Raw genomic sequence first — 144,179 nt, 5'->3', positions numbered from 1 at the left:
AAATGGCAGCTAATTTGTGTGTCTCTCTCATGTTGCCACTTGCAACTCCAAAGTGTTCATAATTGTTTGCAACAGAACACCAAATTATTTCATTGTACGTACTTAATCACCACACAGGGAAATTAGTGGAGTTTGTTTGGGAAACATTGTGACACAAGCTGCTGCAATTTCACTGAACCATCTGTGATTCCCAGGTACAGACACAGCACAATGTCTCCTGAAAGGTTCCAGGAAACATGATGATACAATGTTCTCATACGCTTATGTGATCTTATTTTATTCTCTATCTCAGTGAACAGTCTGAAGATGTCACAGTGACATTTGACTACAAGAAAATAATTGACCAGTACAATACAGTATCCCCCTACTAAGAAGCAGGCTACATTTTATATTCGTACACTCTAGTGCATTTCTATTCTTTGAATTCACTATAAATATTAGTTTTTTTATTATTATAACGTCCCTGCTCTTTATCTTGAATGGTATTAAAAATGGCTCATGAATAGATTATTGAGCATTAGCAGTATGCTCTACTCTTATCATTGGCATCTGTCTGTCAGGCTCATTTAAGATATATAACCCACCTTCTTGGAGCTTGGCAACCAATCAAAACAATGGACTAAACAATATCTAGTATGTTTTTTGAATGAAACAGTCTTATATCTGGTTTAGAACACTAATTTTAGTTTTCTGTGTGGGAAAGGGCTTGTCAGGTAGCTCGGGTCACAATAATTAATATACTACAGCTGTGGTGTTGACTGAGTTCATCATGCTTTTGTTTGTTTTATTGTTTATGGTCTTGTGCAACTCTGTCTGTTTAGCAGGGGGAATAATAACCACACCCTAAAATTGTAATGGACATCTTGTTTTACAGTATCACTTTCATGGTAATGTGTTGGTGGTCGAAGTATATTTACTCTAGTAGTAAGTACACTTTTGAGTTACTTTTTACTCCACTACATTTACCTGACACACATTTTACATTGAACAACATATTGAACAATACAAAATCCTGTACAGAAAAGCTGTGTCTACTTGTGGCCCTGTGTCCTTTATTTGCAGAAGTTTCACTAAAGAGACTATTCCCTCTGAACTCCCAACATGGTTTCAGTTAAATAACTGTTTCATTCACATAGATGAAATTACAATGATCCAGTATTTTACAAAAAGGTCAGAGATATATTACAAAAGATAAACACAGATTTTTCTGTAGTAACTGTTTATCATCTCACAGCCCCACAGTTATCGTGTGACCTTTTAGAAGTTCCCTCTATTCTACAGAATAAATGGCTGTAAATATTCTCATCATAATGAATAGGCCTGTTTGCACATGTGAATGGGTGCAGGTGTCATGCAAACAGAACCTGGTACAGGCATGACTCGTGTTGGATGGGATTAATACCAGTATTGTACCACTAGGTGGCAGTCTTAGATCATCTATAAGCATCAGGATTGAGTCTATCACTGATAAAGTGATGCTGCTGATGTATGTGCTCTCATTCCTTAGTTGATACTGAACTTTTATTTACTTATTTATTTAACCCTCTGAGTGAGACCTCAGTAAGTGCATATGAACTCTAATCAGCCTCATGTCTGGTGTGTATCTGTGTCCGGCTTCATTCTGAACCCTCAGTAGTGTGATACAAAACCTTTTTTAAAAGATATTGGCTGGGCATTCAGCCTTTAGGAACATAGTTTAAATGTAAAAGGGGGAGAGAGAGAGAGTGGGGCAGACATGCAGCAAACAGCCGGGTTGGAACCAAACGCTGCAGAGGAATCAGGCCTCCCTACATGGGCCACCTCCTCAACCAGGTGAACGATTAGATGTTCCATAAAACGTGTTTTGTAGTTCCATCTTTGAGGCCAATCACCATATAGACTAAGTCCACTCTCACTGAGGCTGGTCTGGTCTGGTCTCACATGAAACAAACACTCATGGCCGACTGATGGTCATACACATTGACTTAAACCAGCGTCAGCCCCCCCCCACTACAAAAACCCTGCCACCAGTTTCATTCTGAGAGGGAAAATGTGTTTTGTTGCTAAGGAACAGTTTGCCTCACGTCTCGGCAGGGGGTCTCTTTCTGAACATCATTATGTCCCCCTCGATTGGGGAGGACGACACATTTTTCTTTCTGCCAATATTTATCTTTGTCTCTGCTTGCTCTCAAGAGGCCCACAAAAAACGTTTTCATTGATTAAAGGCGGTTGAAGGCAGACTCCACCACCAGACACCTCACCTCTTTTAATGTAAATTTATCAAAATGGCTGCACAGAGCTATGGCAGGTGTCAAGGCAGCAACAGTGTTTTGCTTTTTTTTAAGGCACAAGCCCAAGGAGAGGAAGAGTGTGGTTAATAGGATAAAATGAATGTATGATTGTTTGAGAGCGTTCACCTCTAAATAGATGGCTGCTAGTTGGAAATAGGAAAAATGCCAAAACACATACATACATGAAGACATGAATACATACATACATACATACATGTTGCTTTTAATATGTATTTGTTTACATTGGGCGCCATTGTTTGCAGTGTGGATGTCCATGGATGTACATACAAGTATCACTGGATCACTGTTATACTGAAGAAAACTTAAAAAACACGATGCCGGACATTAAAGATATTAATGTCCTCAGGAAGTATGAATCACACTTTAGCAAAAATGATGTGTATCATTTTTGTGAGGTCAGATCTGATTGAGTTATGACACTGAGAAGAAATAGCTTTAGTACCATAACTGCCTCTGTGAACTGTGTGACTCACAGCCACTATGCACCTCCATGCACTGAACATGGTTTGAAGATTTAATTACATAGTCATCACACAACTTTTTTTAGGTGTTTACTTTGTGTGACGTCTCTGCGTCTTGGCTTTAGCACCATTCAAGACGATTGTGATTTGTAAACAAGCCAGTGCATTATTTCCCCTGTAGCAGAGTAATAATCTTTTTGGTCAGATCATCCTTCAGTGCTGACAAAACTGTAGAAGCAGGTCTGGATATGTAAGACTCTTGAATGAATCATTACTTAATGAAAAAGGTTAACAATTATCAGTTGTAAATCTGTGAAGCTGTAAAGAACACAAACACATGTAGCAGTTGAATTACATCATCACTTTGCTATTGCTCATATTTCCAGTTCAATCACTTCCTCCCAGCCCAGCGACCTGGGAACTCCTCCATTCTTAATTGAGCAGACCTGCAGTTGGTGCTGACATTTGCCCACAGCTTTACGGTCAGCAGCAGTTCCACTTTTTAGGGGTGGGTAAAGCGTTTGAGTCCACAGGGAAGGGTAAACAGTGTTGCAGCCAAATCCAATGCAATTGAAGAAGTAAGTTAACTATCTTCAGACGTAAACAAACATAACATGCCTCCATACTGCTCCTGTGGTGTCATACGAGTGTCCGGAAGCCCGGACATTCAAATTCAGCTCGAAACGGCGTAATTTACACCAGGTTTTAAGAATAAATGTACTCTGATATCTTTCGAGGAGGTGCATTCAGGGACCGAAATGCTAACATCTGCTAGCTTAGCCACTTCTGGTTAACTTTTAGACTTAAAACACGGTGATAATGACCTCATTTCAAGTCAAATATCAATGCCGGGGCTTGTGGACACTTTGATGACACCACACGAGCAGGAGGCATGTTATGTTATTTCTGTTGTTTTATTACGTCTGAAGATAGGTCATTAATGTCTTCAATTGTATTGGATTCGGCTGCTAAACTCCAAAAGTGTTTTGTGGACTTAAACACTTCACCCTGCCCTCCACCGGCATAGGGGTGAGTAGATAATGGGTGATTTTTCGTTTCTGGGTGAACTATCCCTTTAACTCACCTGTTGTCTGTTTCCCAAAAGTTGGCACAGCCACAAAAGCTTGTCCAAAATGCTGCAGCACGTGTCCTGACAAGAACCAAGAAAAGACACCACATTTCTCCTGTATTAGCTTCACTACACTGGCTCCCGGTTAAATCTAGAATAAAATTTAAAATCCTCCTCCTCACCTACAAGGCCGTTAATAATATGGCACCATAATACCTTAAAAAGCTCATAGTGATGTAGGATAGTAGCCTTTATGCGCCACTGGGTAGCGCTGTTGCGCTGTTTACCCTCTAGAGAATCCAGTCTGTCCCCCCTGGGACACCATAGCTTGGAGATTTGGGCCATGTGCAAAGCCACATTTCTCAGTTTACTTTTGCTGTCCTGCAAGTTAAGCAGTGTTCATGACTGCTCTCTAATATATCTAAACTAAAACCACCCATGTTGTTAACCTGGTTGTATATTGTGTTAAGAAAGATGTTAAGCCACACTTCAGCATTGTCTTAGTAGTGAGCACTCGTGTTTAGCTCTTGTCTGTGATTTGGGCTAGTTATCTGTGTATTGGTCAGGCACTGCAATAGCGCAGGATGAAGCATTGGTCTCTACATTTCAGGTGGTATTGTAATGTGACAGAGTTAATAACTTGTTGAGATCTCTGTAGTTAATTTAAATGCATAGTAATCTTTACATTTGCCACATGTTATATTTTGTTTCACATACTCTTTTTTTATCATTATTTTCTTCTGCATTGAAGTATGTTTTATTTTCTAAATGATTTTACTTTTGCTGTCCTGCAAGGTGTCGGAGCAATAAATGGCTAAACAGGTCTTAGCCGCAATTTAGAACCGCTGTGTCCGGTGCTTCCTTCTCCCCGCACGACCCCCCCCCCCCCACAAGAAACACAACGCAGACTCCCGGGGTATGCGGAGAGGCGCCTCCAGGCAGTGGGCAGAGAGAGGGTGTGGTTTACAGTACCATATCACCCCACTAGAGCACTGCGCTCCCAGAATTCAGGCTTACTTGTCGTCCCTAAAGTCTCTAAAAGTAGAGTAGGAGCCAGAGCTTTCAGCTATCAAGCTCCTCTCCTGTGGAATCATCTCCCACTTTCAGTTCGGGAGGCAGACACCCTGACTTCTTCCCCGGAGTCCCTATGCTTTATCTTTTGCAGATCCAGGGCCGCGGTTGCAGCCACATCTTGGTCTATGATGGTGGATCGTCAATCAGGAATTGTGATCTTGATATATAATATTTCTACTCGACCATTACTGACAATAATCCATCAATTCATTTACCTTCCATTATGCTACAAAGTGTTTATTCTAATCAATGCTGTAAATACCCTTATCTTTCTGATGTTCTCCTTTACACTTGGCATCTATTGCACTTCTGTCCGTCCTGGGAGAGGGATCCCTCACATGTGGCTCTCTCTGAGGTTTCTACCTTCTTTTTTCCCTGTTAAAAGGGTTTTTTAGTAGTTTTTCCTTACTCTTGTTGAGGGTTAAGGGCAGAGGATGTCACACCTTGTTAAAGCCCTATGAGACAAATTGTGATTTGTGAATATGGGCTATACAAATAAAATTTTATTGATTGATTGACATCATACTTAAGTATCTTAACATTTTGGGGTGGGGCTTGCTGAACTGAAGATGCCTGAATGGTCTAGTACTCCAGCATTTTATTGCAGCTGGTCAATCTCTGCACCTCAGTTGTTTTCAATACACTTTGTTTCAAGTGCTTGTATCTTTTTTGATCAAAGGTAGTGTCATGTTTCAATAAATTATAGTCTTCTGCATTTCTGCCACCTGGTGGAATAGAGGTAGGTTGTTCATAGCTCAGTAAGCTAATAAACCGAAGCCCCGATCTTTAGACCACAATGGAAACACAAGCAAACAAGGGTCTGCAGGAACCTTTAGCTCCTTGATAAATGTTGCTGTACAAAAAGGTCAAGCTACTTTTGTTCATAATACTGTTTAAGCTCCCCATGTAACATAAACTGAGCATGACTCACTTTGACTATAGGATTGTTGTGAGCTGAGTACAAATAACTAATGTAATAAATCAAAGGTCCTCGCTGGTGTCCAGAGACAACTGTTTGTGTGTGCAGTGACAGGGGGACCAGGGGAGATGCAGAGAGCACCCAGAGGACGCTGCAAGGGGTGGATGGGCCCCGCCGGGACCAGGCCTCAGGACGGATGGATGGAGGGATTGTGTTGACAAGTGGGAAAGATGATGATCAGGAGGGGGGGGGGGGGGGGAGGGGGGGGGGGAGCCACACATTCAGCAGGGAGGCCGAGAGCGTCGGCCAGAAACTCATCAAACCAGTGGAAACACCTCTAGCAGCCCAGCAACAGCAGGACGCGCATGTGTGTGTGTGTGAGGTGGATGCTCATGTTTTAGGGAGCCAGTGGTGCGTGTGTGCATGTGTTTGTATGTGTGGTGTGTGTGTAAGCTTGGAAAAGTTTTTGTGGGTGATAGATGGGAGCATTTGGACAGGCTTCAACCATTGTTCATTAGTAAAATACACAACTGTCCTGCCTAATTGCTCAGCCGTAATGTCAGACTGTGATGAGTGATTACAACCGGTGCTGACCTATTCTTTACATCAGTGCTCGGGAAAACTTCACCTAATCATCCACAGAGGAACAAAGGTGGAGACAACACACTGCATATTTTATCCAAAGTTGTACAAACTGTTTCAATGTGTAAAATCTGAATGATTTGAATCTTTCATTTCATACCTTGGTAATTTTGGTCTGACTCCAAATCCATTTGTCTTTAGTGTGTTTAAAAAAAAACTATTTTAATGTTGTTTCACTGCATTAAGCGTCTGGATGTATGCAGGTGCACAGGTTAAGAATTTCATCAGTAGGTTTTAGCTGAATGCACTTTGCAAACATAGATTGTAACAAAATAACTTGTTTGTCTTTTATAACATCTATTCATCATACACAAGATACACTTCTAAATGTATCATCATGAGTGATCACAGTTAATCTACAATCAATTAGCAAATAATTCAGTTCCAACTCAAGTGCAGGTAGCTTTGTTCTGCACTATGTGTTTGTGTGTGTGTGTGTGTGTGTGTGTGTGTGTGTGTGTGTGTGTGTGTGTGTGTGTGCGCCATGCTGATATTCATGCCATGCCCTCACTCCTTCCTAACTATGATAAAGTAGTGCCAGTCCTGCCATGGAAGCTGAACTACTCCCACTGTCCAGGCATCTGCCTCTTCTGCCTGTGCCATCAGGACTGGACTGGGATCAGATCACCCAGGCCTCAGGGAAGGAGGGAGGGTCCAATGGATGGACTCAGGTTTGGGTTTGAAACCAGTCCTGGGGCCACTTTGGCTGGAACAGAGGGAGATGGGAGGCCGCCATGCCCACATGGCTTATGATGAAGGAGGTTGAGGAGGAGGAGAATGAAGGAAAAGGAGCCTGAAACATAAGGTTAGTTTGGGGTTGAGGAGGTTGAGTCAAATTGTTGGCCACTTGCTGCTTTCAGTCTGCTTCCACACACACATATAAAAAGTGTGTGTGTGTGTGTGTGTTGTATGGGTATGAATTTCAGATTCTTCAGAGAGAAGCAGGGATCTCTCCTGCTAAATCCATTCGTCTGATCTCATTTGTCAATCACTGGATCTGTCATCAGTGGTGTGGCGATGGGTGGGTGGGATGCGGGCTGTTTGTTGATGTGTTAGTCATGAGAGTGATGGAACTTATATCACAGCACTTACTGTAAGTCTGCTTTACCTGCACACAATTTAGTTTGACGGCCTGCAGCCACCCCACTGTAGAAGGAGGAAAATCTATCTACATACATCATGTGACCTACAATCAACAGCAGCTGGCCGAAGTTATACTTTCACCAGAAACATCATTATATTAGTCATTTTACATGAAAGTCATATTTTCAGAAAAATTACTAGTGATAAAAGACAGCTTTATTTCACACAATCTAAGACTTCATAGTCTTAAGCTTCTGGTTGGTAACAAGAGTTAACAGAGGAAGTCAAGCAGTTCATCTGAGAATGGTAAATGTATTTATCTAGTAGCTTTTCTTGTCCCAATTACTACTCAAAGTGCTTTACAGTACTTTTTTTGCCATTCAACCATTGACACACCCAGTCATACAGAGCATCTATGGGCAGCACTTTTTCTATATGAGAAAAACGGAGGGGTTCAGTATCTTGCCCGAGGACACTTCGGCATGCGGAATGGGGAAGACTGGGATCAAATGTCCGACCTTCAGTTTAGGAGATGATCCACTCTACCCCCTGAGTCACAGCCTCCCCGTGTTGTGCATGAACCATAGGCATGAACGTGTTAAAAAAACAAAAACAGGAGCCAGTGAAAATGACAAACACACACACACAGGCCCCGCCCCACTTACTCACACAGCGACACACAGTGAGATCATCCGTTAATTACTAAATACATGATCCTAAGTTTGTGATCTAAATCATAACCATCCCCCAAAATATCAGAACAGATGAATGTGAACTAGTTACTTTTCATCTGTATGAACTGAACTTTGAACACTGGCCACCCCTACGCTGCACGTTTTTACATCCAGTGAACCTGTAGTAAATTTGTCATTAAAACCAATCCCTTAAATATTGTATGTGCATATTGGGCCCATTGTCAATAAAAGAAAAATATATATATTCATTAGAGCAGCAATAATATTAGTTACATTTTTGAGGAATGACTGCATACTCAGAAGTATTTGGACAGTTCCATGCTGTGAGGCTCTGAGCTTCAGCATATTCAGTGGGAAATAACGTAATGGATATTACATTAAGTGGTAATTCTCAACTTTAATTTGAGTCACTGCACATCAATATTGACAGACATGTGTGTTGGAACTACAGATCATGGTGCCTAAATGTGAGGGGTTCATTTTGAGGAAAATACTTTACATTCAATGACAGTTATTTCACATTCATTCTAGAGCTGATAAATGATCTGTGTCTTCAGACATCCAGAATCAAATCAATCATGGAAACACCCAGTGTGTGTGTAGGTCTGAGTTTACACAGCTCCAAAGACCCCTCCACATTTCTGTTCACTGAAGCACTGTTTATACGCTTATCTGAAACTTAGCTGAGTTCAAGCTACATCCACACACACACACACACACACACACACACACACACACACACACACACACACACACACACACACACACACACAATGTGAGTGTTGTCTGAAGGGGAGGGTTGAGGTGATGTTGGTTGTGTGGGGGGGGGGTCTCTTCATTTCTAGGTGATTCATGTTTGAGGAGGGCTTGCAAAATTGCTTTATGGAAAGTGGCGAGCAGCTCGGTGGGAACATTAGGTGGGAAGCAGCAGGGAGGCCCATGTTTCATTAGGGCGCCTTTATTACCTGGATTTGGAGTTTTATGATTATCATTATTTGAGATAGAATCATTATTCGCATATATCTGCTAGTCAGCTGTTTGGGTTGGGGACACTGGGACATGCCGTCTGTGTGACTGAATCCATGATTGGTGTCTGAGGTGATCTGTACAAGCTTTGCCATTTTCCCTCCTCTGTGTGCTATGTGCATGTGTGTGATCTCAGACTGTTGTCGTGCTGTCAGCTGGTCCGTCAGAAGACGACTTCTCCGAGGTGTCCGTGGTGAGGCTGCAGTGCCTGACATTGGTGAGGCAACACTGGGTGATCTCTGACTGAAGCCTTATGTGAGTCTCCACCAGAAACTCATCCTGTTGATTGCAAACAAGAACACAGCCATAAAAGTCTTTAACAGGATTAACACAATGCCAATTTTGAGAAGGAGTCATTCATATTTTTGTCATCCATCAGACACAATACAAAACAACAATTTAACAAGATTTGCTTTGGTAAGGAATGATGAAAAATACCTTGATATTTGACCCTCTTCAGTTTGATTTTTTTAAACCAGCATTTATCTCTTGCACTGTGTCTACACATTAATATTTGTTATGATGTTATGAACTTATAGCCAGCTAACCATTTCATTCTTATACTCTGTCAACATACCATGACTAAACTACATCTATTGCCCAAAGGCCTCAAGAGCAATAAGACCAACGGCCCCACCAGTCGCTGTTTGCCCTGAGCAGCTCTGGATGGCCCCTGCTGACCGTATCCTCTTGCTCGGCCTCTCTCCCCTGAACTGCTTCTTCCTCTCTCTATACAGACCTTTTATTTAAAAAGTTGTGAACTTGGGTCTGAAGATTGTGTCGATTGCTTTGCAGATCTGACATGCAATGTATTTGAAAAATAACACCAATTAAGTCAATCTTTCAAACTTATATATAAACCACATACGTGAAGATTAATGAAGCAAATTCAGTTTTATTTTATAAAAGATATTGATTATAAAAACTTCATTGCAGATCAACTAGGTAGGATAATCAAAATGTTTTCTTCTCTCTGCACCATAGACTGTTTATAAAAAGTTTTGCAGACAACATCCAGCACGGAAACAATTAAAAGTATTCTATTGTAGAACTGTTTGAGGAGGATTCACTAATAATAATGTATAATTTTGAAGAAGGCTCCGGAGTAAAAAAATCTGATTGATGGAAATACAGGCGTATTTCCGGCGTGAAAAGAAGAAGAAGAAAAAAATAATTCTGACTCTCCTATCTGCTCATGGACAGCTGTGTTTCTCAGGTGCAGGGTGTGTCAGGTGCATGCAACATGAAATAAAAGATAAAAAGCCGGAATATCAAGGCTAGCCTAATCAAAAATCCAGATTCTTGAGACCAGGCTTTGTTTTTCAGTCTTCAACTGTCCAGTGTTGGTGAGTCTGTGTCACTGCAGCCTCACATTTCTGTTCTTAGCTGACAGGAGTGGAACCTGACATGGTCTCTGCTGTTGTAATACATCCACATCAAGTTTTGACATGTTGATTCTGAGATGCTTTTCTGCTCACCACAGTTATAAAGTGTGGTTATCTGCATTACCGTAGCATCTGTCAGCTCCAACCAGCCTTCTCCTCTGATGTCTCTCATCAACACAGGACTGCTAGTCATTGGAGGTTGTTTGTTTTTGGCTCCGTTATGAGTGACAACTTTAGAGAAAAAAAAAAAATCTAACCAGCCCATCTGACACCAACAATCCTGTCACAGTTGAAGAAACCAAGATCATATATTTTTCCTCAATTCTGTTTGAACAAAGTTCCTGGCTTTTACCGGCAGGATCTTATACACTGTTCTCAGGTAATTGCATGTATAAGCAGGTGGACAGTACCTAATAAAGTGATCTGTGAGTGGAATCGACTCAGTTGCTGTAATGTAACATTTTCACAAGTTTGTTTTATCTTGGAGATTTTCATCTTTAGTAACAGTAGAGGAAAAGTAATCTTGTAAAGTCATCAAATCACTTTCTGGCTATGTGTGGAGGAGCTAATCAGAGAGAGATGAAAAACAGAACAAAACAATGGATGGAGAATTGAATTGAGAGACAGTGCAGTAGACAGTCAGTGTTCTGCCTCCTGGCTGCTGGCCGCCACAATCACTGATGCACATTCCCGCCTCATAAATTATCACTGTGACGGCAGGTGAGAGGCTGTCAGGAAAGCCCAGCCTCCCAAAAACCAACAGCAACACCAGCAGGTCAGGACAGACCCCCTCTCTGACTCCGCTCTCATCACCTTCTGCTTTTTCATAAAAAACACAGAAATAGATCATGATACTTTAGCAGCACCTTTGAAAGAATCCATATGTTGGCTTAACAGATGGATAGAGTGCCTGAGAACTCTTGTCATTCAAGCAAACATGCTGACATATATTTCACAGAAAAATATTGTCTGCATTACATCCAATTACTGTGTGGGAAAGGGTTGATGTTGACATATAAACAAGGAATTGTCTCAACTCTCCGGCTTTACAAACTTTTTAGCCCTTTATCTTGTTTGCATGGGGGTATTCACTTCATGTGCCACAGACAGAAAAAAAGCAACAACAAAAGTGACACTTGGGAGTAGGTTATTTTGGTTGTAAGACTTCTTAAATTGGCATATTTATTCAAAGGTTGAGAGCTGCAAATGATCTCAGTGGAACAAATACATTACTTTATACCCAGCAGAAATAGCATGATGACATGCACACAATATCAGAGTCAATGAATGAAGTAATATGAAATAACAATTTAGTCTAATTACCAGGTTGGCTTTGAATACTGCTGATCATCAAGTTAGCCACTAGCAGGAAGAAGGAAGTTGAACATGTAAAGTCAGATCTTTCTCTATGAAGACAAGAAGCAGAGCTGACACAGAGTGAGTGTTGTAATTATTATCATCAGGGGGAATCATCTTTCAAACATTGTATTGTATCATATAGCCTTTCAAAATAAAAGCTACAATCGTTGTTGTAAAATTCGATCAATTTCCTTAACAAAACAAAACAAAAACTTCTAAGCTGCAGCCCGAGTTCTGCTCCTCTCTTTTCCCCTTCCTCCTTCCATTCTATTCACCCCCTCTCCCTCCTCCTCTCCGTGGCGGTGGTCTGCAGCAGAGCAGTTAATAAAGAGATTGATTATCGGCCTGTCAGGAAGTGACAGTTGGACAGGGCTGCTCTGCATGAATGACAGAGGGCATGCTCACCACGCAGCAGCCAGCCTGACATACACACACACACACAGATGCCTTTGCCAACACCGGGGGTAGGTGAGGTGGTGAAGGAGGAGGAGGACATGGGGGGCTGGATGGGTGAGACACGAGCATGTGGAGAACAGCAAAGCAACCTTCTGCTGGTTTGTGTGTGTGTGTGTGTGTGTGTGTGTGTTTGTGTGTGTGTGTGTGTGTGTGTGTGTGTGTGTGTGAGAGAGAGAGAGAGAGAGAGAGAGAGAGAGAGAGAGAGAGAGAGAATAATTATATTTTATACTTAGCCTTATAAGAGTTATCACCCATTTTGTTGTGTTTTCAAAATGTGCAACTGCTTGCAAGACATGGTGATGTCAATTTTTTACAGGTTCACAACAGTAAACAAGTAAACAAAATTGAATACGTTAAGCTTTAAAGTCAAAGCTTTACCTGGTCTGATATAACTGGTGGCTGGTGGCTACTGTTAATGATGAAAAGAGCTGTGTACATTGAGCTAAGTTTGACTTAATCTTAGACTCTTATTTACTAGTGCTACTTTTAAACTATGTATGGGCATTTAACATTAGTCCATGTTTGTGGCTGTTGATAAGCATGTTATATGGATTCACTGTAATTATGGATTGGATTTGTGCCGCTAAATATGTGCCGCTAAATATATTATCTTAGTAATAGTTATAACTGCAGCATGAACTTAAATGTTAATATGACCCCACCCTGTCCCCACAGGCTAAATGTTGGCCAACATAAAGTCTACAGAGAGTGGCCGATGTAGGGTGAGGGCGAGAACAAGTTGCCTCCCCCCAGTGGAAGAAGCTGAGGGGTGCTATAGCTGAGGGAAACATATCTGAAAATCCAAGGGTGATGTTGGTTTGTGAAATGAACTGAGTAGACAAGTTGGCCTTGATATTCCGGCTTTTCATATTTTTTTCATGTTGCATGCACCTGACCCACCCTACACCCAAGAAACAGAGCTGTCCATGGTTCTAAAACAACAGCATTGCTTTTCATTGTTCAGCCAAGAAACATTCATGTGCTAAAGTTCCAGCTTCTCGTTTTTATTCATGTTTTATACTATGCAGTCTACTGCATACCAAGTTTTAACTTGTGATGAGTGTTCAAGGACTGAATAATTCACTCCTTCTATATTTCTGTTCCGGTCGTGTTCTGGCATTTTTGTTCACCTGAATATGCCTGTGTCACCATGAAAAGTAAGAGCTGCACATGCTTACAGTTTGAAATGGATTAGCACAACAGAAGAGAATGTAAGAGATAGTGACAATATTGTACGAGTCCTAAATAATCTTGAAATATATGTATAGTATGCTGGAAATCTTGTTAATGAAGTTCAGTGACTTAATCATCTGTTTTCTAAATAGTAAGGACAATTTGTCAGCTGATGTTTGTTGTTCCTGAGTTACTGCAGTTCCTTTATTAATTATTTTCAAGGTCAAGAATGATGTTACAAGCTTGCGTATAAAATGTGTTTTTTAAAATGTCCATCTCTACATGGCAGTGTTGGTGACCCAGAAGAAATCTACACATTTATGGTGTCAGAGCTGGCACTATAATCTCTATCATGTACATCTCTGTATACCTTCTCATATATACAGCGCTGCCCTAGGGTCAGCTGAGAATAAAAGGGTCATGTGTAAATGTTGTAAACATATACTGTACACAAATATTGTAATTTTGTTGATGTGTTCAGCTACACACTATTGCACATTGTCCGTCCTGGGAGAGGGATCCCTCACATGTGGCTCTGAGAGTAGGGACTTGCACACTGACCCCTGGGGGGCTTTATGCACTGTGACTGTAGAGAAACACTTAATGATGTTACATTGACTCTTTTTATTGATTTCAACAAAACGTATTTGACTGTCCGTATCAGTGTATTGAGGGAATTGGATTTCACACTTTTGAAAAAAAATTAAATTACCAACAATCTGTTTTTGCATTAGAATTTTATCTTCAATGCTGTCTCATTAATTATTTTTTATTGTTTGCTTCCTTCTTGAGCATTTTGATGTATAAATTCACCCCAAAGCTCATGGAACGTCATGTCTTAATATCTTTTTTTAATACATGCTGATATCACAGACACTCAAAATCATTCCCCCAATCCACACTACATTTCTTTGCATTACTTGATCAGTGAGTGGGACAATCAATACCTCTAGATTAAGTAAGCGGACTCCTGAGCCTTGAATGAAGTCTTTTTTTTCTTATACCAATGGATAGGAGGAGAGCGTTTCACACCCAGAGAGCAGGAATGCGAGTGGGGGAGAATATGTAGGAGGAGGCGGAGGAGGAGACGCAGATGGACAAGTGCTTTTACGACTGAGTCTTCCTCTGGCTCAGTGCCACGGCCACAGACTCTCTTTGTTTGCCAGGCTACTAAACTAATAGAGATAAAGGCAGGTTCCTGCTGGCCATGAATTAGAAAGTCATTAAGAAATATAAACACACATGGGAACACGCACTCATGCACTCCTGCACACACACACACACACACACACACACACACACACACACACACACACACACACACACACACACACACACACACACACACACCTCCCGTCAGTACTGGAAATCCAACCTAACTCTTGTTTCAGCACTTGTGCCTCTGTGACTCCTTTTTGTTACCGCTGTTATTTCTTTCTCTTGCATGTTCTGCCATGGCCAAATCTGTGTGTGTATACGTGCGTGTGTGTGTACGGTGTTTTCCATATTATATTCCAACTATCCAACAAGTGCTGATAGACATCTTTGAAAGCTCTTATTGAAAGTGTTGTCTGGGTATCTAAGCGATCACACTTGGATTAAATTAATAGGAAATTTAATGGAGAGAAGCTTTTTTTCTAAAACTACCATTAAATCGATACATTTCTGTGTTAAAGAAAAAAATAAAATATTGGATCCGCCCTATGATCCAAATCCACACCAAAATTAAGTGAGTTTTTTCCTGACCTATCCTACATCCTTCCACACAGGTTTTGTGTTGACGAATCCAGTAGTTTTGTGTTATCATGTTAATAACAAACATACAAACAAATGTACATGACAACATAACCTCCTTGGTGTTTTGTAACATACAACTTCAGTGAATAAAAAGATAGAAACTGAAGTCATCGATTTAAAGATAAATTCAGCTTAAGTGCTTCATAAACTATACACATGCTCCTTGTGATGAAGATGGCCTTCAGTGCTCTAGTGCATATCTGGGCCAGCAGGATGTTGGATTGGAGTATGTGGGACTAAGTCAAAACATGTCAACGAGTGCAACAGTGTTGCTCGCTGATGACTTTTTAATAGTTTCCGTACAGGGAGCTTTGTGGCTCAAAGGAAGAAGCTGTGAAGGAGAAGTAACTACTGAGATCTTTATTCTTTAAGCAAATCTGGCATCGACAACAGCAACATATTTGAGATGCTCTGATTTGAGAAGTTCTCCTTCACCTTTGAAGTTTCCATGTGAGGCCTCTGGCTCTGTCTCAAACCCTCTTCCTACCCACTTCAATCCTACTCTGTGATAGTGGGAGTGTCAAACTGTGTGTCTCCTTACTGATAAAGTAGATGGCCAACATAAACAGCTAGCATGAGGAAGTCTTGGTTTAGGACATAGGACTCAGGACATAGGACAGCTTTGACAACTGGTGGTGTTACACACTGTTAACTTGCACTGCTCATCTCTTGACTCCACCATGAATAAAGTGCTATACTGCTTATGACATGTGGCTCTCCTGAACCTTCCGCAGACACCAGTCTGTTGGCCTGGCTCAGGACTGACTGCTGTAATAAAACACACATTGAAAGGTCGAGGACTGTTCAAATCAGAGAAGAGACAAAGTGATAGAGAAGGAATAAGATTGTGTTTTGTCAAACATGAACAGGTTCAGAGGCGGATCGATTACAACGTTTACAAACACACATGCACACATACACAAGCATGAATGCATGCACACACATACACACACCTGTGCCTAAGCCGGGGCTCAGAGAGCATTAAAATGTGTTCATAAGAAATGAGGAGAAAAAGAATAAAACAGCATATGGAAGCCCCAGCCGAGGCATTCTTATTTCTATCTGTGAAAATTCATTACGCATTCTCACAATGAGTGTGTGCGAGGTTTTTCCGTTTTTTTCTCATCTCGGGCTAAACAAAGGCACATGTGCTCATTTTCAGAGCGAGATGCAGCACGGCCTGATTTCAAAGGCACAACTTGAAAGACGACAGACAGCTATTTACAATATTTATACATTTTGGATGCTGATACCATGTATATTGCTTGTCCATCTTCTACTGTGTACGTGTGTCTCTGTGTGCGTGTGTGAGGCGACAACAGTGAGGAATCGCTGATGAAAAAAGGTTACTTTGGAAATTCTCTGATAATTGGTGCCTTAAAAGGAGCTCATTTTTAACTATGTCACCACTACTGCTCGATGACAATTAATCTGTTTGGGCTGGGCTGCTTCCTTGGCATCTGTGCCAATTACTTTATATGCTAATATATGTTAATGACATCTCAGACGCCAGTTTCAAGTATCATGCGAGTGGTGTATTGGTCTTTTTTTAGTCATATTGTTGAGGCTGATCAACAATACAAGTGCTTTAAATTTGGTGGAATGTTAAGTGTTGAATTTCCTCCCTTACTTAAATGAAAACCATGAATCTTTATGATTTCCTTGATTTTGACTTTTGTCAAAGTGTAAAATATTTAAAAAAATATATACCAATTTACATATTAAATCAAAGAAAAAAATAATCAAAGTAAAAAATAAGGAGTACGTATTCTATCAGGTTTTATATCAGAGAAAAAACAGAAAGCAGAAAAGAGGATGATTTCATATTTTCTAGTTTTCCGATTAGTTTTATGATATGGTGGACTATTTTTTGAAAATATACCTTTGAGGTCACACTGCAGGATGATACCAGTTGTAAATAAAATGCCCCCAACAACCCCAAATATGAGAATTAGTTATGTTCAGATATGGATGGTTAAAATTAGAGCTTCCAGTGAAGATTCCAAGACAGGGGCAGCTGAGCAACATTATAAACTACATTTTATCTTTTATCAAAATGAGCAATCATTTTAGCTGCTGAGGAATCTTTGTTCAAATCCTGTATTTAACTCACTTACCTCTGACCTTTTGTGGAAATAGTTATATAATTTCAGGATTATTTGTCTTTTCTATATATATGATCAACCATCCAATCCCCCACTATGTCTGTGTTTTTCCTGTGGCTGTTCTACTTGAGCGTGTGGGGAAAAAAACTGCACAGTATGCAACCTAATACAAATACATTATTCCGATATTAACAGATTCTAGTCTGCGAACAGACCCAAACCACACCTGAATTGTTGCGGTAATATTCTCTCTTTCTCGGTCACCAGAGTGACATACTTTGCCATGAACATCACACCACCTCTCTCATCGAGTCCTAAATCAATGAAATCAGAACACACAGAAATCATACACTGGGGGGTATGTTGGAGTGAGAGGAATGGTTTGGGGATGGAGTAAAAAATATTATAATGACTTACAGTTGATCTCCTGTAGTAGATTCAAGTGAACTGTAAATATTTTCAGATAGTCAATGATTATCTAGATAAATTATTGCAAATTAATTAAAACAGAAATGTCTAAATACCTATAAAGAAATGTGAAACATAACTTTAGATCCAGTCTTTCAAAATGTTGTTAAAATTTGAATTTCAATTGGTAAATATTTGATGTTGATTTTTCTACCCGGACACCATGAACACATTTCAGATAGTGCCCAAAAAAGTATTAATGTTTAATAAATACCAAGCTCTGCAGGGAAGTAAGAATAGATCTCCCAACACCAGAGAATTCCCTGGCTGATGTCTTTAAATGCTTTCAATTACAGCCCCACTCATTCTCATGCACGTATACAAAAGCATCAAGTCACTCAGCTGCTCTTCTATGTCAGGAAGCTTGAACATCTCTTACTGTCAGTCAGTAAACATGGAACAACACTGAGTAAACCTTAATGAATGCACTCTGAGCAGATTCACACAGCCTTTTCCTCTCTCTATAAATGGCACTAATTACCAGCGTCTCCTCCGACAGACACTGAGCTGCTTCTTTTCTATTGTTCCATGGCTCTATCTTCTGCTCTGTTTGCAGACTTCCATCATTCCAACTGAAGATGTCACTGTTGTATACCAAATGTCTGCTCGGTGAAGCTGTGGGCATGTGTGTCAGAGAGATGAGAAGATATGTTTTCATGTTCATCAGCAAGAAACAAAGCCATGTTTTTTTGTATTTAAGGCATTTGACTGTTGAGTTTTGACAATGTAGGGGGTACAACTGACACCAAAAAAAAAGAGGAAATCTATAATAATGAATCCAGCTGGGTGATCTTTTAATGAGAGATAAACACATAAATGTAAATACTGCAAAATTGCTTTTTGAAATTTTCTTGTTGAGCAAATACAGTTAAAGTGAATTAAAGTGCAAATTTCAAGGTATGAAATATGTCGCTTTTGCTATTATTTTCTTGTTATTTTGCAGCTTATTTAGTCCAAAAATCGTAAAAATCACATTCATTTTGCACAGTAGTGTCACATTCACTTGAAAGAGATTTAACATGGCCTATTAAAATACAAAAATAATGGGTTATATTCCAGAGCATTCCAGGGAGTATTACAGCAATTATGGAAATGATGCCTGGTGTGTAAAGGGCGGAAGGTGGTGGCACGCTCATTTTTAAGATACACATGCATTGTTATCCAGCTGCAGTCTCTACAGTAAATGTTGGGTTGTTTTTTGGGGGTAATTACAACATCAACATATTTAGGAAGTTATGATTTGATAATTATATTTATGAGCACTGGGAGACAGAGATGATCCAAGACATGAAAGGGGCAAAATAAAGCTCACAGGAGGATAAACAATAGACTGAAAATGAGGAAAATTGTTTGAGAATAAAACATAAAATATTTTCTGACCCTGATACATAAAGTAACACACACACATACAAACACTTGCAGCAAATGACTTTCCCTCCTGTCAATGTATTTGAGTGGACTTGTGCTTATGTGATGTGATAGGCCTTTAAGGTGCAATATGTATTATGCTTTATTTCAGGGCAGACTGGCCGGGCCCTGGCCAGCTGTTAGCATGCTAACTTCAGCAGATGCAAAGAAGTGATAGAAATAGAAGCAAAGCAAAAAAGGTTTGATGGTGAAGTGTTTCTGAGAGTAAACAGCTACTAATGCTAATGAATTCTCTACAACAGTGGTCGCCAACCTTTCGATCACGATCTACCGGTCGATCTCTAAAACCTTCATGTAGACATGCATCTTCCGGTCTGTCGATAACAATCAAAGCCCCATTAGAACAAATGAATGGATTCAGAAAGTGAAACGCTGGAGTGCTTTTACTTTGAAACGGGATCGGGAAGTGTTGTAAATACTTTTTCGTCATAGACAGATATACATTGTGTTTCACTACAGAATAAACAGAGAAAATGATCTTTCACCTCAGTTTTAATGTTTATCTGATGGATTTATGTCACAAACATAAATGGTTGCAACAATTTCTGTATGCGTTTCAAAATAAAAGCACTCCAGCGTTTCTGTTGACAGAATCCATTCTTTTGTTTAAAAAGGGTTTTTTATTGTGAAATATTTGCAGTAGCAGAAGATGCACGGCTTCATACTGTATAGTACTTGTATTTATTTGAGTACAGAGGACTACTTTTATACAAGGAAATAGTCATATTTATGGCCATATTCAAGTCAAAGCCTATGTAAAAACATTGTGCTGCAGTAGCAGCTCCTCTGCAAAATATATTGTTGAACTGAGAAGCTAAATATTGTGCATTGAACATATGCTGTTACTATATAACTGATATTAATGTGAATATTGTGCTTTTCTTTGTGTATATTTAAGCTCGTAAATTCAGCCTTTAACAGAAATTGCAAAAAGTAATAAATATGACCCTCCTAAGTGGGTTTTTTGGTAGATATCAGGGTGGTAGATCTCGGCTTACGTTTGGAATTAAAAAGTGACCTTGGGCTCAAAAAGGTTGGTGACTCTGGTTTAATTTGACACAGCCAATAAAAGTTTGTTATTGAATATACTTCCTGTGGGCTCAATGACTCTACCTTAAATAATAAGGCACTGACACTACACCCTTACAAGACACAGTAATCATGTAGGATCTGGTTTAATGACCTCGTCAATTACCCTTGTCGCCTAATATATTAGTTTAGTGGCGCATAGTCATGAACAAATGAATAATAAATCAAATGGCAACAACCCATACACACAGTGAATATGGGTTTTTTGAGGACCCTGAGAAGGCAGTGTAGTTTTAATGATAGTGAAATTTTAAACCGTACATGAGATAATTTAGATAAATGTAAACTAAAGCTGTATTCAGATATGCACTAAACTCTGGAGATTCTCTGTAGTTTCCCTGGAGGAGGTGTATGTGTGATGCTTCTAACATGCGACAGATGCAAAAACACAAATATTTCCGCATTAAAAACCAGTGCCATACACATAGAAGACACCGACAAAGATGTCAAGGAAGTTTGTGGTGATAAGAGCAGACACAGTTGTCAAAATGCTGTAAACAAAGTCACATGAGCACCACCCCTCACCTGCGGAGAATTTGTTGTTGTGAACGCATCTGAGCGGACAAACTCCTGCTGCGTTGTGCATGTGTGAAAGAAAAACTGCGGAGAAAGTCTGGACCCAATTCTCATGTCTTATGCTACCCCCTGACCATACAGTGGCCCCCTACCTGCACCCCCTACTCTTCTCTCTCCTACCCTGTATTTATCAGGCTGTGGGACTTTCTAATCCCTTTCTTTAGCAGCAGTGTGTAAAAGCTGACACTCCTCCATGTGATTATGGAGGGCCCAGGGCTGCTGATTATCTGGAGAGACCAGTGCAGAGACCCCTGGCCACACACTCTCCCAAGCCAGTGGTCCTTTCATTCCGTTCAACTGATCTTCACCCCCCCCCACACATAAACACATTTTTACTTTTATCTTAGTGAGGACACTCATTGGCATAATGCATTCCCTCGCCCCTAACCCTAACCTCAACCCAATTCTAACCCAAACCATAAAACCTAGCCTTAACCCTGAAACAGACCATTAAAAGTGGGTCAGAAAGTGAGGACCGTACACACACACACATGCACGCACGCACACACACACACACACACAAACAATCACACACACACACACACAACCTCTACACTGCATCTTTCCATCTTTAGCAAGATGTTGTTTGACAAGTTCCCTGTTAGAGCTGCTTGTGGGATAGACACTTCCTCCTCCCTACATGTTTTAAATGTCAGAATTCGGGAGGACTGTCCAGATATTTCTGTGGTCACTCAATACTGGAAACACAACATTTACAACCAATTCAAACAATGATTGTCCAGGTGAGAGAAAAAAACCTGTATGTAGTCCCACGGCCCGAGAAAAGATGGGCATCTGAAAATGGACTGTATTTATATAGCACACTTAAAGTCTTAATGACCACTCAAATCTTTTCACAGTACAGTTTTTGCCATTAACCGATTCAAACACTCTCATACAGTGCATGTATGTGCAGCACTTTCTCTATGGGAAGGGGCAATTTTAGGGTTCAGTATCTTGCCCGAGGACACTTAGGCATGCAGAATGGGGAAGACTTTCGTTTTTCTTTTTCAGGAACTATTATTAATTATACATAATAATATGGAAATGTTGATATTTCCTTTTAACTTTGAGCAGAATTTAAGGATATAATTTTTTTTCTATATAATACCTTATAATATCAAAGTTATGATTTTGTGTTGTGGAAGTAAAATAATATGACAGTATGTAAAAGGATGAGTTTTGAAGGAGAATGATGCTGACAGCTCAGTTTTAAAAAAAAGGGAAAAAAAGACTTTTGTAAGTGCTGTAATTGGTTGAAACTGCTAACAGCAGATGAGTGTCAGGCAAATGACTTCAAGATGCTACACTAAATATTAAAACAAACCAAGAACTCACACTGCTCACAATAATTTAAAGAAAAAGGAACTTGCAGCAGGAAAACAAAAATACAATATAGAGTCAGACTAGTGAATGGCTCTCCCTGGCATTGTTGACTGTTCCGAAACTAAAATTTGTAGACAACTACTGGATAGATTACCATGACATTTTGCACAAACACTCATGGTCACCATGGAATTAAGCGCCCTTGACGCCTCTTGACTTTTCATCTAGCACCACCATGAGGTTCATATTTGTGTTTTTTTAGTGACAGGTCTTTGGCTCAGACACTCATGTTCCCCTAGGGATGAATCATAATCACTCTGTGGAACTGTGTGCCCCATTTCTTGTTTGCTTACAGCTAATGTCAGTACACCTGATAAATTCGCTATCAACACAAGTTACACTAACAGATCAGCAGATAAAAAAATGACAGTCAAATATTTCCTTTGCAGTCTGTCTAAACCAGTGGCCACTGTTAGGCAGACTGCGGACTGGATCCGGACCCATACGCCATCCTATCTGGACCCGATTGACAATTGTAAAATTTTAAAGGAGCATTTTATATTTCAGTTGGCGCAGCTTTAGTAGCCTTCATGGCACTGGTTTAATGGCTCAGGAAACTCAGATACCATTTGCATGCATTGTAAATCATCTCAGATGATGGCACTCTGTCAATCAAATGTGTGAATTCCAACTGAAGTCGGTGTAATGCAAAAGAAGGGAGAATCAGAGAAAAGTAAGTAAAGTGACTTCACGTGCTCTGACAGCAAAACAGAGTTTTTAATCAAGACTGGGCAGACTTGTTCAAAGGCAGTTCAAAACCAATATGTCTCATATTTGCGAGAACTTTGGTGATTGTTAAAAGCAGGATCTGTAGCAAGAGCTGATGACAGCTGTTGTTCATCAACACACAGCAACAATCTTTAGCAAATCTTTAGTAAATACACTAATCAGCCATTAGACTGTATAGGATCAGCCAAACAGTTACCAAGATGGTTTCAGCTGAGTGTGAAGTGGCTGGGAGTCAACATCTCCAATTCTGAGGGCATGGTTTTCTCTTGGAAAATGGTGGATTGCTCCCTCCCTGTTGGGAGAAATAAGAGCACACTGGACACATCATATATCTCATCTGGCCTGGAAATACCAAGGATCTCCCAGAAGGGGCTGGAAAACACAGCTGGGGAGAAAGACCTCTGAACTACCTAGTATCACCACCGCTGTCTGACTCTTGATAAGCAGCAGACAACGGATGGATGGACTTAATGTTGGGGCTGATTGTTGTATATACAAATATGTTTTATGCATGTGTACTTGGGGTTTGTGTGAGTTTGTTAGTTGGTAATCTAGAATATGTTGTGGCAGTAAGGAGACAATTAAAAAGACAGAATGGCCCTTTACACCTCATCAGGAAAAGAAGGAGGGGCAAGGGACACACCTGTGAGCCAAAAAAGGGAGGGAAATGAACTGAGAAGGGAGAGTAACTGAGGGTAGGAGGACACAAAAAGATAGTTTCTGGAAAAGTTGATCCAAGAACCGGCTGCGTTTATTTCCCAACCGTCCTGGACCAAGAGACAAAGGAACACGAACACACACACACACACACACACACACACACACACACACACACACACACACACACACACACACACACACACACAGTAGAGGAAGATATATGGGGATGCTGTGGGAGACATCTTCAGACTTGGGGGTGACCATTGCTCATGTTACTCTGTTAGCGTTTGTATATTGTTGCACCTTCTGGTCTCCTTGATGCATCAAGTCTACATTAAAACCTTCTGCATAAGACATCAGCTGCTGCCTGAGTTCTCCTTTCACCAGCTTCCAGAAAACTTCCATAATAAATTGGCATCACGAACAGTGTGCTGAGTCTGTACTGTTTACCAGTGGTTGGTTGGTTTCTGGGGCGACTTCGGGTCGTGCCCGGCACAGGCAATAGCCTGAACTTGGTGTAATCTGCAGTTTGGCGGTGAGCCTGTGTCCGTCGGGAAAGATCAGAAAAAGTCTGTGGTGTGTTAGTTGAACCCCACAGCCCCCAAAAGGATGGGATGTTTTCTGGGGCAGCTTCGGGCTGCACTCGACAAAGAGGGACTCACCTGAGGTTTAAACTATAGAAAAGACGTTTTTGAAGTAGTGCGAAGTGGCCTATTTTGTTTGAAACAATAACGGGGATTATCTATTCTGTTTCCTTTGGGAAAACAGGAAGCTCTGTTCGGATTTCTGATCCCAGAGTCAAGGCGCCGATAGTTTCAAGAGTGTGTACACAAGGCGAAATACTTTCTGAGTTTTCATTCAAAATCCTTTAAGTTTGCCACCACTGATGTAGTAAAGCAAAATGTACTACTGTGGAAGCTCTGATGCTGCAGCAGGGTTTAATGAATGTATAAGTGAATGTTTTTTTTTTTTTACTGATGTGAATATGCCAACAAAGGAAATAATCAGTCCACAGCCGAGGTAAAAACTAAACTGTGAACAATTTTAGAAAAAAAAAAAGTAAATCAGTCCACCAGTGATAAACAGGCAAAACAGGGTGCCTGGTCCTAAGCAATGTTCTGCTCCAGAATGCCAGCTGGAGTCATAGGCTGATAAAAAGATAGACTTACAGAATGTTGCGTCTTTAACTGCGCTCATGTGTGAGTGGACTGATGGTGAATTGTCAGTTGCTGGGTCATTTGCCCCAGAAAGTTAAAAAAGGTTATGACTGATCAAAATCAGAGGTGATTAAAGAAACTAGAGCAGATAAAGAATAATGCGCCGATATCCACAAATATCAGTGATAAATGTTCCTGATAAATGCTGATGAATTAATGTTCAAAAGTTTCAAAAGAAAACATGATGATAAAATGAGCAATGATTTTTTACAAAAGCCTACAAGATTACTGCGCTAAATAGGCAGTAAAGTTTGAATGTGTTGACATTCCTATATGTAATTGTTCTTTTGAGAAATTCACTACTGATAGCTGAAGTGATCACTGTTTCTCTGAGACAGAGCTTAGTCTCTTGACCAAATTAACAAAATCATTCAAAGATCAGATACATTAGATAATGTGTGATATGCTTGAGGGAATTGATCAAATGTGCTATGATGTATTTAGATTCTTTAAATTAGTTTAAGTACATATGCATCAACAAAACATAAGTCTATATTAACTGTGTGATATCTTAATCTTGATCTTAACAGCACAAGCGCTATAAAATAAATGTAGTAGTCTGAAAGTAAAATAATGAAAATGGAAATACTGTAGAGCAACTGTACTCAACTAGTTTACCACTCAGATAGTTAAGTATCATAACACTATACTGCAAAAAAAAAGATAGCTCCTTCGAGTTCAGATCCAAAGGAGAGCACTTCAATTTGGGACATATGATGAAAATAGAGAATAATAATCACTACGGTTCAAAATCAGCAAAATGTAAAACACTCGTTATGACAGAAATTTTATATAAATTAACAAAATGTATTTAAAGTAATGCAGATGATCGAGCACTGTCTGGAGGCTGCTGTGACGCATGTTCTATTGTATGAAAGGTTTAAAGCCATTAAAAAAGTTACTCTTACTGTGTTATGTATGAAACTGATAAAACGGAACCACTTTCAATGGGCGGTACTAAAGCGGAGATTAGACGTCGATTTCTTCACAAATGCAGAACAATGGTGACGCTATGGTTTAAATAATAATCATCAGATGTTAACATGTCAGAGATGAGGAGTTATTGAATGAAAATGTTGAACTGAGCCATGTTGTTTTTTTCTAAAATACTGACTTTTCAGAATGAAACTAGAAGATTTTGTCAATGAGATGGAACGAAAAGAAAGAAAAAAGGCAATTTGCTTGCCACAAACTGTATTTACTAAAATAATAATAAAAGTCATTGTAAGATTTGCATCTGAGAAAAAAAAAAAATATATATATATACAGTATATATAAAAAACTTAAAACTTATCTTATGGACGAAATGGTTAACAAAATTTGAGAGTTGGAATATTCAGACTTTAAGTCCATGGATGTAACAACTTGAAACATAATGAAGATAACTTTGCAAAAGAAAATAAATAATTATTTTCAAACCAATCCCAAAATTTAATTTGTATGACTCAATCACTTAAGTTATCAACAACTGATCCTAAAGTTTGGTTTACGCTCATCATTTAAAATAAAACAATGTATATATAATCTTTTTAAAACTTGTATTTTCACTGTGCTGTCTACAAAATAGATACAATTCCACATTTATCTTACATCACTCAGAGAATTGAGTATCAACACTATTTAATTATAAATTAAAGTCATTGTTTTCGCCTTTAAAGTTTTGTTTACTGTTTTATCCATCACTCTAATATAAACATTGCCAGCTTGAGTGGCATTGATGTTTGCAATGAGACCTGTCTTAAAGTGTTACTGCACAGGAGCATTTATTTCTACAGATAAATACAATACAATAAGCTAATGCAGTTTTGGATACGAAACACCTGAAATATGAAGACGTTCTGTTGGTCCACAATGGTGCACCTTGCCAATTCAACAGTCAAAGTCATTTGTACAGAGCAAGTGACACACATCTACATGTTGCTGTGGTTGTGACGTGTTAAAACACATTGAAGAGATGGTGGCTACATGCCAGCCAAAGAGAGAAGCTGTATGCTGTATTCACACCCAACCAAAAACAAGTCTTTTATCCAAGATCTCACAGTTTTTATGCTACAACAGCCACCCCATCCAATTAAATATGGACCACCCTCAGATGTTTGTGAAGTTCCTATCATCTTAAAGGTAAACCAAAAAAAGCAACAAAAAAATTCTTGTGGGACTTGTGAAGTCTGAGCCACCTCACAAAGTTAAAGTTAATGCTAAGCTACCTGCAGTTAGATAGTATCCCTTGCCTCCCGGAGTGATAACAGGCATGATTCAATCTGGACTGAGGTGTTCTGGTAGAAACTAAGCACACATGCAGCATTAACTGATTGGTCTATATAGAATGAAAGTAGTGTATTGAATATCACCAAGATATACCCAATAGTTTCCTGTTCTACTTCTCTTCTTCTTGCACTTTAAACTGTTTACTTTTCTTTCTTTAAATTTAAAAAGCATGGTCAGTCAGGGCTAGTTACGTTTTTGTTACAAAGACAGCATTATTTGTCATCCACAGAATTTCAACAAAAAAAAGTGATAGAAACATAACAGATAATACCCTTATCTTGCTGATGTTCTCCTTTACACGTGGCATCTATTGCACTTCTGTCCGTCCTGGGAGAGGGATCCCTCACATGTGGCTCTCTCTGAGGTTTCTACCTTCTTTTTACCCTGTAGTAGTTTTTCCTTCCTCTTGTTGAGGGTTCAGGGCAGAGGATGTCACACCTTGTTAAAGCCCTATGAGACAAATTGTGATTTGTGAATATGGGCTATACAAATAAAATTTGATTGATTGATTGATTGATTGATAGAACAAGAGATGACTTGAGATGTCTTGTATGAGTCAAACAGATTTCTAATTTTTGTTTCAACACGATCAGCACATCATGACCACAATTATATAGATAATAATTTCACGTTTGTTAAAAACCAGTTCATAGCCTGTAGTTTATACACACCTGAGGGTAAAATTGTAAAACAGAGTAAGCAAATATGGATGAATTAATATTCCATTGTAACACAACAATAACAGTACTGACTCAGTTCTGAGTGTACATTTAGTTTTTTAGTGAAGTACATCAGAAAACCTCGAACAACTTTAGGTGGAGGAGGATTATTTCTCCTTCAAAAAATAATTGAATTAATTTAAATTAAATATTTTGACATCTCAAATAATACATGTCAATGTATTAAAATAGTAATTCAAATAAAATACTACGCTGGAAAGCTAGTCGCCAGCAGCTCTAAGTTTAGGAATTTAATAAAGATGCTGAAAAGCACCAGAACCGTCTCCGGCTGTGTGTGGGAGACCATGGTCTATTGCCATAGTGGCAACCAATGTGGGGCTCCACCCAGTCAGAGACGCGGACCGGCAAGTGCAGATGGCGCTGGTATGGTTGGCGAAGGACTTCGCAGCCGTGTACCGGGAGCAGGCAGCGGAGAGCAGACGGTGGCTGGAGGCTCTCAAGAGGCAGGCGCAAAAGAAGACGGTGCTGATTGAGTTTCTGCTTGCCCGGTCGGGGCCCACTCCTGCTCCTGCCTGCCGCACTGAGTCTGCATGGTCTGATCTGACCTGGTCTGAAGAAAAAACTAATTTGTGCGCTCAATGTGTATAATTTTATGTTTTGCAAAATTTTAGAAGGGTCCAAGCGCTTACTGAATCTCCATCCGGGGACCCCCTCACTGTGTCTCCCACTGCAGAGCAGCTAATCAGTTCTGTTTAACAGTGGGCAATGGAAATAAATCTAGTATTTAGTCACTAGTGACTAAACCTTGACAAAATATTATGAACTCAAGGTCTACCTACTGGCCTTTTCCAGAACATCTCATTCTTCTTCAGTTAATGGAGTTGTTAGTTGATGATGAACCCCCGCAGCACCTGATCCTAAAGGTTTGTAACGCGTATCCAGCGAAGCTACGGGTAACGCGTAACGGGTAACGGTGAAATGGGATTGGGCCAAAGTGACACACCTTGGCAAAAGGAAAGCTGGAGGTTTAGCCAAAGCTCCTTACTGATTCTGTGTTTTGTGAATACATTACAATGCAATGAGACAGAGGACAAACCTGAAACTGCACCCACATTATTGTGGGAGGCATATTAAAGGGCCCATATTTTACACCTTTCTGGGATTTAATTTGAGGTATTGGTACCCCTAAAATTATATATCAGGGGTTTAAAGTCGAAAAAACTGCTGCATTGTGTATTTCCATGTCCTCTCTTCTGCCTCTCTCTGGAGCTGCAGAGAGAACAGGCTGTTTTCGCCTGCCTCTTGAGCCCCTCCTCTGATTGGCTGACTGCACTTTGAGTGACACGCGACCAGGCCTATCACCGGCCTCATTCTGGCGCATTTACGATCTCTGTCTGTAAACACAGCTGAAAGTCACATTGTTATGTTGGCAGCTATAAAAGACCAGCCACATATTCACAGTCGGTTACAACAGGATGTTTCTGAACGGTAAGTTACACCGTCCTCATGTTTGTTCAAGTTTTAGTAGGACAGTTGGCCAATGCAGGCGTAACGTCCGAGTTACAGTACGGAGTTTCACAACAGAGTTTCAACACCGACACTGCACGTCAGAAGAAATAAAGCGTAACCGCTGGTCTTGAACAGTAACGTTCTAAGGAGGAATGTGCACAGACACATTCTCTTCCTTGCATCACTCCACGCTGCAGTGTATCTTCAGTGTTGTTTGTTGTGGTTAGCCTGTGGTGGCTAACAAGCTGCTAGCTCAGCAACATGTCTGCTTGGTGTCGCGTTCGGTGTGGAGGGGTGGTGGTGCTGGAGGTGACGGGGAGCGGGGGTGGTGGGTTTGGAGCCTGGACTGGTACCGGCTGGGTGGGGCTGAGAGACGAGTGCGATCCCGAATGACTCATATGGGGGAGACGTTTCTATAACATATTTCTTAGAATGGACTGAGTGAAAAAGACCGCGGAGTGACTGTTTTCATACTTTGAGGGTACCTACTGACCCCCTTCAAGTAGTTATGGATAGTAAAAGCCCAGAAAATTCATTTTACATGGGCCCTTTAAGAGAATGCTTTATTTCGTTCCAGGCCTCCAAGCGGAAACATAGCAAAGAAGAACAGTTAAAACTGCAAGACCAAATACACAAGCTTGATGCAGACAATGCAAAATGGCCTTCGATAGAGAAATTAAATCAGATTTTAACACTTTATTACAAACTTAATGAAATTCTCTCAACAAGAATTAGTAAAGCATTTCGAGTTTGGCGACAAACTGCAGAAGCTGCTTGCAAAACAACTACGCAAATTGGAGAATGAACGCGCCATCCATAGAATTAAATCAAATACAGGGGAAATCTTAACCCCTCATAAAGACATAAATAAAAGATTCCTGCAGTTTTATGTGAGGCTATATACATCCCAAATGAGGGCAACACCGAGGGATATGCAAGCATTTCTTGATGAGTGCATACTCCCAACTTTAAGTCAAACGGACCGCGACCACTTGGGAGCCGAGATTACATGCAGGGAAATTACAGAAACAATTAAATCTTTGAAAAATGGCAAAACCCCAGAGTCGGATGGGTTTAGCAATGACTTTTATAAGAAATTCAACCATCTACTTAAATAAAATGTTTGGGCAGGCATTTGATAATGGAGAACTTCCGTATACATTGAATGAGGCAACTACTGTATACTGATAAACTACACTGATTCCGAAAAATGAAAAATATCTGGAAGAGGTGGGATCCGATAGACCCATATCTTTACTAAACGTGGATCATGAAATCCTTGAAGCTTGTCCCCAAAAGCTTTGGCCAAAAGGCTTAGCCATTTGACTGGAAAACTGGTGCACCCTAACCAGACCGTATTTATTCCCCAAAGACAATCGTTTTGTAATTTGTGGCACCTATTCAATGTTATGTATTCCTCGCGACACCCCAAAGAGGATCTTTCGGTATTATGCCTGTTGCTCTTTGTGTTAACGATAGACCCCCTCACTGAGAGCGTTTGATCACACCCAGACATTCATGGATATAACACAAAGTATATTGTTGATAAAAAATCCCTGTATGCAGATGAAATTCTTTTCATATCTCAACCACAAAAATCGATCACGTCAATTCTTTCCTTGATTGACCTGTTGATTGCTCATGCCAATTCGTATTAGGGATCATGAATGGCTCCATCAACTCCATCAACAAGGATAACAAAGGAAAGGTTTATATACTTAGGAATAGTATCACTAAAACTATAATTCATTATTTAACCCTCGTGTTGTTCCTGGGTCGGATTGACCCAGAGTGTGTGTGTGTGTGTGTGTGTGTGTGTGTGTGTGTGTGTGTGTGTGTGTGCGTGCGTGCGTGCGATCATCCGCAAGCCCTGGCCGGTCAGGGTTAGGGTTAGGGTGACCCACGGGTTATCATTATCCAATTCTCCTGGGGTAATTGAGACCAATGGATTGTCATTCTCGATTCTCCTGGGGGGTCATTTAGACCCACAAAGAGGTCGGGGTGTTTCTCTGTGGGGTCATTTAGACCCACAGCTGATTCCAATTGTAATCTCGGGAGAAACACACCGGCTTCTCTGTGGGTCTAATTGACCCCACAGAGAGGCCGGTGTGTTTCTCCGTGTGCCGTTCTCCCTGACCAGGTCACGATGTCACGTCAAGTGCGTTTCACCAGAGAACAGGTTCTCCAACAGCTGTTCTCCCAGCAACAATCCTCTGAACCCGAAGAGGACACGGAAGAGCAAGACGGAGAAGCGGACGGAGAAGCAGATGGAGAAGCAGATGGAGAAGCAGACCGAGAAGAAGGCCGAGAAGAAGACCGAGATGACGAAGACGACGAAGACTACGACCCAGTGTGTGATGCTGCTGCAGATTCGTCATCGTGCTCATCCTCGGAAGAAGAAGAAGAAGAAAAAGAAGAAGAAGAAGAAGAAGAAGAAGAAGAAGAAGAAGAAGGACAAGACCACGGCACCACCACCACCACCACCACCGGACTCGTGGAAAGAGAGACCTTCCTGTCAAGAAACGGAGAAATAACAGGGCTGCTGCTCCTCCTCCTCCTCCTCCTCCTCTGCTGCGGCTCAAAGCGCCGCCGCTATGCCCATCGGGGTCCCCGCCCGTGACCTAGCCTCGACGTTCCGCCTGTTCGTCACACCGACGGTAGAGAACATCATCCTGGAGTTGACGAATCGGGAGGGTCGTCGAAAATACGGCGACGACTGGAAAGGGATGGACGAGACCAACCTGCGCGCCTACGTAGGGCTGCTGATCTTAGCGGGCGTGTACAGGTCATCGTGCCACGATGCCGCTCAAAGTCTTTCACACGTACTCCAGACTGCTGCGCTTCGACGGCCGCGAGATGCCGGTGTCCTTTCCGACAGTACATGCCCAGCAAGCAGGCGAAATACGGGATCAAGTCGTGGGTGGCCTGCGACGCAAAATCCAGCTACACTTGGAAGATGCAAGTCTACACCGGAAAGCCGAGCGGCGGACAGCCAGAACGGAACCAGGGGTTGCGGGTAGTGCTCGATGTCACGGAGGGACTGCACGGTCGCAACGTCACGTGCGACAATTACTTCACCTCCTACGAACTCGCGCGGCAGCTCCCGGAGAGGAAGATCACCGTGGTCGGCACGGTTCGGAAGAACAAGTTCTCATCCAGGTTCGCATTCACGCACACCGCCACTCTGGTGTCCTACATCCCAAAGAAAAACAGGAATGTGGTGCTCCTGAGCACACGGCACCCAGAGGCCGACATCAGCGACCGCGAGGATGGAAATCCGGTCATCGTCCTGGACTACAACCGCAACAAAGGAGGCGTGGACAACCTAGACAAGGTGATCGGAACGTACAGCTGCAGGAGGATGACCGCGCGCTGGCCCCTGGTCGTCTTCCACAACATACTGGACGTCTCTTCGTACAATGCCTTCGTGATATGGAGAGAGATCAACCCAGACTGGATGCCGGGCAAGCGGAACAAGCGGAGGGTGCTCCTCGAGCAGCTGGGAAAGGCTCTCGTGACTCCGTTCATCGCACGAAGTGAGCGCATCCCTCGCACGGAAGCGTCCGCCGCGGCTGTGAAGGCTGTGAAAGCCGCCGCCGCGCGGAGAGCTCTTGACCACAGCGACGACGACGCTCGACCCGAGCGTCCGGCCTCCTCCCTAGCCCTAGTCGCCGCCGCAGCAGCCCCGCTCAGGGCGAGTAAGAGGAAGAGGTGTCAGATATGCCCCAGGAAAAAGGACTGTAAAACTCACACCGTGTGCCGCGGGTGTAACAAATACATCTGCAAGGGCTGCTCACTTGTCTATTGCCCTACATGTGCGTCCTAATATGGGGTGGGCTATGTGAGGGGGCCAACAGCCGGGGGAAGCAGGGACAACACAAGGGTTATGGCTAACTTTGATCCCCTGATAGATAAATTCCAGAATAACATTCGGTTTTGGAGGATGCTCCTGATAGAACAAATGATTTTCTGATGTTATTTCTCCCACAGTTGTTATTCTCCTCCAGAACATACCCGTGTTTATAACCAAAGCATTCTTTAAACGATTGGATTCAATTATTCTTCCATTTGTGTGGGATTATAAAACACACAGAATAGGGAAAGCTCATTTTTGTAAATCTAAGATAAGTGGAGGGCTGGCTCTACTGGGCCGCCAACATCTGCTCCATTACCTACTGGCTGGACTATATGGCAGAGTTACCTGATAGGTTGAAGATGGAGCAGGAAGACCATTTACCTTTCTCCGCATGTGCAGTTTTCTTGTCACGTGAGCTACTAAGCAAAACAAACTACAGTCACAACCCAGTCATTCATAACACCATGTGCATTTGGAAACAAATTACGAAACATTTTAAGCTCAGGACAATTCTCACTACAGATAATAGCAAATCCATCATTCGCTCCCTTCAATTCAGATGGTGCTTTTCTTGCATGGAGGGAAAGGGTAATATCTGGTATTGGTGACCTATAACTGGAAGGGGCGTTCGAATCCTTCCAACAGCTCCAAGAAAAATATGCTCTCCCACAACAGGACTTCTTTAAATATCTGAAGGTTAGGAGCTATGTGAGATCATATCTTCCTGATTTTTAGTGTACAGGGCCAGACAAACTGGATAACTATCTAAAACCTTCTGATAGGTCTGAAATTATTATTTCCTGCCTTTACCATGCTTTGCAGAGTATACCCCCGACCACTACTAACACCATTAAGGCAGAATGGGAATCAGAATTGGGTGAACAGTTATCAGAGGATATCTGGCACAAGAGCCTGAAATATATACATACATTTTCGATTAATGTCAGCTTTGTTTTATACAATTTTAAGTATTGCATAGATTGCACTATTCCAAGACAAAATTACACAGAATATTTCCAGAAATCTCATCACAATGTGATAAATGCGGCTCAGCAGAAGGGACCTTACTGCAGAGTTATGCCCCAGGTCCCAACTTGCAGAACTTCTGGATAGGGATATTTGGATTATTTACAAAGATATTGGGGGTAGAGATAGAACCTGACCCAGTACTTATGTTGCTTTCTGTTTCTTATGTTACACTGTGAAGACTATTTCTTCTGTTCATTGTTGTATGTTTGTTTGCTTTAAAAAAAGAAAAGAAAAGAGTGGCCTGTTTATCTGGATGCCATGTATGATGACTCAACTCCTTTATAATAAAAACATTTAAAACATAACATATAAAACAGCTATAACTGTAAGCGCACAGTGGCCTTATTTTATGAAAGACACCCTTTTATTAATCACAGTTAAATCCAAAGACAAAAGTAACTCATGCAGCAAATAAATAAATAATGTCAGCCTACTCAGCACTCATTGTTTCCTTAAGGCCATAAGAATTGCTTATGCAGTATTCATGTGTCTCTCATATGGATTTCTTTTATTTCTATGCAGGCCATTAAAGTTTTCATGGACTGTTTGTATTTGTCTTCTTTGTATTTTCTGCTTCAGCAGACTGATAATTCACTTGTTTTGTCAGGTAGCAGACAGAAAGATGAGACGGAGAATGTGAATGACTTGTGACACAACTCGCGTCTTGATATTAGAAATGATATGTTCACATGAACAAAAGCACCACATTTGCTTCAAGATTCCTGTATGGACACGGTGCATATTTTAAAAAGCACCACACTGCAAACATGCTTGATCGCATTTAGGAAAAAACATCTCAGATATGAGCTTTGTTATTAGCTGTCAGACGTCCGGTTCAAAGAATTTTTCAAATATAGGATCACTTAAAATACGATTTCTGCTATTCTTGTTCCAAAATAAAAAACTGCAGACAGACTGGTGGAGAACATTAAGCATCCTTCACCAGAATTCAATTCATGTTCAGTTGCCTTTGTTTGACACTTAGAAACAACTAATGGAAGGATTACACTGAATGGGTTGTAGAAAATCATAGTCCCCAGAGGATTTTAAAGGGTTTTGAATAGATATTTTAGGAGGCATAGGATACTACTTTACTACTCATACAAAGCATGATTCTACAGAGACATGACAATTGTTGAAAAATACTCATTGTTTAGTTTTTTGGCTTGATGAAATTTAAAATACATTTCTCCATAGCTTTCCTTTTTATCAGCTACTTTTTGTTTTGTATTGTCTCTTAACCATATTTGAAAGTTTTTGTTGACAATATTGTTGATGCCCATTCACACTCGAAGGGCACATTTTTACAATCAAAAATCTACAAAGGCCCAAGATTGTTTAGAAGCATGTTTAATGGAATCATCACCATCACATTATGATGTCCTGCAACACTGTAATCTAAAGCCACAGCTTTTTCACGGACATCATCACAACCACTTCAACACCACTGTCATCATTGCATCTCACTGCCTGAACTTCACTTACCACCACATTGGGTCAGTCTCATGTCCAAAACATTCATTTCACTACCAAATGAATTCACTACATGCTTATTCAGAAACTTGTGACATGTTTATAATTTCAAAGAAAGAACAAAACAATTGCCATTATGGCAATGCACTCAAACAGAGTGTAACTAATGTAACTGATCAATAATATAAAATATTATTATAATAACAATTATTTGTTCTTCTGGTAATTTTTTTTCTGTTCTTTTTTTTATAACAAGAACTGTTCCCACAATGAGCAAGCACTTTGGGGACTTTGAAGCAGAAAATGCTAAATGTGGGCGGCCATCTGCCTTGACCGGTTGGGGTGAGTAGAAAAATGAGGAAGAGAGGAGAGGTGGCTGGAAAAGACAGGAGAAAAGAGAGAGAGATAGGGGGTAGGAGGAGGAGAGGGGCAGGGGGAGGAGAAAGAGACCAGGAACAGTTGTGTAACCATCATCTTTCAGCTCTGACGGACTAGTTGTTATCATGAAAACAATAAGAGTGATAATCATAGATGTAAAGATGTTATTAATGATAGCAGCAACAGTTCATATAATAATAATTTGTTGACTGTTTGAAGATAATCTATTTTGCAAGATGCTGAAAACATAAGTAATTGATCCCCAATGGGGTGAACTGGAGGACAACTGCAGTGAAGCCTTAACTACAGACCTTGACTTTGGCTACTCTCCTGTCAGTGCTTTAATAAGATGCCTTGCGACACAGTGTGTCACTGAGAATGCCAGGACCCCAGTGTCTAATGCCAACATTGCCCGGAACCACAGAGGAAGGTTTGGAGAGGGTCTCTCTGACCTCTCCAACAGAACAAAGGGGGGACTGGCATCTGCCTTAATAAGGCTGCCCACTCTTCATTCACCTACCCCACATCCCCCACCCCAAATACACACGTTTTCTAAGCTGTTGAATGGGTGCTGCGCTGGCACTGGGGGAGAGGTGGCAGAGGTAACAGCTGGCTGCAGCCGTAGCGGCATGGCCGTTGCATGACCACAGCTTTTTTAGTAGCTTCCAGGACACCAGCTGATCCTCTCCCAGGGTCCCTGTCACAATGATGTCTTCATCCCTAAGTTGAGCAGACAGGACAGGCCTGCAAGCCGGTGGAGGTGACAACAAATCCAATTACCTCCACTCCATGGTGCCCGGACCAGCCGAGGGGGTTGGGGGGGGGGTGTTGCAAGGATAGAGGATGAGGGACATGTAAGACTGGACGGTAGGACAAGAGGTGGTACATTGACACTGGGCTGATGCAGAAGCTTACAGTTTGTCCCCTGGATGATAAACCAGGTGTTACTGTATTTCTGTATTAAAACATCAAATACAGGACAATGAACTGTATGTGTGAGTGGCAGCATTAGAGCCTCTCAGATTGCTGAGCTGAGAATGTTAAGTGAAATCCAAGGAATCAAACTTGTTTCACTCTATTTGGGGGGTAACACACCCAGCTTTGTTCTTTTTAAATCTCCATTAACAAATTGTTTCCTACTGATGATCTGGGAAAAAACATATTGAGAGCTCATCATCATGCGCCAATATTGATCTGTCATCAAAACTGTTGTCCCCTGTTTCCATTACAGACAAGAGAGAAAAGTTGTTTGGCGGTGAGGATGAAGGGAAGGCCCTGAATGGAGAGAAAAGCTAAATGAGGCAAACTGCCAACGCAGAACTCCTCAGTCATTACGTTTTCCCTCACTCTGTCAGTCTCCTCCACCTGAACCCTGCACTGTGTTCAAGGAATCTCACCTTATCATCCGCAGAGCTTTAGTGTCAGGAGTTTCGCCTTCAGTCAGTGACTTTGGTGCCCAACCGGAGAAGATCATTCACCTCTTCCGCTCTTCCATCTCTCCATACAGGGGTGGGATGATCGATTCATGAGCGCAAAAAAGAAGGGATACTGGGAGGATATGGGTGTATGCTGAGAGAGTTCTTGGGGCATTAACTTTTGAGAGTGGTTGCCAAGATATTGCCAAGATGTTTTATATTCATAGTTAAATATTCAGTGCACATGGTGGACAGGGGCAATTTCTGCAGTCAGCCCACCATTCAAAAGTGAAAGGGATGTGGCTTGTGGATGAAGGGAGCGTGAGAGATAGACACACATGGGGCTTCATGGTAGTCAGATGAGAGGCTGCCAGCAGCTGATGGGTGACTGTTTGAGCGTGGCGCCTCAGGACATGCCCGTTGAAAGGCGATGCGATCCGATACCCCCACTTATGCGGGGCTTATATACATATGCCCCCCTCTTTTAAAAAGAAGCCCATATCAATTTGCAGAACTTTCTGTGTTTTGGTCATTATGCCAAGTTGTTTGAACAAGCGCCTTGCATGTCTGAATGGGGAATGTGGACTTACTGGGCTATGACCACTGAGAAAAACCTCCTCTGCATAAAAATAACCTAGTGGCTTCTCAAAAAATGTTGAATCCCACTGTGTGTGATTCAAAGCTGTTAAGCGTCTAAAGTTTTGATGAAGAACCTTTGTTTCTGTACTGAAACTATATTTGAAAATGTTTACTGGCATCGGTAAGGTCAATGGATAGGAGAAAAAGAAACATAATACAGAGAGATATCTAATCACCACACCAAATTATACATTGTTACTTTTTATGAAGAGGATGACTATATGTTAAAAATCACAAAACTCTTATCTCCGTTAGAATCTTAGTATAAGCTGCTTTCAGACATGCACTGAACTCCGGACTTTCTGCAGACTTTCTCCAGCCAGTCCACAGAAAGTCTTGAGGGGCCAATGTGAGAACACAGCAGGAAATCCACAGCAGGATTCACCGCAATGAGTGGGTGTGTTGATGTTTCTAACACATGACATGCAAAATTTAAAAATACAAAAATAAAACACATATCTCTGCTTGAAAAAGCAGTGCCATATACCGAGAAGACACAGACGAATAGATGACAAGAGAGTTTTTGGTGAGCAGACACCAGTGTCGATGTGCCGTTAATAAAAACATGTGATCTCTGCAGCGGAATTAATACATTAAAGGGGACATATCATGAAAATTCCACTTTGTTAGTACTTCTACACGTTAATGTGGGTATCTGGCATGTCTACCAACCCAAAAACTCGGGGAAAAAAACACTCGCGCGTTTTGTTATGGTTCCTCTAAGTCAGAAACGTCATGCTTGAGTGACTGGAATGAGCTTCCTGTATATTGTGTCGTCACAATACACTGGAAGTCTCCCTACATGGCCTTGGCCCACCCCCCACCTCATCCCCCCCCCCCCCCCCCACACTCGTTACGCCGGGTTTACACCGGACGCGGAAGCGCCGCGCCGCGCAGCGCCGTTCTCAAGCGCCTAGCTGCCTGGCTGTTCACACGGGACGAGCATTTCTCCGCGCTGGTCAGCCCGCGATTCTGCTTTCTCCGCTTGTTGTTGTACCCGTTGAATGTCTTGTTGAAGCCCCCCCCACCCCTCTCTTTCTCTCTCTGTCTGTCTGCTTGTGTGCTTGTAGTGGATGGGCAGAGGGGGACATTTAATTATGTGATTGGGAAAATTTAAACTCCAGGACAACAGAAGGGGAATACAAAGTATGGGATGCATATTTGATAATTTATATCATATAAAATATGTAATTTATATCGTTTAAAATCATGGGGGGAGAGGGGGAGGGGGGAGCTGGCTCATTAGCATTTAAAGGAACAGGCACTCAAAACAGGTCACTCTGTGGAGGGCTGTTTTAGACAGGGTAAAAAGGGTGCTGTTTTAAATGATCCTTGTGGTATTTTGACCAAAGTATGTTACAGACATTTCATTAAGACCCCAAGGAACCATATCAACTTGTGGTAAAATGGGCATGCTATGTCCCCTTTAAGTCCTGTTTCTTCTACTAAGCCTGCCCTCACCTGAACGCTCTGCAGATCTCTGTGTTGTTGTGAACACGTCTGACAAAGAACCTCTTGCTACGTTCTTCGTGTGTGAAAGACAAATTCCGGAGAAAGTCCGGACACAATTGTACGAACATCCTCCAGAGTTGATGTTTGAAAATGACTGTAGTATCTGCAACAGTTTCACCTTGTTGTCTGTCCAAGAAAACCAATCCCACATATAATTTTTCACCTTTGCTGTTCCTCATTCATAGTATTTTCTGCAACTAGAGTAGATGTCCTGTTTACACCGGCACACACATGCTCAGTGTACATGAATGGTCATGTGACATGCATGTCTTAGTTTGGACCATAGACTGTTTATTAAAAAGGTTTGGACAGGGGATGTTTCAGATATGGAAACATATTTTCGTGTGGACGTAGCCAGAGCAGTGTTTCTTTGATCCCCCCTCCTCTCCTGATCGTCAGTTTTCCTTCACCTCTACTCATTGAGAGGATAAAACCTACTTGCCTCAACCCTGTGATTGTGCAGGTCGCACCTCTTGAAAGAGTGGGAGTGATTCAAAATGACAGAGAGACATGTCGACTATTATTGTTCAAAAAGCTCCACCTCGCTCTGTATCAGAACCAGCCAGTCCACAGGGGGAACCGGGGCAGGGAAGTGACTCCGCTCCCCTCCGGCCCCAATCCAGAACCCCCCCTACTCCCCTCACTACACGTCCAAGTGATTACACTACACCCCCCCAGCCCTTTACTCACAGACAAACACACACAGGAGCACACACACACACACACACGCTCAGAGGAGCTAATTAAGGCTTTAATATGCAAATGAGAGCTGCAGTAAATTACACAGCTGGCAAATATGCCTGTTTTTGCCTGAAAATACATCAGGAGTGCAGCGAGGAGTGTGTTGCTGCTGCTGTTGTTGTTGTGTTTGCAAAGACAGGGGATCGCCCCCTCCCAGCAACCTCAGCCCCTCTTTATCAGAGACTCATCCAGCTTTGTCCCTTTCAGAGGTACCAAGGGGAAAAGTCGACTCTGCACAAGTAATGTATTTTGTTGGGGGATACAACAGGAGTTCAATGGCTTTGAATATTAATGTACTGTTGACTAATATGTAGATCTGGGTTTGTCAGGTCCAGCTCTGACTCTCTGATAACTGTCTGGGTTACACAATTTCATTTACTCGGTTTTAAAAAAAAAGGTGGAATTACAACTCTCAAACTATACATCACAGACTGACTCCCTGTGTGTATGGCTCACAGTTTACCAAATCTTCAGAAATCACAAACACGGTTTTTGACTTTAAAGGGTCAGTTCACTCAAAGTCACAGAAAAAATACAATAGATAGATTTCTTTTTATTTGTCCAGGATTCTGATATATCTGTCTCCACCAAGCGGCAACGAGCGATGAAGCCGATGCGGAATTGCAAAAAGCTGCAGTTCACTGGGTGGCCACTTGAGGCTTGCTCCAAGAAGGGTGTCAATTGCCATTCACTCCCATGTTAAAAAGCCCGACTTTAGAGCACATTTAAACCTGTTTACAGCCGGGTTCAGGGTGGGGTATAAAATGTCTTTCTACCTCATCTTTAATATTCAAGGAGATAATCTCTCACAGTGCTGTTGATAACAGTCCACATCAAGTCCCTCGACTTCTGTCAGTGTGAAAACAGATAAATATAAAATAAATATGAGAACTGTTTACAACAGTGGTGTGTGTAGATTATAATCACATCTAAACTATCATATAATCAGTTGTCAGTCGTCACCCACCTCAGCTCCACTCGCGCTACTCCTCTTTGACAATTTATGGGTTAGCCAGGAACTAGGAGGAGTCAGCACCGGCAAGATGGCGCCGGGTGAAACACTCACTGAGAGCCTCATTTTCACTCTTCAGAAACCAACGGGTGACGTCACGGACACTACGTCCATCTTTATATACAGTCTATGGTCTCCACCCAAACACAGCCTCCTGCTTAATCACTCAGTGCGGACTTCACATCAGAGTGAAGTGAATAGTATAAAGGTAATAAGACCTGTAGCTTCCACTGGGAACACTGAGGTTTTCTCCTTTGTATTTTTACTTGATATATTGTGGTTTTATAAACCTGGAGGTAGGCTTGGATTACAAACCTGGCAAAACATGCAACTGCCCTGTGGTCCCAACTCCCCAGAATCACAAAACCCCTGCGTCAGTTTATGTCAATTAGTTGTAATTTGAATAATCTAATTTCTGAATCAATTTGCAAAAAATACATTATCAACAAACAGGGGTGCTGTGTCAACATTTTGTTTAATGACCTGGGTTGTATTTTTTATTATTTAACATCTATTTCTATTTTGTTCATATTTCAAAATTAAATAATTCTATATAAAGATACATTACACTGGATTAATATACACAAATAAACCAAGTATCCCTTTTTCCATTTTCTACGCTGATACAAAAACCCATTTGCTAGGGATTTTTTAACTGCATATGACTCCAATTGAAGAAATAATCACACCATTTAAGTTGTTCAGTTAAATGGGTTAAATGGGTTGTTCATCAAAAGTACAGGTCAGGGAAAGTTACAATGACACAGTGATTAAATACATTAAGTAAGTTTTAAACAGCCACTGCCGGTTGCTTCTATTCTGTTCTGTTCATTGTACTTAGATTCCTAATTTTACAATTCAAAGTTTTTTTTGTTTTGTAAGCAGGTATAACTATGATTGAAATAAGATGTACAGTTTATAGAATGAATAATCTGTTCAGAAATCTGAATAATTTAGAAACACAAATTATTTTCCATTTTAAGTGTCTGGGCAGCCTTTTTTCAGCGGGAGCACGGACTGAAAGTAAAATAAACTATTTATAATAAGAATTGTGAATTACCACAGAGACACTGATGTTCTCTAGCTAAATCTCAGGTTGTGTGTTACCTGTATGTAGGTGTGAACTGACATTAAAGTCTTGTTTTTTTTGTGTTTTTAAATTACCTCAAGAGAACATATTTTAATTCTGGATTTACTAGTGGCGTTTTAGTTAAATGGAAACGCTTCCAGTTGAATTTCTTTTGTAAAGTCAGAAATAAGCTGTTTTCCAGTGATTCAGTTGGTTAAATAGTAGACAACAACAGTATTTCCTTTACAATCTCTCAGAGATAATAGTGAGCTGCATTGTCTGGTGTGTTCCTAGTGGTTGATTGATCTGGTAGCCGTGTAAGCCCTGGTCTCCCTGGCTGCTCCGAGCTGTTCCATACTGCCCTCTGAGGCCTTACTGGGAGGTTTGTTCTGCCTGGTTGCTGGTGTCTGCCTACGTGCTCTTTTCCCCAGAGCAGCAGTGTCATCATGATGTGAGCTGAAACCTGAGTGCCAACTACATGCATGGTCAGGCCATCCTGTCACCTAGCCACCCTACTGGGACTGACCATGACAGGAGGGGTGCCCAAAAACATACCCAGAGACCTCTTTGTTTCACACTGCTCCAAAAATAAGAACCACTGCTCCTTCAAATGGTCCCCGTGCAGAACAGAGCAGTCTCTCCACAGACCACATGACGTGTCTTTCCTCTCGTGTCACTCTCATACCTCTCACATTCACTGAAATGGGACCTAAAAAAACTTAACTGAGGTGTGAACTGTCAAAATAAAGATTATGCTTTTGTTTTATTTAACCATCATGCTTCCAGCGTTTCCAAAAGAATTAATTCAATCTATGGCAGTAACAGGGGTGCACATGCATACCCACAATGGCCACTCTAATGTGCAACAGATTCTGAGTAACAGGTACACTGACTGAAGATAGAAAGAACTGTATTGAACTGTATTGGATGACACAACTCCAGGTGAAACTATGAGGTCTGACTGCATCTACGGTGAAAACGTTATGAACCATAACAAGAGTCCGCAAGTAGTTCATAGTAGCACAAGCACACAGTAGCACAACAGCGTGAGCAAGCACACCAAGTTAGAGATCTCTTATATGAAATTGTGGTGGGACAAATTAGAATACGGTGGGCTGCCACAGTCTAGATAATTAATGGGAAAAGCTGTGTGGCCGTTCAAAGCTCAATACAAGGGAAAGAACTACAGGTTAACATCACACAAATGCCCCGAGAACTACTAAAACTGAATACAGCCTCTGATGTTCAATTATTAATATCTCGCTTTTATTTTTTAGGTTCACAGCCTTTCACACTTTTGCTCCACAGTGGATGAGAAACGTAAAAATTAGGTTATTTCTCATCAGCTGTATTCCATATCTGTTGTTCTGCTCTGTAAATAATGTTGCTAAATAGCACTAAACACAAAATACACCTGAGCCTGAATGTCATTAGTTTAGCAGGTATTTGGTGATAGATTATAGTTTTAAAGTAACTGAATGTTTGACCTGATGATGAAGTGTGTAACTACTCTGGGCCCTTGACTTAGTTTGTGGTAATTTAAAAACATTTATATCTCGTCTTCAGGCCTGTCTTTGCAGAGGTGTCAGAATCTTTCTGTTAATATCGTTGTACTTTTTCCAAACACACTTTGTGCTCTGCTTCAACATTCTGAGTGAAGGGGTTTATAGTGCATGGAGCAAGTGCCTTCAGGATGTGTCCACATCCACCGCTGATAGTTCAATATTTTGGGCATAATATGCAATAAATCAATCAGAGAGCCATCTCCTACTGCCTTTAAACGCAGTGACACTTGCACTTTGGCCAATTGCTGTTTGTGGAGGTGAGGGGGCTGGGAGAGCACCTTCACCTGTACCAGAGGATCAATCAGCGCAGGTGAGAGCTGTCACCTGATCGATCCTCAGGGTTAAAAGGCAGCGGCTGAGCTGCCTCAGGGAGAGACTCAGAGACACAGACACAGGGAGAGACACGGACGGACTGACGGACGGACGGACGGACGGACGGACGGGTTGAGGTCTGAGTCAGACTGAGCTACAAAGCTAGTTGTTTATGTTGAGCTTGATTTATGTTTAATGGTTTAGTAAATAAAGTGATGTTGCAAAGCAACAGAACCGTGTCTGGCTGTGTGTGGGAGAGCCCTGTGGCATGGTCAACTGCCAAACTGCTAAAATAACAGATTTGTCAGGTTGAAAGAGAGAAAGCTTCTAGGCTTCGAGAGTTCACAAATATTTTAACTGGGTATGCTCTCCTTATTCACCCATCTATGAAGACGCATGTTACTATCTTGACAGTGAGCCTTAAAATAGCAAGTGCCTTCTGCTGCTTTCTGGGTGCTCAGATGAGCTAATTTTACTCTTGTTTATAAGACATAGTTTTCTGTATGTAAAAGAAACAAGTTTTTCTAACATGTCCTATAGTTAAAGAAAGCATTTTCTTCAGAGATAGCTTACATTAGCTTTTTCTAATCCAAGGTGTTCCAAAAAGATAATTGTGTTTTTTGATTAAACCGTTTAAGGAGTGTTTACAGGGCTGACATGTGACTTCTTTCGATTGCTACATATCCAACAGGCACCAAAGTCATGCACATTAGGCAGAATTTCTAAAATGTAAGGTAGTATACATGTAAAGCTTGACCTAACAATGCAGTACAGTTGAGTTAAAATAACTTTATCCTAAACCCCTAAATAAAAGTTCTAAGTTGTCATTCTGGCTTCTTCTCAAAGATCAACGACTCCCGCTGTCCCCCTCCACAGGAACACTGAAACAAGCTACTACACCACCTTCCTGTCGCACTACCCTCTGAGGGGACACACACACACACGCACGCACGCACGCACACACACACACACACACACACACACACACACACACACACACACACACACACACACACACTGCTTCTGTAATTATCATTCAGTGATAACAGCTACACCTTGCTGACATGCAACATTTAAGAGAGGAAACTCCAGTGTTATCACTGAACCCCTGTGCTGGAGAACAGCTGACTGGAAGCGTACACTGGCCAAATGCAAATCCAAATATTTAAGCATCAAACAGGTAAACCGCCTCCCTTGTCTGACCCGTGATTGAGAGAGTGTTGGGCAGAAGGAAGTTTAGTTCATTAGCTGGGTTGACAGAGTCCCCTGATAAGGATGTATAAACAGCTCCAGAGACAACTTGCCCCTTGGAAAAGGCTTCTTTCCACTAGGGCCAGGGTGCATGAATATTTTATTAGGGTAAATAATTAATAATTAACAGCAAACAGGCCAGTGATCAAATGGAGCAGCGTGGCAACAGACATGAAAAATCAGACTCTTGTAAACAAAGACGAGAGGACCCAGATTTCCTCCCCTCATGCAACCTTTTTTTCTCTCCCTTTAAATATGCGCATCTTCAATCGCCCCCTGCAAAGCTGTAAAACTAAACACATACTAAAGTACATGTATGAACACACAAACACCACATCAGCGACTGTAAAATACAGGCACAAAGTGCTGCCATAACCCCCTCAGTCACTCAGTCACATACATGCCCACACTTATTTTCTGTCACAAGATTGAAATTTTCATGTATTCCTTGGCGACCCAGGGAATGTGACTGAGCAAGAACACTTGATCTGGCCACCCGCTGTTTTCTGATGGAAAGATTTGCCTTTTAATACAATTGTTACTCCTCCCACCTGTATATGCCACACCAAGACAAATCCCAGCTGTGTGACTCCAAAACCTGACAGAGCTTAAAAATTCCCTTATTACCATTCGCTTAAAATACCCAGCCACAGTAACTCCCAACAATGGTGGAAATGCTAATCACGTCTCTCGACGGCTTAGAGTAGCATGAAAACCGAGCCACCAATATGGGGGCTTTGGTGCATGAGCAAAAACTGAGGAAGAAGAAAGAAGAAGACGTCCCAGCTTTAATGACACACATTCACAGAAGCGTCAGGACTCTTAAAAGCTGCTTCTCCAAAATCTGGCACATCTTGCCGCTTGACTCTAGCCAGAGGAGACATTTCATAAAAATCTGCCTTAATCGTGTAAACAACACGCAGACAAACAGAAAACCTCTGCAAACAAAAATAAAACAACTTTAGAAGCTGTGTACGGATCGCCTTCAGAGTTAATTTTAAAGTAAGCATCCCGTTCCTTGGAGATTTTAATTAATGCTTTAATATGCAAATACGTTAGCAGAGATAAAATCATGACAAACAGATGGCAAGTGTGGGTAATTATTTTGTGAATCCAGCAGGGGCATGTATTAAAGTTATGGCATCGTTTTCCTCAGGCCTCTGTAGCCATGGAAGGTAGAGAGAGAGAAAAAAACACAAGCATGACTGATGAACTGAGACACAAATGACTTACTTGTGTCTCCAAGTGACAAATCTAGTCTAAAGCCTAAATCAAGTCACCAATATCCCATAATTTAAGATTAAAGGGGGAATTTAAATGAAACATGCCTGGATGAAAGCATCAAGTCATTTGACTGCCTACAGACAAACATGACGTCACACTTGCCTGCACTTTTCCACCAGGAAGGACACAGGTCAGTTATAACAGAAATCAGAAATCAGAAATCACCATTTACATTTTTTGAGCTCTGCAAAAAAAAAGAAAACTTCATTCACCAAAAAAGACTCTAGATGTTAATCGCATTTGTACTAAGGCACATTTACTTTTGTCTTTATCAGTAGTCTAGGTAAAGTCTAGATGCTGCTACCAAAAACCCATGTTCCAGAAGAGGAGCCACTGCACACGTCCTGAGGACCAAACAAGAGAATCAGAGCTTTAACTACATTGCAACAAGAACTGTACCTACCTGCTCCTCTGGGGTTGCATCATCCAAATCCAGATGAGCAAGAGAATGGTTGATCCTCAGGGACAGACACAAGGCCATTAGGCCCCCAACCTTCAACTTGTTCTGACGGAGGTCAAGGCGCTGAATGTGACGGTTCTCTGCAAGGAACTCGGCCAATGCCACAGCACCTCCACACAAGAAAACCCATCAAACACACATCAGAGGAGCATATAGCTGCCAGGCCTGTTTCAGCTCAAAAACGTATCTTGGCTAAGTACCTAAGTGACCTATTTTACCAAGAGTGCACTGTTAAAATTGGCTGAATTGAGGCTTTCCCATATATCAGCGTTTATGTTTACCAAAATGCACAGATACTAACATTTTTATTTTAAAGAATAAACAATGCAGAACAGATGTGCATTTATGTTGACAGTTTACATAATTTTTCTTGATTCAGGTGCTATCAAACGTAAGTGCTTAAGTAGTATTCTGTTTAATACTAAATGCATGTTACTTGTCTTTAAAATATAAATAAATCAACAGACAGTTTGAAATGTCAAAAGCCCCACAAAATAAATCACCATTTCATATAGAAGGAATTTACTATCTTATTGATTTGTTGCCTGACTGCAAACTAATTGGTAACTATATTGTTAATGAATTTCCAACAAAATCATCAGAGGAAGTTTCTTAAATGTTGATATTTTCTGGTTCTCTGTCTTAGCAAACTGAATTTCTTTGGGTTTTGGACAAAACAATGTTTTCAAATGTCAGCTTGGTATCTTGGAAATATAGTGTGCTTTTTTTTAACAATATTTTGACATTTGACAAGTATAAGAAAAGTAAAATGAGAAAATAATCTGCATATTATCCAGTGATAGAAACACTTGCTAGTTGTGGCCCTATCTCTATTTAAACTTTATAGAGACACAAGTGGTTGATGTTAAACCAAAGATGCATCACTCGTATTTAAACTTGACTGATTTGAATGTTTGCAAAGACAAATGCATCACAACGGCATTAGTTTATTCCATGTCTTGATTTTGAATATTTGACTAAATGTCAACAAATTAATGAGAAATTATAGTAAATCCTATATTAAGTTAAAGTTATATAAAGAAATACTATCTTGATGAAATCTTTGGCTCTTATTTCAAATCAAAACAGTGTATCTACTACATGCAAAAGTCATACAGTGTGTGGATTTGTGTACCTTCACAGGTGATGTTAGCTTGGGCCAAGCCGAGCTGCAGCACTGAGCAGTTCACCATGAGAGGTGTCCTGATCACCTGGATGCCCTCGTTCCCCAGGAGGTTCTCAGCCAAATCCAGGACCTGCAGGACCTTCAGCACAGGCTGCAAAACACGGATTCTGGGTTCATATTGATTCATATCATATTGATACCTAGGAAAAGGAGCTATTCAGAAAGGATCCAGGGACATTTGGTATCACCAAAAACTGAGGAATTTGAATCAGGATTTTACATGTAAAAGTATGTCAGTCTGGTTTAAATGACTTTATCCAACGATAAGTCCTTGCTTTAGACTTTACACTGTTGTGTGCTACTTCCAGTGTGCTACTGAGGTTTTAGTTATTATTGTCATGTGGTGATTATTATTCATTTTCAAAATGTTTCCTCTCATGTTAAAAATTTAGAACTTCTGTTTCCAACTCTCCAGAGCCACATTAGCATGGAAGGTTGATTAGCTTTGGTGTAAAAAGCTGGGGGTGTCTTGGGCGCAAGGGGCCCGTGTTCCCCAACAGCTTGAGGAGGATTGTGCCACCCACTCCTTGGTTGCCCCCTCGCCTCGCCACCCTTGTTTAACTCCTCTGGTCACTGCTCTGAAGAGAGAGAGCATGGGGGCGGAAAGAAAGCCATAGGAAAGCAGCAACAGACCCACAGAGCATCCTCTTCTGAGTTAATTTGCACCGCAAACACACTTGAGAGCCCCCCCCCCCCTTTTTCTTTCCTCGCTGAGTTGCGGCACACAGAGGCACCGGCACATCCAACGCATGGCAAGAAGCTTCTCTGGCAAGTAGGGTAGGAGGAGAGGGAGAAAGAGCTTCTCCAATGACTATGCACGAGGGATAATAGCAGACAATTAAAGAGGCGACTGCGTGGTTGAGAGTGTGTGAGAGTCAAGCATGGTTGAAGCCTGTCAAACGTAAACCACAGGAGGGTGAGTGAGAAGTTTAAGGGGGGTAGGAGTGTGAATCCACCAAACGCACAGTATGCTTTCACACATGACATGCTGGCTTTAAACAAAAAAAACAACAACAACAAAAGCATGCAAACTAAATGAGATGGGAGCCATGCTTAACGTATTAACATCAGAAGAAGAATTCTATGAAAATGATGTTGAACGAAGAGTAAATTAAAAAATGATCAGCCAAATTCTACAATCTGAGTCAAGTGGATTTAGACCCAGATATGCCAGCCCTCATCTTAGTCCTTCAAAAGACAAGCCAACCAGCCAGGAGGACAGATAGGATACCCCAACCAGAAAGATTAATAACAGCTTTCTTCGTCATCATATTCAATTCGACCAGCAACTGTATAATTATCGTCATTATGGCCTGCAAGGACATCTACTTATCCCACTGACTGGCAGCACACATGAGCAGCCCTCCTTAACACACATCTATTATTTAATCAAACTGTTCCTTCTTTTGGTAACACCATGGACAGGCGGGGTGTGTGTGTGAGGCAGGCCTTTAATTTCTAGCCTTTTGACTTCCCCAATCGCCACTCACATGACGGTGCAGTTTATCCTGCCAGTCATGCGGAAGGAATGCATGTTATTAAAAGTGTACAATGAAACCTGTGGAGGCGGGACATTTTTCAGATTGGGAGTCCCCTGGATGAGGCTCAGCATTCTTCATTTCCTGAATTCTGGATTGAGGAAAACAGATTAGCTCAGCTAGTGTAAAGCTAATAGGACTACTAGGATGTGTTCACCTACATGCGTCATCTATTAAACTTCTGTCAGTCATGGGAGAGGGACCCCTCACATGTGGGTCTCTCTGAGGTTTCTATGTTTTTTTCCCCCTGTTAATAGGGTTTTTTGGGGTACATTTTCATTACTCTTGTTGAGAGCTAAGGACAGAAGATGTCACATCTTGTTACGAGACAATTTGTGATTTGTGAATAAAGTCGATAAATTCGTTACCTCAAGATCCTTCTCCTCACCTACAGAGTCCTTAAAAATCAAGCTCCGTCATATATCAAAGAGCTCATAACACCGTATTGTCCCATTAGATCACTTCGCTCCCAAAATACAGGCTACAACCAGAGTCTTCAGCTACCAGGCTCCTCTCCTGTGGAACCGGCTCCCACTCTGGGTTCGGGAGGCAGACACCATCTCTACATTTAAGGTTAGACTTAAAAACTTTCCTTTTTGATAAAGCCTATAGTTAGGCAAGTCCTGAACCATCGCTTAGTTAAGCTGCTTTAGGTCTAGACTGCTGGGGGAACTCCCATCATGTACAGAGCACTTCACCCCTTCTTTTCTCTGCCCTCACATTTATTTATTTTACTACATGTCACTAACTTTGTGTTTTTCCATCCCATAGTACATGAAACATGATGGTACAAAACTGTTCCTCTCCCTCTCTCATTGTCATACCAAATCCATTTGTAATGAATCCTGCCTGCCTGCTGAAGACAATACAATCTTTATGGATGCTTTAACACTTAGTGATGTGGGCAGGATTTCTCCCAGTGCTGCTGATGGTCTGTGTTTTTTGATGCTGGTTGATGCCGGTTTCAACTTTTAAAATAAACTGTGTACCCTACAATATCTCTCACAGGGGATGGGGGGTAGCTTAGAGGTAATGGCAGAATTGGCATGATATCAAGGGGGGCAGATATTTGGTCATTTTGGTTTAAAGGGGATACGATATCGCCTACTGACTGTGACTAATACATTTTCCCTTAGACTTATTAGTGACAAGTATTTTGAGAGAATGAATGAGACGCCTGCTAACAACCCCCTGTAACTGTAAGTCCAATTTAATGTTCACAACCCCGCACCCAAAATCAGACCCTGCTAATTTTGCTGCCAGAGGGACGTGCTTGATGATCCAGCAAAAACATAATTTTAAGCATAACGGCCTTAATAGAGTGTGTTGCTCTGGTCTGTATTTACTCTAAATAGAGAAAGGGAAGTTTATTTTCTAAATATCTCAGCACTGACTTAAAATATAAGGATTTTCTGTAGTGTTAAAGGCCCACATCATGTTGCAGAATATGCCTAATAAAAACTTTTTTCGTCTTGTACACAATGACCGGAGACATTTGTCTGAAGCTCTCTCGCTTTTATTTTTTTTATGCTGACTGCTTCATTTTTTAAAATTCTATTACTATCTATTATTTCACTAACATCTGGTATTTCTTCCTTACCAGAGTCTTGGCCAGATGGACCATGCCCTTTGCAGTGATCTGGTTGTTCCTCAGCAGTAAGACCTTCAGACCTTTTGTCTGCCACCTCAGACCATCACACAGTTCCTCCAGACCTGCATAAAAAATATAATTAAATTATAGTAATTAGCAGAGCATGTTCAAATTAACTGCTTGTCTGTGCTAACAGATGTTTAGTGGAAGTGTTACTGCAGTATTATTTATGACTTGCGCTTCAGTAACGATGACAACCAATGTGCTTAACCTTTTCACATACATGTATCTGTACTGAGATTATAAAGCTGGAATGTGCAGGTTTGTATACAGTGTGATGAGGCTTTTCAGTTTTCATTCACAGAGTGAGATGAGAAGTTTATCAAGACAACCATGTACCTCCCACTAAAAATACAATCTGCTGTTTGTACACTGTAAAAAAAAAAACATGGTGATCAGTGTGTAGAGTAGGTTTTCTAAATTATCCCGAAAAAAGAGTTGGGCGCCAGACAGGGAGTCTTCACCTGTCAATGAATTAAAATATATCACGGTAAGAGAGCTAACCTGGATTTCTCTCACAGGGGATGGGGGGTAGCTGAGAGGTGATGGCAGAATTGGCATGATATCAAGGGGGCGAATATTTGCTCATTTTGGTTTAAAGGGGATACGATATCGCTTACTGACTGTGACTAATACATTTTTCCCTGAGAAAAATGTTCCCTTAGACTTATAAGTTACAAGTATTTCAAGAGAATGAAAGATTAATAATGGCCCATGGTAGAGCAAACCCATATTATCAGTCCACAACAAAATTTAGTAGCAGTAAAGTTACCATGACATTAATACTCTCAATATTGGATCATTCTGCCTTCCCAACATCTCTCCACAAACTTTTTTTGTGTCTTTTGTTCTTTTTTTTAGGCTTTACACAGCTAATGGTACAAATGGCAATAACTCCAAGGTGTTTTTGCCCTTCTGTCACCACACCTACAACAGCTGTCTGAGTACAGGTTATGAGGTGATACTGTGCCTTCTCAAAAATGTAGTTACTCCACTTCAGCACTGTGATGCTACGGATATACCTGGTGGACGAGTGGTTGTGCTTATTTCTACAACAGCATGCATGCGAGTTGAAAAACGGCTCAGTAGTCTCTTGTCACTTGTTAACCTGGTTACAGAAGGCATCAAAGGAAAATAAATCCCAAACAATCCATTCCATTAATCTATTTATATTAGATAGAATGGTTTGTAATGACAGTAAAGAGATTTGGCTCCAGATAGTGTTGCCATCTTTCTAGAGCCCAAATGATTGCAAGGCACTTTTTTCTGTTAAAGAGTAATTTCTCTCAGCTCGGTTCAAAGTTTGACTGGCATTAGCAAGAACGACTTCGCTTCCAGTGTCTGCTCGCTGTGTCAACACAGCTCCAAGACCTGTATCACTTGCATCAGTATAGACAAAGTAAGGAAAGTCAAATTTGGGTGACCTAAGATGGGTGGTGAGATCAAACTGGACATTAATTTGTCAAAGGAATTCTGGCATATTTAATTCAAGAAGAAAGATTTTCCTTTTTCTTGAGATCATTCAAGGGCTCAGCAATTTTTGAGAAGTCTGGTGCAAATTATGATACCATCTGGCATGCCCCAAGAAACTCTGAACGTCCTTGAGGTTAGTCCGTACTGGATTGGACCGATTAGGATCAGCACTGACTCCTTCATAAACAATTATGTCATCTAGATATACTAAACAGATTTCTCCCCGCAGGCCCTCCAGGACTTTCTCCATTAGTCATTGAAAGGTGGCCTGTGCATTCTTGAGACCGAAAGGCATGACATTGAAATGATACAAGCCAGTATGAGTGACAAAGACAGTTTTTGCTTTACTGTGAGGATCCATGGTACATGCTAGTCTTCACTATTTAAATCAATTGTGGAGAAAAGGGAGGCTCCAGAAAGGGACTCAAGTACTTCATTGATGTTTGGGAGAGGATATGCGTCTGTTTCAGTGACAGCATTGACTTTTCGAAAATCTACACAAAATCGATGTCCTCCATTTTTCTTCAGTGGTAGGACTACAGGGGACGCCCATGCAGAATAGGATACTCCAGCAGTAATCATATCTCTTAATTGTTCTTACACAATGGCTTGCTTACCAGGGTTCATTCAGTAAGGCCTTTGTTTAATGGGTACACAGTTTGTAGTATAGATGGTGTGCTGAAGAATATTAGTTTTTCCAGGCTGATTGGTACAGAGAGAGCTTTCGTAATTGTTTCTTTTCTCCATCTCGTAAGTGAGCGTGTGACACAGGAAGGTTGATGTATTCTTTGGCTTCCAGTTGCACAGGTTCCAGAGAGAGAATGGGAGGTGGAACAGAGCTTATCAGTGAAAGATTCCATACTGGACTGGTCTTTGACATTCAGATGTTTGTTTGATTCTCATGGGCTCTATTCCCTGGGGGATGGGCACTGCCTGGCTGAAAAGGATAAGTAACAGAGGGGTTAGACTTGAAACTGTATACTTTATCAGCCACTTTGATTATCATCCCAACACTAGAAATGAAATCAAGACCAAGAACCATACTGTAGGTAGAGTGGACAGTTGTCCTTGAAGTTCCACAGAGAGGTTTTCCCATCCAATTAGAGTGGCTGCTTTACTATAGGTCAGATACAAGGGACCTTCTGCCCATGACTGGAGGTCAGCCATTAGCCCCTTTAATTCCACCCAAAGATACTCAGGAATGAGAGTAACTTGCTCCAGTGTCAACTATGGGTTTTCCACATCAAGTATCTATGGAAATTGGCACAAGGAGTTGATGGGGACTGGGGGAGGTATCAAGACGTTTGCATGTAGTCTCGGAATTTGAAAACATTTGATGTTTCATGAACTAGTTGGAATATTGGTTGCATAGGTTTTGGGGATTTCACAATGTGGAGGTGGGGGGGCTGGGAGAGCACCCTCACCTGCACCACAGAGGATCAATCAGCACAGGTGAGAGCTGTTAGCTGATTGGTCCTCACGCTTAAAAGGCAGCATGTGAGCTGCCTCAGGAGATACTCTCCGAGACTCCCGAGACACTGCAGACAGATGACACGAGAGAACCCTCAGCTGAACTCAGGTACGCCAGCATAAACTGCTGGCCGATTTATGTTTTGATTCAAGTTAATGTTTGCACCCGTGTGTTGGTGATTGAATAAAATATGCTCAAAAGCAACACTTGTGTGTCTGGCTGTGTGTGGGAGAGCCCCGTGGCATGGTCTACTGCCACACACAACCGACACAGACAGGCAGACCTTTTGGTTTTTGAGGCCGTGGAGGGTGCTTAGGTACCTGCTGCTGGTGAGAAGTAGGGGAACTGCCAGGTGAGTGGTAATGTGGACAGGAACCAGGAGGGTGTTTTCCTTCACATCTCCAGCACAAAACAAAGTGTCTAGCTTGATTTACCGATTGACCTGAGGCGGTATTTTGGGGAAAAGGGTTGGTATTTCTAACACCCATTCTCTGAGCATATTCAAGCTGTTGTTCATAATCTTTTTCTAGTTGGTGACCAAGGCGTACTAAATCTTCAACAGTTTCAACTAGGCCCCTGAGCTGACTAGCAAGAAGAGATTTATTGTTTTTCAGAATCATTTTAACAATGCTAGCCTCTGTGAGAATGGGGTTCCATATTTTACAGAGAGCTCTATAAGAGAAAGCAAAGTCTCTGATGGTTTCTTTCTCTTGTTGTCTTCTGGTTCTGACACGTTCAGCTAGATTTTCCACATAATCTTCTGAGAGGAAAGCTGCTAGAAAAACAGTTTGAAACTGGCTCCAGGTGGTTACCGTTGATCGGGCAATTTCCCACCAGTCGAAAGTAGTTCCATGGAGTACAGTTCTGAAGGTGGCCAGAATCTCACCATCAGATAAGGGATGCAGAGCCAGATAGTCATGGCATTTTGGCATTAGACGTTCCATAAGTAGGAAAGGTGAACCTGATATGATCACTTTTATCATAGCGGAGGTTGTAGCTGCAGGTGTGGATGGTTTATCCAAAGGATAAGCACTAGGGATTGAAGGAGATGGGGTAGATTTGTCTTCTACCATAAGAGATTCAAGCTTTTTTTTCAGACAGGAAGTTTTCTGTTCTAGACTTTGTAGTTCAGTAACTGTGTGTAAACCTTTGAGATCTTGTTGAATTTACACTTGAAGTTGTTCCACCATAAAACGGATCTGTGACAGAAGGGAGGTTTCAAAATGTTTCAGTTCCTGTCTCACATGACAGTCACATGACCAGCCAGTAAGCAGGAAGCGATAAAAAGTCTACTGGTTTTAGTAGAGAGCCCCTTCACTCTGCTGCATGCACGTTGTTGTGGTGTACTCTCCCTTTCATGCAGGGTGATAGCCAGATGCCAGCATCCTTTCCATTACGGAGGGAACTGATGTTGATGACTAAGATGACCGCCGACAAGCTGCCGTGGCAATAGACCCGGAAGTATCGTAGCACTGGAATTCTCCCTTCTTTCTGCATTCCTTTTTTAATCTCTTCCCACCAGCTGTTTACTTGCTGGGTCCAGTAGATGCCCATCATAGTGATACTTTTTATTGATTGATTTTCTGTAATGAGTGTTACCTTTAGTAAGTTAGGATGTAGGTGATCTTTCTTTTATGGTGATTTTATGCAATGTAATGTAATGCTCTCCTCCCTTCTGTAGCCATTTTCTTACTGCTACAAGTGAGATTCAGAAGTGTATGTAGATTGATATTTTAGCTTTGAACCCAGCCGGTGTCTTCTTGTTTTGCAAAGCATAGAAAGAAAACATTAACTTACTTAAACATAGTTTGGAGGAGAACACATGGAGGAGAACTATGGTGGCCTAACTACGTCAAAATATTGACGACCGAATCGAGCAGTCTTCTCTCAAGTGATGAGATAGATATATTTAGAAATGTTATGGTATCAAATTTGACAGTCTGTTAACTGTAGTTGATAGTTTACATGTAGAAAAGTTTACACCAAATTGCGGTAGCACTAAATTACTATAGATAGGTAGCTGATAGTTAGCTAACGTTAGCAAGTTATTTTCATTGTACTCGTTTTGGTCTAATAACAGCAAGATTGTGTTAGCAGGATCCATATGTTTTCTTTGTTTCCACACTAAATCAGCTGAGAGCTGCACAGAGGTGACGGGAGAGGATGAGGAAGAGAAGGGTGAGGATGAGGACCACCCAACTCCTGAACAAGCAGCCAGGGATACTCTTTGATGCCTTGATGCTGCAGTAGCACAGGCATGGTGACCCACCTTTTGCTGGAGTGCCAGTGATACCATGGTGTACTTGTGGCAACTGTAGGGACATACGAATGGTCCATAGGTATGTCCCTACAGGAGAGGAAATGCTCTGGCCAGGATCCTGAAAACTGTGTGAGCCTACCACCAAGTTTTTAAACATATTCACAGGCGGTACCAAGAGAACATTATGATATTAGGCCATATTAGAGAGCCTGAGGATGACAACAGGCAGTACCATTATGAATTGTATCGGCATTTTATTTATTGGCAACATGGCTCTGTAGGGCAGGGAAACCCTCTTGTCATTCCCAGCTGCTGTGTTTGGAGGATTCAAGTTAGGTTTCCTGATCCACAAGCCCAATACACAGGTTGTATGCCTAGTTTTTATCCCTGGCCTCTGAGTTTCTTTCCAGACCCTCTGGAATCTTCTTCACACACTTGCATATGCATCATCAAGACAGCAAACATATGTGGATATAATAGGGGGATAAAGACAATTATTAGTTTTATTTCAGATGTATCTATTTATAATTGCATTTCTATTACTATTTTTACACATTTGCTTTGCTATATTACATTTTTTAGGAATATATTTCTTTTGTCCATTATTTACATTTGTTAAATTGAGTTTACACTAGAATTAAATGTGAAACCATTTCTTAGGGGTGCAGTTCCTCTTTATCTGTCAAAATGATGCTGAACCATTATACAAACACAAAAATCTATCTCTAGCCGGTGTGTCTGATGCGGGTTAATGTAGATACTTGGCTATGCCTCCCTATACTTTCTTCACACTGCTCCCTTAAGATGCAATCTCATTGGAAATTAGATTTTCGCATGATCTAAATAACTTTTTAAAAAGCCTGCTACATCCATCCACATATATCTAAAAACTATCACATGACCATTTTCGTACATTGGACATGTAACTGCCAGTGTAAACAGGAAGCAGATTATCTACTCTGCAGTTGTTTACCCAGTTGGTGTGAGACCTGGGATACCTTTTCTTGGACCAACGTTGTGGTGGAACTGTTACCAACAAAGCCTTGTTTCCTGCAAAACAACTTGGAACTTTTAGTCCCAGGATCTTTTGTCAACTGTTAGCCCAAAGGCTTCTGTAGGACCGTTGTTCACCTTGGTTCCAACCAAAGGGAAATAACAAAATTTTGCCTGCTGGCATATAACCATTGACTGCAACAAGCAGTTCCAGTTCAATTAATTTATGGGAAACAATATATACGTATGGCGAGCAACGCTGCGTTTCAATTGCAGGAACTTTCCACCGGACCTAGAAACTTTTACATACTTTTTTTTTTTTTTTTTTCACCACAGGGACCACGATCGAAATAAAGTTTCAGGGAAATCTTTTTACCAACAAAAAAAATCCTGCTCTGGGGAAAGTAGTTTACGAAAGTACCTTAACCTTTGGGGTGGGGCTTGCAGCACTAAAAATACATGATTGGTTGAGTGATGGGTACAAAGGTTCCATAAAGTATTAACAAAGGGACTTTTTGGGTGAATGCAAACACTTGTCAAGTGTGAATTGTGAATATGCAGCTTAAAGAAATAGTATTCACCCTCTTCCTGAGTGAGAAGATAAAATGGGTTTTAATCTCATCGGTGTCTGTTAAGTACAGAGGTAGATTCTGGACATGGTTTGCCTAGCTTTGCAAAAAGACTGGAAGCAAAGGGAAACAGTTAGTCTGAAAAAATTCCTGTGCTTACATATATTTCTCCCATTTAAAGACCTGCTCATTCTACCTTCAGCTCACACCCTTACAATAACTCATATACCATACACATGCCCTCCATTAGATTAATGTGAATTTTAGCACAACTAAGGTTTGACAAGACTGAAGGCTCTTCCAGACCTTTACACATTAATATATGACATATTTTCACATATACATTTTGCACTGTGAAACTTTTAATAAATGTGTTTTCATTCTCTACCATAGAAGAGCATTTTACCAGCATCTGCTACAGCATTGTTGCTGAGCTCCAGAGTCTGTAAAGTGGTGTTGTAGCGTAGCAGGTCTCCAAGCTGCAGAGCATCCTGGTAGCTGTTCAACAAGTTGTTGGTAAGGTGGAGCTTTTGCAAAGCCCGGTTTATCTTCAGTGCACCAACTATGGGCAGCAACAAAAGAAAAGAGTGTTCATAAGATAAGGAATGCAATCTAGAATTTAATTTACTCCCCTAGAGTCCAACCATCTGGTGGGCATAACATGATAATTCTTTTAAGTTGTAAGATTCATCCCCAGATACAGTTGTTGGCTGGTGGGAACCCAGTTGTGGATCAGGTCTTTAGGGAAGCACCAGTAGATTTTGCTGCAAGGTCAAGGGACTTGCATGCAGGGGGTGGAATCTGATTGGAGAATGTGAATCACGATAAGTAAAGATCCGTGCTGGAACAGTCACACAGACACATATGGCCTAATAAGTAGTAGGCAGTGAGGACCGCTATGTGCAAAAATTAGTTTTTCCAACTTTGGTTGGAAAAGGTGGCCATGCTCTAATCCCTTACTCAATTAAAACATATAGATTAGTATAAATTGATGTTAGATATGATCCACTGTTGAAGGCTGCATGTCCAAATGCCTAACATGTGACTCTGATAGACTGATTGATAGCAAGTGAACTTGAGCATGAAAACGAGAGCACAGCAGGAGTCGTCGCCTCCTGAAATTACTGCTATAAAGATCAAGTGATACTCCATTCTAACAAGAACAAGGCCTGCACTTCATTGCGGAGGCCAGAGTCTTCTCGGCGCAAGAGAACTTACAGAACACCTGTTACATTTTATGACCCCCCTCTTAAAAATGAATAACATTACTTTTTTTTCCTCAATATTTTCATTATGGTTCTTTATCACAGCTTTAGCTGGTGTTTTGGAGCCTTAAATTGTATTTATGAGTGTGTTTTGGACATTCCCTGTGCATTTGGGTAATGTGTACTGTACTGAGGTACACATGTGTCTGTGTTGCCTGGGCCCTTGCTGCCCTTGCATCCCGATCAATGCTGAAGATTTGATCAAGCCTGTTGGGCTGCATGTAGAATGCCAACATTGTCATTAGGCACAGTGGGGACCAAATGGTGGAATCGGTGGGATTGATCTGGTTGACTCCACTGTGAGCGCCCTATACTGCAATCACAGGCCCCTCCAATCGAAAGCAATGATCCTCAGCCGGGACCCCCTGTTGGGAGGGAAGGTGGGGGCTCAGCACAGGCAGAGGGTAGGGTGGAGTTGGGTGAGGAATGAATGTGGAGGAGGGAGGGTTGCAGGGATGTGTGTTTGTTGGTGGTGTGGGGGAGGGGTAATGCACAGACACTAAGATATTAAATCAAACTAACCCAAACAAGTAGATTATTTCTCTATGCCAAAGTGAAAGGAAGAAAAATTGTGCGTATTTTTCATCACAATGAAATTTAAGGACAGGACATTTTTGCCATGACTTGAGATAGTCTACCAAAGTTTAAAAAACACTCCATTGTATTTAGTATTTGACTATCTAATGAAATTTTATACATGGTGAGAAAATGGCATATTTTGTCCTCATAATGACTTTTACTGCCACGTCACAATCTAGCTCAGCACCTTGTGGCCTCTTATTAGCTACCCTTGATTATGTGTTTGTGTGTGTGTGTATGTCCTGGCTTCCAGAGCCCTTATAGATGTGTGCATTGGTGTGTAAAGTGACAGGTAGGAGATTAGGCCTCTAATCCGGGTCTAGACCTGCAGAGAAGGTTGCAGGTCAAAATCTGGTCCTGCTGGCCATAGGACACACAAACTCACCCACCCATCCACGCACACATACACAACATATCACAAACTTGTGCACACATGCTAGTATTAATTTATACACACAGTCCACACTTGTACATGTTCAATATTTAGAGGCTAATGCTCAGGAGTATTCAGTGAGGACATTTTGTTTGTGTGTGTGTGTGTGTGTGTGTGTGTGTGAGCGTGTGTGTGTGTACATCATACCCAGTGTGTATAGTGGCATGCCACTGAGCTGGGCATTGTGAAGGTGCAGCACTGTGAGCCGGCTGGTCAGCAGAGCTTTAGACAGAGACAGGGCTGGGTAGTCGACCATGGGCATGTTACACATATCCAGTCTGGACAGACACACACTCTGAAACACACATATACATTTTTGTATGCAAGGAATGCAGTGAATATGGACAAAGAAACAGTTGAAGACACGTCTAATTATTTTCATTTATGTAAATAATGTAATATCAAAGTTTTTAACTCGAATGAACTCAGATTCTACAGGTTGAATTTTGTCAAAACATGCAGCAATGCACTATGTCATACAAAGTGTGACTATATTCTTATCCTTTTATTTTGCCAAATACATTCAGGAGGAAATATAGTACGTTCAGTGGTTAGATAGTTTTATATGAGTGTGAGTGTGAGATCCTGAAACACAATGGACATTTGGGTGTATAAAGTAGCAGACTGAGGGTCACATTCTGCCTCCTATCATTGTATATGTTGTTTAAGAATTGGTTAAGATTTGAAAATGACTTCTACTTCGACTCAGCATTTACTGCTGAGTCGAAGTAGAAGTCATTTCAGTTGAGTACACAGCCAAATCTACATCTATATTTAGAAACTGCTCACTAGGTTTAACAGGATTTCTCTCTTGTAACTGCTGGTGCCTACCACAAGAGTTGTCTTTCTTAGTGGTGTTGCAGATACTCCTTTAGTTTTATGGGTACATTTCTGTTGATAATTTGACTCATTTACCCCCAGTGATTGATCACACATATCACTCATTTTCATGCTATATGTGTGCGCGTGTATTTTTCTTATTCTTAATTAAATCTTCATTCATTTCCAAAATTATACTGGAAATATCACCATGGCAGCCATTTCACATGTAGTCAGAAAACACTATGTGGCATTCACTGGCTTTCTCTCTCCTTTTCTGCAGGCACCCGGTTGGTTATGCTGCAGCCTTAGTTGTCTTCACCTTGCACCCCCCTGCAAAATGTTTACTTACTCACACGCACAACCTACACCACTGATCCTACAGGTCACACTCCACTGCTTTGTAATTGTTAGTATTCTTTAGTAGTCTTTAATTATCTACTGTTGGCTCAATAAATATACTTTTGTTAACATTTAACAGTGATGTGACTGCCGTTTTGTCATGGCCTTAAGAGCTGGGTTATGACAAAATGATCAAATATTTTGGTATGAAAACCTTCATTTTTAATTTAACCAAGCATTCTGTAACATAAATACACATCTGACAATTGTAACAAACCAAAGGGCTTGAAAATTGTAATTGTGGAGGGACCTCCTGCCTTACGTGTTTTAGAAGATGCAGCAGCACGTGCCAAGGTGGCCCGGGTTAGACGCAAGATTTTTGAATGTGTTTTTTTTCTATTGAGTGATAAGCATGAGAGAGAGAGAGCATTTCTCTAAGCCTCCCTTTTTTCAAATCCATTATTTAATGACACTGGCACAGAGCCCAAAGAGGAGGTGTTTAAAGATGTGATTGGGCCAGCCCAGTGTCAATTAAGAAAAAAAACAAAATCAATGGGCCGATTTATCTCTGTTATGGGCCGATCAGACATCAGCCCAAAAGGCATGTTGGCCCACCAGAAAAGTGCCTGGTATGCCAGATGGCCAATCTAGCCCTTGGTGAAGTTTTCAACCATGGCAAAAAATGTAATGTAAATGGTCTGAGATTGCAAGGTTTAGAATGAATGTATAAATGTCATGTTCAGACCCTCTGAGATGACCCGGTTGAGCATGTGGCCTCTTTTGTGTGGAGGCCCTGAAACATGCTGTGAGACTTCAAATGATTCTAGTAGATCAGTACAATGTGTGCGGTCAGTGCAAGCAAGGTAAGCACCTGTTAAAGTTAAGTACAGAAATCAATTAGATGATACTGAATTGGAAGTGATATCTCCCTTCACATCTGATCTCAGAACAGTGTTCTGTCCAATAAAAGATGTGATGTTGCCTCTTTGCAAAGTCTGGGGCTTGTCAAGCAGCAAGTGGAGCAATATTTTTAGACTTCTACACTTTGAGGATAAAACCGATCTCTGACTGTGTGTGTATCTCAGGACAGGCGCGTTGAGTCAGGTCCCAGCCGGTGTAGCATAGAATTTGGCTATCCTAGCTATCACTGGGCGAGAGGCAGGGTACATGTCACGTCATTGCAGTACCACCTACATCATGAATCTTAGCATTGCTTTATAATTTCTTTATTTGTTCATATAGTTAGAGCTGAGTACATTGAAGTATTTTATCCTGGTTATATAAACTTACACTTCACATCTAAAACCACATTGACCTAATTTACTACAGTACTGACAATTTTGTCAATTTGACCAAGCAAATATATTTCCTCCTCCAGAAATTTCAAATTACAATACCAGACAGACCAAAGAAGTGAAGCTAAAACTAAAGGTTTATTTAACGAAAACTACTTTTACTGACAAAATCTCAAAATCCTTATATTGAGATAACATAATGTCCCGCCCTAAACCCTAAAAGTCCATTTGTATTTGGACTTGACTGATCAGTTATGTTTTCTAAGTTTGTGTGTTTGAATGTGTTTATGCTCGTGTTTGCTGTGGCAGACATCACACTCTGTTTGCTTTGCCCTGCATCTCCAATCCATGTAATGTGCAAAAACCTCACTTTCTAGGATCTACATCATCCCCTGGAGAAAGCCTATAAGAAAAGATTACAATTCCACTGCATCAGCCAACCTGCTTTATCAAATGAGCGAGGGCCCTCCAACCGGATGTTCCCATACTGCTGTTGTCAGAAATGTCAAGATGGGTTGTAGATTCATAGTACAAAATCATATCCAGCAAAGACGATGCTTCCTGGAAAAAAAAAATAGTGAGGTAGAAAAAGTGAGGAAAGCAAGGCCTCAAATTTGAAAGGAATGTTATGAAATTCTTTTTTAAATGAAAAAAAGCCTCTAATCTGATACAGGGTGAGACTTGAATATGAAACTGTGTTGAAATTGGAAGACGAAGATGAGCTAAATAAGTTTTGCTCATAAAACTCACATTTTCTTCCAGTTGGGCTGCCTGTAGATTGATGAAATCAAAGTGCAGTGATTTCAGGACGACTTCCAAAGCTTCACAGGAGCGGTGGTCTAATCGCTCACCTTGATAGAGGCAAGCAATCAAACAGAAGATAATTGGGAGGCTGTTTGCTAACAGGCAAAATTGCACAGCTCTAAATGTGCTTTATTCTTTTTCTGAAATGAACATTTCAGCAAAAATCACGACAAAACAACTTCCTTGATAGGCAAAGCTTTTTTTTGTGTGTGCGTGCATTTTTTCTTTTAATACAGTTCTGAGACTTTATCAGAAGCAGAGGGAGATAAATAATGATGACATCTACAGTTAGAAGGAACAGAATGTAGTTTTTCATGATTGGACTGCCAAGACGTGACTGCTCGAGTGTCCATTGATTACTGACTGTCTGCACAACATTGTAATCAATAAACATACACCAACACAACTTCTCAAATTCCCTGACATAATCTGATTACTTTGAGCTGCTTACCTCCAAAATGATAGTGAGCATGTAGTAAACAATTTAAAATTCATATAACAGTAGTCACTACAACATCGTAAAATTGATTTCCTTTCTCTTATCATTATCGTTAACTAGAACCCAATGGTGGAGTATTAGTACATTTATCTAAATATAGTTTTAAGTTACTTGTAGTTTATTAGAGTATTCTTTTAGATATAAATTTACTTTTTACTGCATTTATATGACAGCTGTAGATACTAGTAACTAGTTTTGCCGAGGAAGATTTTACAAACATGACATAACATGCACTCTGATCGCTTTAATCATTCAGTATTTATCTAGGTCCTTACAATCAGTTTTCACCATCTTTTTTACAGACATATACACTACTCTCACTTTATAAATGATAACACAGCTTTTTAAATGTCCATGGACAATACACTGATGTCATTGTTGTTTTCCTTATTTATTTATTTTTACATGCTCTATGTGCCTTACAATTGCCCTCAGGGGACTGTTGGGACCTAGTATTTGTGAACAATAAATATACATTTAAGGTTAAACTTAAAACGTTCCTTTCTGATAAAGCCTATAGTTAGGGCTGGATCAGGTGAGTCCTGAACCATCCCTTAGTTATGCTGCTATAGGTCTAGACTGCTTGGGGAACTCCCATCCTCCACTGAGCACTTCTCCCCTTCTCTCTGTCTCTCTGCCCCCTCATTCATTTATTTACATGTCACGAACTACGTGTCTTTTTCTTCCAATAGTCTCTTTCTGTCTCTCTTTGCAGGTATCGCCGACTCCAGAGCTGCAGGATAACAACTATTATTATTATCATTTCTATTATTATTAACAATAATACCTTTTATTACTTAATTACGGTATGAACTGTTGCTGCTATCATTAATAATCAATAGCATCTTTACACTGTTATTGTCTTCATTATAACTACTCAGAGCTGATACCTGATGCTGCACAAGTGTTCCTGGTCTCCCTCTCCTCTCTCCCCATCTCCTCCCCCTTATCTCTTTCCCTCTTCTCCATCCATCTCTCCTTTCCTCCCCATTTTTCCCTGCTCACCCCAACAGGTCGAGGCACATTGAGTCTGGTTCTGCTAGAGGTTTCTTCCAGTTAATGGAGTTTTTTCTCTCCACAGTTGCCAAAGTGCTTGCTCATTGTGGGAACTGTTGGGTTTCTCTATAAAACATTTTAAGGTCTTGACCTTCAATGTAAAGTGCCTTGAGATAAGGTTTATTATGATTTGGAGCAATACAAATACAATTGAATAGTTGGGCCTACATGTGCAGCCAAAGCCTGCAAACACATGTTTCCTTTGTTCTGGACACAAAGGAGAACCTCCAGAACTCAGTCTCCCAGGGTGCTTTGACTTCACACCTAGGTGTTAAACTGCCAAAAGGCAGCGACGCGAGAGCCTGCCTAAGAACTTCAGCACTTGATGCTACCTCGACAAAACGTCTTGCCAGCAGAACCACAACAACAGGAGCCACAAACCAGCAAGTCCACTTCACTGGACTTCAAACAGCACATCAAAAGGGACCTTTTTCCCCTTTTCATGAACTGGTAACACAACTGGGCTAAATACACTAGGCTATGCACAGGACTGTTGAATTCTATTCATGTGATGTTTATAAGTTTGATTTGTGTTGCTGTGATTTTTTGGTAATAAGTTATTTGAAAGCTAATGTTATGTTATGCTCTTTATAGACTTTCTTTGCATGCAACTAACTACTTTCTCTAACATGGCACCAACACATCACACACTCCTCTCCCCAAACTTAACACATACATGTGACCTCAACCACATCACTCCACCACTCCAGAGGGTCTTTTGTCTTCATAGTGGCCAGCCCCCATTTTGAAACTTACTCACACACATACACGCTAACATACTCACATACACATCTTCATTTGTGTGTTTTTACTTTTATTATTTTCATAATAAATGTTTTTCTTTAACACACATGTTCATTAATGTTGCATAAGTGTGAATTTTGCCAACCTCTACACTGTCAAGAACTCCATATTCTTCAACTTTGCTAGTTATTGATTTGAAAATCAATAATCGATATTGAAATTATTATTTAATATCATTTTTTAATATTCAATATTTTTCTGATAGAAACATTTATTGAATGCCCAAAGCCACACCATTTATTGGTGCCACGATTAAGGTTTAATAATCACAACAGGGCAAATACTGTTATTTTGATTTGAACATAACAAAACTATCATTTTGTCAAATATGAAAGAAATATTAATAAACTACCTGCAACACAGCAGTAAACTAGTCAAAATAACTTTGACCACCTACAACATTAAATTGCTACTTACCTATTAATGTATCAACAATAATAATACAATATAAATTTACAATACTGATATAAGCTGTTCTGTCAATCAATATGATTTTCACTTCACTGTTTTTCCTAAATACATTATTTTGATGTTATAGCTTGTAATTTATAAAAATAGATTTAACATAGTAACACATTTCTGGATACTTTTATATACACTTATATTAAAATACTATTGTTGTAACTTTTAAATTTTTATACACTTAATTTGGCATCATGCATTTTCATGAATGTTTTACTTTTATTCTCTACTGCAGGGGTCAATGTTTTTCAGGCCAAGGACCCCCAAACTGGTGGAGAGATGGAGCAGGGACCCCCTACTATATATATTGTATAAAATTGTGTTTTATATTAAACTGGGCCTAGTGCCATGTATAAACATAGCTACCCTGTTATTGTGCATTCAATACTAAGCTATTCAAATATTACACAGGTTCATATATTCATGTTTTTAATTTAAACATGTGCAAGGTACAGGGTGGCCGTGCCACTGCCATTTATAAACATACATCTTGCATAAAACACTGAGCTATTAAAATAATTCAAGGGACAGTGAATCCTCAAGCCATCTGTGGATGGCACACATACTCCCACATTAGTGAGATGTCTGACCCTGATGAGTAGCACACAACTTATCTAACCTTGGACGGATGGAGGTTGTCAGGCAGAGGGTCATATCAGCCTCACAATATGTTGGATGCATGTTAATGTGTATTTAAAGACATTTAAATTTGTGGGAAAAAAATTTAAAATTAAAAAAATATAAAAAATTGTCTAATCAACCAAAGATTTCGTGACCCCCCCTGCAGTACCTCCGCGGACCCCCTAGGGGTCGCGGACCCCCTGTTGAAGACCTCTGCTCTACTGTGTATTTGTATGTTAGTAGTGTAAGGGTTATGTGGGCTTGTTTCTTACCATTTTGTATAGGATGTTCAAGTCAACATAGTCTTATATTAATAATAAAAACTAAATTTATATAGCACCTTTCATCAGGGAGAATACATCTCAAAGTGCTTGACAAGAAAATGTAATTAAAACAAAAGGGCCTGTGTCCTGCTACAGTGTTCATTCACATGTGCATGCAAGTCAGCTGCCCTTTGAAAACATGCACAAGCTGATCAGCCAAATCAGGATCTGCAGAGCTACAAAGAACTACTTCACTGTGGTACTGAATGAATTGACATTTGTCTAACCAATTGGCAACATTTAGTGTAATGGCTACATAAAATATGGCCAATGTGACACTAATTATTATTTGCATGGACAGAATATTTTATGCGGTTTCTTATGTTTTCCTTCCTTTTAACAAAAACATACTGAATCATGACACCAAAACCCAGGTACCTAACAAAACTTGTATCGTATCTACAAAGTAGCCCTATAGTACACATTTACTGTATATTATGAATACATTCATTTTACCTCAATATGGTATTAACAATACTGCTCCCTGGATTCTATCTTCATTCACTCATCACTGTTCAAATCTGAACAGCATTGCTCTCACTATTCATCTGCCCTCTGTAGAACATATGTGTAAGCAACATTTTTTGTTACAGCTTTTTTCCCCTCCTTATCCTTTTCCAAATTGTTAATCTATTTTTTTGTAATCCAACCATTAATCCCATTGTTCCTGTGATTATTGTGTTTTTAGGAATGATTATCAGGGATCACAACTAAGATTTCATTAACTGATCATTGGAATGTCCCATTTGTGTTTCATATATAAATATATAGGCAATCTTCTGACTGATGTGCTTTTGCCATTGAATGCACGTAAATAAAGTTAACATTTTGTAAACTGATTCCTGTTGCTCCCCAGCCTTAATCACAGGTCATAGTCCAAATCAAACTGTGACTGATCCAAACAAACCATGGGTCTCTCTCTTTCTCTGCCTCTCTCCTAGGTTCTTATCTCCTCAGCCAAGAACGGGAAATGATAATTAGTATCATAATTATTTCCAAAATGATACTTTCCCCCTCTGTTTAAACAATAATCACTTAACTGAGTGATGGTAGAGGGTATGTGGGGTGGAAGGGAATGTCAACTGAAATCAAATTGTTCTAATCCTCCCTGCGTCGGGAGATAATAGGCAGCAACACCTGCAGTCAGATGTCATCAGTGTGTAACAACAGTGATGCCCATCACGGAAGTTTTACACTGCTGCTGTGTACAGATTTGACCGCTGCTGTAGTACTTCTTTATTTCAGAGAGCTGGCAAAGTTTTAAAACTTTATAAGGGAGGACATTTTGTCCAGTGTTCACTATTTTGGATCAGAGTTTGGATTAAAGTTTTGACAAAAATGAAGTTAATGCAATAGGTGATAAAGTCAAAAAACAATATTATGTGTCTCAGTGAGGTGTACGGCCACAAGCTGTCCAAACTTTTCACTTCAGTGAGATTGCTTGGCACTGAATCTACAAGGTTCTGAACTCTGGAGGCATGAACGTGAATGTGTTGTACACATTAAAATCTCTCATAGGTTTTCAACAGAGTCATAGCATATTAGTCACATTATTTTCATACTCATCAAATCCTTCAGTGATCTCTGTTCAATGGATGAGGGGACTTTCATATTTTGTCTTCTAATTTTTCAGGTTTACCTATCACCTATCTGTAGGATCAAATTGACTTTACTCCCTTTAAACTAGAAGAAACATAAAACCAGACTCAGTGTGTGCAGCCATCTGCCTCAACCTGTTGGGGTGAGTGGAGGGAGAAAGGGTGTGATTGTGTTGATGTTTTGTGTCAGCTGTTCCACTTCTGAATAGGTGTCTATGACAGAAAGATGTTATTGTCAGTTAGAACAGCTCTGATTAGTAGACTCTCTCGCTCTTTTAGGCATGTACTGTGTGGCAGTCGACCATGCCAAGGGGCTCTCCCACACACAGCCAGAGACGGTTCTGTTGCTTTTCAGCGCAGGTGAGAGCTGTTACCCGATTGATCCTCAGGGTTAAAAGGCAGCGACTGAGCTGCCTCGGCCAGAGACTCAGAGACACAGACACGGGTACAGGTGAAGGTGCTCTCCCAGCCCCCTCACCTCCACAAACTGATAATGCCTGAATTTAAACAACTGAATGGAAACACAACCACTGTCTCTTTCTCCCCTGTTTTCTCTTCACTGTACTGGACCATCGACCATCCTTGGACCTGATTTTTGTTCTCCAGGGCCTTCTAGAAAGCAGTTTAACCAAAGTAACAAAGGTAGAGCCTCACCTAGAGGACTTAATTAATGAACCCTTAGGTGGTAACTCAAAGAGTTTTGAAAGCTGATCTGAGTTGGTTCAACTGGTGAATGAAAAAAGCCATCATCAACAGAGCTTCGATACTGTAATTCACCATGGCAACTGGTAAATAAAAGACGAGCTACCATTTAATCCAGTGCAGCCAGGAAGATTAATGTGTGACATTAAGGCACATTTATTTATTTTTTTAAACAAAAAAAAAACAACAGCAGCATTGAAAGAGCCTGATAAAAGAGTAACTAAGTTAACATGGTTACATTTTATTCACTGTATTCCACTGGACCACATTATTAGTCTTTAATTAAAATTGCTGCTGGCAGCAGAAAATTAACATATTGCTCAAACATATAATATAATAGTTTATAGGACTATGATAGTATCCTAAGAGTTTGACCCAAAACACTGGTCAATAATTGTGGTGATTTGCAATTAAAAATAGTTAATATTCACAATGAATGTAAATTTTCATATGTTATATGTTACTTTTGAAACATCTTGCGCAATAGCATTTATTGTTGAACATGTAATAAGATCAAATATAGTAAGAGACATAATGTTAAAACAAGTTCAGACAATCTGCAGCTTATTCAAAAAGAATGTTTTATCCAGTTTTTAAAAGTTTTAACCGCACTATGATGCAGAAATATCTCAAAATCTACAGTATGATGTGGTCAGTATGAACAGTGCAACAGTAATAACATTGTCAGCTCTTTCATAAATTTATTTGTAGCGGTGGTATCATGAAAAAAGTCCATGTTATTTTTAATCATAATTGGACAACCTGACTTTTCATTTTCAGTAAGGTTTCTGGACATTTTGCCCTCGTCTTAGTGAAAGAAAAACTTTAGTTTTTAAGTTTAGTGAAGACCAAGAATGTGTATTCTATAGGCAAAATTCAGTAAACAGTTTTCAAATAAAATGTCATCAAACAGATTTTAACAAGTAAGAAAAAAACTTGTACAACAGTCTTGATAAATCCTCTTCTTATAATGTTCAGTTATGTCAGGACTGTGGCAGACAGGTATTGAATTTATTCTCTAATTTTTGTACATTATTAGATTGTACATTGATTTCAGATCAATAGTTTATAATAGGTTATACTATTCAAATACAGTTTTATGATTTTTCATACTGTTAAAATAAAATTCATGTCAAAAATTACAATGTTATATTTTGTACACACAACATCTACTTCCTGTCCTGAGGTTTCATCCATTTTTGGATCAATGGATTCTTTGGAAAGTTTGTCCTCATCAGATTCACCGCTCTCAGCATAGAGGGTGTCATATGCTGCTCACATTGTTAAGCCACCTGAGACAAATCTTTTAGTTGTGATATTGGGCTACAACATATTTCTCAGAACCATACCGTACAGATTTGAACTGCATTTCGAATTTAAATTTAGTTTGATTTTGAGGCCAAAAAATTTGAGTTTAGTTTAGAGTCAGGACTTGGGTTTAGAATTTGAATTTTTAGTTCAGGATTAGGGTTTGTGCTTGAGCTAGGATTACGTTTAGTTTAATGTGAGGCGTGAAACTAAATTTTGGTCTAAGATTTACATTTGAACTGGGTTTGTTTAAATTTAATTGAAGAGCTCCCATTATATTTAGTTAAGGATTAAGATTTATGTGTGGATTAATATTTTAACCATGGATTAGTTGTGATATGCTGATATGTGATATGTTATCAGGGTCAGGATTTGAGGAGGGATTTGTTTTATTGTAATGAAATGAATAAGGGTCCAAAATAAAGCTCAACCACGTTCTTTGTTTTCAAAGGTATATCCAATTAAATATTTGTATCCACAAGCTAATAGTGAAATCACATTTTACATGATGGGCTGGATAACTCATCACTCCAAATAATATGAGAAGAAACCGTCCTGAGTGTAGGATGAGTCATCAAAATACTAAAAAATATCAAAAATATGTATTGTATGTAACATACTTAACTAGAGGTATGAGAAAACTTTACACAGAGACACAGTGTAAGCACTTCTAATGTTGTGTGTTTAAATGGGTAATATTTGAATCAGGTTTGGTTTATCTAAATGTGAGTGCTATAATTGATATTAGTTTAGGATTAGTGGATTTAAATTGTTGTTCGGATTTTTGACTTGGAGTTTAAGTCAGATTTGAACTATTATCTCCATCTTAAAATTGGTGCTACAATCAATTTAGGAGTAGGATTAAGATATAGGATTAAAAAATTCAAATTCAATGTAAAGTCAATCCTATTTAGCTTACAATTTGGGTTTAGGGTTTGTATTCGAACCAGGGCTGTGTTTAGTTACATGCAAGAACAGTTTGGGTTTAAGTTTACGATCCATACAAGATTAAGGTTTAGTTTAGTGTATGATCAAAGTCAGTCTATCAAGGATGTATTCAGGAGTAGGATTTGAACAAAGATTAGCTGTGGTTTAATGTGGGGTAGTGCTGGAATTGAATTCTGGCTTAGATTTGAGCTATAGGATTAGGTTGAGTTCTTACAATCACATTTATTTTGTATATATTTGGGGTTACTAAAGTGGTATCAAAGCAGAGTAAAGTAATGGCTAATGAATAATGAATGAATTATTAAGATATTTTGGTCTGTCTATTTACACTTCCAATAGACGAGAAACATAACAAAAGAATTCAGTGTTTCATGAATGTCACATAAAGTCCTCAAGCATATTTAATAATGATGGAGTGAGGCGTTCAGCTTACCTTTGAGATCCAGACATTTCACACTGCCACCTACACATACACCCTGCTGAGAGAGAGACAGGGAGAGGGGTATAAGCAGGAGGTGTGAGTGAAAGGTGTGAACACACACACACACACACACACACACACACACACACACACACACACACACACACACACACACACACACACACACACACACACACAGAGAGAGATTTGGCAACAACAGTGCATCATCCACACTCATGGTCTCTTTCCGCACGGCCTCTCCATCCATGCCACACTGAAGTGGTTTGAACAGGTAGGCTTATTGGACACCAAAGCATGAATTATAAATTTCACACAGTTTACCGCCGCCGTTGATGGTGACATGGCGTCCTAATTAACCAGTGTATAATAATTAGAAACAGCTGGTCATCAGTTGATGTGTTCATTTGCCAGAGCCACTGCTCTACATACATCTAATTTGACTGCATGAATCACTGGAGGTGGCAGATTCGTGCACATGGTGGAAAACACTGATTTGTTGTAAATTTTTACAGAGAAAGAATATTTTTTAAGTTTTTATTTTTTATATGTAGATTTATAGATAATGATATTCTGTAACTGGGATTATTGTGACAGGGGTTTATCTAAAATATATCAAGCTGATTTGGCTTTTTATAAAAAAAAAGCTGGCTCCATCTCTGACAGGAGGATGACTGGTTAATTTGTGGCACAGAGCCAATGAACGATGCTCAGTAAGAATGTGGAAGCAACTGGCTTGCTACCCATATGATTTTTTGACACACACACCTCGTTGATAGCAAACCAAAATTTAATTACAGTATCTTCATGTACAAAAACAATAAAGTATTAGCAATATTCAAATAAGGGAGTAAAACTAACCCTAACAATAAACATTTTTGTGTGAGATAAAAAAAAAAAAGAAGATTTTTTTAGGAAGCTTTAGAGGAAGCTTCTGCTAGAGAATGCTTCAGTTAGCCATATTTTTAGCATCCCTATTTTCAACCAATCAACTTGACATGCATTTGAAAATGGTAAATGGTAAATGGTCTGTATTTATATAGCGCTTTTCTAGTCTTGATGACCACTCAAAGCGCTTATTTTGTGCATCGGCAACCTAAAAACACCCTTCTCTGTCGAGATCTTTATGTGTGTCTTCAGAAAAACACAATTACTTTCACTGTTAACAGTGAATGATGGGTCTGACGTGAACATGCAATAATTTGCTCTGAGTATCTGATGTGAGAAATGCTTTTTTTCTTTTTGTCCATATTGTTTTAATTGGTTTAATGTGGGCGGGGCTCCGTTGGAAAAATGTTACAATGCATACACCTAAGCACCAATCAGGATTTACCACCATTTGAATCAATGCTAATGTTGCCAGGCCCAATTCCTGAGACTCTTCATACTATTTTTTATTCCCCCTAAATTTCCATTTTGCTTTCTTTTTTCTTTTTTTTAAATGAGGTGTTTTTCCACTTCTGCTTCAGGTGCTGGAAGTGTGTCATGCCCTCCACAACCACATGTCAGTGACACACTGGCATTCTAACTGCCTCTCCTACACTCATCTTGGCTGGCTCGCTGAATTGCCGCCTTCATATTTCCGAGCTGCGCCCTGTTTCCTCTGTTGTAGCTAAATATGATTTATTGTTCAAAGGAACACGGGTGGTACAAAAGAACTTGGAAGGCTTTCCTCGCTCGGCTCTCATGCTGCAGAGAGCGAAGCAAGGTGGGAAACAAAAGGACTGCGACCATAATGTGCTCCTGTTGAAAGAATTAGACAGATCAACCAGACGTAAATTGCACTGTTTATGTATACAAGAGGCTTGTGTGTAATTGGTAGAGGTTGTTGAATTTCCCCAATAATCAGTGCGCACACACACACACACACACACACACACACACAGTCAGATGTCTATCAGAAATAAAGATACAATTTCATCTCATTTGTGTTTGCCTAAATTTTCTATTTAGTTTCATAAAATCCAATATCCTTTATTTTACTTAAATCTCCTTAAATCCTTTTGTTTATCCTTTTTTTTTTATTTGATTCATCTACCGGATCACCCCTTTAGACAATAAAACCTCCAGCTAGAGTGAAGACATGTTGAGGTCGGTCATAGCTTGTTTGCATTTTTGTCACCTCCGATTTTTTTTGTCTGTCAAAGCAACAACTATAGAAGGAAAAATAAGTAGTAGTGTGTGCGTCCGGCTGGTGACTGCTTGTGGGACTGGTTAATTTGTGGCACAGAGCCAATGAACAATGCTCAGTAAGAATGTGGAAGCAACTGGCTTGCTACCCATAAGATTTTTTGACACACACACACACACACACACACACACACACACACACACACACACACACACACACACACACACACACACACACACACACACACAGAGAGAAAGAAACACACACGCAGCACTTCGTCCTCACAAGAAATACTACAGTGGCAGCTGTTTTTCATCTTAATGAATTTCTGAACTTGTTCGTTCCCTCTCCGCTCGCTGCTGCCTCGTGGTGAAAGACGGAAACTGAAGGCGCCGGCTGCCAAATCAATTGATGTGTCAGGAGGGAGAGAGGACAAAACGGAGTGATAAAAAGAAAAGCATTCCCTCTCACACTCTCTCTCTCTCTCTCTCTCCGAGACACATGCAGGCAGTAGGAAAAGACAGAGAGAAAGGGATCTGGTTTCCAAACTTGACTCTAGTGCATTCACTATTCTTTACTCAGCCGTCCACAGCTGCTCTGCCTCTCCCGCTGGCTTTGTATTAAAAACTCTTCATATATATATATTTAGTACAGACACATACACTATATGTGTGTGTGTGTACGTATATATTTTCAGCATGCATTTTCCAAGCTTTTATGGGTTAAAAATCACACCCACATTTTCCTTTCAGCATCTTTTCTGCATAAAGGATAAATTATTTAAAATAACACAACCTTTTATCTAACACCCTTAGAAGGCAGCAAATTAAAAATGTAAATTGGGAGTTAATTAATATGCAAATATATTCATTCGCTCTTAACAATTAGCAATTAAAGCTGCAGTGTGAAAGAGCACAGACAAAATTAGTAACTTCATTTATCATTTTAAAAAGAGAGAGATCTAAAGACATACATAAAATTCTAATTGACTTTCACAGTATTTGCCACTGTCACTGATTTTGTTCATCCGCATCGATTTGAAATACATAATAGTGTGCATTTAGCGATTTAATTAATGCCACTTTGTGTAAAATACACTTTTCCCTTAAATGGTTCATCTAAAAAATAATGTACACTTTTGTGTGTGTGTGTGTGTGCGCATGTGTGAAGAGCCTCAGCGTGGCATGCCGAATCTGTGTGTTTGGATGTTTTGCTCATTTAACTCCCTGCTGAATATTAGATTTCAGATTGGTATCAGCCATTGGAGCATAGGAGAGAAAGAACACAGAGATGGGTGACAGTGCTGGTTTAGAGTTTGATACAGATTGTGTATAGAAAAAATTTACAACAATATTTATCAAAATGACCATTGAAACTACTACCAAATTACCATCATAATAAACCCCCACTTCGGATTGTGTGTGATGACTTAATTTCACTTGTCCTAACTGTGGTGTTTGATGGTGGATGCCTATGTTGAGGGATTCTGGGAGTCTTACATTGACAAAGCTTTTTCACTGGCACAAACATTTGATTTGGTCACTTCATTTCAGTCTTTCAAATAATCATAAACACTAAAAGGATTATAGCAAAGACCACAAATATATAGCCTGAGGCCTGGGCTTATTATGTTTAACTAAGCAACACAAGTCATATGCAAAGGCATCAGTTTCTACAGCAGGCTAATTTCTGTATTTTTGGACCAAATATAGGACAGGAAGCACACAAAAACATTTGTGTTTACTCCTCATATCACATGAAACATATTCACGTGTTAATCACTTGTGATGCATCATTAGGGTTGTGAAAATTTACATTTATATGTACCTCTGTACCTGGGCTGCAGAGGTCTAAGGATATTCTATAATTTTATTATTTTTTTAAAAGGTCATTAAGGTGAACTGTTCCCATGTAATTAACAAACTTCCAGAAGTGATGCAAACTTCTTCACAACCCCCAAATTCCAAGACACAATATTGAGGACTATGAGCACCACAAAACCTGACACAGTAAAGACGGGGCAATCTACAGCAAATATAAATAAATAATTAAAATGGGAACATTATTCACATAATTAGCATATAATTTACATATGCATGAGCATGACAGATGTAAAGATGCTTTCTCTGTTGGCTTGTATGATGAGGAAATGTTTTTAAACGTGATAATATTGGTCACAGAGCCTCCAGTGTGAGCCGTCACCGAGCCCAGGTCTGTAATATTATCCTACTTACTAAAGCACTCATATTACTTGTGCGGCCACCCGACCATGCAAATTCAATTCAGCCTAATAGAGCATCACACTCGCCTTTCACTTTAACTGCTACTGCTTCAATTCAATAAGAGGCAGAGAATGTAAAATAGACTATTTTACATGTAGACAAGGTTTTATCCTTTTTCAGTTATGCATGCTGTTTCCCAAACAGCATTAAAGCAAGATCGTGTAAAACTACAACGGAAAGACTGTTGAGTCTAAGTGTTTTGAATAAAGTATTCATGGCAACTATAGTGTGTGTGTGTGTGTGTGTGTGTGTGTGTGTGTGTGTGTGTGTGTGTGTGTGTGTGTGTGTGTGTGTGTGTGGATTGGTGGCCATCTCAATGACAGGCTGCACTGTGTCAGCGGCAGGTCCTTGGTGGTCCTCATTGCGACCCATACTACCCGCTTTTAATTTTTTTCCCATGTGATAGTCACAGCTGCCACGGTACACCATTTCAAATGCACCACTAAGCGCCTCGTTACATCGTCTCGGCCTGTAATGAGAGGAGCGACATATGTCCAGTCCCTCCGCTGTTTTCTGATAAGCCCTCACATTCATACACATGCAGGAACACTCCTCCACCTCCTCCCTCTCCTTGTTCTGCTTTTATTTTGCATGCAAAACCTGCTTACAACCACCAAGGAAAATAATGTGGCACTTACTTAGTGACATTTACCTCGCTGCTGACTATTCCACACACAGGGGGGGGATACAATAACAATCAGCATGCATTTAATTTAAAAGAAAAAACTGTTCCCTTTACAATTACACAAGCAGGGACAGCTATAGCTTTCTCGCTCTGTGTGTGTGTGTGTGTGTGTGTGTGTGTGTGTGTGTGTGTGTGTGTGTGTGTGTGTGTGTGTGTGTGTGTGTGTGTGTGTGTGTGTGTGTGTGTAAGGAGACAGTTGTGCCAGCAGACTTCTGCAGTGCAACATTAATGCTAATCAAAAGAGCTAAGAAAGCAGCGGTGGTCTGTAAAAAACGATTCTCTCTTGTCTTTTCATTTCTGGAGGGATTCTGTTTTTTCTCGCCCTTCTCCCCCCTCCTCCTTGGAGGGATTTATCCCGGCGACATAATATTTATAGGAAATGAATCTGACCGCATGATTTTAAGAGCGGTGCATTGTCAAGTAAGGCCATTTTTCCACGGCTGTAGGATAAATAAAGAAAGTTAAGTTGTGGTAATTGATTTCTCTTCAGTCCACTCAACTGAATAATCTGCAAGAGAAACAAGCACTAAACTGTTCATTAGAAGATTTGCCAACATGCAACTAATTCCAAGCTTATTCGCCAAACATTATGGAAGAATAGAAACTCAGAGTCAAACCTTGTTTGATTTAGAATCCCTTTGTGTTTGGAGGATTGGAAAATTCTTCACTTGAAGCTGAGAAACAACATTTTATTTCCTCTGTAAACTAAATGTCAATAAATAGCCCTTAGGACATAGTGAAGAATGAAGACTGAGCAGGTCTGTATATTCAACTCCAAACAAAATGATGCTTGTGATATAATGAGACATAATTTATGCAGCATAAATAGTACAGCAGAAGAGTACACTATTACAGAGGAAATATGGAAGTTGAACCACAGTTGGGCTAAAAAAATGTCAGACTAAATGATATCTAAGATATGATTATATCTACTAATAGACTACAAACAAAAATAAAATAATATTTAAATATCACATAATGTTTTGTTCACATGATGATAAATCCAGTCCATGTTATAATCTCTGTTTTCTGACACTTACTTTTATTTTATCGTAGCAGAGTATGCTGTTGGGTTTTTATCATGGTCGATTTTATATAAAGATTTAAATAATAATTGATCAATCAAATGAAAAATGCCCCTTTCTCCCCAGAGGAAGTTGAAGATATGACATATTAGCTCCTAATGTGTTTCACAGTCATTCCACAATCTGATTATATATCCCTGCAGTTAAACTCTTCCTTGGTGCCAAAGCAGTTGTGTCGACTATGAGCTTGATCATCTCAATTACCTTTATAATCACAGAGTGAAACAAACAGAAACACACATACTTCACAGTTTGCACAGTGAAATCACAGAGTTTAACCATGGTAGCCTAAGACCCCGCTGGCTCCAGCCTATTATTGCTTACCACTCCTATGAAAATGTCACCATCAGCCATACTGCTTTATCCACTTACAACATTTCAAAGGAGTCCAAAGGGCCCCAAGGGTGCAATAAAAAAAGCCTTAAATAGTCTTCAGTGCTGGTCCTCAGGGGAATTGCCCCTTGCCTGAAAATACCTAATTTAATAAACTTGCTCTTTAGGCGTTCATCTTTTCGTTTTGCATCGTCTAATTATGAATTCATTCACATGAAGCCCTTTTGGTCTGAATATTGCCCCTCTTAGCTAATGTTTAACCATACATATTTTACTCTTTCAGGAGGACCACCTACATTCGTTTCCAATGCAACTGGGTTCATTAGCACCTCAGAGATAATACGCTGGCTGTATGCTTAATGTAAGCACTGCTAAGTCTCTAATTTTCCACAAATAATTCCCCTTGATCTCAACTGAAATTTATGCTGAGGGTTGGGGGTGGGTAGTGCACAGCATGCTTTAACATGGTGGTCCAAGTAAAGTAAGTATGTACATAAAATGAATTATAAATGGCAGACTGTGTTTGGCTAAGAGAGAATAAGTGAGTGTATTTTACTGGAGAGAGTAAGTGGCATAAAAATATTGTTTAAGAAAGTGTATGTAAGTGCAATGGTGATGTGTTTGTAACCCTAATGCAAACTAAGGACTCAATGGTCAAGTTGTTACTGTACTGCCGCACAAAGATTTAGTTCAAGACATAGTCGATCAGTCGTTGGAATTCTATTGAAGCAAATTGAAAAGCTGACCAAAAATATTTTTTCTTCCATTGAGTTTGGAGTAGAAAATATTATGAAACATACCAGAAACTATGTTCTTACATTTCATGAGGAAATTAAACTGAGTGTTGTTGCAAGGCTGTCACCTCTGCACATTACAGATGTGCTGTCTGCCTACACTGAGGCCTTTCAGAGGTTGTATTGGTTGGTACCAGCATGTTTTCAAAAATTAATTTCATAGTGAATGGCATCCTTTTGGTATCTCAATTGTAAGACTGGTAAAAGTGAACTCATTGTGCGTTCAAAACAAAACGAAATCAGGGCATGTGGCGTTGGAGATAGAATGTAATCTGGGAATGCTGGAGGCTAATAAAGGACTGGTGGATTACAATGAGACAGGTCTTTAAAGACAATTATTACAATAACTACAATTTTGCTTTATTTTGAAACATATATCAACTACTGATTCACACATATGCTGTTTATGTTAGGTTTTTTCTTTTTAGGGTGCGGCCTGTCTACTGACATGAAAAACTCCCCAAAATAATAAAACAAATATGAATAATTAGATTGTATCAAACTATTTAGTACATTGATATTGGATCAAAGACAGTCAGTTACTAAACTGAACATCCTGTAACAAACAATACACGTTCCATTGCACCCCAGGTGCCAACACAGTGGTCTTTTTGCAATGATTGATGAGACTGGTTTTTCCATGCATGCAGTGCTGTTTGTCACTTTGAATGCAGTTTATTTGGAGTGAAGATTGTGTTAGTGCTCTGCAGCCATAAACCTGATGGAAGCTGATGATTCTAATTATGAAGGGCGTTTTAGTATGTGTGTAAATACTGTGCCTACATATATAGTATTGGTGCCCAGTGTTTACCATATGTGTCAGTAAGCTTCTACTGTTACTGGGCATGAAAATGCTTTTTAAAAATAAAAGAGCTCGCTGTCAGATGCAGTGTACTCTGACATAATGCAGGGGGTGAGTGTTTCATTTGTCTTGGTCCTGCACCAGCTTATAGAGTTGATATTGATCCTTTCTAGAGTACTGTAATATCATTGCATGGTACAGTTATTTTCTGAGCAGAATTGCTGATGTTGCATTAAGGACCAGGGTTGTATACTTTTTAAAACAATATTTCAATTTGCTGGAGCAGTTTCCCTCTTTGTTGGAGTTCAAACCCTCAGATTGAGGATTTTTTTGTCTGGCATTTTAGTCTAGCACTGTAGGCCTTTCAAATTATAAACTTATCTGTTGTAAAGTTCATTGGTTCTAATCTCTGGGACTTTATATCAAACATATACTACAAGGCAATAAAGACTATTGATTGTCTTACATGGTGTGTTTGCTGCCCCCAATCATTGATATGTGTCATTTAAAAATACACTGACTGTTACCACTAGCAACCACAGGTGACAGCAGATCAACCACAATGGAAACTTCAAGTAGAAGTATATGTACAGTGCTGTGAAAAAGTATTTGCCCTTCCTGATTTTTTAATTTTTGCATATTTGTCACACTTAAATGATTCAGATCATCAAACAAATTTTAATATTAGACAAAGATAACCCGAGTAAATACAAAATGCAGTTTTTAAATGATGATTTCATTTATTAAAGGGAAAAAAGCTATCCAAACCTACTTGGCCCTATGTGAAACAGTAATTGCCCCCTAAAACTAATAACTGGTTGTGCCACCCTTGGCGGCAACAACTGCAATCAAGCGTTTGCGATAACTGGCCATGAGTCTTTCACATCGCTGTGGAGGAATTTTGGCCCACTCTTCTTTGCAGAATTGTTTTAATTCAGCCACATTGGATGGTTTTTGAGCATAAACGGCTTGTTTAAGGTCATGCCACAGTATCTCAATTGGATTTAAGTCCAGACTTTGACTAGGCCACTCCAAAACCTTCATTTTGGGTTTTTTGAGCCATTCAGAGGTGGACTTGCTGGTGTGTTTCGGATCATTGTCCTGCTGCATAACCCAAGTGCGCTTGAGCTTGAGGTCACGAACTGATGGCCGGACATTCTCCTTCAGGATTTTCTGGTAGAGAGCAGAATTCATGGTTCCATCAATTATGGCAAGTCGTCCAGGTCCTGAAGCTGCAAAGCAGCCCCAGACCATCACCCTACCACCACCATGTTTGACTGTTGGTATGATGTTGTTTTTATGAAATGCTGTGTTAGTTTTACGCCAGATGTAACGGGATGCACACCTTCCAAAAAGTTCAACTTTTGTTTTGTCAGTCCACAGAATATTTGCCCAAAAGTCTTGGGGATCATCAAGATGTTTTTTGGAAAATGTGAGACGAGCCTTTGTGTTCTTTTTGGTCAGCAGTGGCTTTCGCCTTGGAACTCTCCCATGGATGCCATTTTTGCCCAGTCTCTTTCTTATTGTTGAATCATGAACACTGACCTTAAGTGAGGCAAGTGAGGCCTGCAGTTCTTTAAATGTTGTTCTGGGGTCCTTTATGACCACAGGGATGAGTCGTCGATGCGCTCTTGGAGTAATTTTGGTAGGCCGGCCACTCCGGGGAAGGTTCACCACTGTTCCAAGTCTTCTCCATAATGGCCCTCACCGTGGTTCGCTGTAGTCCCAAAGCCTTAGAAATGGCTTTGTAACCCTTTCCAGACTGATACATGTCAATTACTTTGTTTCTCATCTGTTTTTGAATTTCTTTAGATCGCAGCATGATGTGTTGCTTTTTGAGATCTTTTAGCCTACTTCACTTTGTCAGACAGGTTCTATTTAAGTGATTTCTTGATTCAACAGGTCTGGCAGTAATCAGGCCTGGGTGTGGCTAGTGAAATTGAAGTCACCTTTCCAAAAAATTTGGTTAATGACAGTTCATTCATGATTTATCAAGGGGGGGCAATTATTTTTTCACATAGGGCCAAGTAGGTTTGGATAGCTTTTTTCCCTTAATAAATGAAATCATCATTTAAAAACTGCATTTTGTATTTACTCGGGTTATCTTTGTCTAATATAAAAATTTGTTTGATGATCTGAAACATTTAAGTGTGACAAATATGCAAAAAAATAAGAAACCAGGAAGGGGGCAAATACTTTTTCACAGCACTGTATATGCACAGAATGAAAATAATTCCCTTTTGTTTGAGATATGCACACATCCACAATCCCCATGTTTAAATTGTATCATCGGGGCCAAGAGTTTGGCCCTCTGTAAGCCCTTACTTTAGAGCAGCCTTCTGTAAACACATGCCATGTAATCATATCATTTCAAGCTACACAACTTTCGGCTAGTTTGCCTGTATCAGACACATTTTTTGAGATCTGAGACAGTTGGCATGAAATTCTAAGACACTTCTTGTTATTGCTGTGAGCTGCTGCTGATGCTACGACGTTTAAACATTTTATTGGAGCCAAAAACAGAAGGTGCTTGTTGTTGTGGCACCTTAGAGATGAGTCGAGAGAAATGAAAGAAGATGAGCATCCAGTCAGAGTGCAACAAAAAGGAGGGAGGTAGTAGTCACAGACACACAATTTTTTTAATAATTTGTAATTTGAAACAGACCAAACTACTCCAACTGGAATAAACTCAAAACTACAACAGCTTCTAAGACGTGGTAGTTTTAAGCTGAGATAACAAAAAGGGTCTTATTGTAATACAGTGCAAACATGTATGGCCCATGTGATGTAGTTATCAATTTCTTTCTCATAATACACTTTTTGGCACAGTGTTGGGAAATACAGAAACTGACTAAGCACCACCTACAGAAACTCACACATCAACAGTAAATCATCAAAAGCACTAGCCTCATTCAGTATGACGTACAAAACTAGTGTTGATATGTGAAGTAGTGTACCTGGAGCTGTTGCATGATGTGTGGTCTTGGTTGGACCTGGTGTCTGCTGCAGCTCTGCTGGTAGGCTACCATTACCTCTGTCAAGGTGATACAGCTGTCATCTAAAATACAAGAATACAATCATTCACTGCTTTCATGTCTGCGCATCCCAGTGAGCCACCAGCAACCATTCAAAAGTGCCTAACAGGCACAGAAATGCCATACGGTGAACTGTCTGTGTGTGTGTGTGTGTGTGTGTGTGTGTGTGTGTGTGTGTGTGTGTGTGTGTGTGTGTGTGTGTGTGTGTGTGTGTGTGTGTGTTCTACAGGAAAGATGGTAGTCAGTAAGAAGCGGCAGGGACGTGAATGTCTGTATAACAATAAATCAACCAATCAGACAGTTCGATTTATCAATCACAGCCTTATGGGATGGTGAATTCCAGATGTGAGAGACCACAGAGGATTGAAACATGAAAAACGTTTTTCCTTCAAAAGCTGAGTTGCCTTTTAGTTGTCATGGATAATAACATGTCATGGATAATAAAATAAGGATAAATAAAGTGCTGGGGCCTCATTTATGAAACAACCATCCATATGAATAGTTTACATGTGCACAGAAGACAGAAACACAGACAACAATCAGATACAATTGAGAAGGCCTCTGCACAACTTTCCTTTTATAAATCACATTTATTTTGAAAATGTGTGAGCCTCATATACCATAATGGTTAACCATGGTCAATGCAGAACTATTTTGACTGGTGATGTATGTATTGTTCCATGTAGAAGATGGCAGCAACTTTTAATGCAGCCAGTTTAACATGCAGGACCATTCCTGAAATTAAACAAAGCATCATTAAACATGGAGGTCAATGTATGGTGCCTGACGCTGGTGCATAAAAATTCCACTGGTCATGCTTTTCAATTGCCAGCCAAAATAATATTACTTTTTTTGGTTGGATATTTTTTCAGTATTTCATGGAGATATTAAGGTGTTATGTTGAATATAGGCTTCAAAAGAAAAATACAACTCAAGAAGTTCATAATTCAAAATTCTATTATTTTATTATTATAGTATTTTTCCTTAAAGAAAGCAGTAGATATCGGACACAGTTATTTGGGACAGAAATATTATCTTAATATTTATGAGAGCATCTTGATAGCTCTTTATCTTCTTAACAGGAGACAATACAAGGGCTGATTGATATAATTGTGGCCTAAGTTAGAAAGAGAGGAGTGACACAGCTCTGGTAAATGCACATAAAGTTCAACTCTCTGAGTGATTATGCAGAAAGTTTGAAGTGAATATCTTATGTTATTTAAATTCTGGGCTCATCACCCCCAGAGCTTCACGAGGCACGTGGCAACACTAGAGGAGGGGGTTCACGTCTTACAGCCAGGTGAAGAAGTAGACTGCTGAACTCAAACATGGCAGGAAGAGCCTGTATGATGGCCCCCTCCCTGGAAGTCCAGTCACTTTCTGGGGGTCGAAGATGCTGACTTCTACAAAGACGGGATCCATATGTTCCTTGAACACAGGACTGAGTGTGTGAATGTAGGAGGGGATTATGTCGAAAAATAAATGTGATCTAGATTTCTAACTTTCACTCCCTCTACCTTAAGCCAAGAATTTATCAATCATCCCTCACAGTTAAACAGTAGCTTACCCTTTATGGCAGAGTTCCTGTGCTCAGCAAAGCCAGATACGATCTGCTCATCAGGGGGAAAAGACACATGTTTTCTTCTCTTATTTCTCTTCTTCTGGTTCTCCTTCAGGTTTTCTGCTCCATCATCACTCTGATCATCATTTTCGTTGTCACTACGGTGGGTCATCCCTCTGTTTAGGTTGGAAGATCTTTCAAAAATTAAAAGCAAAGTCTGAGTTCAATACAAGAAGGGAAAGCTCGGCCTATCAACAACCTCGTATGAGGAGCCATAGGAACAGTTCCTGAAAAAAATACTAATTTAAAGATGGAGCTGTTCTACTACTGACCTTGCTTGATGTGAAGTACTGCTCCTTCCACTCTGTGGCAGTTGGAAATACAAGACACTAAAGAAACAATATCTTATTCATGAGTTGTGTGCTGGGTTGTGAGTGAAACCCAATATGTTTGTATCCAGTGACGCATTCAAAATAGGTAAGGCCCTGCACATTAACATACCTATTTAAATACGGCATTTACAGCAACATTCAGGAGTACACAGGCAAGAAGATGGGCAGGTATATTGAGTACACCTTTCGAAACCTTACTGGTTCTACGTGTAATGTGAGGTGGGTCACCTGTAGTGACAAACTCACAGATAATTATAACCCAATAGCACAGTTCTCTCAGCTCTCTCAGCCCTACTAAGTTTTTTGTCCTCTTTCAGTTGATTATTTTAGTTTTCTGGACAACAAACTCCCCTTGTAAAACACCCTTGCCAAAAACATGACAGCAAGTTTGATATTTTGAGACCTCCTGAAAGTGAAAGTTTAATAACATTCATTTGAGGGATTGAATAGGGATGTACCCAGTTTCTATAAACTGTATGCACTATCTACATTTGGGGTTGGTGATTAAGTTTGACCACAGGACGCAGGCATAGTTTTCTCTAAGCCAGTAGATGACGGGCCACAACATAATCAAATGCTAAATCTAAAATTTCATTTCAATCACTGCACCTGAAATTTGTGACAGACTGTTAAAGAATGCTTTGTGAACTCATTGTCAAATTGTGTTGTGATGTCAGAAACCAACAATCGACATATGTTATCCGGTGTCTAGGTTTTGCGTAGCATTATATATTCACATGTTTGGGAGATACAGACGTAACGTTGACCAGTAGTGCTGTGCAGTGACTAACTCCCTGACATCTTAAAGGGATAGTTCACCCAAAAACGTAAATTCACTCAATTCACATTCTACTCACCAGTATGTCAATGGAGGGGTGGGTGAAGTGTTTGAGTCCACAAAACACTTTTGGAGTTTCAGGGGTAAACAGCGTTGCAGCCAAATCCAATACAATTGAAGTAAATGGCGAACACTTCTTCAAACGTAAAAAAACCCCATAAAATTCCTCCATACTGCTCCTGTGTTGTCAGCCAAGTGTCCGTAAGCCTCAACATTCAAATTCGACTCGAAACGGCGTCATTTACACCATGTTTTTGACCTAAATGACTAAGTGACTGCAGCTATCGCGATGTACAAATACATTTCCACAGCTAGTTACATGCTACAAACTAATTGCATGTTTTAAACATTTTGTATATTTGTTGTAAAGCCAACACTTTGGTATAGTAAATATGACCAAAAGAACAGAACTTATTGTAACTAAGGTGTTTCAAGTTACAACATGAAGTTTGTTTGTAACACGTAACTAGCTGTGGAAATGCATGTTTACATAATGCATAGTTTACACTTTAGATTTGGGAATGCAGAAAGGTTTGTAAATGAATTTTATAAACTTACAGAAAATTCATAAAGGGTAGGGAAGATCTACAAATGATATGTGACACATATACATGTGATGAATAGTTTACACTTTACATTAGGGCGTGCAGAAAGGTTTGTAAATGATTTAGCCATATGTTTACAGATAATTTATAACAGGTAAGGAACACTTCATGATTTGTTTTGCAGTGGTTCTATGTGCTGGCTGCTTCTGCAGGCTCGGGGAATGTATAGACTGCTACCTTCTCTGACACATGGAGCTTCACCTGCAGGTCATAACTGGTTCAGAGGTTCACATTAATGCCCGATCCCACACACTCCACACAGAGGTCAAGTCTCTGTTGCGAGTGAATGTATACACTGACCCTGGATCCCCTGACTCTAAATCATTTTTAAATGTTAAGTCACTTAAAAACAAATAATTTTTAACTCATTTAAATCATAATGGGTGTTTTGTGATTTTAATAGGCTAATAATTGCATACGTCCAAATCTTGTTCATGATCATTTCATGTTTTATTAAAAGTTTGTAAAATGTTATTACGTTATTAACGTTTTGGAAATGATTAGTTCATCATAAGTAAGTCTGTGAAAAGCCTGCAGTGGGTCCAAAATGCTGCAGTGCTGACAGGAACAAGAAGGAGAGATCATATTACTCCTGTCTTAGCTTCTCTGCTTCTTGGCTCCCTGTAAAATTCTTAATAGAATTCAATATCGTGCTCCTCACATACAAAGCCCTTAACAATCAAGCTTCTTCATATATCATAGAGCTCATGACACTGTATTGTCCCAATAGATCCCAAAATACTCTTGTGGTTCCTAGAGTCTGAAAGAGTAGAATGGGAGGTAAAGCCTTCAGCTACCAGGTTCATCTCCTGTGGAACCAGCTCTCTCTCTGGGTTCGGGAGGCAGACACCATCTCTACATTTAAGGTTAAACTTAAAACATTCCTATTTGATAAAGCCAATAGTTAGGGCTGGATCAGGTGAGTCCTGAGCCATCCCTTAGTTATGCTGCTATAGGCCTAGACTGCTGGGGGAACTCCCATCATGCACTGAGCACTTCTCTCTTCTTTCTGTCTCTCTGCCCCCACATTTATTTACTGCATGTCACTAACTTTGACTAATTATTTACTAAACAGTTTTTTTTTTCATACACTCATGTCAGCATGTCAGCTATTTTATGCTGAGCAACTAACACAATCTTCAGAACCCAGTTCACATCTAAATATAAGCTCAATAATTCAACTTGATATTTTGAATTGCAGCAACAAAAATGAACATTGTGCTTGTACTTTGTCGACAAATTGCTATAAGGGGGTGATTCTATGAATGTCGCTGTCATAACAGAGCTCAACAGCTGCAATACACAAGAATGTCTGTGTAATGAAAAGTATCCATTTCTTTTACTTTAATAAAGATGTGTTTCATTGTGGGAGGCAGACTGTCAAAATGTGGGAGATCTCCAAAATCCCTTTGGCAATGCAACCTACTTCCTGCTAAATTAAAAAAATCTTTGCATTGGGAACGCAAAATGTCATAATAACAGAGTAATGAAAGGAGTACTGAGGTCACAGATTTAACTATAGCAGCATGAAGTGATTACTATTACTCGTGTTTTATCAGTTAAAAAAAAGAAAAGAACATGAGCCTACAATTACATTTATCCAAAGCTCATGAAGCATGAAGTCAACAGAGAATAAAGGAAAATTTGCAAACTTCAAATGTTCAATGGCATTTTTGCATGAAGAAACAAGTGTTTCTCACATTTAAATATTTTGTTAGATAATAAAAAAATGGAATTTTAGTCAAATATTTTGTAGTGCAGTGTTTTCAAACTCCATGTCAATTTACTGTCAGTCTTTGCTGAACTTCTTATAACTGTTTTGATTGACATGGACACTTGAGTTCAGTCCTCCAGGAAAAGAAAACGTGTACAGTCATGCCACTGCATACTTAGACAAGGCAGTGCTCTCAACTAATTGCTAATCTTGGCATCGCAACATGCTGACTGGGACAACATGTCAATTTTTGCCAGGAGACATTGACCATGTTGACATCTTGGGTTAGTGTTTTAGCATGCTAATATTTGCTGATTAGCATTAAACACAAAGTAAAGCTGAGGCTGATGGAAATGTTTGGTCATACCAAAACTTTGGTTTTATTTTATGCAACTAATAGTATAAAAATTGTGATTTTGAATCACATATATGTGATCACTGTTCTAAATGACAATGATTCTGTCGTCATTACATTACATTTCATTTAGCTGACTCTTTTATCCAAAGCGACTTACAATAAGTGCATTCAACCATGAGGGTACAAACCCAGAACAACAAGAATCAAGAAAGTACTATTTCTTCAAGAAAGCCAAACTACAAAGTGCTATAAGTAAGTGCCATTTAAGTGCTACTAAATTGTTTGCTTGTTGATTATAACCCCTGCTGCATCAGGATCAAGATAGGTCAGCGGGAGAGTGTCCTTCCTCCACTTAAACAATACCAAAACAACACCGACCCTAATCAGAAGTTATTAGGACCTGAACAGTACTGACATTTACTTTGTGTTTGTTGGTTCACTTTAGAGTTCATGAGACCAGATTCATGATGCAACACCATCGATTAATAACTAAATACATGTAGCCATCAGGTTTTGTGAGCGACAGAGACGGGCAGACAGACACACATACCCACAGGTTGCAGAAAGGAGAAAAGAGTTTTTCTTTACTTCATTGTTGCAGAAGAAGCGACGCCCCATTTAACCAAGAACATAAATATGAATTCAGCAGGTTTTTATAAGGATCAGATCTAAGTGTGAGTGATTAGAAAAAAGCAGAGGAGCAGAGTCTCTTGTTGACCAGCAGAGTAATGCGCCTCGTTGCTGCCAAGGGGGGCCAGACGGGGACACCCTGATATAGTTAAGGCTAAAGATGCAGCACACAAGTCTAAACTGAATGTATGTCAAATTAATGTGGAGAGCACTGATTACTGTTATAGACTGACTACTGTAGTGTGATTTTCGAATTGAAAACCTTATTTTGTAAATTACAGCACACTTGTAATAACAGTAACAGTCTAAAATACTTTTAAATGCATAAATCATGAGGCTAGTGAAGATGCCCACCTCTAGTCACACAGTGACAAATAAATATATGTATAGAAGTCAAATTCTTTGATGCATCGATAATAGTGTTATCATTGAATCATAGCCCTCTGAATCTGAATCGAATGGAATAGTGAGGTGCCTAGAGATTCCCACCCCTAATGGTTATTGCTTGTTTTCCTGATAACAGCCATGTGCAGTGTAAAAAATAAGCTCAGCCAATATGACAGACCAGACCCAAACCTAAATATTATTTCAAAATATTTGCAAGAACTTAGCCTGTCAGCTCCTTAGTAAGGTAGGTAAGCAGTAAGTGAGACTTAATTGAGTTTCACTGAAGACTGCAGTAGACAGGGCTGGATTACCAACCATTTATCTTGGTCAACATGTAAACTTTGTAGCAGTTCTGATTTATTTGTTAATACACATGCACCACTAAAAGAACAGAATGTGACTGGGTCCTGAGTTTAAATGTAGTAGTTTTTGGTTTTTTTAGCATTGTTTAATGAAGTTAGAGCTAGGGTTGGTAAACCTGGAAAAGCGAGCAAGAACAGCCTCAGAAATATTCAGCTGATACATTACACCCACTCCCATTGGCCCTCTTGTCAAAGCTATGCCCCAGAAACATATGAGCATGCACTATCTGCCAACTGATAGAAGCCAACTTTTCAGTGACAGGTCGCTGTGAGGACTCTGGTCATGTGCAAGCATTAAAGGTCAGTTAGTGAGAGACAGATCGTTCAGTCCTGTGAAATGTTTGGCCATGTTTGTTACAGTCATAGGAGGACCACAGACACCTTTTTTTTTTAAAAACACCTATATTTATTGATGGCTATCAGGACGTGAAGAGGATTTCAACAGATATAAAAAGTGTATCAGAGACCACTTACAGTACTTTTAACTTTCTACAAACTAATTAATCATTGTAACATATACAAATGAATTTGAGAGCTGGGTGGAAAAATGGGGGCCCTATGCTAATTTCTGCCTCTCATCCCCCTTTTGTGTTAATCTGGCCCTGATTGTAGGACAGTCCCCACTTGTTGGTGTGATATTAATATTTGTTCACGTACCAGCAACTGGCAAGCAGTGTCTCTTGAAAAAAATTAATATATTATAATATATATTATTATACATGTACATATATTTATATATATGTCTATATAGGCCTATTATAACTATAACTATTACTATGACTTTTGAGTTTGTTAAAACAAACATTGAAATCACTTATATTTTACTTGCATTTGTATAATCTGTAAGTGGAAATAAATGAGGCGAAAACGCTCGTTCTTTGCTCACTAGCCCCAGACTCTTCACATCACCACCGGTTGTGGTTTAAGTGCATTTACGTTTAAGGAGAATCGCTGACGCGATTACTCAGCGTAATCGACCAATAGAATAGCAAAGTCTCGTGACGCCACTTCCTGGTCGGTTGTTTTGCGGGAAGTTTGGTCGTGGTACAATTCAGCCGGCAGTCAGCGATAAACAACAAAGTGAAGGTGTGTGTGTTCATCTTTTCATTTAATGAAAGGATCGCCTGCACCCAACGTGTCGCAGAGATTCAGAAGCGTTTGTTATGAAACGTCGTCACGGAGCAGCTACAGTCAGATATCGATACTATCGAGACAGCGCAGTTAGCTCTGAAGCTAACGTCACTTGGGCCACTACCTAGCTAACGTAGCGTTAGCCTTTGCAGAGCTACCCTGATCGCAAACGCTTTTTTGTTTAAATGAAAGGCGGCTCATACCTCTGCAGTAAACACACTGGTCATTATTAAAACTATGTGTATTGAATTCGTAAGCTGTACTTACTTCAAGTCGCTGAGTAGGAACGGGCGACTTCCGGATGTGGTTAGCTAACTCTGTTCGTAAATGAAAGCATCAAACACGACGCCACGTAGCACCGGAGCTCCATTTTAAAGACTGAAGTTAGTCGTTAAGGCTGTAAGTGACGAAGTAGCACTGTAACACAGATGACGGTGCATTTCAGATGCCCCCCAAAGCCAAGGCTGCAGGGAAGCGAAGCGCTCCAGCCAAGAGGAAACTGGCAGAGGAGTTCCCACCAGGAGAAGTGTTGACCGACACCGGGAAGAAGGCCTGGAAACTAGGGACTCCAATCGGCCAGGGGGGATTTGGTCTCTTATATCTGGGTAAGAATAGATGGGACACTGATGATCAAGTTCAAAAGTTGAACAATATATTCTAAAAGACATCTATAGATGATGTGACTTCATTTTTTTGTTTGTTTGTTATAAAAGTAATGTATATCTAAACTTTTTTTTGTGTCAAGCATTTATTGTCAGCATTCAACTATTGTTGATCATCAAAGATTTTAAACAGTCTTAGCATCTGTTTCATTTTTATTGTATTATAGGTTCCTGGCAGTTTTGTTTAATTGACTAAATGATATTGTCAATAAATCGAACAAACGATTGGTTCAGACTTATAGTTGAGTCTGTGCTTAAAAAAAGCACACCATGTATCTATGAAACAGGATTCAGAGAAATGTGTTAACCTAAAAAATAGTACATGTGTAAGTACTATTTAATGCTGCCATTATTTTCTTTTTCTCAAGCTGATGAAAATTCTGCAAAATCTGTGAGTGCTGATGCTCGCTATGTCATCAAAGTGGTAAGACTCTAAACATCCTGAAAGCATGAACTGATATTGCGTTGCTAAAGGGTTTTTTCTTTCATACACATCAAATGTGCACTTCCTACAACTCACTTCCTTAAGTGACTCTTGGTTTTCACTGTTGTTTACAGTAGTTTTGTTTTATGATGTTTGCAAATCAGTTTTGAAATGTTTGATGTTTGTAAAAATTGGGGGGAAAAGCACAAGTTAGTTGACAATGGATAGAGTGGGTTAGCACTACAGGGCCCCACAAGTGGTCAGATTGTAGATTTAGTATGTACTGCAATCAGAGTGAGTCATACCCTTACAGGAGTGTTTGATTTAGTTGAACCAGTGTGGCTGGCTCATCCTTTATAAAGATTAAAACTCATCAGAGTGAAATGTGTGTGTGTGAATAGGGTTGCAAAATTCCGGGAATATTCAAAGTTGGAAACTTTCCATAGGAATTAACGGGAATATACGGGAATTAACGGGAATAAACTGGAAATTGTGTGGGTAATTTATACTAACTGTATTTACCTTGTCATATACAGACATAAATATAAACATTTTGTTTTGTCTTAAGCTGATTTGAGCCCTGAGGAAACTTTGGGCACTTGACTATATGCTTCTGCATCTTTGTGGCATTCTTAACATAGGTCTTTGCACAGTATTTGCAAATGTACACAGCCTTTCCTTCTACATTGGCTGGGGTGAAATGTCTCCACACATGAGATAGTGCACGTAGCATTGCTCTGTAGAGTAAGATGAGAAAAAAAGCTTGTAAAAAACACTAATGCAATGCCAGAGATATAAATAGTTAGCTAAACAATTGGAATCGTCTTTAAAAATATTTTACAATTGATGGATAAATGAATAGAAATAGGCTAGATGAACAGATGAACAATCCTCAATCAGCATGCTAATATATTTTCCCCAGTAATATCATCAAAACTTCCCTGACTAGTCCTTGGGCTAATGCAGTAGTGTGGCCTCAATAGCCCTGCTGTAGTGTGCAGGATGCTGGGAATTATCTGTGCATGTGATGGAGAAATACACATTGCAGGGTTGAAATTCAACGTGCAGCGTGTGCTGCATTCCATACATCTTTAAAATAGAGTTTTGAATGACGTTTTTATTGCTCAGCATTTAATTTAATTTTTTTTAAATTCCCAAAATTCCCGAGCTTAACTTCCCATGGAAAGTTTCCGGAAATTTTCCGTCCCTTTGCAACCCTATGTGTGAATCCAGCAAACAGGCACTGAGCTGGAAGAGAAATCACATTCAACTGCTAGGCTCCTAGTATTATACATTTTTAAGTCAGTGGATTTTTAATATAATTAATTGTAACATTTAATCTAACTATAAAATGACATAAAGTGAAATATGTTTTCCATCAGTGGTTCCCTTTTAATTACCAGTTATCTGTTAGAACTCTTATACATTAAGTCAACAGTAAGCTTCCCTGCCTTGTCTGTTTGTTGCCTTTGGTATTCTACGATGTGCTCCCCATCATTGGCTCTACTTGCTCCTTATTAGTGGCTGTTTTGCCTTTGCCTCTTGTTATGGTTTTCAACAAGCACCAGACCACAGCCTGTCAATGTCAGTGAAAGTCATTCACTGTCCACTGCTAAACCTTTTAAAGTCAGATAGCTACCTACCAATTCCATAAACGTATGTCTGTGGAACGCATATCTCAATGACAGTTCATCCTATTGACGTCATTTTTGGCATATGCCTTATAAATTGCCTGAGAAACTGAAGTGTCTAGTTTGGTACGATTTGAGCATGCAATATGTTCAATATTAATATAAATTGAATAAATAGGCGACCAGTGCCAGTAGTGTGCTAGCAGTCAGTCTGTGGATCAAGTTGAATATGTCCTCTTCTACATTCTCAGATAAACTACAGCAGTGGTCAGTAACTGGGTCAGAATCGCACCCAGATCATTTTAATCATTTGATTTTTTTTTCTGACCCGGAATGGTTGCTGATCTCTTTCATTGAAACAATATTCACAGCATCACTGTTTGGTCATTTGTCTTCAAAGACAAAGTATAATGTTAATTTAGTTACTGTAATGATTTATATCCAACTGAATTATAGGGCTTTTATTTGTTGAACCTAGGTTTGAAGATTGTGTCGATTGCTTAACAGAGCTTTGAAATAGCCATGTATGAAAAAATAACAGCAGTTCAGTAAATCATTCAAACTTAAACCACACACGTTAGCTCATGAACACACTGTTAAGTCATTTTAAGTCAGTTTGAACAATAGTAGGACTGTGCGACATAACGATATATATCACTTTCCCAGAGAAATTATTCAATCTATGGCAGTAACGTGCACGAAGGTCACTCTCACCGCAACAGATTCCGAGTGACAGGTACATAGACTAAAGAATGAGCGATAAGTTCTCTCGTGAGAAAAATAACTACATTGTTGCCAAAACAAGCTGAAACTGTGAGTTCTGCATAGATGGTAAGCGCAATCACACGGTAGAATGCGTTAACGCAACAGCTCAAGTGAGTACGCGGCAAAGTTAGAGAGCTCTTATGATATTATGACATCTATCCATTATGTTCAAAACTGTTTTGTTATTTTGATGATATGTTCAGCTACACGCTGCATCTATTAAACGTCTGTCCATCCTCGGGAGAGGGTTCCCTCACATGTGACTCTGAGGATTCTACATTTAGATTCCTCTATTAATAGTGGAACATGAAACATGCTTTTGACACAATTTACAGTGCACTCTACTCTGCTTCTTGTCGGACTTTAAATAGCCCAAATATCTCCACACTACCGAATTCCTCTGACCCTTCTTTTCAACAATGACCTCATCTTTAGAGCCTTGTGTTTGTTGGGTTGTTTTCTTTTATAACGCTGTCGCTCTAGTTTTTGGTTAACTTTTCCTGTCTTAATTTTCTCTTTTATATAGCTCCCACTCCTGATGTACTGCTGTGCATGGCTGCATTAGCCAAAACATTAACATGTGTGCTGCTGTCGGCTGCTACTCCTATGTTCTGTGCTTTGTGTATCAACCTAACCTGATGGGGCTGTAACTCTCTTCCAGCCACATGATTGCTCATATGTTATCGTTGCTGCATGCACTTCAATGTCAAGCACACTGCATCTTTGCAGTGTGCAAAGATGCGTCCTATAAAATGTGTCCTATAAATAATGTTGGATGTTAAATGATATTCACATCAATGTGATGATTTGTTGGTTTGTGAGTATTTCATTTGCTTGATGAGCTCAAAAACAGACATACATTCAGGTTATTTTAATTATGTTCCAAAAGATTTCGATATTATATATATATCACTGTAACCATATGCATTCACATATACAGCTACCCCATATACTGTTGTATTCAGTCTTTACAGTGTATCCATGTGCAGCTTTTACAAAAAGACATGAGATGATACATCGGTTGGTCTATGTAAGTACCAGTTATTGGTAGTTAAAATGAATGTAGACATAAATGTACTTTGTATTTCGTCCACAGGAGCCCAGTGAAAATGGACCTCTGTTCTCAGAGCTCAAGTTTTACATGCGAGCTGCTAAGCCTGAGCTGAGTAAGCCAAATTATAATTCTTTATACACAAACACACACACACATGTTTGTACTTCTATCTTATTGAGGACGCTTATTGGTATAATATATCCCTAGCCCCTTTCCCTAACCATCCATCTAAATGCCAAACCCTAACCATACCCAAGTCTTAACTGTCAAACAGCCCATTAAAAAATGAGGAACGGCCCAAGTAATGTCCTCACACTCAAAAAAGGCCTTACTTTCTAGGGTCTATGCTTAAAATGGTCCTCACAAATATTTAAGTACTGGAACACACACAGACCCCTGTTGAAGTATTACATTACATATCATTTAGCTGATGAGTTTATCCAAAGCGACTTCCAATAAGTGCATTAAACCATGAAGGTACAAACCCAGAATAGCAACAATCATGTAAGTACAATTAGCTTTAAAAAAGCCAAATTACAAGTACTAGATGTAAGTGCAATATATAAGTGCAGCTAACTTTTTCTTTCTTTATATATTTATTTTTATATAAACATGAGTTGACGATTGTTATTAGACATCATCTTCTTAACCAAGGTGTAGTTGGAAGAGAAAGTATGCCACCAAAGTTAGCCTTGTAATCATAGCACAACAGTCTCTCACCACCAGGGCAAACAAATAAAAGAAAGCTAACTTTCTTAATTAAAAAAGACAGTCTTGTAGCAGAGGCGTAGGGGACCCTACAGAGGAACGGAAGCATTTGGTGGAAGCGCTGTTGGCCCCCAGGCCACAGCTTTGCATTTTATATAATAACAATCCAAATGTCAATCTCCCCTGACAATTAACTGTTATATTACTAAGGAACCAAAGGCTCATATTTTATTCATGCTGGAATCTCGTGTTGTTGGTAAATATATTTGTCCCAGCAGCAGATTAGCTTGCAGCCTCGCTGCCCGGCTCCCCCCACAGAAATTTACTATTATTACTGTGAGCATCACAGCCATCACCCACTTACACCGGCACCAGTTACCTTGTACACAGGAAATTTCAGTAACCACTCTGATTTGATGGAGAGATTCAGTATTTTCTCTTGTCCTGCAGTCCAAAGTTGGATGAGATCTCACAAGCTGAAAAATCTGGGAGTTCCCAGGTACTGGGGCTCAGGTCTGCATGACAGAGGAGGGAAAAGGTAAGATTTAAACCAGAAAATCTCACATAACCATTCCTGATCAAATTTCAGAAGTTAAATGTAAATGAGCTTCTTACTGTGCTGCTGTTTCACCAGATACAAAATATTCAGTTTGAACCCCAAAAATATTTTATAAACTCAATAAACTAATTGAGAAATCAAATACATTACCTTGTAGAACACCAAACACATGTTTACAAAGTAAAATATAAGATTTAATTTAGTAAAGTATTGGATAACAATTAATCAAGCCATGCACTGTAGTAAGAGAGGGGACATGATGATTTACATGTGTTTAGTAAAAGAAATAACTTGATAGGTATATTAAACATGATTTCTCATTGTAAGTGAAAACATTTGTAAGACGTTGAAAACTGATTGTGAAGACTCAAAGCCTTTCATAAACCATTAAAAAGGAGTTTTTTTTCTCTGGCATGAGAAACTAATCATGGGTTAATCATCACAACAGTGAGCAGTGCAGTGCTGTGTTTCTACTGCTTTTTTATCTGACACTTCACAAATATTAAACACATCCTCTTTGTGCTTCCCAGGTACAGGTTCATGGTTATTGACAGGCTTGGCACAGACCTGCAGAAAAAGTTTGAAGAATGTGGAAAGAGGTTCCCCAGAAAACTGGTTCTGCAGCTTGGTCTTTGTCTGGTTGGTTATTCCATGATCAGATGGTTTAATTTTGCTTGAGCACTGCAAACGAGAGGGAACTGCATTTAAGTGTGGCACAAAACAGGTTAATGTAATTAAAGGTCAAAGGCTTCTTGGGACTATTCAATTGACAAGCTGTTGTGCCTGCAAATGGACACAGGAATTAACTTGCTATTTAATGATGACAACAAAGGTGTGTTGAACCGAACGCGGCGCCAATTTGATGTGCGTCGAGATTACATAAAAAGTCAATGCAAAGTCCCCTCTAAATTTGCGTCAAGAGCTCTAGGTGTCGTTTGGGGGGTTTGATGTTTCAAACGCGGCCCACGATTGAGTTGAAATATTTGAACTCGGGCATCAAATTCGCGTGAGACAAAGGCGCGTCATTCAATCAGCGCTGAAAATTGTTCTTGCACCAGCCAAAGCTAGCGAGTGATCAAACCAGTCACTGCTCAGCCTCAAGTACCGCTGGATTGACCGTCACCTAGAAAATGCTCCTGTAGGAGCCGGTTTGTTTGGGGACCCACACACAACGGCGCGGGCTTCTCCGGCTCTTCCACAACACGTTCACCAATCACCGCAGCAGTTGTAGTTACTTCAGCCAGTATTTCTCTCTCTCTCTCCTCTTCCGTTGGCTTCCCCCTGGTGTTTCCACAACATGTACAACACAGCAACTTGATCGCTTCAGCCAGTAATCCTCCTCTCTGCACAGTAAAGCCACAAGGGAAACAGTGTTATTCCCATTTACTGAAGTATTGGTTGTCAACCTCTATAATTTCTTCCACATTGCATTAATGAAAATAACTGTATTGTGTGATGAGTCCGTAAGCTTCACTGTCAGACAGTCAGTGAATTACATAAAGGCATTGCTGTGGTAACATTAGTCATGCTGTAACACACCAATCAGAGCAAGACAAGATGCTTGCAAGCAGGATGCTCAGGTGACATGACCGTCATCTGACACAAGTATGTCATAGACTAGGGCTGGGCGATAACACTTCAGATCAATATCGCGATTATTTCAAACTTTTACCTCGCTAACGATCTGTCACGTTACGTCTCATGACGTTTTTTTCAATGTGTTTAAATACATGTCTCAAACTCTGGAGGGAATCAGACGAATACAAATACAACTTCAAGACCTGTACGTGTCCTAATAACTTCTGATGAGTGTAAAGTGAGCACAGATCCGTGGGGGAGTGAGGGAGGACATGCGGCAGAGTAATATGGCACGGTAAAAGGTCCCCAGGCCACCGCTGCAAAATGAACATAGCGGAAACCCGACAGTTCGTGAATGCACGCATTGGGGAAAGTAATAACCGAATTAACCAACATGAGCAAAATTAAGTCTGTTAGAGGCTATGAATGTCGGTTTCGATACATTTTCGGTTAATTGCCCAGCCCTGTCGTAGACTGACACATAATTGTATTTTGCAGAGACAGAACTCCTCTGTAGCTTTTTGATGGGCATCTTGAAATAGCAGGAGAGAAAAAGAGAAAGTGCCAATTGACCGCTCAAATTTCCTAAGAATAGGAATGTCCAAACTGTACAGATGTCATTCACACTTGGCTGAGATCCTGTCGCAGTGCGAGCAGGACACATCCCGTCATGGTCGAGCAGATCCAATTACATTTTTTTTGTGATGCATTCTGTGTGTAACATGCCTCTTTCTTATAGATGTATCCATATACAGAACAAATGTTAATACCTTGTTTGTAAACACTAGAAAAATCAAAATAACATACACCAAATACATATTTTGCACTAACATTTCATATAAAATATTTTGCTTTCTTTTTCTTGTTTAGCTGGATATTTTGGAGTATATCCATGACCATGAGTATGTGCACGCTGACATTAAAGCATCTAACCTCATGTTGAGTGACACTGATCCCAACCAGGTCAGTCGAAGTCAAAGCACATGATTAAAATCACATTGGGTTTGATTTAGGGGTAATGTTCTTCTGTATTTTTTAATGTCGGAAAACTAAGGCGCTCCTCTAACCCCAGTTCTGTTCCATAAAGGCTGGGGGGGGATTGTGTTCTAAGATCATTATATCCATTTGTTGAGGAGGAGCCTAGCAAACAAGGTGAGGGCAGGGGTATATAGGCTATTTAATTTGAAGATTATTAATATATAATTGGTGGTATTATTAAGGAGCTATTTATACTTTTTTAAAAGTGGTCCCTCTGGATTTAAATATTGTGCATGTTTGTAGTTATGCTGTTTCTGAAGCTTTACTGGAATGTCTGTTTGATTTTATTACAGTATGATTCTTTATTAAAGCCAGTTACCAAGTGTAGGGTATCACTATAATGCAAAAGCCTGGAATCATCTGCTGCTCCTGCTTTTGGCTTTGTGCTAAGAGAATTTAAACATCCTGTCTATCTCTGACTAAAGATGAGACTATTTTTAGTGTGATTCCTGGAATCATTCTAGATGTATATGTGTAAATGTGACGTTGCTCTTGGTTTACGCATGTCTGTATGCATGCCTGACTTTCTGTTTTTGTGAACTGTAGGTTTACTTAGTAGATTATGGGCTGGCGTACAGGTACTCTCCTGATGGTGTCCTCAAAGAGTACAAGGAAGACCCCAAGAGATGTCATGATGGTACCATTGAGTTCACGAGCATCGACGCCCATAAAGGAGCATGTAGGTATTAGGGTTACTAGTAGTTTAATGTGCCCATTTACTGATTATAAAGGCAAGGTAGCCAGATCTTTGATTGTAAAAGGAAGGTCACATAGGGTTTAACATTCTTAGCTCTACCTAGAAGCTGAATCTTGTAGTATTTGTATTAGTCAGGTATATCTCCTCAAAGTATAAGAAGTTTAAGAAAAAGAAGGTTTTATAGCTCTGTACTGTTTTATATAGTACAGAGCTGATGTCACTCCCAACACAGCAATGAGATTAATATTCTAATTTTATTTTTGGAAAGAAGGGTTCAAATTTTTTAACATTTTTATAAGCTACAATTGTATTACCCTAACTAACCCTAACCCTTAGATTTAGATCATGTGTTGGTGTTTACAGTTGAATAACAGCATGTTTCCTCTCCAAGAATTGGCTTTGCTACTAATGTACGGGCAAAAATGAAAGTGAAGATGGTGTACGCTGCTGCTGATTTGGTTGTTGGCTCCAGCTGCATGTAGGCGGAGTGACCTGGAGATCCTGTGCTACTGCATGGTTCAGTGGTTGTGTGGTCGGCTGCCCTGGGAGGACAAGCTGCAGGACCCCATCTACGTCAGAGACTCCAAACTTTGGTGAAAGAGTGGCACCTGCATTCACTACACACTCCCTCTCTGACTGTGGTTTTGTTGTGTGCTGCAGTAGCAGGACCATTGTACATAAGAAATGGTAGTTGAGATATTCACAAAGGACATCATCAGCAGTGTGTGTTTGACCAGGCTGTTTTCAGGTGATAAACACTGAAATTGTTATTGGCCAACTACTCTCAGCTGTGCCAATCAGCTCTCCCTGGTTCACCTGCAGGGGCTCACTGAGACACCTCCACAAAAGCAGTTTTACCTTTCAAGTAAATTAAAATGACAGGTTTCAATCTTTCTGTCTTACAGGTGTCAAGAAAACATCTCACAGTTTATGAACAAGTGTTTCTCTGCTCAAGACAAGCCAGGTGACACACACACACACACACACCCACACAGACAGACAGACAGACAGAGAGAGACACACACACACACACACACACACACACACACACACACGGGGCAAGTACAAGATTGAGTGTAGATCTGTCATAGCCATTAACAGAACCAGTAAAAAATCACTACTAATCGGATGAGTGGCCCGGCAGTTAAGTACTGTTTGTTTTTCCGAGCTGTCTGTGTGTGTCTCTTCCAAGCTGATAACTCAACAGGCAACTGGGTCAAACTCATACCGCAGCAGCATTAATCAGAAAAGGTTAAGACCGAAGCACCTCACCATACTCGACAAACATGCACACACGCACACAAAGGCTTTAGTCATACTTAAGTAAACGACAACATTCATTTATCTGCAGTGTGATCTAATTATAATCTTTCAGACCTACTTGGTTCTCATTTGGATGGTAATTCCAATAGCGCACACTGCAGTAAACACTGTTTGCTGTGGCTATAAATGGTGACTTTGACATTTGTTGTCTTGCTGTGGTAACAGTTGCCATTTTAATGTTGGCATTTTGACCTGCAGGCAGTGTGTCAGTTCAGGCAGAGGAGACAAACACAAGAGTCACACCTCCTTCCTTCTGCTCTGTTGAGCACAACTGAACTGTTGGTTACAACTCCATCTGTGTTTGTGTCAAGGCTAAAATGATGCTGCGACCAGCCCTACACATTATGGCGAAGACGGTGTTCTGACACAAACACATGAAGAGTAACATGAATAGAGAGATGGTCAGGGCCAGTCAGGGTTATTTACTTAGTCTTCCATAATTAATCATGCTCTAAAGAACTTCACTAGCTAATTGGAAATTGGAAATGTGTCACAAATCAACACTAACTCTAAATCCACAGCCACCAAAATAGACAGAAAAGATCTAACAGACATACCTGAACTGTATGAGCATGTCTGGTGTTGCTGATACTGACATAGAAGCAAGTAGCTAATAGTCAGATTTCAGTTTATAATGAACCAGTGCATCACTGTGTTTTTCTGTTGAGCTGCAGATGAAATTCAGAAGTTCATGGAGGAGATTAAATCTCTGGGATACCAAGACAAACCACCGTACGAGAAGCTGCGCTCCATCCTGCTGTCCGGACTGAAGAGCATCCAGTCCAAAGATGATGGCAAGCTTGAGTTTGCTCCTGCCAACGGAGCTGTATCACTTCCTGCTAAGGTCAGCACAAGCACACTGAGATAGACAACAACTTGGGTATAGGGAAATCTTTGAGACTGCCTCGCTTAATTTTATTTGATGTACTGCTCCTGGCTAGCTTCCGGCTCCAAAAGAAGAAGCCTAAGCGGAAGTGCTTAAAAGTGTACTTCCGCAGAGATCCAGCAGGGGCTGGCTCCGACTGGCTTCAAACAATCTCTGGCTCCATAGAATGCCATTCAAAAAACGCCAATTTCTCCCATGAAATACTCCGTCAAACAAAATAACCCACGGATGATTGTGGTCTCATTCGCTAGTTATTGTCCTTATCAGAGATCTGGTGGTCCAACTGAAAATAATATCGTAATTAATTAGATATTAGAGTCTAAAAAGCTGTAAATTTAGGGGCGTGTCTGCTTGATTGATATAATACTGTGCATGTTACTGCTGTGACTTTTTACCAGATGTGCTCATTACAATCATGAGTAATAAAACTGAGTTTCATAGATAACTTTATTGCACATTAAACTACATTAATTTATAATTTAACAAAAAATGTAATATAGTTGTGGATCAAGGTAAACATGATCTTCACTGAAGGAAGAATAATCTAGTGCTTAATATTTAGTAATTATAATTTACAGTAGAAATGTTAGAATTGAGAAAGCACAAAAGTTGGATTTTATATTAATCTTGCAGCTCTTGATGCAGTCGTCTGTTTACTATAAAAGTAAAGTCCAAAGACTGGAGGAACACAAGCTGCTCTTACATTTGATATGTTTAACAGTGTGTAGTTTAACAGTCAGTCCAGAAGCAAATAATTCATCACAGTTCATGAAGCAGCTCACATCTGTTCTGACGTCTCTTCATGTTCTGCAGATTAAAGCAGTGTTAAAAAAAACTCTGAAATCAGATGATCGAAGCTAACTGTGTTAGCTGCTAATTCTCGGCACAGACAGGTGCTGTGGCGAGTAGCCGGTGTAGGTGGGTGTGTTTACACACCTCAAGTTGGAGGTCAGGTCAGACCCAGCTCCTCCCTTTTATCCAAATATGGTAACGTCCCCCTCCACCGGGCTCCAAACAATCAAGATGGCGCTGATTCAATCTCGAAACTCTCGGCTTCAAAACGGGAGTACAGAAACCAAGGTGACGTCATGCTAGGTTGCCACTTGGTTTAAACATTGAGGTGCGGCAAAGGTTGGTCTTTTGCCATAGGAGACAAAGTTATCATAACTCCACTGTGCATTGTCCAATCAGCACCAAAAGTCCTTCACGTGATCATAGTCCAATCCTGAACAGCTCCATATGTCAATATTAACAAAGGGTCATAGCGCCCACATACTGATTAACTGTGGGACATCAGCACCAAAATTCTCACCTTTGATCAGGTGAACAGATCTATTAGTCTATATGTAGTGATAGTGATGGCGTAGATACCTACTGATCAGCGTGAAAATAAAGTTGTAACTCCACTGTACATTCTCGAACCGGCCCCTAATTTCTCAGGCTTCATCAGAGCCCCGAACTGAACAGATCATTAGTCTCTATGTAGTGATAGTGATAGCACCACCTACAGCCAAAAGGCAGTAAGCCTCATTATACAACTTTAATTCGATTTACATGAAATTTTCATGGTGTGGTCTACACTTGATGGCTTTGACCGTAATGTGTGATTAGTGGCTGCGTGACAGAAGCAGGAAGTGACGAGTTTATCCTTCCCGCAATGCACAAAATGCATGCAACACCGAGCCGTTTCGCCCGGTCCCTGTCCACCCTCCCCCATTGCCGCATCAGGTCCTGAGATTGCAAGTGCTAGGGCCCGCACAGTCCTTCTTGCAGCCCTAGTTATTAATAGTAATTATAGCAACTAGTGTAGTGCCTGTACGAACATTTGTTTGGGATAAGCTGTTTGCTTGGCCTGTTGTAAGGCTGGTTGCAGCTTTCTCTCTGAAGTTGTACTGATCTGCAGTATTTGAGCTGTGGCAGGGTAAAGACCTGCTGCTGGCCTCAGTACAGAGAACCCCGAACTTGAGATTCAATTGATGTTGCCCTTGCAGTGAACACACTGTTGGCATGAATGGCAACTTCATTTACATTGATGATTCCCAGCTGCTGCTGCTACAGAGCACTGGTCGCCTATTTATTCAAAGTTTTTTCAAATTTAAAATATCGAATGTACGAATCGCACCACATTTGACACACCACTTCCTTGGGCCCTTAACAATTCTCATGCCAAGTATGAAGTATGGGTTCCACAGATATTAATTCCACACAGACAGATTTCTGGAATTATTAGATTATAAACTTGGTTTATACAGCATTTAAAAGCAATGTCTTACCTTCCTAAGTGGCCAGAATCTCGGCTCCGTGGTTGGGAGCTCACTGGTAGTTTGGCTCGTTGTCTGGCCGGTAACCAGCCGTCCGGACCATCCTGCTAAAGAAGGATGAGGAAATGTTTTTTTATCGTTCGGAACGCAGCCACTTTATCTGCCCTCCACAACAGCAGCAGCAACATACAAGGGCGTGAGCACTGTTGGTTGAATCATTAATGAATCAGTTTTCATATGATGAACGTGAGTGAACGTCACGTAAATTTTTTAAAGCATCATCGTATCAGGCCGTCAGGAAATACCAGGAGCGTTTGCGTGAGTGCGGAGGTTGGCGCAACGCGCGCCTTTACGCACGGTGCAACTCTCTCTCGCTCACTCGCGTGCCCCCTGCATCAGGAGATGCGCATGGCCCGGCGGCGTGTTTGCCGTCGGGGGGTCAGCACGAGACCCTAAGCGTCCGGAGGTTGGTCGGGCTGCCTTGGTCAACCGGGGTCGAGCAGGCTGTACCGGTAATGATCCCTCCGCAGGTTCACCTTCAGAAACTTTGTGAAGAGTTTAACTTCCTCTAGATAGTCAAGTTTGATCATCTTCTCGGCGCTCCGCCATGTTATACTGTGGTCTATTAGTGTTCTTAGGTAGACACAAGAGGCACTTGTTTATTCTGTTGGTTCTTTGTTGTCCCTAGAAGTTCAGATGCACTAGTCCATTACTATTTGAACCTCAGCATCTGGGGTTCAAAATTTGTAAAATTATACAGTATATGTATATTTTTGTTATAATTTTTCAGTCAGTTGAAATAAATCCTGAAGAGAACAATTTGGGGTTGTTTTGTGTCTGTATAGACTATAAAAAGCGCTTTGCATTTTTAATTTTGGTACTTGTACTTTTACTTTTGATACTTAAGTACATTTCAACACCAGATACTTTTGATGCTTAAGTACATTTAATATGAGCTACTTTAAGACTTTGACTCAAGTCATTTTCTTACGGGTGACTTTTACTTTTACCGGAGTCACTTTCAGGTAAGATATCTGTACTTTTACTCAAGTATGGCTTTCAAGTACTTTATACACCACTGCTTACCGGCTGCTTCTTAACAGTGGAAACAGTGAAAACACAGAGTTTCTCTGGTCACAGCTGCTCAGAGATCAGCGCTGCAGCTTCTTGATCAGAGCAGAAGCTGCAGTTGGTTTGTACCGAGCTACATCCTATTACGTCTACGGCCCGGCGCTTTTTCGTGCGGGTGGCTAATCTTGAGTTTCCGATCCCCAGCCTCGGTAGGCTAACCATGGATAAATCCCAAAAAAGAAAAGTCTGGGAGGAAAATAGAGAGTTTAATTCTGCGTGGACAGATTAATTTGCTTTCACTGCCAACAATGCTGGCTTACCTGGATGCTTGATATGTGGCGAGAAATTAGCAAACAACAAAAAATGTAATGTTGAAAGACATTTCCAGAACAAGCACACAGCATTTGCTGAAAAGTACCAAGCTGGAGATGAGCGAAAAAGCATAGTTCTGTGTTTAATTTATTTCAAAGTAGGCCTACACATGCCAATGTATTTTGTTCTCCTCTTCATAAGAGTTTGGTGTTTTCCTTTGTTGTAACAGTTAAAAATATCAATAAAATGACAACAGTTTTCTTTATTGTCATAAACAAAAACAAATATTGACAAAAGTAGAGTGGATGTAGGAAAGTAAGTGTAAAATTATATTTCAAAATCTATCTCTTACCTCCATCTGATCAATCCTATGTAATGAAAACCCTGAAAAACTGTCTTAACGATTAATTGAAGACTACACACAAAGATTGAGGCTAAATCTGCATGTTGCTGAAATCTGTAGGATTGTAACTTAAACATTAACAGCACTGAGCAGATATGTGTATTCTCATAGGTTTACACGCTAACATTTACTTTATTCACAGGCCAGTCATATTTGTTTCCTGCTGTATATAATTATCCTGTCAATCTGTTCTCCTCAGCAGGCGCCACATGGTGTTCACTAGGTAGCAATTGTCAAAATAAAGGCAAAACTGAAAAGAGGTGCAGGGGGTGAGTGATAGTTCAGACTTTATAAATGGCTCAGGCTGGAGGAGGACTTGATTGTCTTTATTAAGTGCAAAACTCTCTGAACAGCCACCATTTCTCTCTGACTCGCTCTGATTTCAGAGCAGAAATAATTTAGTCATATTGTGTGGAAAACTCTTTCCTGTCTTTCTAGGAAACCTTCACTTTTGTTGAACCCACAGTTAAAACACACTTTATGTAAACAATTTATGGAAGCCAGTGTTTGTTTGTTGTGGTCAAAGCAGTTGAACAAGTGATCTGATGTTTTATTGGAAATGGAAAAAACACTTAGTTTAAACACGTTTAACTCTTAACGGAGGAAAATAAATGCTTTTATATGAATCTAGTTCCCAAGAGCAGGTGCAGCACCAAATGGTACATGACCAACTTAGGTATAGGTTTTAATGTGGACATGTATGCACACGGTCACCACCTAATTCTTCTTTTCCTCTTCTTCCAGAAGGCGGCCAAGAGAAAAATAGCAGATGTGGAGAGTGAGACGGATGGAAGTTCCACAAAGAAAAAGAAAGTCACAAAGAAAAAAGGTGTGATCAGATGTCATGTTGTATATTTGCTGTTAATCTTTATTCCTTTTCCACTGCAGAAACAAGATGTGTGGGTCGGGTTCTTTTGTTTTCATGGTTTGGTCCGCTTTATTGTCGAGTTCTCAAAGGGATAGTTCACAGAAAAATGTGTTTGAGTCCCCTTGTGTCAGGGGGTAAACAGCGTTGCAGCCAAATCAAATACAATTGAAGTAACTGGGGATCAATTCTTCAAACGTTAAAAAACAACAGAAAAAAACATTAAATCTCTCCATACTGCTCCTGTGGTGTCATCCAAGTGACTGTTAGCCCTACATTCAAATTTGACCCGAAACAGCGTCATTAACACCATATTTTAAGCCTAAAAGGCTGCTACTGGAAGTAGCGATGCTAGCGGAAGCAGCGATGCCAACGCGCACCCCACACATGCCCGTGGGTGAGAGCGTGTGCGCGTGCGAGCGTGAATGATATCAGAGGAGGATATCAGAGGACGTTTAGCCTAAAAACATGGTGTAAATTACGCCGTTTCAAGTTGAATTGGAATGTCGGGGCTTACGGACGCTTGGATGACACCAGCTCTTCATTTTCAGGTGAACAATCCCTTTAAAGTCAAAAGGCGGAAGGTGACACTTTGTTTGATTTACTCTAGAGTTTATGGGAAACATGTTTAAACCTGCTACACAACATGAGACATAATGTGACGCGCACAGTCAGGACATCAGAGTAAAAGCGACTGGAACAATCTGGATTCATGATCCGACATCATGGATTAATAACTAAATACATGTGATAATCAGTTTGTGTGTGAAGAGGGACAGAGATGAGCAGACACACACTCACACTCACACCACACACAAACTCTTCCGGAGACAGAAGTTCTTTCCTCAGATTATGATGCAACACAGTGTTTTAACTTCATTGTTGCAGAAGAAGCAACGGCCCGTTTATCCAGTAACATAAATATGAATTCAGCAGGTTTTTATAAAGATAAGTTCCAAGTGATTGATAAGAAAACGTCAGAGAAGCAGAGTTACTTGTTGACCTGCTCAGAGTAATGCGCCTCAGTGCAGTGGCGCTGATTTGATTTATATCGATATTGACTGATATGAACAAAATTATCGCGATATGATTTTTTTTCATATCGCAGGGCCCTAAATTGAGGTCATATTTCAGATCCAATTACTCAGATCATATTCTGAGGCAGTGTGAGATGCATGTGTCCACAATGCAAATCAAATTAATTTGATTGTCAGTTTGTGTTTGAAGACCAATAGAGACAAGCACAAACACACACACACACACACACACAATCTTAGATGGAACGCTAGAATACCAGCCTTACAGAATGCAAACCTAAAAGCTCATCTAAAGCATGACCATCCCATCCAGTGTATTTGCATTGTTATGATATGATGTATATATATATGTATTTATGATATCTTTGGAATGAAAGTCTTAAATTGATGACGATTTGTTTTTGTGATAGGCCGAGACACAAGCTGAAATATATAAATTTTTTTTTAGAAGTGAATAGAGTGAAGAGTCCCAAGAAGAATCCTAGACCAAGAAAGGCGCCCAACAGTGGAAAACAGGGTGACCCTAAATCCAGTCTTGTGGAGATGGGGACCCAGACCACACCTGGACTAGCCCAAAGATCTAGAGGCAGACCCAAGAAAACCATCACCTAAACATCAACCAGTCTATACTCCTTCCATCCTCTTAAAAATCTGTTTTGAGTTTTATATGCTTTGATCATTTCTGTCTGTCATACACTGGTAGTGGTTGATGTTTTATTGTATTTTGTGTGGTTGAAGTCAGAACCATTGTAATAAAGAAGAAATGAAATATTCCATCTTTTGTTTTTATTTTGTGATGGAAAGAAAACTTCATTATGACCATTGACCAGATATAAGGAGATTAGTTATAATAATCATTAAGTGTGAGAGGGTTCACTGTTTGAAGAAAGTTCTAAAGAAGCCCTTTCCACAGTGGGGAGACCGAGGGGGCCCTCTGCTATTCTCTTATTTGAGCTGCATGTTGCAACCTTTGTGTATGTTCCTATCAGAATAAGTCAACCTTCGTAAAACAGGTTCTATAGAAAATTCTGACAGGTGACTCCAGAGAACTTCTGTGGAACAAACAACGCAAGCAACAACTGGAGAGACGTAAAGGAACATGATTAGGAAATACTTTCCTGAGTGGTGTTATTCGCTGTGGTTCTTGATGAGAGCTAATGTCACGTCTGCAGATACCGAATTATCAGCGAAACCTAAACTCATTGTTTATCAACCATTTTAAGCTAAGCCAAATACAACGGTCCTGCATGATGAATTTTGTAATGTTTAGTTTTTGCTGAAACATGTAGAGACCAGTGGTGGCTGGTGATAACATTTATTGGGGGGGCAAACAAACTGGACCAGACTCAACAAAAACAACATAACACACAATTCAGAGAGATGTTTTAGGTCTCGCACCCCCATTGTTGTCCACTGTACCTCTGTGCCGATACTTTGAAACAGCAAACAGGGGAAGCAATAAAATCCATTACTTACTGGGTACAAGCTTCTTTTTCCTCTTTTTTTTCTTGTTAGGGAGTTGACCGGATTTTCCCAGAGTTCCCCTGAAGCAGGTCAGCTCCCAGCGGAAGTAACTCAGTGACGTTGATTTACCTGAGATGGCATCGAGGTTCGACCAATCACATTAGATTAAAAAAACTTAAATCAATACCTATTGGCTGTAAGTAAAAGTGGGAGTGTCTCTGCACTTTGCAACAACCAATTAAAGAGCAGCCTCAGGTCCCTTAGTTGGCAAAACTTTCAGGACCCACATTCACATCCATTTGGCTTGCGCCCAGCACCAGGAAGTATTATGTATTTAGACAGAAATTAACCAAATACAATTTGAGAAGAACTGATATTGAATTCCCACAGGCGCTTACAGTCTACCAGGAGCATTGTAAGAGTAAAATTTTATATAATTAAATCATGTTTAACAATTTTATGTCGAAGGGGGCGGTGCCCAAGCGCCCTGTATTAACCAGCCACCACTGGTAGAGGTTGAGTCACCTGTATGATCATTGTGGAGGACCAAGGTTTCCAGTATTTTGTCCACCCTCTTGTCAATGTAAAGAAAAGATGAGGGTTTTTTGCATGACTGTTGAATAAGGCCCACACCACAGTTACTTCGTTACTTAAAGGCCCCATATTTTACACCTTTCTGGGATTTAATTTGAGGTATTGGTACCCCTTAGATGATATATCAGTGGTTTAAAGTCGAAAAACCTGCTGCATTGTGTATTTCCATGTCCTCTCTTCTGCCTCTCTCTGGAGCTGCAGACAGAACAGGCTGCTTTCGCCTGCCTCTTGAGCCCCTCCTCTGATTGGCTCACTGCACTTTGAGTGACACGCGACCAGGCCTATCACCGGCCTCATTCTGGCACATTTGACGATCTCTGGCCGTAAACACAGCTGAAAGTCACGCTATGTTTGGATACCGCTATAGAAGACCAGCCACATATTTACAGTTGGTTACAACAGGATGTCAGGATGTTTCTGAATTACACCATCTTCAAGTTTTAGTAGGACAGTTGGGCAATGTAAGAGTATCGTCCCGAGTTACAGTACAGAGTTTAACAATGGAGTTTCAATAGACGTTACTCCGTAGTGAGCACAGCAACACGGCATGTCAGAAGAAATAAAGCATAACCGCTGGACTCAAACAGTAACGTTCTGAGGAGGAATGTGCACGGACACATTCTCTTCCTTGCATCCCTCCACGCTGCAGTGTTTCTTCAGTGTTGTTTGTTGTGGTTAGCCTCTGGTAGCTAACAAGCTGCTAGCTCAGCAGCAAGTCTGCTTGGTGTCGCATTCGGTGTGGAGGGGTGGTGGTGGGGAGCGGGGGTGGTGAGTTCGGAGACTGGACAGGTACCGGCTGGGTGGGACTGAGAGACGTGTGCAATCCCGTATGACATTATACAAGGGAGGAAGTACGAAACGAGACGTTTCTATAACATATTTCTTAGAATGGACTGAGTGAAAAAGTTTGTGGAATGACGGTTTTCATACTTTGAGGGTACCTACTGACCCCCTCAAAGTATGAAAAGTATGCTTAGTAAAAGCTCAGATAATGTATTTTGCACAATATGGGCCCTTTAACCCTTGTGTTGTCCCTGCTTCCCCCGGCTGTTGGCCCCCTCACATAGCCCACCCCATATTAGGACGCACATGTAGGGCAATAGACAAGTGAGCAGCCCTTGCAGATGTATTTGTTACACCCGCGGCACACGGTGTGAGTTTTACAGTCCTTTTTCCTGGGGCATATCTGACACCTCTTCCTCTTACTCGCCCCGAGCGGGGCTGCTGCGAGGGCTATGGAGGAGGCCGGACGCTCGGGTCGAGCGTCGTCGTCGTCGTGGTCAAGAGCTCTCTGTGCGGCGGCGGCGGCTTTTACAGCCTTCACAACCGCGGTGGACGCTCCCTTCGTGCGATGAACGGAGTCACGAGAGCCTTTTCCAGCTGCTCTAGGAACACCCTCCGCTTGTTCTGCTTGCCCGGCATCCAGTCTGGGTTGATCACTCTCCATATCACGAAGGCGTTGTAGGAAGAGACATCGAGAATGTTGTGAAAGACGACCAGGGGCCAGCGCGCGGTCATCCTCCTGCAGCTGTATGTTCCGATCACCTTGTGTAGGTTGTCCACGCCACCTTTGTTGCGGTTGTAGTCCAGGACGATGACCGGTTTCCCATCCTCGCGGTCGCTGACGTCGGCCTCTGCGTGCCGTGTGCTCAGGAGCACCACGTTCCTGTTTTTCTTTGGGATGTAGGACACAAGAGTGGCGGTGGGCGTGAATGCGAACTTGGATGAGAACACCTCTCTTCCCTTGACCGCGAGCAGCCCGGTCGGGAGCTCGGGCTTGTTCTTCCGAACCATGCCGACCACGGTGATCTTCCTCTCCAGGAGCTGCCGCTCGAGTTCGTCAGAGGTGAAGTAATTGTCGCACGTGACGTTACGACCGTGGAGTCCCTCCGTTACATCGAGCACTACCCGCAACCCCTGGTTCCGTTCTGGGCGTCCGCCGCTCGGCTTTCCGGTGTACACTTGCATCTTCCAAGCGTAGCTGTATTTTGCATCGCAGGCCACCCACGACTTGATCCCGTATTTCGCCGCCTTGCTGGGCATGTACTGACGGAAAGGACACCGGCCTAGGGAGAAAAAGAGGAGGAGAAGAGATGAGAGGAGATGAGATGAGGACGAGGACTAGCAGCCGCTATCAGCCGCATAACATAACATAACATAATAATAATTTAAAAAAAAGACTAACCTCTGAACGGAACCAGTTGCTCGTCCACGGTCACTTCGGGCCCCGGGTTGTAGAGGCGAGGTAGCCGCGGTAGCCGCGGTAGACGCGCCACCCACGCGTCCCAGACCCAATTTGTCCGTGGCTCGTCTCGTGCGTCTCGTCTCGCGGTCGTCGAAGCGCAGTAGCCTGGAGTACGTGTGGAAGAGTTTTAGGGGCATCGTGGCACGAAATATCGCCCGGCCGCTCTCGGCGTCCCACAGGCTGGCGGCGGCCTCGCCCCAGGACCTGTAGACGCCTGCTAAGATCAGCAGCCCTACGTAGGCGCGCAGGTTGGTCTCATCCATCCCTTTCCATTCGTCACCGTATTTTCGACGACATCAGGATGATGTTCTCTACTGTCGGCGTGATGAACAGGCGGAACGTCGAGGCTAGGTTACCGGTGCGGGACGTCGCATGGATCGTGGGGCCCGGGGGGACCCCGCTTTGAGCCGCAGCAGATGAGGAGGAAGAGGAGGAGGAGCAGCGGCCCTCCTCTCGGCCGTACGCCCTCGAGGACCATGTTATTTCCCCATTTCTTAACGGGAAGGTCTCTCTTTCCACGAGTCCGGTGGTGGTGGTGGTGTCGCCGTGGTCTTGTCCTTCTTCTTCTTCTTCCAAGGATGACGAATCTACAGAAGCATCACCCACTGGGTCGTAGTCTTCGTCGCCGTCGTCGTCTTCGTAGTCACAGTCGTCGTTGTCGTCTTCGTCGCCGTCCTCTCTGTCTTCTTCTCGGTCTGCTTCTCCATCTCCTTGTCCGTCCGCTTCTCAGTCTGGCTCTTTCGCGTCCTCTTCGGGTTCAGAGGATGGTTGCTGGGAGAATAGCTGTTGGAGAACCTGTTCTCTGGTGAAACGCTCCTGACGTGACATTGTGCCATGGTCTGGGAAGGTGACACACGGAGAATGGCGCACCGGCTTCTCTGTGGGTCTAATGTACCCCCCTAGATTACAATTGGAATCAGGTGTGGGTCTAAATGACCCCACAGAGCACCACAGCGCCCTCTCTGGGGGTCTAAATGACCCCCCAGGAGAATCGAGAATGACAATCCATTGGTCTAAATTACCCCAGGAGAATTGGATAATGACAATCCTTGGGTCACCCTAACCCTAACCCTGACTGGGCAGGGCTTGCGGATGATCACACGCACGCACGCACGCACGCACGCACGCACACACGCACACACACACACACACACACTCTGGGTCAATCCGACCCAGGAACAACACGAGGGTTAAGCTGCCCTCAGACATGCACTGAACCCTGCAGTCCGTATTTTCTCCGACAAATGTCAGAGTGGAGTGAAACGCCTGGCCTCCTAATATGATGTCCATAGAAATCCAGGAGAAGTCAATGTGTGAACACAGCAGGGGATGACACAAGCAACAGATGCAAAGAAAACAAATATCTCCTGGTGAAAAAGCGATGTCAAACACATAGAAGACTGATAAAAATGTCCAGAGCATTTGTGGTGATAAGAGCTGTCTGTGTGTTGTCAAGAAAAAAGTTGTGAAGTCGTCTGTGCAGAGAACCTCCTGCTGTGTTGTGCATGTGTGAAAGGCTGATTGCGGGTAAACTCAGTAGCCTTTTCTCCGGATTTTACCTGCAGGTCATGTCTGAAAATGGCTTTAGATGAACCTAACAGTAGATTTAGAAGTAACTTTTCGTCTCCTCTATGAAGTGTTTGTAAGTCGTAACTATTTGCTTTAATAAAGGTTATTAAACCATTTACCAATGCCTCTAGAGCAGCGAAATATGACAATAAGATCTTGTGTTTTCATTTATATTGATTTTATTTTATACACACTTTATTTGAATGAAGTAAACATGTTGACTGAAGGCAAATTAATCTGGTTACAAGGCTTTTATTTTTATTTTTTTTAATATGTGTTTATTGTTTTTTAGCAATAATACAAACAGACAAAATCTTTTTCCAGTGTGTGTAAAGTTTACTGCATGACCAGAAAGAATGCGTTAAATTACATCTATTACAAACAGGTGAAACATCAGTAGAAAAGCTGTGTAACTTTTCCCTGGAATAATAGTCTGTGTAACGTTTTAAGACTATGCCTGACATTAACTGAACATTCATGTATATTCTTTAAACATTTGTCCCAAACCTCATCTGTTAGTGCTACCTTCAGCTCCTCCACCACGCATGTTGTAGTCCCGATGTGTCTAACAGAGCACTGTTATGTAGTATCTGATAAAAATGGGAGATCGCCCCGCGAGTAACTGGATCAAATTAATTTATTGCCTCCAGGGACCCATGCCCATTCAAGGCTTCAAAGTTAAGCATATGCTTCCTGACATAGTCACGGAATAGTAAATATCTGAAAAAAAATTATGTAGGGATATTGTAAACAGCTTGTAACTGAAAATGAGGCAAAATGTCCCTGAATATATAGGTCATCTATATTACAGATACCTCTGCGTTTCCAAGTGGAAAAAAGTGCATCAGTCAGGACAGGAATAAAGGAATGATCTTCACAAATTGGGGAATCCACATATATTTTTGGAGCCTTAATGTATTGTTTTATCTGCTTCCAGATTTTTAAAGAACTGCCGACTACAAAACTATTACTAAAATATGACTTTTTAATTTTAGTGGGGCTATTGAGGAGAGCGGGCAAGGAAGTATTTTTGTAAAGCAATTCTTCTTTGAGTAACCATGCATGGAAGGGAATCTGTGGTGGAAGGGGGGGCCTTTTTCCACGATGCCAGAATGGACAAGTGAGCAGCCTAATAATACATGTTAAAATTTGGTAGAGTAAAGCCTTTTAGAAATTCTGATGGCTTTATAGTTCCAAATGAAGGGCATATAATAAATTAATCCAGCTGCTTAAAGTAAGACTGAGGAATAAAACATGGAATTGACTGGAAGAGTTTGAGAAAGCGTGGCAGTACAATCATCTTGATTGCATTTATCTTCCCAACCAGAGAAATTGGAAGGGTTTTCCAGAAGTCAATATTACGTTTAATTTGCTCTATTTTGTTTTGCCAGTTTAATCGTAGGAGGTGGTCTGGATTTTTTGTTACAGTCACGCCAAGATAAGAGAAGTTATTAAAGGTTTTTGAAAAGGAATGGACTGAATATAAGTCAAATCGACCACCGTAGAGACTGGCATTAATTCACTCTTGTCCCAGTAGATGGAAAATCCTGAGAGACTGCTAAATTTATTAATTAGAGTTAGAAGGTGGGGTATCCATACTTGCGGGTTGAAGATGTATAGAAGGATGTCATCAGCATATAGAGAAAGGTGATGTTTGTCTCCATACATGTCGATGGGAGATATGTGAGAGTTCTGTCTGATGCTAGCAGCTAATGGTTCAATGATAACTGAAAACAGAAACAGGGAAAGAGGGCAGCCTTGACGGGTCCCACGATGAATTGCAAAAGGGTGAGAAACATTTTGATTAGTTATAACTGAGACAGTTGGGTGTGAATAAATTATCTCAATCCATTTTATGAAGGAGGGTCCAAATGCTAGTTTAAACATCATGTAGGGCCATTCCACTTGACAAAACGCACGTTGTGCTTCTAATGAAGTAACAACAGCCTCCTCTGCATTTTTGGATACAAAATATTATTGAATATATATATGAATATCTATGAATATAGATTGAAATACATATGTCTACCAGGCATAAAGCCGGTTTGGTCAGGGTGAATAATGGAACTGTGGCAGTAGACCATGCCACGGGGCTCTCACCACAGCAGCCAGAGACAAACCATTCAGGTTTTAACATCTTTATTTAAAGACCACACGCGAACAAACATAAATAAACAAACAGTTTCAAATTCATCTTCTATAACTACATTTCCATCTACTTCATCTTCATCTCTTCACTTTCCTCTTTCAACCCCCTGTCTCCCAATCAAGTTCATACCTTGGTATCCTCCGCCCGCCCAACCACCTGTCCCCTTGACCCCATCCCATCTCACATTCTCCAGTCTATTGCTCCTGACCTTCTTCCTTTTCTCACCCATCTTATCAACACTTCCCTGTCAACTGGCTGTTTCCCTAACTCTCTGAAGGAGGCAAGAGTTAACCCTCTCCTGAAGAAACCTGCCCTCGACCCGTCTGAAGTAAACAACTACAGACCTGTCTCTCTTCTTCCCTTTCTTTCCAAAACTAGCTATCTTTAATGAACTCTCCTCCTATCTCCACAATAACAACCTTCTTGACCCTCACCAGTCTCGTTTCAAGGCAGGTCACTCAACTGAGACTGCCCTCCTTGCTGTCTCTGAGCAACTTCACACTTCTAGAGCAGCCTCTCTCTCCTCTGTCCTTATTCTTCAAGACCTTTCTGCTGCATTTGACACAGTGAACCACCAGATTCTTATTTCCTCCCTTCAGGACCTGGGTGTCTCAGGCTCTGCTCTCTCCCTGCTCCCATCCTACCTCAACGACCGCACTTACCGGGTAACTTGGAGGGGATCTGTGTCTAAACCTTGTCCTCTCACTACTGGGGTCCCTCAAGGTTCCGTCCTGGGTCCCCTCCTCTTCTCTCTGTACACCAACTCTCTCAGCTCTGTCATTCACTCACATGGCTTTTCCTACCACAGCTATGCTGATGACACCCAACTAATCCTCTCTTTTCCCCAATCTGAAACAGAGGTAGCAGCACGAATCTCTGCTTGTCTGACTGACATCTCTCAGTGGATGTCCTCACAATCCCTGAAAATTAACCTTGATAAGACTGAACTACTTTTCCTTCCAGGGAAAGGCTCTCCCACCCACGACCTGACTATTACTTTGTGTTAGCCCCCACCCAGACTGCTAGGAACCTGGGTGTGACACTCGACAGCCAACTCTCCCTTACTGCCAACATTACTGCAACAATACGTTTCTGTAGATACATGCTGCACAACATCAGGAGAACACGTCCCCTTCTCACTCAGAAGGCGGCACAGGTTCTGGTCCAGGTTCTGGTGATCTCACGCCTAGATTATTGCAAATCCCTTCTGGCAGGTCTACATGCTAGTGCTATCCGACCTCTGCAGCTCATTCAGAATGCAGCAGCTCGACTGGTCTTTAACCTACCTAAATTCACTCACACTACTCTGCTCCTCCGCTCCCTTCACTGGTTACCAGTGGCTGACCGCATCCGTTTCAAAACATTGGTATTTGCGTACCGTGCTGCGAACGGATCGGGTCCATTCTACATCCAGGACATGGTCAAACCTTACACCCCAGCCCGTCCACTCCGCTCTGCATCTGCCAATCGGCTTGTTGCTCCCTCACTGCAAGCTAAACACTCAACAAAATCACGACTGTCCTAGCTCATAAATGGTGGAATGAGCTCCCCAATGACATCAGGACAGCAGAAAGTCTACACATCTTCCGCCGCAAACTAAAAACACATCTCTTCCGACTAAACCTTGAATAAAAAATTTAAATAAATAAATACCTATAGCACTTTGTAGTTTGGCTTTCTTGAAAAAAATTGTACTTTCTTGATTCTTGTTATTCTGGGTTTGTATCCTCATGGTTATTGTAAGTCGCTTTGGATAAAAGCGTCAGCTAAATGAAATCAATCAATCAATCAAATTTTATTTGTATAGCCCATATTCACAAATCACAATTTGTCTCATAGGGCTTTAACATGGTGTGACATCCTCTGCCCTTAATCCTCAACAAGAGTAAGGAAAAACTACTTAAAAACCCTTTTAACAGGGAAAAAAGAACGTAGAAACCTCAGAGAGAGACACATGTGAGGGATCCCTCTCCCAGGACGGACAGAAGTGCAATGGATGTCAAGTGTAAAGGAGAACATCAAGATAAAGGTTTTAGCAGCATTGATTAGGGTAAACATTTTGAAGTATAACTGAAGGTCAGTGAATTGGTGGATTAATGTCATTAATGGTCAAGTGTCTGAGGAGAAATACTATGTATCGAGCAGTCCTGCTGCAATCATAGTCCATGGTCAGCTGCCACCACGATCAGGATCCACCATCAAGATCGGATGCCACTATAGTCCACAGTTATTGTCCACTGCCGCCATTAGGATCCATCATCAGCTGCCACCTCGGTCGTGGTCCACTACCAGTATCTGATGCCAACACGATAAAGGATCTGCCTTTGTTATCACGATCAGCCAGCACGATGCAGAATCCGCCATACTGGATCCACCATTACGACCTCTGATACGTGATCCACAGATCCTAATCCATGATGTGGCCGCAGCCGCGGCCCTGGATCTGCGGACAATAAGGCAAAGGGACTCCGGGGAAGAAGTCAAGTCAGTAACATGTATTGATGGGATATGAATTACTTTGATGTGATAAAGATTGAGAAGAGGAAGGAGAAGCTGGAAAGAGAAGCTCCGTGTGTCATGTGTCCCCCGACCTTCTAAACCTATAGCAGCCTAACTAAGAGCAGGTCTAAGACAAGCCTGGACCGGCTCTAACTATAAGCTTTATCAGAAAGGAAGGTTTTAAGCCTACTCTTAAACGTACAGATGGTGTCTGCCTCCCGAACTGAAAGTGGGAGATGATTCCACAGGAGAGGAGCTTGATAGCTGAAAGCTCTGGCTCCTACTCTACTTTTAGAGACTTTAGGGACGACAAGTAAGCCTGAATTCTGGGAGCGCAGTGCTCTAGTGGGTTGATAAGGTACTAACAGCTCTTTAAGATATAATGGTGCCATATTGTTAAGGGCCTTGAAGGTGAGGAGGAGAATTTTAAATTCTATTCTAGATTTAACCGGAAGCCAGTGTAGCGAAGCTAATACTGGAGAAATGTGCTCTCTTTTCTTGTCTGACTTGTAATATTAGTTTTGAAACATTTTTGTTTTGTTTAATTTTATCAAGTAATTCTGGTTAATGATTTGTTCTGTAAGAAGCTTCTAGATCAGCTAATTGTTTGTCTATTTCAGTTAACCAACCTTTATTTTCTGCTGCCTCATATGATATTATGTGGCCTCTAAGAACCGCCTTTATGGCCTCCCAAAGAATGGAATCATCAACACCAGCCACTTCCTTGGTGTTTAGGTACAGATCTATTTTATCTGATAGATAGGAGCAAAATTCCTTATCCTTTAACAAGGCATTATTTAAGTGCCAATTTGATATACCCCAATTGTGGTTCAATTTAAGATTTAGAGAGACAGGGGCATGGTCCGATATAAGTATATCATAGTAGGTAAAACCCGCTACTGACAAGAAGTAATCAATTCTCGACTAGGATTTGTGCACAGCTAAAAAATTGAAAAAATGTGTTTTCCCGTAGGGTGAAGAAGCCTGCAAATATCCACTAAATCAAATGACTGCATAAGATTATTGAGTGTTCCACTGTTCTTAAATGAGCTTGATTGGGGGCGCTGCCTGTCCAAGACAGAATCTAAAACACATCTAAAAAGATTCCGAAAAAAGGGGTGTGGATAAATTATATATTTTTCCCTATCAGTATTGCAACACCTCTTGACCTTGTGCTAAAGTTTGACTGGTGGACCTGAGATGCCCATGAAGGACGAAGTACTTGCTGCAGTTGTCTCAATGTGTGTTTCCTGGAGAAAACAGATATTAGTTTTGAGCAAGTAGATGTGCATACACATTTCCTCTTTTCAACGGATTATTCATCCCCCGTACATTCCAGCTGATTATTTTAACTTCACCATTGCTGCGTTTATGCAGATCATTTAACATGTATAATATTTGCTGCTTATAAGAACCCATTGCATTACAGTGGCAAAGAATAAACAATAATCTGAACAAACATATGTGCTGAGAAAAACACCCCAAGGAACACAAAAACCCAGCCTGCGGAACAAACCCAGGAGCATCGCTTCCATACCCCAATCCTAACGTTAAAGCTGAACTCGGGGCCCATAGTACGGTCCAGGTTAGCGGATAACTACCCACCTCTCTCTTAACACGGGAGACACACTCCGCCTCACAAATGAACTATATTATTGAGAGAAAAAAAAAAATCAGTCCTCACCCAGTTTTTAGCATGATAATAATAATAATAATAATAATAATAATAATAATAATAATACATTTTATTTATAGAGCGCTTTTCAAAGTACTCAAAGACACTTTACAAACGTTAAAATTAACATATAAAAGCTACACACTAAAAACATAGAGCACACAACATACATCACATACAGCAGTTCTGAAAAGGTGAGTTTTGATTTGTGATTTGAACATTGTGAGATTGGTACAGTCTCAGATGTGTTTGGGGCGAGGGTTCCAGAGGGAGGGGGCAGCTACGGAGAAGGCTCTGCCGACGGGATGGAGTGTAGTGGTGAAGCAGGTCGATGAGGTAGGAGGGGGCCTGGTTATGGAGGGCTTTGTATTGGATGCGTTGTGGCACAGGGAGCCAGTGAAGATTCTGGAGAACAGGGGTAATATGATCACAGGAGCGGGATTGGGTGAGCAGGTGAGCAGCAGAGTTCTGGATGTGCTGTAGTTTATTAAGTACTTTGGATGATGCGCCATAGAGAATACTGTTGCAATAGTCAATTCGAGAGGTGATGAAGGCATGGATCAAAGTTGCAGCAGTGGAGGAGGAGCGTGATAAGCGAAGACAGGCTATGTTTTTTAGGTGGAGCATATTTTTGGGCCTCTCAGTTTCTGAAAACAGTTTAAATGTCTCTTAACGAAACCGCTGGTGACAAACGTTGAAAACAGGAATCTAGTCTGTTTACCCGCTTGACACGAAGTCCGAGTTCCAATCATCAGCTTCTCGACTCAGAAACCTTTCAGCTGTGTTAAACATGCCAGTGTTGTTGTTAACTGGTCCACAAACCTCGCTGGGTGTCGGAATCCACATCTAATTTTCCTGACTCTGCACTTCTGCTTTATATCTTAAAAAGCCAGGTGTTTCTTCATAGTAGCCGAAGTTAGATCAGGATAGATGACCAGCACCAGCTCTTTTACCTGAAAGTAGTGCAGCCTGGCTATAATAGCCCTCTTTAGCCGGCCCTAGGCTCCGGTGCACACAATCTATTTCTATTGGCCAGTCGAAGTGGTCCTCTCCCAGTAGCTTTGGAAGCAATATGGCTACAAATTCTGTCGGACAACCATCTTCAGCCTTCTCCTTGATCCCAATTATGTGAATGTTTTGCTGGCGGGAGTGAGCTTCCAAGTCATCAAGTTTGGCTTGTTGTTGTATGTACTGAGATGCTAGGCTATTATGCCTCCTCTCCAGCTCCTTGATTCGCCTCTCATGCGATTCAGTGGCAACCTCCCCGAAAACACATCTACTCCATACCAAAACAGACCGGAAGCCACAAGGCTTCTATTTTAGTACCTGCTGTGACACATTTACTTGAAAACATCTGGGAAAAGCAGGTTTTTTGAACACCTTTCACCTCTTCAGCATTATATATATATGGATGTCATGTTTGACTCTGTCGAGTCTGAGAAAGAACAGATGCCCAATTGCTGAGATCAGCATTCGCTCAGCTAATGGAGATAGAATGATATTAACTTTTTAGATAGTCTAAATCGAACCACTGGGTTGCATTTGCAAGTGTGTGTCTTTGTCATCCATCTCTGTCCTGCTGCTGAAATGTCCCTGTTGTGAGGGAAATTCTTTAAACAATTGTGAAACTGAAATTGTGTCAGATCATCAGAGGAACATTTCTGTCACAATGAATGTTCAGGAGTAAATTTCACACTTGATGAGCTGCTGGCAAACTGTCCATTTTCCTTCCATCCACCCCTGTCCTCAAGTTTATGGACTGTCCCTGATGGGACCCCCCACCTTCCTCATTAACTACCAACAGCCTGCCCCCCCCTTCCTTCCCCACGAAGAAAGACATCTCCTCCAATGTTAGTGTTATTAGGGCCCGTGGGGGCCCCTGTTGTGGCTGGTGGCTTTCCATTGATTGTTCCAGCCTCTTCAAGTGTTAAGACCCCCCCCCCACCTGGCTTTTCCCTTCACCACCCTCTCCCCCACCTTCCAGTCACTGACCCTGGATGCGCCACAGCCACAGTACCACAGTAGGGGGCAGTAGTACATAATGACAGCAAATGGATGTAACTGGTGTGGGGGGGCAGGACTGGAGAGATGGAGGAGAAAAGCGGTAGCACTTAAACACAACAGTACCATCTTTTCTGCAGGTGGAGAGAGGTATACATCTTCACCCCGCTTAGCCTTTCTCATTTTGCATGGATGTGTTATCCACTGGCCGAGCTGGCAGGCAGTTGTTGCCCATGTGTCTGCTTTGGTCGGCCTCCGATTGGCGAGGCAGTGGCACATGAAAGCCTCACAGCAGTGGCCTAATCGCCGCTCTCATGATACGGATGCCAACACTCCCTGGGACCAAGCGCCAATAACTCAATAACAGTTTCCCCAATCAGTGGGTTTCCTGTGTTTGTGACAATTGTCACTATTTTGGTGGGGTGGGGCAGGAGGAGATCCAAAGTGTTGAAAGCAAAATGTAAGGTACAGCCATGGTAGGCTTCATGCAGGGTCCAAAAGTTCACACACAAAGGAAACAAAGACTTGGAATGTTTTTATTCACTATATTTGCATTTTACAATGATTTCCAGTCATGGCTATGAATGACAGGCCAAGGCTCCATCACTGTGCTAATGTCTGATCAGACTTCTTTTGTATTTTAACGTGAAACCATGTGCGTTGTGATCAGACTGTCTGAAAGTTTGAAGAAGTGACTTATCTGCTCAAATGTTTCTCATATAGTTAGAAATTAAGTGAATTAATCTCACATAAAGACACAATTTGAGGAAATAGTGAAGTGAAGGGTGATCTTTGCTAAAAGACATCAGACTCTCAGAATAATGTCTCTATAGCTGCTCTTGGACATGCACTGAACTCTGCAGATCCTCCGTATTTTCTCCAGGAGAGAATGCAAAAGTGGAGTGAGATGCCCGGATTGTCTGCGGACTTTTTCCGCCTGGCCTCTTAGTATACACTCTGTAGAAAGTAAGAAAAATCCCCCACAGGAGGGGATCCCACAATGGATTCACCGTGAGCAGCAGAATGAATAAGTCACTTCCTGCCTCTGCCTGCTGCTCCACCTCTCGCCTGAATAGTGCAGAAGATTTGTTGCTGTTGTGAACCCGTCTGGGCAGAGAACCTCCTGCTGCATTGTGCATGTGTGACAGACAAACTGTAGGTAAAGTCCCTATCCAATTCTCCGGACTTTACCCACAGATCATGTCTGAAAACAGCTTATGATACAAATTAGATTATTAATCAAAGTCACCGCTCCACCACTTCTATTTTTTTCTTCCCATCTTTTTCAATTGTGTCAGGAATGGTTTGAAGAGTCTCTTTTAGGCCTTGTTGCACCTCTCCATCACATTTTTGTTCTCTCTGTGTATGTCTTTGAAAATAAATTTAAAAAGTGAACACTAGCATAAACATTCAATAAAATAATGACTTGTTTAGGACATGGGACTCAAATCTCTGAGATTTTGACTCAGATCTTCAAATCTTCACTCAGAAAACAGTGACTGTACATCCACATCCTCCTCGGAAGGTACACTCTCCAGAGTTGTGAAGTCGTTCTTCATGTGCTTGGAAGTCAGAATGTGGGGAAAAAACATGGAAGCTGTAAACTTAATTTGGGTATTTATGTTTTTAGAGTGTTTAAATAACACATTCAATTAAATAACTGATTGTAAACTTATGTTAATTGGTTTGTTATTGATTACAAAACAGCAACTCGTGTATTCCTTTGCTGACCGAGTTGTTGTTCCGACTTCATATGGTGTTCATGTGAATTTTCCCTGTCGAGAACATCATTTTCAGTTTTTTCTGACACCACATGAATGCATAATGTGTCCCACACAACGGATCCTTCAGAAGAGAAGACAGTGGGGCGGTAAAAGGAAGGCAACACTACCAACGTAACAATACCATTTAAATCATATTATTTACACCTTTGCATAACAAACAATAGGAAAGGGTGTTTATCTTGTCTGTGCTACTGTCATTTTGTGGTAATGAAATATTAAACTGCCTTTTATTAATATATTTCATGTCCAAACTGAAGTCTCTGTAATGTTAAGGTTGCAGTGTAATAATTGAAGATGATGTCCAGCCATCTTATTAGCCTTTTCCTGTGTGTGGCTGAGGAGTAGAGCGGTTGTCCTTCAACCACAAGGCCAGCAGTTCGATCCCAGTCTTCCCCACCTGCATGCCGAAGTTGCAAAGATGCACTGTATGAATGTGTGTGTGAATGGGTGAATGGCAAAAACCTTACTGTAAAGTGCTTTGAGTGGTCATCAAGACTAGAAAAGTGCTATATAAATACAGGCCATTTACCATTTACCATTCCTCAAGTGTCAACATCCTGATATTGCCAGTGTCTGCTATAGCGTACATACGCCCAGAGGGCACTGTTTAGGGACAACTGTAACCCTGCTTATTTATGCATTTACTCAATGAGCCAATCATGTAGCAGCAGTGCAGTGCACAGAGTACTGCAGATACAGGCTACTGTTCACATTTAAATCCGAATGAAGAAAAATGTGATCCTGTGACTAGACAGACAGGCTACATTAACTCAGATAACCACTCCATCTTAGATAACCATTACAGACTAAACAACAGTAAACTAAACTCTTTTCCAGTAAAGAGAGTGGAGGCGTGTGAAGGAGACACAGATCTACAGAAACTTCCACAATGCTGCAGTGTGTGAGGGGTTTTCTGGTGTTTTGTGAGCGTTGATGTTGCCTGAACATCTGCAGGGTTTTGTTGTCCCTCACAAATGTTCTCTTTTCCTCTTGTTTGTTCTTTGGTTGCGTTCGTGTTTATGCATGGGATATGTGGGTGTACAGAGTCACGAGAGTGTCCACGTGTACTCACTGTGTCATCTCAGTACCTACTATAGCCCCTGCTTAGGGTTTAGGTTACAACACTGAGTTCCAAGCCTGTTGGATGACTGCAAATGACTGACAGTCACAAGAAGAAAGTGTGTTGATGGTGCCTCGCCTCCTTAACTCACTGTATTTGTGCTTGTGACATCATGCTGTGCTTTGGTCCAAAAAAATTGGGACTAACAAGCTTTTCACGACTATTTCATGCTCCCATTCTTACTTTAAACCTACACTCATTAAAACCATACACCAGCCTGTGGACATGTTTGCTGACTAAATAAATCTATGATGATTAATGATGAAAATATGAATTTGTGAACCAAAAAAAGGCAGCAGGGACATTGAAAATATTTTCTGAGAACTGACCACTTCTTTGGTGCTAAACAGACTGAGCTGTTGAGTCGAAGTTACTACAAAGTGCAAATCAAAAGTCATTCTCATATTTTTCACAATATTTATCATATATATGTATGCCTTTATTGATAGTACATTTGCTGTTCTGCTTTGGCAGAAGCACTACAAAACGATATTCAGTGTACAAAGAAGAAATAGTCAGCTGGATTAATTATGAATTATTACAGAATCTTTTCTTCTTTTACTTGAGTTCTTTATGGGAGTAAATGTATTACCACACAAGAATATTTTATTTATGTTGTAATGAAACATGAAACAAGCAGACGTCACAGTCTATGCAATCCAAGGAATCACAATAGCCGTATTCAGACACTTCTTCCAGATGAACTACAGAGAATTGGGTCTGGACTTTATTCCAGAGGTTGCCTTTCACTCATGAACCATACAGCAGGAGATTCTCCTCTCAGACTCATTCTCCTCATCTTCTCCTCTCCTCATCTCCTGCTGTGTTCTCAAATCGGCTACTCTGGAATGTCTGCGGACTTTATACCAGGGCAAGCGTTTTAGTGATAATTTCATATGGTGCACTGCACATAGGTAAGTACAAAATAAATGCAGCTTTAAAGTTTCTGATCTCAACTAAAGGAAGGAATAAAGTGACAGAAAAAATGAGTTTGCTGTGAGCTGTGAACTTCACTAAATCCTTTTAGTGCTGGCATTTTAAAAAATCGATGTATTTTGTTCCTCTTTGGAGCCTCTTCTGACACAGAAATCAGCTCTAAAAAGGTATACAAAGTCATTTCTCTTTTCATTGGGTTTTAATCTAAATCATAAGGATTTCTTTGTCTTGCGATTGTGAATAATCTGCTGTGTCAGTGGCCTCCTGTGTCTTTTCTCTACATTGCCGGGCTCTTCAATTGTCACAGTTAGACAGTAAATCTGCATTTCACAATCCAGCCTCACCTGAAAAAACATCCACCTTCCACCCGAAGAAAGTAGAATGAAAACTCTTGAGCAATTGCAATCATCCACACCTACCTCCTCCTGACATTCCTGGATGAAAAGATAGGATGGAAATTTCACCGTTTGTGCTGAAATTTAGCCCCTCCCTCTCCCGTTTTTGTCAAAAATCAGGCCCCTTCCACAGAAAGACAAAACACACACAAATATGAACAGGGTTCCAGGTGTGGGGGGAGTGTGTGGGTGAAGTTACGGTACATTTGCCATTCTAGTTGTGTGTAAATATTAAAAGCAGCAGGTTCCCGGCGTGAGGAGAAGCCAGCCAAAGCGGCGACACTAAGACAGGCATCCTTATCGGTATTGTGTTCAGACTCTGGCGTGCTCCTGCTGTTTGTAATCTGCAGCCGCCACTGTGAGCAAAACTGGACAGGCATTTATTGTCCCAGCAGGAGGACGCTTGACAAGAGAATGTTAAACACTCTGCTACCTGCAATTCTCAAAAGGCGATAGCAGGCACCATAAAATGTACATACACATTTAATTTGATGCTTTCTTTGCTTCTTTTCTAGGGTAGGGAGGGAGAAGCAGCAGAGACATGGCAACTTAGAAAGTGTGAACAGTTCCATTTGAGTTTCACTGTAGTCTTTTCTCCTTGTTTTGAATTCATATTTTGATTTATGTCATGATGGAGGAAGTGTCGACATCTTTCTTCAGATCCTCGAGGTGATCGACTCTTTACAGAGAAGAAGTTCCAGTCAAGATAATTAGATGTTGGACTGGTGGAGGTGTTGACTGCGCTCAGTGGTCATCAGACGATGTGGTCATCAGCGACCACACACACTCTCACATGTAAACTGCTGTATGAATGAAGAAGAGGAGACCTCTTCAAAAAAGTATGATTATATTTTGCTCAGGTTAAAATGTGTTAGTTTTTTAGCAAACTAAACTCAAAGTCTTGTGAGGCAATGCTGCCATATGGGCTGTGTTTATTTGTCCTTTTCTAAAGAAGCTGTCATGTCAGAGTAGAGCTTCCCAAACTTTTCAGCTCCTGACCCCCTAAAATAGCTCATTCACAGAAAAATCAATGCATATATTGCAATATATCCCATGGAGCTGAAAACTGACGTGCTTTTTTAAAAATGGTAAATGGACCAATTACATTTACTCATTCGCGCACACATTCATGCTGTGCTTTTCTCTATCACACACCATTCACACACTGTGGTCTCAGCCATCAGGGGCAAATTGGGGTGCAGTGTCTTGTCCAAACGACACTTCAGAGTGCAGACTGGCGGAGCCGGGGATTGAAGCACCAATCATCTGGCCGAAAATTAAATTACATTAAAATTAAACTACACCTGGCTATTTCTAATTAATTTTAAATAAATCTTGTGATCCAGCAGAGGGCCCTGACCTCCGCTTATGAAACGACTGAAACCACAGGCAGCTGGAGACAGCTTCCTCATGCTTTCTTTCTTATCCACATGAGGCACAAATCACATGTTAATATGTGAGGTCAGACACATGGATATTTAAACCCTATTCATCTCCAGACTCACAGGCTCCTGTGGCCTTCATCATTGAAATCTGTGAAAGTTCAAGCTGTGGAATGTATCTCTGAAAACGACATGTATGTGAGGAGAGACAGATCAGATGTGTTTTATAAGCTGCTTTCAGACATGAACTGAACCTTCAGAGTTTCTGCGCACAGGGCTGTATGTCTGAGTGAGAGCCTCCGAGGTTTCTGCAGACTTTCTACACCTCCCCCCCAGCAACAAAGTTCACAGACACGCCGGAAAAGACAATGTGAGAACACAGCAGGAGATCCTCCGCAGGATTCACCACGAGTGAGTGGGGGGGCTGATGACGCTTCTAAAAAAAACCAAAAGAAAGGAAATATCAATGCATTAAAAAAAGCAGTGCCATACACAAAATGTCCAGAAAGCTTTTGGTGATAAAGGTCTATGCCGATGCGATATGCTGTAAATACAAACATGTTATCTCCACGGCCTGCTGCAGCACCCATCACATCAATCCTCCAGAGGACTTGTTGCTGATGTGAACTCGTCTGTGCAGAGAATCTCACGTTGCATTGTTCATTTGTGAAAGGAAACCTCTGGAGAAAGTCCGGACTCAACCCATCTCCAGTTGCTCCAGAGGTCATGTCTGAAAACGGCTCAAGTCTCATAGTGTGCGTCTATCTCACATGTGTTGTACAGAATCAGATCAGCTGTCCACACAAGCAAGTAACAGCTCGCATTATATTCTTGCTGTACGACATTTTTACTAGCTAGTATATGATTGTTTGTTTGTGCTCTGGGTGCTTCTAAAACGCAGGTGACCTACAGCTCAGCACTGAGCCTGAAGATGTTGTGATTTTGCACTTCAGTACTATGACCTTACCACACTGTAATGACTTCCCCTCTTTATGAATAGGTTGATGAAGAGCAGAGGATGTTGAATGCTGTATAAACTGTAAAGCCTTTTTATGATGACTAAATCAATTATTTTATTCATTTCCATCATTAATGAAGGTGAATATTTATTTATGTCTCTTTTAGCAACCCACCAATAAACCAAGCTGAGAAATGAACCATCGCCATCAGTTTTTTTCCCCATACCTTTGGAAAGTGATTTAAACAGCTCATCATAACTCAAAGTGACTAAAGCTGCTTTCAGACATGCACTGGACTCAGCAGATCCTCCGTTTATATTTGTGTCGCTCTGTGTGAGTGTGTGTGTGTAAACTCCAACTCACTCCCAGTCTCAAACAAACTGGCTTCAGCGGGGCCATTGTTAATCCATCTGCATACATGCAATATAAATGCATGTTGCTATGTAAAGGGTTCTGTACTTTCTGCATTAGCTCTGCATTTCCAATATGTATTTAATTACATAAGGTACTGAGCTAGGAAAAGTACAGATTGTGCCGTTTGAAGCTACTGTAATGTATTGTGCAGAGAAAGTGTCATGTTTCACTGAGGGTAGCTGAACACCAATTGAAAAAAAGAAGCTGTCTTCCATAAAAGAATGACAGCATCCTTTATTTCAGTATGTAACCCCAACATTTAGTTGATAATGCTCTGTAATGAGTGTAGTAATTATGACAGAGCAGTGGAGGAGGTCAGGTGAAGTCCACGGATGAAGGAGGTGGATTAAAACCTTCAGACGTTAAAACAGGAGACTGCTGGTCATTAACCATTATTGTTCCCGAACCTTGTTCCCAAAGCCTAAAAGAAGCAGCTTAAGAAAGACCTGCTTCCTCCTTTCCTCAGAGTAAGACACACAGAGCACAGGGTGAACATGAACACTTGTTAAATGGACTGATGAGTGATGATCCAGAGATGAAAGCACAACTTGTAGCTCATTCTATTGTACATCTTTCCCATGCATCATGATGAACATAAACTTACAGAGATATATTTCTCAAGACACTGATTTCAGAGGTCTTGCTGTAAAACAATTACACACACTATAAGTTCTCTAGTAAAATCGAAGTAGTAATTGGTGTCTAACACAGTCTGCATCATTTAATAAGGAAAATGTGCCTTTCTATTATTATGACCATAAATGTGTTTGTGATGGGCTGCGATATTGTATGAGTCCAAACCACTTGAGTTCTTATCTATGTGAACATTATTTCAAAATGGACAATTAAGTAACATGAGCACTTGTCTCCATCATGTAAAAGTGCCAGATTTAACCATACATGCTAATTATCATCGGTTTGTTGATGGATTACAAATAATATACAAATTTTAAAAACAGAGCGCATGAAAACTCTAAAATATTCAAACGATGGCAAAAACATATGGCAAATAAAAAACATTAAAAGGTGGCATGGCACTAAATAGAGCGCATACCTCTGCCAAGGCCCAACAGTTTCCTTAAATTCAGTCAAGCTGTACCAATTTGCACATTAAATTCCCATAAATTATACTTCAAAATGTTTACCCTAATCAATGCTGCTAAAACCTTTATCTTGATGTTCTCCTTTACACTTGACATCCATTGCACTTCTGTCCGTCCTGGGAGAGGGATCCCTCACATGTGGCTCTCTCTGAGGTTTCTACCTTCTTTTTTCCCTGTTAAAAGGGTTTTTAAGTAGTTTTTCCTTACTCTTGTTGAGGGTTAAGGGCAGAGGATGTCACACCATGTTAAAGCCCTATGAGACAAATTGTGATTTGTGAATATGGGCTATACAAATAAAATTTGATTGATTGATTGATTGATAAATAGGACTTTGTTTTTACTCAGATACATATTCTATTCCCTGGGAAATTGGTGAAAACATTTAAACCTTCTAACTTGCAATGGTTACAAAGGCCTAAACTACTCAAATCTAATGGGCTCTGTCCTTGCCCCTATCTCATCCATCCTACTGTGGTTGAATCAACCCAGCAGACAGGTGTGAAATTTGAAAAACTACATAAACAGCCCAAAACACATAAGCAAAGACAAGAACATGACGAAACTGTCTAAATTATGAACAAATACATGAAAAATATATACACAACAAATAAAAATGAATTCAACGAATCATATTTAAATGTTCAAGTGATCATATGAATTTGACTTTTAATCCAGTGTTTGCAGTGTGAGAGAATAATGGTATTGATAAATGTCTTTTTGCAACTTATAATAAAACGTCCGGATGAAATGATATCACTGGTAGTATCACACTACCAGTGATAAGACTAATTCATTTCTTATAGTATATGTTTTTATAATCATAATTAGATTAACTGATGATGAAAATGAATTAATCAAATGTGGGAGGCAGACAAGAAATACCAGAACTAAGTTCCTGAGACAAAGCTATGTTGTTCTTTGTGATCAGCAGTGATTACAACTGATGCTCACACAGTTTTTTTCAGATTCTCACATTAGGTTCAAACCAGGGGCCTCATTTATAAAACAGTGCGTAGGATTCATACTAAAAGTGTACGTGCACATACAAGCTAAAAATGGCATATGCAAAAAACAAATCTGATTTAAAAAACCGTGCACACGCACACCTGAGCGCAATGTTCACTTTATAAACATTTATAGAAATGTTTGTACTTAGATCTGCCTCATGTCTACACACCGACATTCAACCATTAATGGTCAATGCAAAGCAACTCATGAATATTAAATTATGCTGCTGACCAATGGGTTTCCAAGGTGAGTCATGGCATCAAGTGATGAGAAGATGAAGTGAAAGTTTCTGACACTGACACGAGGTGTTTGTTGTTGTACTGGGATGGTTCAGTTTCGTTGGGTCGATCTGTGTAATACTGGACTGGTTCATGAAGTTCATGAATTAAGTTTTTTCTGACTTTAATTCATTCTAACAACTAATACAAGCAAAAAAACCTAATGATTCCAAATCCATTTTAGTCAGATTTAACCGTGTGCTCCCGTCCTCACAGCTTCTCCATGTGACTTTCCCTCTGTCCTGTGTTATTTCAATACATCAGCATGTTTTCAACCTCAGACAGACTAATATGAATTCTCAAACATGGATATACATTTTAACAGCCTTGTCCCTCCCCCCTCCAGCTTCTTGTGACCTCTGCTACACTGTGCAGCCTGACGATTTAATCTATTGCCTATTCCAGACTCCACTCTGTTGGCTCCTTTCTCACCTTAACCCAAACCCTGAACACCTTTGCATGCTACTACGGTGCATGTAAGTGGGTTAGCACCAGGCTAAGGTTGGCTAAGGCTGCCTCTCCTTTCCATCAGGCTGTGAAGGGTCAGCTGGCACTGAGGTCTTAGGGAATGTCCTTTTTTGAATGACATCCGATATTCTCTGGAGCGTGGGAGAGCAAGGGGAAGGGGAGGGGACTCAGGGAGCAGGGAGTTATAGGAAGGAGAGAAACAGCTCTCCTTTGGATTTGAGCGTCAACATGACCTCTGCCCCCCTACCCTCGGCTCAGATATCAAAACACAGAACCATCTGCCCCATACTGCAGGGCTAGTGGGAAGCGTGGGGTTAATATCATACACTTAGGGAGCAGAATACAGACTGCAATTATCTTCTATTCTCAGACTGAGTCCTATTATTTGATCCTGGACTTGCGACAGATGGAAGGGGGGCAGTCACATCTTCTCTCTCTCTCTTTCTCTTTGCTGCCATTCCTGTGCAACACGAGTCTAGAGGGCAGGGTGAGTGAGGATGAGGACATAATGATGAGAGAAGGCAAGGAAGAGGCAAGGGGAGGGTGAGAGAGGGCATGGGGTGAGGCAAGGTTGCAAGGTTGTGGCAGAGAAAAAAGGAGGTGGATGAGGGAAACCTGAGCCTGGAGGGGTTGGCTTCCTCCTCCCACCTTAATCTATCCATCTATCACAATGGGAAGAGAGAGTGTTTGAAGGTGATAGATAAAGACATGCAGTTTGAAGAAAGAGGAGGAGGAGAAAGAGGAGAGAGGAACAGCTGGTGGAGTGAAGCATGGTCAATTTCTTTACATGGTGACAATCTTTTCTAAACAATATAAGCTGCACCAAACATTTTCACTCAGTAGATCAAGTGACTGTAAGTCAAGTCAAAGGTGTCAATCTTTATGACAAACCATGGAAAATGATTACCAATTTTCCTCTTGTTAGCTGCGAACACACATGACTCAGGAGATAGAGCAGGCAGTCCACTAACCAGAGTTCTTGCTACATTGCCCCTGAAGACTGGGTTGGCAGTGTGTCAGTGATGTGAGATAGAGAAAGTGCTGCACACTCTATGAATGTTTTTGTGAATGGGTGGATGGCAAAACTGTACTGTAAAGCTCTTTGAGTGGTCATCAAATCTAGAATAGCGCTATATAAATACAGATCATGGCCTTTGTGCATTGAAGTTTCAAAATGTTTGATCCTGTGTCGCTGTGCTTCGGTATCCATACATGAAACAAGCATTACAGTTTCTTTTAGTTAAAATCCATCCATGTTGTAATACATGTTAAGCAGTTCAAAAGCTGTACTGAATCTTTTAATAGTAAAGTCAGAAATATGTAAATGTTATCAGCTAAATAAAACAATAAAAAGGAAAAGGAATATCTAGTTTCAATTCATAGTATTAAAGGCAGTGGTCATGTCTAAAAGCACCAATACAACAGAGCTCTCTGAATCAACAGTTAGATGATCATTGAGAACATAGCTGTTTCTGTACTATGGCATGGTTAGGGGTTAGAAAGTTAAACGTTATCTGAAAATGGTTCAAATTTTTTGGATATCATTTTATCCTAGAAAGCAACATGAAAGCAAGGAGAGGGGACCAAACTATCCATGTAAGTTGCAAACTAATAAAAAGTAATGACGACTCAGTTGACAGAGGGGTCTCGAACTGATTATTTGGATTTGCCACTTTCATGGAGCAGCCCCAAAGCTATCTGTCACATTTACTTTGAACACAAAAGGCATGAAAAAGCTGTCAGTCTCTGGATTCTAAGAAAGTCATGTGCTGTAAAATGTTCTTTCACTTCCGTGCCCTGAATTGGATCCTATTTGCCAAATAGTGCACTATACAGTATTTACCATTAATTTATTATTGTGACTATTGAATGTCCTAGTTCTTACATTGTAAAATTTAAGCACCTCACAATGTCTTCAAAAATACAGCAAAAAAGCAGTGTTAATGGCAATGGCATGATTTAAGGTTAATGGCTATTAATGTATATTTATTGTTATTATTTACAGAGTGGACTATAAAATGACACATGACAGGACACTAAATCAGTAAATGATGATGTGACAAATTATTTGCCAAAAACACCATGAAACTATTGAGTATTGTGCAGTGTGTGGATAAACGAAGAAATGGTTTAAGGGGATAAAAGGTGACACAAAGTGTAATTTCTTAAAGAATCTTTTGGTTAAATTAACTAGACAAAACTTGAGAGGTGTTGGGAGACACCCTTTTTTATGTTTTTTTATTTTGGATAGGCTAGCTGTTTCCCTTTCTTTCAATCTTTATGCTAAGCTAAGCTAACCACATCTTGACTACAGCTTTGTTCTTGTAAAGCGGTACTGACATTAACTTACTTATAATTTGAATGGATTTCTTTTAATTAATATATTACAGCTTTTAATATTTTCATCGATGTATTAAAATCAATCAATCAATCAATCAATCAATCAAATTTTATTTGTAGAGCCCATATTCACAAATCACAATTTGTCTCATAGGGCTTTAACAAGGTGTGACATCCTCTGCCCTTAACCCTCAACAAGAGGAAGGAAAAACTACAAAACGAAAACAGGGGTAAAAAGAAGGTAGAAACCTCAGAGAGAGCCACATGTGAGGGATCCCTCTCCCAGGACGGACAGAAGTGCAATAGATGTCAAGTGTAAAGGAGAACATCAGAAAGATAAGGGTATTTGCAGCATTAATTAGAATAAACACTTTGTAGCATAATGGAAGGTCAATGAATTGATGGATTATTGTCAGTAATGGTCGAGTATCTGAGGAGAAATATTGTTTATCAAGCAGTCTTGTTGTAATCATAGTCCATGGTCAGCAGCCACCACGATCATGATCCACCATCAAGATCGGATGCCACCATAGTCCACAGACATCGTCCACTGCCGCCATTAGGATCCACCATCAGCTGCCACCTCGATCGTGGTCCACCACCACTATTCTGAAAAAAAAAAAAAAAAAAAAATCCTACAGAGAGGAAGTTGACAGCCTGGCTTCCTGGTGCAGCCAGAACTTCCTGGAGCTGAACGCTTCGAAAACTGTAGAGATGATAGCAGACTTCAGGAGGAGCCCAGCCCAAACCGCCCCCCCTCACCATGTGCGACTCCCCAGTTAAAACAGTGGAGTCTTTCAGATTCCTGGGGACTATAATTGCACAGGACCTGAGGTGGGCTGAGAACATCACCACCATCACCAAGAAGGCCCAGCAGAGGATGTTCTTCCTGCGGCAACTGAAGAAATTCAACATGCCGCAGAAAGTGATGGTCGAGTTCTACACGGCCATCATTGAGTCCATCCTCACTGCATCAATCACCGTCTGGTTCGCTGCCTCCACTGCCAAGGACAAGGGCAGACTGCAGCGGATCATTCGGTCAGCTGAGAAGGTCATCGGCTGTGACCTGCCGGCTCTCCTACACCTGTTCCACTCCAGGACCAGGAAGAGAGCAGGCAAGATCATTGCTGATCCTTCCCATCCCGGCCACCACCTATTCCAGAGACTCCCATCTGGAAAAAGGTTCCGGGCCATCAAGACCAAAACCTCGCGCCACCTGAACAGTTTTTTCCCCATGGCAGTGGGGCTCACAAACAAGCCCCCTGCATCACACTGACTCTGCCCCCCCCCCCCGCACATAACTTATAACTTATATATTGTTGGCACTATCCGGAACCAATCACTGCAGCTTAGCACCGCACGTGCCTATTGTTTTTTCTGTATATATTGTTGTTTTATGTCCGATTTGTTGTTATGTCCAAAGGCACCAACCACACCAAGGCAATTTCCTGTATATGTAAATATACTTGGCAATAAAAAGAATTCTGATTCTGATTCTGATATCAGATGCACTTCATAATCCACGATGTGGCCGCAGCCACAGCCCTGGATCTGCGGACGATAAGGCATAAGGACTCCGGGGAAGATGTCAAGTCAGTTAATTAATTCATTTCTTTGATGTGATAAGGATGGAGAAGAGGAAGGAGAAGCTGGAAAGAGAAGCTCCGTGTGTCATGTGTCCCCCGACATTCTAGACCTATAGCAGCATAACTAAGAGCAGGTCAGAGACAAGCCTGGACCAGCTCTAACTATGAGCTTTATCGTAAAGGAAGGTTTTAAGCCTACTCTTAAACGTACAGATGGTGTCTGCCTCCCGAACTGAAAGTGGGAGATGATTCCACAGGAGAGGAGCTTGATAGCTGAAAGCTCTGGCTCCTACTCTACTTTTAGAGACTTTAGGGACGACAAGTAAGCCTGAATTCTGGGAGCGCAGTGCTCTAGTAGCGAAGCTAATACAGGAGAAATGTGGTCTCTTTTCTTGGTTCTTGTCAGGACACGTGCTGCAGCATTTTGGACAAGCTGCAGAGTCTTTAACGACTTACTGCTGGAGCCTGATAATAAGGAATTACAATAATCAAGTCTGGATGTAACAAAGGCGTGGACTAGTTTTTCTGCATCTTTTTGAGAAAGGACATCTCTGATTTTTTAGATGTTACGCAAGTGAAAGAAGGCAATCAAAGATATTTGTTTTAAGTGAGAATTAAAGGACAAATCAGGATCGAAGATCACTCCAAAATTCCTGACGGTTTCACTGGAAGCAAGGGCAATGTCGTCTAGCGCAGGTATATTATTAGATAATGTATGTCTATGGTGTTTAGGGCCAAGTATTAGAACCTCTGTTTTATCTGAGTTTAATAAGAGAAAATTGCGGGTCATCCAGGTTTTTATGTCCTTGAGACATGCTTGGAGTTTAGTTAATTGATTACACTGTTCTGGTTTTATTGACAAGTATAACTGGGTGTCATCCCCATAGCAGTGGAAATTTACAGAGTGTTTCCTGATAATGTTTCCTAGTGGAAGCATATACAGGTGCATCTCAATGAATTAGAATATCATGGAAAAGTCCATTTATTTCGATAATTCAATTCAAAAAGTGAAACTCATATATTATATAGATTCATTACACACAGAGTGAAATATTTCAAGTGTTTATTTCTTTTAATTTTGATGATTATGGCTTACAGCTAATGAAAACCCCAAATTCCGTATCTCAGAAAATTTGAATATTACATAAGACCAATAAAACAAAGGATTTTTAATACAGAAATGTCAGCCTAATGAAAAGTATGTTCATACATATATGCACTCAATACTTGGTCGGGGCTCCTTTTGCATGAATTACTGCATCAATGCGGCGTGGCATGGAGGCGATCAGCCTGTGGCCCTGCTGAGGTGTTATGGAAGCCCAGGTTGCTTTGATAGCGGCCTTCAGCTCGTCTGAATTGTTGGGTCTGGTGTCTCTCATCTTCCTCTTGACAATACCCCATAGATTCTCTATGGGGTTCAGGTCAGGCGAGTTTGCTGGCCAATCAAGCACAGTGATACCATGGTCATTAAACCAGGTATTGGTACTTTTGGCAGTGTGGGAAGGTGCCAAGTCCTGCTGGAAAATGAAATCAGCATCTCCATAAACCTCGTCAGCAGAAGGAAGCATGAAGTGCTCTAAAATGTCCTGGTAGACGGCTGCGTTGACTTTGGACTTGATAACACACAGTGGACCAACACCAGCAGATGACATGGCTCCCCAAATCATCACTGACTGTGGAAACTTCACACTGGACTTCAAGCAACTTGGATTCTGTGCCTCTCCACTCTTCCTCCAGACTCTGGGACCTTGATTTCCAAATGAAATGCAAAATTTACTTTCATCTGAAAAGAGGACTTTGGACCACTGAGCAACAGTCCAGTCCTTTTTCTCCTTAGCCCAGGTAAGACGCTTCTGATATACTGGATACGTCTGTGCGTGGTGGCTCTTGATGCACTGACTCCAGCCTCAGTCCACTCCTTGTGAATCTCCCCCAAATTCTTGAATGGCCGTTGCTTCACAATCCTCTCAAGGCTGCGGTTATCCCTGTTGCTTGTGCACCTTTTTCTACCACACTTTTTCCTTCCACTCAACTTTCTATGCATATGCTTGGATACAGCACTTAACAGCCAGCATCTTTAGCAATGACCTTTTGTGGCTTACCCTCCTTGTGGAGGGTGTCAGTGACTGTCTCCTGGACAACTGTCAAGTCAGCCGTCTTCCCCATGATTGTGTAGCCTACTGAACCAGCCTTAGAGACCATTTAAAGGCTCAGGAAACCTTTGCAGGTGTTTTGAGTTAATTATCTGATTAGAGTGGGACATCGTGAGTCTACAAAATTGAACTTTTTCACAATATTCTAATTTTCTGAGATACTGAATTTTGGGTTTTCATTAGCTGTAAGCCATAATCATCAAAATTAAAAGAAGTAAACGCTTGAAATATTTCACTCTGTGTGTAATGAATCTATATAATATATGAGTTTCACTTTTTGAATTTAATTATCGAAATAAACAAACTTTTCCATGATATTCTAATTTATTGAGATGCACCTGTATAATGAGAATAAAATTGGGCCGAGCACAGAGCCCTGTGGAACACCGTGGTTAACTTTGGTGTGCACAGATGACTCTTCATCACTTTGCACAAATTGGAATCGATCTGAAAAATAGGATCTTAACCAGTTCAGGGCGGTTCCTTTAATGCTAATGAACTGTTCTAGTCTCTGTTATAAAATGTGATGGTCAATAGTGTGGAATGCTGCACTGAGATCTAACAGGACGAGGACAGACACAAATCCCTGATCTGAAGATATTAGAAGGTCAATAGTGACTTTTGCCAAGGCTGTCTCCGTGCTGTGATTAGCTCTAAACCCCGACTGAAAGTCTTCATATACATTACTTTCCTGGAGAAACTCACACAGCTGATTGGCTACAACCTTTTCAATGATTTTAGACAGGAAGGGGAGGTTGGATATTGGTCTGTAGTTGGCTAAAACCTTTGGGTCCAGGGTGAATTTTTTGAGAAGGGGTTTGATTACAGCTAGTTTAAAGGACTGTGGTACATATCCTGATGATAATGACAGATTGATTGTGTTCAGTAACGTACTATCAATTAGGGGCAAAATTTCTTTAAGTTATTTTGTAGGAATGGGATCTAAGATACAAGTTGTTGGTTTAGAACATGAGATTATTTTGGTCAGCTGATCAAGGGTGATCAGAGAGAAGCTGTCTAAATTATTGGTAAGATTCCCAGCTGTTTCTGATATTTCTGTTCTTGGTAAGGTATTAGTACCAACTGAGGGCAGGAGATGGTTGGTTTTATTTCTAATAGTTAGAATTTTATCATTAAAGAAGGTCATAAAGATATTGCTATTAAGGGATTGAGGAATACTGGTTTCAGTGGAGGTGTGACTCTCTGTCAGCCTGGCTGCAGTGCTGAAGAGAAACCTGGGGTTGTTTTTATTTTCTTCTATTAATGTGGAGTAGTAGGCAGCTCTTACTTTGTGGAGGGCCCTCGTTTATGCTTCAAAACTATTTTTCCAGGCTAGGTGATTTTCAACGAGTGCCACTTCCTTTCTAGTTTTCTTGATGCTTTTTTTAATTCATGTGTGTTGGAATTTTTTTAGAGGCGCTATTGAGTCAATCAAACACATAATAGTCAATAAATATTTGTATATATCCTCAAATAATTGTTAAATTACATATTTTTTAATCCACACGGCATTATTCAATGTCGTGCAAAATTCCCAGATGAATGACCAGATGTTATTTTTTCCTCTCAAATAAATAAATCATGAATATCAGGCCTACGTCTCAAACACAGATCATACATACTTACAGATATGCATACATTTGTGGGAGAAAATATTGAGGTTAAAAGATTCATTAAGTGTATTCCCCAAATACACACACACACAAACACAGTGAGAGCTGTGTTTTCCAGGCAGAAATCGAAAAGTGGATCCTGAATTTCCATGTAATATCAAGCCCAAGAGAGCTGGTTTACAGGGCAAAGAACCAGTCTTGCTCATTTAATTACCGCCTATCAGTGGCATCACAGTGTGTAGCTACCAGTTTAAATAGAAAGTGGGATGAAACAGGCACTGGCATCAAGGCCAAAGAGAGAGAGAGAGAGAGAGAGAGAGAGAGACAGACCCAGACACAGACACAGACACACACAGAGAGAACAGCTTCATGCTGAGATTTAAAACTTTCCTCTCTGGCAGCTACTGTTTATCTCTTGGTCCTCCATGCAGATGTCAAATATAAAATGATTTAAGAAATAAGGCAAGATCCACTTTGATGTCTCATGATAACGCAATTTAATTCTTTGTTATGAACTCATAATTACAATATAGGTTCATTTGAAAGCAATGCAGATATAATTGAGATCAGTTATTAGATCAGTTTCCCAAAAAGGGATTAAAATGTAATGTTTTTCCCCAAAGAGCAGGTCTTTCTTGCTACTCAACCATTGGATCGCCTGTGTCTCCAATTACTTGCTTCAAAATGTAAATAGAATTGTGGATGTAATTTCTTTCAGACTACAAATGAGAATGATTTACAATAAAGTATTCTACAATAGTTATTTCCTTTCTACTTAATGAAGGCACAGATCTAGTGATGGGCATTACAATTATTTTCAGCATACTGAAGCACTAGTACAATGAAACGACAAGTACAAAAGACCAAATCACCAGATTGTTCAGTCCTTGACTGCAGCTCAGACTGCAGAGTCTCACTCAATGACCTGAAACACAGATGAACGTTCTTTGGATTGTTATTGTTTGGAGTGATTTGAGAATGGACAATTTGAATGAATGAACTACAAGCTGTCCCACTCTATTATGTAAAATTACAGCACATATATTCATAGGATACCTAATTATTACATAAAATATCAGATACATCCTTTCTCCAGACATAGAGAGGAAGAGAGCAGAGAAACCTTAAAGTTGCAGTGTGTAGAATTTAGTGACATAAAGTGGTGAAGTTGCATGTGGCAGCTGAATACACCTCACCTCACCCTCCCCTTCCAAACATGAAGGAGAACCTGTAGTAACTGTCAGTTTTCATAAAAACTCAAATGGTGTTTAGTTTGTCCATTCTGGGCTACTACAAGAAACATGGCGGCCTCCAGGACCCCCGATGAAAATATAAAGCATTTCAATGTAAAGGGCCCATTCTAGGGTAAATAAAACAACAATTTGTATAATTTAGATGAAACACACTCGTGAAAACATCACTAGGATTATTACATTTCTGTGAATAGATCCCTTTCACCTAAATCTTACACACTGGACCTTTAAGTTTCGGTTTGTCACAGGGTGTCAATCAATGATTCCGTCAGTGATTGTGAGCTGAGAAAGAACATTAATGGAGGATGAGCCAGTGAGCTCTGAGCTGAAAAGTTTGATTAACGTCTGCAAACTAAAAACATACGTTAATGTGAAACATGTTTATTTTTATATGCCAATGAAGGGGTGGATGAAGTGTTTGAGTCCACAAAACACTTCTGGAGTCTAAGAAGTAAACTTTGTAGCAGCCGAATCCGATACAATTTAAGTAACTGGTGAGTAACTGGTCTGAGACTTCAAATGTAATAAAAAAAAAAGAAGAAAAAACACAACATTGGGTTCATCCAAGGGTCCGCAAGCCCCAACATTTATATTCGACTCGAAACGACTGGGTTTATAGCCTTGTATCAATTGTATCGGATTCTGCTGCTAAAAAGTTTACTTCTGAGACTCCAGAAGTGTGGAATCAAACTCTTCACCCACCCCTCCATAGTGGTCAGTAGATATTGAGTGAAGTTTCATTTTTGTGGTAACTATTCATTTAAGGGCTGGCAGAGAGTGCTTCTGGACTTGGGTACATGTACAACATGAAGCTCCCGGGGTCTCTGCAATCATGTTGCAGGGCTTTTCTTGATGAATGTTATTCTTGTTTTTAATTACTTATTTTTTAATTGTTTGCCCTCTTTATCTGGGTCTTCGACATTATCATTCGAACTTCGGACAAAATATGTATAAATCTGAGCCACCGTTTGTTTGTTTATTTGAATTGTTCTTATTTTGTTCCTTTTTTACCTATCCTTTAATATATCCAGCTTTTGTTTGTTATACATGTGAAAAAAACAATAAGCATATTTCTATGCTATTCTATGATATGTTGTATGTGCGGCTGTCTGACTGAAAGCTCAACTGAACTGATAAATGACCAGATTGTTTTAGGAAGTGATTCAGTTAAGTTCGTTCACCAAATGATTTGTTCTTTTGGATATTGCACAGATCAATGTGACTGTTTCACTACAGCAGCCAACACTTCAGCAGTGTTCACTCTACATGGTTTAGGTTATTTCCGACCAACCTATAACATTAAGAATTCCACCTGTTCAACATGACGATGATGATGAATTGACATCTCTGTAGGTTGACAGTAGGTTTGACATCACTCATTCACCGATATCATCTTATGTTTTTTCTTAAAATTGTTCTTCAGGAAGTTCCTAAGAGAACTCTACATCAGATTCATAACCTGTTCTTAAATTGCAGAATTGTTCACACCTGTGTTCTTACATTGATAATTACCATTGTCTTAATTATTGAACGTGTGTACCAGTTATTCTGAATAAGCATAGGTCAACGCCCCACCAATGCCCATAAAAGGGCATGAGTGTGCATACACAGAAATCACAGACACTGAAAAGAAAATTTAGGAAGTGAAGAATGCCTTACTGAAAATCTAAAGACAGTGTCACACCAAACTCAAAACGCAAAAAACGGCTGTTCTATTTAGTAGTATCAACAGTGGGGATGTACATGTTCAGTTAAAGTTGCACAGGGGATGAAGTAAAAAAGTAATTTGATTTTTGATCAAGTCAAAAGAAAT

The 144,179-nt window shown here is 40.6% G+C and overlaps 2 protein-coding genes across 6 annotated transcripts; one reads left to right on the top strand and one right to left on the bottom strand.

The window, feature by feature from the left end:
• Nucleotides 1–47,371: 47,371 nt before the first annotated feature.
• Nucleotides 47,372–85,859, bottom strand: si:dkey-288a3.2 (protein phosphatase 1 regulatory subunit 37). The gene is made up of 11 exons (XM_034577097.1): nucleotides 85,694–85,859; nucleotides 84,049–84,149; nucleotides 72,974–73,019; nucleotides 64,166–64,266; nucleotides 63,857–63,976; nucleotides 61,107–61,254; nucleotides 59,089–59,244; nucleotides 51,866–51,978; nucleotides 48,677–48,818; nucleotides 47,485–47,651; nucleotides 47,372–47,425 (listed from the first exon to the last, which is right to left on the bottom strand). Exons 1-11 carry the CDS (start codon nucleotides 85,857–85,859, stop codon nucleotides 47,372–47,374), a joined length of 1,314 nt encoding a protein of 437 aa, XP_034432988.1.
• A 6,037-nt stretch (nucleotides 85,860–91,896) lies between these two features.
• On the top strand, nucleotides 91,897–110,152 carry vrk1 (VRK serine/threonine kinase 1). Of its 5 annotated transcripts, none has more exons than XM_034576297.1 (13): nucleotides 91,897–92,059; nucleotides 92,550–92,709; nucleotides 93,135–93,190; nucleotides 96,683–96,752; nucleotides 97,799–97,886; nucleotides 98,438–98,546; nucleotides 100,356–100,448; nucleotides 101,070–101,202; nucleotides 101,693–101,813; nucleotides 102,126–102,184; nucleotides 103,218–103,387; nucleotides 108,224–108,305; nucleotides 109,830–110,152. In XM_034576297.1, the coding sequence occupies exons 2-13, from the start codon at nucleotides 92,550–92,552 to the stop codon at nucleotides 109,988–109,990; spliced, it is 1,302 nt and encodes a 433-aa protein (XP_034432188.1). In that variant the 5' UTR covers nucleotides 91,897–92,059; the 3' UTR covers nucleotides 109,991–110,152. The 5 variants fall into 5 exon arrangements, with proteins under 5 accessions (XP_034432188.1, XP_034432187.1, XP_034432185.1 ...); XM_034576296.1 differs by having other exon boundaries at nucleotides 109,827–110,152; XM_034576294.1 differs by having other exon boundaries at nucleotides 108,221–108,305; nucleotides 109,827–110,152.
• The last annotated feature ends 34,027 nt before the right edge of the window (nucleotides 110,153–144,179 follow it).

Source organism: Hippoglossus hippoglossus, chromosome 22, assembly GCF_009819705.1.
Source record: "Hippoglossus hippoglossus isolate fHipHip1 chromosome 22, fHipHip1.pri, whole genome shotgun sequence".
Taxonomy (NCBI): domain Eukaryota; kingdom Metazoa; phylum Chordata; class Actinopteri; order Pleuronectiformes; family Pleuronectidae; genus Hippoglossus; species Hippoglossus hippoglossus.
This window is presented reverse-complemented; position numbering and strand designations above follow the sequence as displayed.

What these genes read in the sequence shown, in the direction of transcription:
- si:dkey-288a3.2 (XM_034577097.1), bottom strand. Translation starts at nt 85,859, where the DNA reads ATGACCCACCGTAGTGACAACGAAAATGATGATCAGAGTGATGATGGA. An exon ending in CAGGAACTCTGCCATAAAGG is followed by an intron (nt 84,150 to 85,693) that starts GTAAGCTACTGT and finishes CTTGTATTTTAG; the next exon opens with ATGACAGCTGTATCACCTTG. An exon ending in CAGCCCAACTGGAAGAAAAT is followed by an intron (nt 63,977 to 64,165) that starts GTGAGTTTTATG and finishes TTTTTTTTCCAG; the next exon opens with GAAGCATCGTCTTTGCTGGA.
- vrk1 (XM_034576294.1), top strand. Translation starts at nt 92,550, where the DNA reads ATGCCCCCCAAAGCCAAGGCTGCAGGGAAGCGAAGCGCTCCAGCCAAG. An exon ending in TGCAGCTTGGTCTTTGTCTG is followed by an intron (nt 98,547 to 100,355) that starts GTTGGTTATTCC and finishes TTTCTTGTTTAG; the next exon opens with CTGGATATTTTGGAGTATAT. An exon ending in GTGACACTGATCCCAACCAG is followed by an intron (nt 100,449 to 101,069) that starts GTCAGTCGAAGT and finishes TGTGAACTGTAG; the next exon opens with GTTTACTTAGTAGATTATGG.